Raw genomic sequence first — 105,747 nt, 5'->3', positions numbered from 1 at the left:
GTGAATTCAGCTGTATATGTGATGCGGGATGGTTGTACAGCAGGTGTCTCACATTTTTAGTTTGTCTTGAGCATTCTATCCTTCTAGCTACTCCTTTTCTGACATCAGGCAGAGTGAAGCTAGCCAGCACTGTTTAGGTTTGTAGGCTTCAGATATCCTGTGATACATAAGCCACTATCATTCAGAATGGGGTCAAGGCATTTAGCACATACATCCTATACAGGGTATGCATACTGAGCAGAAGAGAAGCTGAGACTCAGAGCAGTGATTTGGATGGTTGAGGGGCTAGCTCTCTGTTTTGAGGTGGTGAGCTTATATAAAATGTTGTTACGAGTGCTCACCCTTGCTTTTGTCTTAATGATGTGTACTTTGTATAAGAGAATTTGATCAAGGATGATTCCAAGGTAAACTGGGTTTGGACAATGGGATAGTGGGGTCCCAGACCAGGTAATGTTGAATTGGTGGTTTGCTTCACTGGGTTGTAGCATAATTGGGTTTCAATATAGTAGAGGTTAGGCCTTGCTTAAGGATCTTTCAACATGGCCAAAGCCAGTGTTTTGGGCTGTTATGCACAGGTCACCTGCATAGATGAAGCATTTTGTTTCTATATCGATTGGTTTGTCATCCATAGGGATGTTATATAACAGCAGTGCAAGTATACTTCCTTGGGGAGGCCATGAATCTGTTGCCTTCATCTGCTTCTCTTCCTATCCAGTTTGACAAAAAAATGTTTTTCAACAGGGTTCCTATCAGCTCTGTAAGCCATAGGTCTTTTGTCATTTCCGGGGAATGGTGGAGGTGTCATTGGGGCTAATTGTATCATAGGTGGCTGTTAGGTTAACAAACACAGCTCTAGTGACTTGACCATTTTTTAAACTATCTTCAATATATTGTTAGATTGAGCAGCTGGCTTGTTGTTGATTTTCCAGGGCAAAAACCACCCTGTTTGGGAATTAGGTTTTTATCCAGGTATGGGGTTCAGTATCAGTTGTTCATAGAGTTTACATATATATGGTACAGCAGAGAGATAGGTATGAAGATCTTTGGATCAGATGGATCTTTCCCTGGCTTTAGAAGTACCACTATCTGAGCACGTTGCCATATCTTTGTGATTTTCTGACTGGCTGTTCATTAGTTGAATAAGCAGAGAAGCCATTCTAGAGTCTGGGGTCTGAATTGATTGATTTGTTCATTATGTCATCAAGGCCAGAAATGGTACACTTCCAACAATGATTTTGGAAAATGAGTTAAGAGTAGGAAAACATAATTGGAGTCAAGCTACTGTTGGGGAAGTGGGTGGATCAGAATAGGATGCAATTAAACAAGGATAAGTGCAAGGTGCTGCACCTGGGGAGAAAGAATCTTGAAAACACCTATAGACTGGGGGGTACCATTCTGAATACCACAACAATGGAAAGGGATCTCAGAGTCTTAGTTGATGCAAAAATGAACACGAGTCACCAATGTGTTGAGGTAATAAGCAAGGCTAACCACACTCTTTCTTGCATTAGTAGGTATATCACGAACAGGTCTAGGGAGGTGATACTTCCCCTCTAGGAGGCATTGGTCAGGCCGCAATTGGAGTACTGTGTCCAGTTTTGGGTGCCACACTTCAAGAGGGATGTGGATAACCATGACAGGGTTCAGAGAAGGGCTACTCATATGGTTGAGGGCCTGTGGGTAAGATCCTATGAAGATAGACTGAGGGACCTAAATCTCTTCAGCCTCCGGAAAAGAAGGCTGAGACATGATCTTGTGGCTGTCGGCAAATTCATCATGAGGGGTCAGCAGGGAATAGGGGATACTCTGTTTACCAGGGAACCCCTAAGGGTCACTAGAAATAATAGCCGCAAATTAAAGGACAGTAGATTTACACTGGATATCAGGAAGAAATTCTTTACAGTGAGGGTTGCCAAAATATGGAATGAGCTTCCAAGGGAGGTAGTGGTTTCCCCTACCGTGGAGGTGTTCAAGAAGAGATTAGACAGGCACCTAGCTGAGGTTATTTAACGCCAGCACTCTTTCCTGCCTAGAGCAGGGGGTCAGAGTCAGTGATCTACAGGGTCTCTTCCAACCCTAGAAATTTATTAAATCTATCTATGAAGTCTCCTGTTCTTGAAGATTGGAAAAAAACACATGGCAAGACCCAAAGTAGGGAAAATACAGAAAAATCTAGTCATGCATATATTAGGCTGACAGTAAATCCAATACACCAACAGATCATTCTGCTTTTATATATTTATTGGTCCTAAACTGCTAAATGCAATAAATGATACAAGCAAAGAATTATTGAGAATATACACCAGAATTCGTTAAGTTAAAACCCACATGAACTCCATGTGATCTTAACCGCAAAACATTTTTTAGAGAGGAGGCCAGCAGAGGACCAGAATTCATTCTTTGATGTCATAGGGCATGTGTAGACAAAACAAGGGGCACATATGCATGATACTTTAAAGTGGATTAAATGCTTTTGCACCACTTTAATGGTGTTGGTGTTTGCACACATTGGTGGTGTATTGCACATTAATTACAGCCACGATAGCACATTTAGCAGTGTATGTGCCTTAAATGACTTTTGGGTGGAGAAAACTAAAACACCTCCAAGGAGTTTTAGTTTGCTTCCCTACAGCCACAGAGTGAAGCACCAGGCACCAGGCTCAGGGGCCTAGGAAGCCAGCCTCCACCAAAGGGAGTGGGGTGGGGAAGTGGCGAGCCTGCTCTCTCTCTTTTTTTTTCTTCCTCTGGAGCCTGCCTAACAACATGAGCTGCATGGGGGCCCAGAGCCTCCCTTCACAGCTGCGGTGCCCGCCCGGCACTGCCTGAGATGGGTGCCTGTGGATGGGTGCCATCTTGGGGAGGACCTGCTGCTCCTATGGAGGGAAGCACCAACCCCACCCCCACAGCCCAGGGACTGCTCCGCCTCCTGGCAGCTCACCCTCCCCTCCCTGCTGCTGGAGAGGCAGGTAAGAGGTGGGTGTACATGACACAGGGGCTTACTTCTTCCTAAATTGAAGTGGTGTTTTTAAAAACCCACCACTTCAATTTAGGGCAAAGTAAACCCTCTTTTTGTCTACACACACCCATAAACCCTCTGAAAGAACCATCAAAGTAAAACAAAAAAATTAAACCATTATAGGAAAGGTCAGAACAAAATACTTCAGCTGTGAACACCAAAGAGTGGAACTTGCTTGTAGTAGTGTTATGGATTAGAGGAATTCACTTATGGTAGGTTTTTAGACCTCAGTATTGAACTGTTTATTTAGTGTTCACCACTGAGTAATTTTACATCCTGAGTGCTTGTGAAAATAAAGTATCTCATTTAGTACATCTCCTACAACAATGCAGTCTGGATGTGGAATATAACATTTAGTACATCTCCTACAACAATGCAGTCTGAGTGTAAAATATAAAAGATACATGTAAACTCAAAAGAAGTCTTTCAGGATAAATTATCTTCACAAACATTAGATATATCCTGATGCTATAGGTATTATTATACCTGTTTTGCAAATAGGTAACTTGAGAATGATAGTCTGACAGAGTTCCTTGAGGTCACAAAGGGGACCATTTACAAGGGTCAGCATTAATTACCTAGCCTCTCAACTCTGGCAGTCTCTTCAAAAGTTGGTTATAAAGCATGCGCTTACAAAGCAAAGCAGTAAAAGTAATGCCCCTGACTACACTAAGAGAAAAACTGTTAAAATTCTATTAATTACCTAGTGTCAGATTAAACTGCAGAAATTAACACATTCTGATTTAAGTGATTATGTGCTGTATTATATGGATAATGCAGGTAAGGCCTTTGTAACACCTTACGCTAAAAGTCACACAGCTACTAATTGGCTTAGTGTTGATTGGCTTATAGGAGCAGTATTAAGGTGAAAAACCTGCTCTGACTGTCCTTCACCTGCACAGCTGTGATTTGCCACTAGAGGTTTGGTGAGCAAGGACAGGACAGGACTAGGAATCCTGCCTGTGCAGAACTAGCTTGCTGCTTTCCCCCTGGACAGAGAGTGGGCCCATCACTGTGTCAGCTGCAGTGAGACCAGACACCCCAGGGAGCAGCTTTCCTGGAGTTCTCTAGTCTTGCTGAAAGTGGCACTGCAGCTCTGCTCTGAGAGTGGGGATGTCAGGCTGAAGCTGTGGCAGCCCTGCTCTCAGCACGGACCTGCCACAGCCCTATGCGATCAAACTTCTGTGAAGCTCTCTGGTCTTCTTGAGCTGCCGTGGCTCAATACTGAGAGCAGGGCTGCTAGGGCTTAGGTCTGGTGGTCCCACTCTCAGTGCAGAGCCACTGTATCAGTTTCAGTGGGACCAGAGAACCCCATGGAAACGAGAGCCCTGGAGCTCACTCACATTTCCTGGTGACACCATCCACAGGAACTTTGATTACAGATCTTTAAAAAATAAAATACAATAAAGTCATTGATATTGCCCATACAAAGAAAAGAGGACCCAGTAGAATAAATTGTTTTACTTCAATCCTTGTCATGCAGCTTTAGGGATACTTCTTCATCAGGTCAATCATTTTTGCATACATACGCATGGCTGCATCAAGACCCCAGATGAAATCTAGATGTTCCCAATCTGGGAAATGCTCATGAAAAATAAGATTAGTAAATTGAGAGAGTAACATGGCAATATCCTTTGGGTCTGCAATCACATCATGTCCACCACTCCAAACAGCAACTGGCATTTTCAAATTTTCTATTTCATATGCAGGAGGGGTTGTCTGGAAAAGAGGGGAACAGAGTAAAAAAGAAAAATCTGGAAAGCCACAGCAATTTTTTTTAACATATAAATTCTGAAGTGATTAAGGTTTATTTTCTCATGCAAGCACATTAAAATAAAATAATAACAATAAACCTTGCCCTCCATCCTTTTTTTCGTCCATCCCTGCTATTACTCGAGTAATTTCATCCTTCCCTCCCAGCAGTTGGAGGTAATGCCCTAACTAAAAGTTATCAATGTCAAAAGATTAAAATTGCACATAATACAAGGGTTGGAAGAACCAGAAGCAGACTTGCATCAGTTTCATGTGCTTTAGCATTCTAATGGGATTGTACGGAACTGGGATGCACTAGATAAAAGACAGTGTATTTAACTCTTACGATCCATGTGCCAATCTGTCAGATTATTCCATGCTTTTGGTATTAAAAATTCCTATTTGTCAGGATATTATCAAGTTAGAGGATGAACCTCCTTATGCAGCTTCTGGAATGCAGTTTCTGAGCACTTTCTTTAACTGAAAGATGATTTTAATGCTAACTGTTATGGAAGATAGTCATTTTTATGTCTAAGTATTGAATAAATGGCAACTTAATGTCTCAGTACCTATCTTTTCTCCCTGGTTTGTTTTGTAGGGCTGTGCGAAGCTTTGGTCCCTGATTCGATTTGGTGGAGATCAAGCCCAATTTGGTGGCTGAATCTCTGAATCTGAATCAAATCAGAGGACCCTGTAATCTCTCTGAATGGAATCAGAACCCTCCAAATCGATTCAGAGAAATTCAGCGATTCAGCAATTTAAATGTTTTTTCTACATACCTCTAGGTACCAGGCAGCTGGTGAATGCTGTGATGCTGGGGCAGATGGAGCTCCCCAGAGTGCTCGTCAGCAGACCCGGAAGTGGACCAGAATATTTCTGGTCCACTTCCGGGTCCATCTGGGAGCGCGCTGTGGGCCCCCCACACTCCCTTGGCTCAGCGACTGGTGCCTCCTGGGTTGAGGGGCACCTGGGTTCCACCCACAGCCGACTGCTGAAATGGGGGAGTGCGGGGGGGGGGCCCTGTGCACTCCCCAGCCAACCCAGAAGTGGACTGGAAGTACTTCACGTGGCGGCAGGGGGAGCATGCTCCTGTGGGATGTTCCATGCACCCCAGCATTGCAGCATTCACAAGCCACACTGGTACCTCAAGGTATTAATAAAAAATATTTAAAGCTGTGCCTATGTCCAAATTACTGATTCTCTGAATCAGCACTGAATCTTCTAATTCAGATTCAGCCAAATTGAATCACAGACAGTGATCCAAATCAATTAATCAAATCATTGTCCCCAATTCAGGCCAAATCTGAATCTGAATCAAATATGGCTCACTTCACACACCCCTATTGTTTTGTATATGCTTGATAGATGCATTTCCCTACATTCACAGCCTCTCCCCATTTCATTTGGAACCATATTCTACATTTTCCTTTTTCCAACAAAACCCACCAAGACTCTACCAGCTACTTACAGGTAAGGTAAGATGTTACATCTTTCTTTCTTTGTGATTGTTTCTTCTAGGAGGCCCCAGCAGGCTTACCCGAGACTCATTTGGCAATAAATGTCCACTTGTAAGAGTCAGTTATGCATCTTAATAACTTTTTACAGTTGGCCATATCTATATTAAATCACCTCTTCCATCACAGGGTTCCCAAGAACTACTGCCTGTGTTTCCTTATAGAATCATAAAAAATTAGGGTTGGAAGGGACCTCAGGAGGTCATCTAGTCCAACGCCCTGCTCAAAGTAGGACCATCCTCAACTAGATTTTTCCAGCCAGGGCTTTCTCTAGCTGAGTTTTGAAAACCTCCAAGGATGGAGCTTCCACTGCCTCTCTGAGTAACAATGGTTTAACTTTTCCCTTGTAAAGCAGTGGTGGCCAAGCATTTTGGCAGTTGTGCCACAAGTCAGCTCCCTGCCTCTTGCCCATCACCCCCTCCCCCCCAATTCTTGCTGGCCCCAAGTGGCCCTCGGATCCATCCCACACTCCAGAGACATACCTGATAGTCTGTGTCTTGGAGGCAAGGGTACTCCACCCTCTGGCTGCTGCTGTGCAGAGCAGAGCAGGGATAGGATGCAACAGGAAGTGACAGCACCAGGTTAATTCTTCCCTGACTGCACAACCGCCAGTTTTGTAATGCTTGCAAAGATCCAAAGCTTTGACTTTGGTGGTGGCTGCAGGGTCTGACCTGCGGGTTTACCTGTCTCTTCACAGTGACAGCTGACATGTCTGCTTTCAAGAATGCCTTTCTCCTGCTCTGCCCCACAGTGTTCTGCCTTAGGCTTACCTTCCAGCACCTCTCTTAATTGAGCACTCAGGGCTCATGTGCATACACCAACTTCCCGAGCCCTCATGGCAGGGATGCCACAGGTTGCCCACCCAACTGTAGAAGTACCATTGAAATATCTGAAAGTAGGTTTCCTTATCTTACTATAACTTCAGGTCTCTGGTTCTGTTTTAAGGGGTTTTTTAAAAATTTTTTTTCAAGTCCTCATCATTTCCAACAAAAAGTATATCATCCTACCTGATTGTATTTCTCCATATTCTTTTCTTTAGAGCCATAATCATAAGCTTGGAATTGCTTTGCACGGCATACCTGGTAATTACACATCAGTAATTAGACTCAAAAGCAGGACAGATTAGGAGATAGAAAGCAGAACACAGTATCTTTCACTTGTCAAGTCCATTGTATTAAATATTCTTTCCAGCATACCTAAAGCTCCTACTAATTTACTGGCAGTTACACATACTTACAATAAGGAGAACATTTGCATTCTGGCTGTATTCTGGACATTGCTGACAGCAAATGGAAACGGGTTCCAATGAGAAGCTTGTCTGGTGGCCTACTTAGGATGAGGTAATGGTCTTTATCAGTTCCTTGTGAACATCTTAAAAATCCCTTTTCAAAAGTCTCAGCAAAGAGGATGGAAAGATTAAGCTCTAGTAAGGGGCTGGACTCGATAATTCTCTGGGGTCCCTTCCAGCCCAAATGTCTATGAAATCCATGAAATAGTACCGCTTGTGTTTAATTTGAGTCAAGCAACATGCTTCCTTCTACCCAAATCTTTCTTTCTGAACCTTTTACTAAACTAAGTTTAGAAACATTTCAGAACAAAACACAATTGGAAAAAAAATTACCTTTTCCATATCATATGCAGCCAAAACTATTCAACATATAGTTATAAAGAATTTTGGTAAATTCAAAAATTTTCAAGCTAAAATTGTATTCAAAGAAAGTTGTTTTCTTGGTCAGCCTTCCCTTCTGCCCCTTGCCTCTAATTAGGAAGGCAGAGATGCACACAGTGATTAGTGTTTAATATTTTTATTCCAGTAATGCCAGGACCCAGGCCCAAAGAAAGATACGCATGCCAGATGCTGACTGATGTTACATGTAACTTTCTGGGGCAGGTATCCATACTGGAGTCTCCAGCCCTGAGGTACATGCCTTGGCTCCCAATTCAAAACACAGGAAAAGTTAGGAGCCTAAGAATGAGGTTCCATGGCAAACTGAGTGGGCAGCCACCTACAGTTTCTCGCAATAAAGAACTGTGAACACAGGGTCTCACCTTAATCACCCCCGCTCAAGAGTTTAAGCCCTAGTCAGCATTACTGGGAGATTCCACTCCACTTTGAATTCTCAAGCCCAGAACTCCTGGAGGCAGAAACCTACAACTTCATTTGCAAAAGCAGAGTAAGTTTTGCTTTTTCCTTAAAACACTGAAGATGTGATAAGGCTCTGCCACTTACACATGAGACATCAGTGGGACAGACCATTCACTCAGGAGATGGGAGACACAATTCAACTTCCTCTAGAAGTTCCTGCCTAATTCTCTCCATTCTTGATAGGGAACTCAGCTGCTAAGCACAGGTTGTAGAATATACCCCATGGCATGGGCACCTAAAAATGTGTGCCAAGTCCTCTTCTCAATCTATTTCTAAATCCATAAGGGCCCTCTAAGATTCCCAGTGTAATTCTCAGTATTGAGCCAGGTTCCTTATAAAACAGACTGGGAAAGTTAGGTGTCTCAGAATGGGAGTCAAAAGCCAGCAGACTGACCAGGAGGCCACCTAAGCCAGTAGGACAGTAGACTCAGAAGAACAGCAGGGCCTACTCTTCACAGCCCAAAAGGCAGTTAAGTGGAATAGGTAACTGTGCACAAAAGGAGGCATAAACTATCTACAGAAGCCAGGCACCTGAACCAGCTCTGTTCTTTTTACAAAAAAGTGCAGAGGAGGAGGTTGTGCCCTCCCTATATCCAATAATCCAATTGCTACAGCCTGCAACTGGCTTTTGGGGGATTCAAGATCCAAGCTCTCGTCTGCACATTTTAGATGGATGATGTCCCACCACTGGCTTGCTGTGTATGTGGGCTCTGCTGTTATTCCTCCTGGCTATGTTTTATGCAAGATGAGGTCTAGTAGCTTTGTTCTGAGGAAACCCATAAGAGGGGTTCCATAGGCAATGTAAGTGAGAAGTGGTGCCTACAATTAGGATCTCACTGAAACTTGAGTGCTGAACAGTTTGGGGCCATTGGGAATATTACTTGACAGCATTTGGGCCACTAGAGGGAGTTCTGGGCACAAGAAGTTACAACTACTTAGGCCTTGTTACACTGTGAGACACACAGATGTTGATTGGCATTAGTGCTAGCTCAGAGGCAGGACAAATACAGCCTGTGGGCTGAATCCAGCCTGCCAGGCAATTTCATTTGGCCCTCAGGAGCCCACCAACTAATTGTACCCCACCCAGCCTGCATGCCTCACTCCCACCCTTGTGGGAAGAAGAGCCCAGCTCAGCCAACATGCAGCTACTAGGCTGGACTGCTGCTGCCACTGCTACAGCTGCTGGGGGATCTGCTCAGCTTCCCTGGTGTCCCACTCACTCTGGGCACTTGGTGGGGAAGTGGCGGGGGTAAGGGCAGGGGCAGGGAATTGAAGCTGGGCAGGAGTGTGGGACTGGGGCTGGAGGCAGCATGGAGCCTATGCCCAGGGGGGCACTGTAGTGTGTGGATTTTGCAATATAGAAGTAAGGCCATTTCTTTTACCTTTAACCTCAATACATAGAAGCAGACACAGCACATACTAGACGGGTGAAAAGAGAAGTGCTGTGTAAAGGGTTACTGATAAGATATGAAACTAGCTGAATCCGATCAACAGAGGAGCCTCGTCAACAGAGGAACCTTGAAAGCAGTACAAAAATTGTTTTCTTTCAAGCAGACTACTTGGCAAAAATATATAAAACATGCAGTCACGAGAGTTAAACTTCGGTGTTCATGCGCATAATGTCACTTGATTGGATAGTATAGTAATTTAGTTAGTAGATGATTGAGTATTCTTACAAGCACGAGCTAATCACAAACTAATGCTGACGTTAAAATAGTATTATAACTGGTAGGCGGGGTCCCTCTCCAGAGGCACCTCGCTGCAGCAAATAAAGATTCTGTATCTGACTTTGGATACTTGCTCTGCATGATCACTGCCCCAGCCTGGAGCAAACTGCACATAGCTTTAAGAGCGTAATTCGCACAGAGCTCGGGTGGGCAGGGTGTAAGGACCTCCCACACACTCTCCCCCATGCTGCACAGCCCCCACTGCCAGCAGCAGCAAACAGGCAGGTGCTTGGGGTGCTCATGCCTGCACAAGTGCTGCTGCCCACTGGCGCATGGCTCACCAAAACTCATTAAGCAACCCTGCAGTCAAAATCATTGCCCGCCCCTGTGCTAGCTTGACTCTGGAGCAGTCACACTTCAGGCCAGCATGGGCCTGGAGGACTGAAAGGTTAGAATGCCCTTCTCCACCCTTTCTGGACACCCCTTCACCTCTGTGGCTCTTCCCTGTCCTCCCCCACTCCTGGGGTTCACCCCCACTCCCCTTCTTTTCTTGTGGCTGCCTACACATTCTGTCTTGAAGGAGCAGGCAGGGAAGGGTTAACCTGCCTGTCTTGCCACAGCTGCCACTAGTGCTGGGCTGCTTTTTGCTAAGACTGGACAGGCAGGTTAACCCTTCCCTGCCTGCTTCCCTGGGACAGACAGTACAGCAGGGGTAACCACAAGTTAGCAGGGGGGATGGGAGGGGGCAAGGGAGTGGGGAGGGGGCAGTGAGCAGGGATCTGAGATGGTAGAGAAAGCTGGGGGTGGGGCAGGGACACAGGCCTGATTGGGGCTAGTGGGGAAGGGGGGCCAGTGTGGTGTTTTTTTTGTTTACACTAAAGCGCAGCCTAGAGTGGCTATACCTTAAAGTAACACAAGTTGGGTAACACTATCAGGGATAATCATGCCCTAGAATGGCATACCTTTGAGTTGCCTAACAAGTGCTTGAAAAGTGTTTCAGATGTTAAATGTGCAGATAATCCAGGTGTTAATAGCTCCAGGACTCACCCAAAATTACCCTTTAACAAGGCCCTTATAAACACACCATTTCAGCAGTTCATATTTAAAAGGAATGTATCAACCAGCATTTTCAGACCAGACATATGCCCAACAGCAGAAGTTTAAGCACTTAAAAGCACTTAATTTGCTTGCAGAATCATAGGTATCTAAGTAATGTTATGGAGTGATGTTATGGCCATGATGTCCCAGGAATGATAGGAGAAGTCAGGATTTCTTTAGTGTGATATCTTTTACTGGACAAACTGCAACTCTATCCCAACTATGCTGTGAATCCAATGAAGGATATCCTGCTAAGAAATCCTTGTATCTAAGTAGCTGATTTTGTTGCCTGCACACTCAGAAAGCACGACACACACAGAAAAGTTGGAAGAAAAGGAATTATTTTGTCTTGAGAAGAGAGTTGGATTCATGGAGAGTCTTCTGATACAAAAAGAAGATTGCTATAAAAAGCATACTGTTTTCCGTGCTCATAAAGGGCAGGAAAAGAAATAATGGCCTAAAATTGCAACAACAGACTTAAATTAGATAATAGGGAAAATAACTGTAACTCTGATAATAGTGAAATGCTTGACAGATCAGCCTGGGAGATTGTGGAATCACCACCACTGAAAGTTTTTGATAGAAGGCTAGGCAATATTTGTGTGGGATACTTCAGACACAGAAGATCCTGCTTTTATCAGGGTACTGAAGCAGAGGTCCCTTCCATGTAAGTACAAGATTTTATGGACCTATGTTCTGGATTTCAGTACCTAAGTCCCTTTGAAAATCTGTTCTTTAGGCATCTCATGTACAAATCTTCCCTTTTGGAAACAGGAATGTGTTGTCTTAGTCCTAATTACTGTTGTATATTACTTTGTACCAATCCACATGTTGCAAAATGACAAGTAGGTAATTCTCTTATATCAGAATATGAGATAAAGCCATGCCATTGCATATCCCAAATATAGTTTCTCAAGATGCTTTTCAACTTGACAAACAACTCCCAAAGAATTTTTGCCTTATCAAAAGCTTCCTCCAGTCTTAGGATTGATCTGCAGTCTTGAGCAACATGTATTTTATTCGCGGGTGCAGATAAAAAGGATATGATGCCAGTAATGTAATCCAGCTGTTTATTAACCTCCCGTTTCTAGTTTCTATTTTCTCACCAAGTTTCCATTGTCTTTCCAATATATTAAACTTGTAGAAATTATGCTTTATTTCCCAATAGTTTCAAATAGTTTCAAAATTAAAATCATCTTAACAAAGGCTGTAAATATATGTATTGATATATAATAAGATAAAATAAGCAAGAGGATTACACACATATTCTAACCCTGAATCATTTCAGTTGCATCTAGCCTGCATAAAATATATGCTAAGCTCCTGGTACATTTCAAGAGATAATTAATACCTGATGCCAATGTAGTATGTTTTGCACGGCTGTTCCAGCAGGGGCATGTGCTACATATACATCTGCACGACTCTAAAATGAAAATATTGATTATTATAAACATAGAATTTCATGTGACAATGAGGTTAAATTAATATATGAAGGACCTGGATCAGCACTTAATTAAAAACATTAGGATGCAATAAAAACAGGGAGTATATGTATATATTAATGAAATAATAGGTAAAACTAAATACCGTATTATGTGATAGCATTTTGACTACTAGAAGGCCTCCAGGGCACAAAGAATTACTTCAACACACAAGGCCCATCCATACACGCAGGTAAAATAGCGATGGGACAGATTTTAATTCTTTCTCCCTTCTCCTTGGTCTTATGAATCTCTTAGTATTCCATGCAAACTGGAACTGCTTTAAGAAAAAGCAAGGGGGGGGGTTTATGCATAAACAATAAAAATGCTATGTTTTCTGTCTGAGCATACTTTCCCTCTCCATGGTGGACAACATTCCTGATTCATGTTACAGCTCTCACATCACTGTTATCTTGTTTTTGACACAGGCCAGTTCCCAATGTATAAGAAGTGCTAGCCAGAACAGTGGTTGGTTTCATTGTCTTAACATGGTCAAAGCAGGAGGGCAGCAGAAGATTGTCTTAATTTCTAAGAGTTCCTACTGTATAGGTCTTCGTGTCTATTCTGTTTTGGAATACAGTAAATCATACAGAGAGTGAGAGACATTAGGCACTATCACCTACTCACAAAGGCATTAGACAGTAGGCCTGTGCAAGTCAGCAGCGATCTGACCCGACTTCGGATCCAGCTGTTTTGGATGGCCATGATCCGATCCAGAGCTCCAGAGCAGGTTTCCACCTTGATCCAGCCAAAGCAGCTCTGAAGCTTCAGAGCCGCCTCAGAGATCCGGCCATAGGGTATAATGGGGAATCAATGGAAGATCTATAACTTTGTTGTTTTTTGTCCAGTCCGATTTGGATGAAACTTGCAAGGATGGTAGCCTCTGCTGAGAGCATGAAGCCTACCAAGTTTCAAGAAGATCTATAAAGGGGTTTGGGGGGAACTGTACCCCAAATTCTTGAAAACCAAATTCATGTCACGGCTGTGTGTTACAACACGGGGGGGGGGGGGGGGGGGGGGGTCAAAACTGCAGGGCTTACTGAGGCCACAAAGCCTGCCAAGTTCAAGGAGATACGTGCAGGAGTTTGGGGAGAACTGCACCTCAATCTGCTGACAAGCAAAACTCATGCCATGGGTGACACTGCGTGTGCTAAGGTGCAGCGGGGTGACAGCTGCAGGGATGGTGGTTCCTGCTGTGACGCCTGCCAGCTGTCAAGGAGATCGGTGCAGGGGGGCTCTGGGGCCCTGCACCCCTAGGTACTGACAGGCAAAAATCATGCCAAGAGTGTGTCTGTCTGAGGCAGTTGATTGTCTGTATTGATTCTTTCCTTTCCTTAGCCTGGTTTTGTAGGTGCTGATTGATGCTCCTTAAGTCATTATGTAGCAGCTAGGTCCTGTGTATTGAGTTGGTCCCTGAGTCCCTGAGTGAATCATGATTGATCGATTGGTAACACAGCAGCTTAGCAGCCAGGCTGCAGTAATGTCTCCCTTCCCTGCCCCAAGACAGACATCCTCAGTCCCACATCACCCATGGCACGAGTTTTGCTTGTCCTCAGCTTGAGGGGCAGTTGCGCCCAAACCTCTGCACCAATCTTCTTGAAACTTGGCAGGCTTTGCAGCCTCAGCAGAGGCTACCAGCCCTGCAGTGTTCACCCCACCATGTTGTAACACCTAGACGTGACATGAGTTTTGCTTTCAAGAATTTGGGGTGCCATTCCCCCCAAACCCTTGCACCGATCTTCTTGAAACTTGGCAGGCTTCATCATCTCTGCAGAGTCTACCATCTCTGAAGATTTCATCCTAATTGGACAAAAAACAACAAAGTTATAGATATTTTATTGTTTCCCCATTATACCCTGTGGCCAGATCTCCGAGGTGGCTCTGAAGCACTTCAGGAGCTCTGAACCGCTTTGGGAAGCCAAACGAGGCAGCACTTTGACCCGGATGTGCTCCGTCAGACTCCAAAGTGTCCAAAGCTTCTCCATATCCGAAGCTCTGTCCAAAGCCTCTCACAACCCTTTTAGACAGTTTTGCCAATTTATATTGGGCTGCCAATTTAAGACTTATCCTCATTGACTCCCTATTGGATACTCCCCACTCAATATTCCTTATGAAACTCCCCACATGGTAAGAACATAAGGACAGAAGAAGTGCCATACTGGGTCAGGCTGCTGGTCTATCAAGGCTGTGTTTGACTTTGACAAATAGCAAAATACTTTGGGAGGAGAGTATATGAAGATCTAGAATGATCCATCCTTTTCATAGCCTCCCTGGCATCAACCATCATTGTCAAAGGATACATTTGTGATTGTTATATTTAACAGGTACCAAAAAGACTGCCCCTCTCTGAATTTATCTAATCCTTTTTTGAAGCCAGTTATACAATCTGCTTCTTTAACACCCTGTATCTATGCATTTTACACGATAACTATAGTATGTAAAAAGTACTTCCTCTTGTTTGTTTTAGACCTGCTTTCTGATAACTTCAGTTAGTGGCCTCTAATTAATATATTCTGGGACTTGGTGAATAACAGCTCCTTAGTTACTTTATCTACATCTTTTTGATCTGCTGCTCTTTTGTAGCTCTCATTCTGAGGGGTCCCTTTCTGCCCACAGGAAACCTGGGGTGGGGGTGGGCCGCTGTAGATTCTTCTTTGGGGCCAAACACCTAAATGCTGGGGCCTATGATGCTTTCTGGCATCTCTGTCCATTGGGCAACTTGGTTATAAATGACTTTCCCAAGACTTGCAGGTAGCATTTACTAGAGATACAGGAGTAAGATTTTCTCTTGAGCTCTCCTCTGGGAGCCGTGAGAAAACCAGTTCCCTCGTTATAAGAGCCAGCATTAATAGCTGTGAGCAGCTCTAAGATAAGACACTGATGTAAAGTCCTTACTGCAAGGACAGCTGAACTATTTGGGTTGCTAAGCATTACTTGGGGGGTTAGGTTTTTCTAGATTAGCTCTGTGTCTGTGATAGTAAGTTAGAAACTGAGAGAACTGGTGAAGCTTGAAGAAATGTCAGTGGTGGCAGCAATCCCGGAATATGAAGGATGAAAGTCTTCCAGTAGTAAAGGAAGTCATTGATGAGTCTGAAGAGAACTGAAGAATCCAAGATCTGTATGTTCAACTGCAGATATGGCAACCATTTCTAGAAGGAAAGAGTGAATCCTGGTGATGTTGGGTCACAGTGCTTTCCCTTTCTTTTGCCTCTTCACCTTCATAGTGAAGGGAGTTCACTCAAAATAGTCAATGCCTTGTACTTGTTGGTGCTACAGGGGATGATTCAGTGCTCAAATCTCCAAGTTGTTGGAGATTAATATCACATTTCTTCAAACTGGCCATGAGGGTGTTCTTCAATCTCTTCTTTTGCCCACTTCTAGAAGGGTAACCATTGGCAAACTGGAATTGTAGGACCTGTTTCGGGAGCCCGTTGTGAGATATCTTTATGACAGAGCTTCTCAAACTATGAGGCATGCCTCCCTGGGGAGTCAGGGCATCATGTCAAGGGAGGAATGATCTGTGAGTCTTTTTATTTTTTTGAGGATAAATTGGATAAGTTGAAAAAAAGTTATATATTTTAAATATCTTTTTAAAATAAAAATAAAATAATGGAAAAAGCTTGTGTTTAACATACTAATGTTTATCAACTCCGACAGATAAAACATATGTTATGTCATGTTTTGTACGTAAACTTACAAACCTCATCAGTGCATTTAGTGAGAGACAGTTTAAATGAGAAATGGATTGTTTTGTGACAACGGGAGAAAAGCACACAACCAAAGCTGAAGAGAGTGCAGCAGCAAGGTTTCCAGCAAAAGACCAAGGTCAAAAATACGATAAAGTTTATTTAAAGCTTGGTTTTACATGGAGCAGGTCCAGCGATGCATCAAGGCCTCAATGTATTGTATACACCAAAGCACTGGCAAATGACAATATGGGGCCCTGAAAGCTATGCCAGCATCTTGAAACAAGACACCCTACCTTGATATCTAAACCTGTAGAATTTTTTCAGAGGAAATTCAATGAATTAACAGGACAAAAACATGTTGAAGTGTAAAGCACTGTTAATCTGAAGGCTGTTGTGGTTTCTTACCATGTGGCTTTGCGTATTGCCAAAGCAGACAAGACTCACAACATAGGTGAGAAACTAATCCTTCCAGCTTTAAAGGATATGTGGTCAGTGATGATAGAACAGAACACAGCATCACAGCTAGATGTGATTCCACTTTTGAATGACAGTTTCATGCCATACTGAGGAGACGGCCACTGATGTAAAAGAGCAGCTCTTAGCAAGTGTTCATCAAAGCTCATATTATTCTGTTCAGATAGATGAGTCTACCAATATATCAAACACTGCACAGCTAATGATGTATATGTATTTTGCTACAACAACAGAATTGAAGGAGGAATGTTTTGTTTTGCCATCCTCTTCCCACACAAGCAACTGGTGAAGAGCTTTATAACTGTTAAATACTTTTGCCCAAGACACGGGCCTTGACTGGGGATGTAGCTTTGGAATTTGCAGCAATGGTCTATGACAGGATGGCATAATGGGCGTGTGACAACAGTACAAGAAGTGGCCTCCACAGCAACCTGGAATCATTGTATGATCCACAGACAGATACTGGCTGCTAAGATGTCAGACGAGCTCAGCATTCTCCAGGGACTGCCCTCTAGTTCTAATATTTGAGGGGACACCTGGATGGTTTTGATAGGTTAGTAAGTTATCTTGTGTTTTGTGAAGTTAGCAGTGAGTCCTAGCATTTCATATGCTTCACAGGAGCAGCTGAGAGTGATCTAGAGGTCTTCAATTGATGGACACACACAACACATCATCAGCATACTGCAGATCAGTAATGGAAGTGTTGTCCATTGGATTTGGCATGTAACAGGTTGATGTAAAAAGAGATTCCTGTCATCCCCATGCTAAGAAAAACATTACCAAAGCAAATATGAAGGATCAAAAACCCAGGATCATGCAGTCTGAAAAAGTATTGGGGTTATGTTTTTGGAAAAAGTCTGTAGAGGAAACTTTTTGGGACTGCATGATAAAACTGTTAAGAAAGGAAAGAATTGTCGACTAGTGTTTTATTCTAACTGGGCACATCTATATGTTCATTAATGCACCTTAGTTACTGCACATTTATTTTAGTATTTGCCTAATAAAGTACTAACTACATGTGCAGTAACTAGGGCTATTGCACAGTAGCACTGGCTCGTGGTTATTTTGTGACACTTACTGCACAGTAGCCTAATAACACTGGTCAGTAGGCTATTAGCGTGGTTTTTGACCAGCATGCTACTGAGCAGTGTTATTAGGCTAATGCATAGTAGGCATTTCATGTAGATGCGCCTGTGTTCAGGAAACCAGACTTCATACTCTGCTGGTAAATAAGCATAATTGCATCGAAGAAACTATCTGATTCTAATAATAATTTTTACTTGTAATAGAATCAACCTCCATAGGACAATAGATTTGGCTAACTGCTCAGGTCCAAAGGGAACAATGCACAAGACATTTGTGCAATATGAACCTGTATTGATCAAAATTTGGACCCAGAATTTTGGATTATCCCATTCTTAGTTAAAGTCTAATTTGGTGTTGGCCAAAGCTAGCAGGATACTCTTATTCCTTCAGAATACTGCTGAACTGAACCAAAACTTAGGCAGGTGAAAATAACTACTTATATACAATGTCTAGACACATTATTTATTTTAGAAATTATTTTAGTTTTATTACTTTAAAATACTTACCATATTCATATTTGGAAGATTATGGCCAGCCACGAAAAAGAAGACAGAGGTACAAAACTTACTTAGGACAGTACACAATTTTGTAAGAGGTTTCTTCAGAGGTTCATATTGTCGAAAGACTCCCTTATTACCAAAGAAAATCTGGGGGGGAAAAAAAAACCAATTTTATTCATACAAGAGTAGAGCATGTAGGAAGCCTCATGGGTCTGCCATTACAAGCACCTGGTGACCCCTGAGTTTCAACCCACCCACTGTCTCTCTCCAGCCCCATCTCACTAATGTGAAATGAACAATCAATCAAACCTTTGATTATTATTATCTCTCTTCATTATTATTATTATTAGGACTAAAGGATAGAAAAATAGCAAACAGTTTGCTATTTTTCTATCCTTTAGTCCTAATATTTCCACAAGCTCACAACTACCCATTCCTTCTTATTCTACTGAGCAATAAACATGAAGGAAGCCTTCCTTCCATTTTTATGGCAATAAAATATTTAACCTGGCTCTGTCATTAGAGACAGCCAGGTTAAATATTATTATTATACTGCCTCTGATTACAGGTAGTCATTTGCATTGACATAAACATTTGTCATATTCAAGTGAACAGAGTCATGCCCTGAAGCATCTTCTCAAAGTTAAAGAAGTAAAGAAGTTAAAATAAAAAAAAGGCTTCATCCCCACCTGCAGTGGTTTGTTTGGAGCCCTATCAACAGAGGAGCAGGAGGATGTTGTTCTGTCAGTGGAAGTGACCAGGCCAGGCCTCCCCAAAGTGGGGAGGACTGAGACCACTGCCACCAAAAGGAAGCAATGGGTAGTGGTTGGAGTGTCCCTTCTCCAGGGGAAGGAAGCACCCATCTGCCAGCCTGATCTGTTGTCTCAAGGGGTCTGCTGCTTGCCCAGAGCCCATATCTGAGATGTCATGGAAGGATTACCAAGACTCATCTGGCCTCTGATTACTACCTCATGCTGCTTATCTATGTGGGCATCAATAATACTGTCAGGGGGGACCTTGGGCAGATCAGCTGTGACTACAGGGCTCTGGGTGCAAGGGTGAAGGAGATAAGGGCTCAGGTTGTGTTTTCCTTGATCCTTCTGGTCCAGGGGAAGGTCCCAGGCAGAAGCAGAAGCATCCTGAAGATCAATACAAGGCTGCACAAATTGTGTCATCAGCAGGGCTTTGGCTTCTTTGACCACAAGATGTTGTTCCAAGAAGAGAGATTGCTAGGAAGAGATAGGATCCACCTGACAAAGGGGGAAGAGTATCTTCACAGACAGGTTCAATAACTTAGTGAGGAGGATTTTAAACTAGGTTTGCCAGGGGATAGAAACCAAAGCCCTGAGGTAAGTGAGGAAGCAAATGTCCTAGAGGAAGTGCAAGCAGGAGGGGGCAACAAGGGAGGCCTTCTCATTCTTCCTGAGAAAGCAGGGCAATCAGCTAGTTACCTCAGATACCTGTACACAAATGTATGCCACATCAGAAATAAACAGAAAGAACTGGAAGTCCTCATACAGTTATGGAACTGTGATGTGACTGGAATAATAAAGACTTAATGGGATAGCTTGCATGACTGGAGTACTGTCATGGATGGGTATAAACTGTTCAGAAAGAACAGATAGAGAGAAGAAGAGGAGGAGTTGGTCTTTATGTAAAAGATGAAGCTGTATGAATGCTCAGAGGCACAATATGAAACTGGAGATAGGCTGGTTGAAAGTCTCTGAGTTTGAGACAGTGAGGAGAGCAACAAGAGTGCTTTCATGATGGGTGTCTGATATAGGCCACCAAACCAAGAGGATGAGGTGGATGCAGCTTTCTTCAGACATCTAGTGGAAATATCCAGATCGCAGGCTCTGGTTCTCACTGGGGACTTCAATAACTCCGACACCTGCTAAGAGAGCAATAAAGCAGTGTATAGGCAATCCAGAAAGTTTTTGGAGAGTGTTAGGCACAACTTCCTGGTGCAAGTATTGGAGAGGCCAAATAGAGGCTGGGTTCTTTTTGACCCGCTGCTCACATATAGGGAAGAATTGGTGGGGAATGTAGTAGTGAATGACATTTTGGGCAGCAGTGAACATGAGATGATTAGGCTGAGGATCCTTAGGAAAAGACAGAAGGAGAGCAGCAGAGTAAGGAATCTGGTCTTCAGAAAAGCAGACTTTGACTCACCCAGGTAACTGAATGGACAGGATGCCCTGGGAGGCCAGTCTGAGAAAGAGAAGAGCCCAAGACAGTTGGCTGTCCTTTGAAGAAACCTTATTGAGGGCACAGGAATGAACTATCCCAATGTGCAGGAAGATTAGTAAATATGGCTGAAGATCATTGGTTTAGCAGGGAACTCTTCAATGAACTAAAACACAAAAAGGCAGCTTCCAAGAATTGGAAACTTGGAAAAATTATTAGAGAGGAAAAAAAAGTGTATTCCTCAGGCATGCATGGATGAAATCAGGAAGGTCAGAGTGCAATTGGAGTTGCAGCCAGCAAAGAATGTGAAAAATAACAAGAAGGGTTTCTACAAGTATGTCAGGAGCAAGAGGAGGATCAGGAAGAGTATGGGTCCCTTACTGAATGGAGGAGACAACCTAGTGACAGAAGATGTGAAAAAGGCTGAAGTATTCAATGCCTTTTTACCTCAGTGTTCACAGGCATGGTCAGCTCCCACACTACTTCACTGGGCAGCATAGTTTGAGGAGGAGCCAACAGTGTCAAAAGAACAGGTTAGGAACTGTTTAGAAAAGCTGGATATGTATGAGTTCATGGTGCCAGACTCAATGCACTCAAGGGTGCTGAGGAAGTTGGCTGATATAACTGCAGAGCCATTAGCCATTATCTTTGAAAATGCATGGAGAATTGGGAGAGATCCTGGACAATTGGAAAATGGCAAATCTATTGCCCATCTTTAAGAAAGGGTAGAAGGGGGATCCAGGGAACTACAGACTAGTCAGCCTCACCTCAGTCCCTGAAAAAATCATGGAGGAGTCCATTTCTAAGTACTTGGAGATGATTAGGAACAGTCAGCATGGACTGACCAAGGGCAAGTCACGTCTGACCAACCTGATTGCCTTCTACAATGAGATGACTGGCACTGTGCATGTGGGGAGAGGAGTGGATGTGATATACCTTGACTTTACTAAAGTTTTTGATAGAGTCACTTACAACATTCTCGCAGACAACCTAAGGAAGTATGGGCTGGACGAATGGATTGTAAGGTGGATAGAAATGAATGGACGAATGGATTGTAAGGTGGCTCAAGCATTGAGCTCAGAGCATAATAATCAATGGCTTGATGTCTATTTGGCTGTCAGTATTAAGTGAAGTGCCACAAGAGTTGGTCCTGGGGCTGGTTTTGTTCAATGTCTTCATCAACGACCTGAAAGATGGCATAGAGTGCACCCTCAGCAAGTCTGCAGATCACACCAAGCTGCAGGGAGTAGTAGATATGTTGGAGGGTAGAACTAGGATTCAGAGATGCACAGACTAATCGGAAGAATGGATCAAGAGACTTAGATAGCGTGACCATATTGTTTTTAGGGAAATCTGGAACACTGCCTCCCCCAGCCCTAAGTCAGCAGTGCTGTTGCAGGCAGAGGCATGTAGGCAGGGAGCAGTCTGGTGGGGAGGCGGAGCAACATATTGCACCAGGCAGGTGCCTGCCCACCAGCCTGCCTGGTGCACCATGCTGCTCTACCTTCCTTGTGGATTGCACCCTATACCCCTGAGATTCCGGGACTTTTATTTCAATTTTCACCAACCATCTGGGACTGACTTATGAAACCTGGGACTGCCCTGGCCAAACTGGGATGTATGGTCACCCTAGGTATTGACTGCAGTAATAGAAAGCAAAACACTTCTATAACCTCACCTACTTACATTATTTAAATTACAGAGAGACTCCAAACTGTAACAAAATATTTGAATAATCAAATATCTGAGGTATGCATTTTAAACAGTCATGACCACATCTCAGCTTCTTCCAGTTCCTGACATTGCACCGCCATGTACGACTACCCTCCCCATACCCCTGCAAACTAGGATGGGTCCAGGGGGCATTCAGTAGCTTTGCAGTGTTCACAGACTCCCCTACATTAGCTATCCATATAGGTAGGGGCAAAGTAGATGCAGTCAAAATTGGGAATCCTGCTATTTGGGTGAAGGAATAACATACCTTGAGTAATGATTCAGGAAGACGCAAAAACTTTATCACGGGGCTTGTTGCATAAGTAAGAGTGGCTACAGGACCCAATGCAAAAAAGATCTTGATTTTTTGAGCCAACTCTGGATTAGTCAAAAATGCTGTAAAACCTAAGAAAATAGAGCAAATATCTTAATATAGCAAAACTGAATCTGAAATAGCCCTGGTTTACTCAAATGAAAATCAAATTTTCATTCTCAATCCCAATTCAGATTATACTTGGAAAAATTAAATTCCATGGATATTGTTCAGTTGGATTCTAGTGGCCAAAAGTAAGCAAACTACTTGATATTTTCAAATTACTTTATTGGGACGGTAGGGTTACAGTGATGTTGAAATCATGATGGTCCAAGAAATAATGGACCACTATGTATTTGGGAGTTACTTCAATAAAAGACATCAACAAAACAGTCCTTGCCTCTTGTAGTCACTGGAAGTTTCTCTAAAATCAGATTTTTGTTGCTTTCTAAAATTTTCATCTAGGCATTGAAAAATCCAGTGTGCTATTTTGTGCATTTTATGCTAGTTAGTTTCCAAAGACCAGAAGAATTTTAAAACATGTAAACCAATAGTACAGTATTCCAAAGGTTTGGATTGAGGAACAGAATACTATTTTAATCTTAACTCTAAATATAATTATACAATACAACAATGTCCACATACAAAACTAATAAAGCACCGACTTAAACTCAAAAAAGCAGGGGAGTAGCAAGGTAAAAATGAATTCAGCCCTTTGTTGACTTGCTATATTTCATTCTTGGATGGTAAGGCATTTGATAATACTGATTTTAATGGCTGTCAATTTGTTTTAAAGCAGTAGCATTTCCCATCCAAGTATCAAAACTGCATTTAGAAAATTAGGAAATTGGTTTAAAATCATGAGATTTTAAGAATAATAGTAGTTAATAGTATTTATGATTACTGGTTAAGCTGCACACCAATCTAACATACACCTTAACATACCTACAGTTGTCCCTGCTGAATGGCCAGCATAATAGAGCTGTTTCTGTCCAGTTTTTTCCAGGATAAAATGTAGCATTGCTGGAATATCATATTTACCCATCTCATCAAAACTACAGGGAGAAAACATAAATAATTTAAATGAATAAATTCTAATACAATTGGCCACAACAGCACACAGATTCCTTAGTTAAGTGAAATAGGGACTGGTCAGTAATCATGTCAATTCCTGGGTTCTTTGTTTCCCTTCAAAGAGGAAGTACCACTAATGTGTTTCAAATATTTAGCATGTGTATTTGCTGTACCAAGCAGTACAGTGAGAGAGAAGATGTCTAGACAGGGCTCCTGAAAAGCTACTAGCTTTATAAATAGGAGTCTCCTCTATATTGTATGACTTTAACAGCATGGCTGGTAAATATGGATCAACCTTAATCTGGCTGTGAGCTTGTTCAGTACTTGCACACTTCTGAGAGTGACAGAGCTTTCAGTTTTCGGACAGCATCCTTCCCTTATCTCTGAGAATTAAACTATGGAGAGTTTTGCTGCACTGGCATGGATTGTCCACCTTACTTCATTCTCTCTCTCTCTCCTACTCCTGCAGCCTTTCAGCTGCTCAATCTCACTATCCTTGTCCATTGTGCTTTTTATCTCACTTTCTCACCTCCATTACCTTTCTCTTCAGCAACCCCCTACATTTATCCACAACCGTCCTTTTCTCCTACAATCCCTTCCCACATTTGAGCCTTAGTGAGTAAACCTTTTACTGGGTCTTTCATCACCCTATTCCTATAGGCCACTCTCATCCTCCAGTCACCATCAATCTAGGAAGCAGTGAACTAGGAATGAGTTCTAGAAATAGGAATGAGAACTAGACGCAATGGTCCTTCATCCCATTATTATTACCTATCCCACAGAAATTGCTATTTTTGAAATGTCAGTCATTCAGTGTACCTGAACTTCCAGAACTCTTTCTGGTTGGGCTTAAGAGTCTTATGTTTTGAGGACCAGGTGTTCCCTCTGCTGTTTCCTAACCAAACATCATAGCCAGCATCCGCTAGGATGAAGCCCAGGCTGTTGTTAGGCAGGTTAGAAATCCAATTGATTGCATCTCCTACGACTGCATGCTGCAAAAACACCACAGGTTTTTTTCCTGGAAAGGAAGAGTTTATTGTCATTCAGCAACGCCGATGGTGAATTTACGTTTGGGTTACGGTGTTCTACTGGAATGAGCTAGAAATTGGACTTTTCATGGTGGTTGGACAAAAACTAACAATACACTGTAGCAGGCTGCCTTCTTTCAAACATTTGTTCCTCTCTTGAGTGTCTGTCTGCAGTCTTGGTGCTATGTAGTCTCTCACCCTGCTGGCATTTGCTACCCAGAGCACCTCTCATCCTACCCCAGTTATATACAGGTCTTCATCAAACAAAGTAAATAAACAGAAACCTTATCATCCTGGCCCCTGAGATGGGTCCACTGTGGCATCAGTCTTCTTTCCCAGGTTCATACTCTTCCTAGTGCTGGAGTTTCCTACCCCAACTGCGTCTCCTTAACATGTACCCCTCTCCCCACAACTCTTGTTCTGCCTCCTGTGGTTTTTAATTCCCAGCAAGCCACATCCTCAGCTGCAGCCCTTCACTCTAACTAGTTGCTTTCTCTTAAGGGAAAAGGCCATCCTGTTACATACCTCGCCCCTCAAGAATGAAGTCAGACACTCACTTTTCTAAATTTCAGACCCCCACCCTGCTCTTTGCAGAAGTCCATATTCATATGGACTTCCTGAAGTCTCAGGCCCATGGCATATCTTAAACACGTATGGATGCAAAGCCAGGTACCAATGTGTGAGCCTGAGGTTGGTGTTCCACATGTATATAGGTTACAGATGCCTTCAGGAACTGAACATTGGGAAGGGTCCACCAGATGTTCCTGCACAAATGTTTGGACTGAGCCCAAATTCACAAGGCCCAGACCTTGGATATCTCCTATCCAAACAAGTAGTATATGTGCTGTCCACCTGGGAAATTCTACTGGGACCTCAGATATCCTGGACTTACCATAACTATAGCCCTTGAGGGTGAAAATCTCAGTGCCAGTCTCCAGGCTGGCCACATGAGAACAGACCAAGGGCTCCCCTGGCCTCTACTACCATCTCCCAGTGGTGATACTCTCTTGCCTCTGGCTCCATGACTCAAACTTGTTCAGCTCACCCTGCTCTTTTGGGGAGGGAGGCCATGCTCCAGGGCTGGGTGTTTGGCCTCCCTTTCAGGGCTCTCATGCCACCCCTGCCTTTCTCATTTGAGGTTTACGATTTGGTTGGCCTGTCCTTTTTACCCAGCTACAGTCTTTCCACATTCCAGTTCAGCCTCTAGAAAATCCTCAAGACATATTGCCTCTTTTAAGTCCATGATCCAGTGTCTACAGACCCATTCCTAGGCCTCCACCAGCAGGATTTGCCAAAAGCATTCTAAGGTCACCAGTTCCATCACTTTCTGAGCTAAGTTAGTCTCCAATTTCAACCAACATTTGAACAAATCCTTAAGGCATTGTACCTTAAGGCCAAGAGTTGGGGCATAAAGGTGGCTTGGAATTGCCACCTGTTGGCCTCTTCCATGAAGCCCATATGGTCCAAAATGGCCAACCTCAGGGTCTCTTGGGTGCAGGCAGCTGCAGTTCCCAAGGCCTGATAGGCAGCCTGGGCCTCTCCAGGTAGGGAGATAACGTAATAGCCCAGAGGTTCTGAGGCCACTGATATATCTCTGAGACTGCTTGCTCATACGCCTCTAGAAAAGCCTAGGGTTTGTCATCTGGCACCATTTTGTAAACATCTACTCTACATTTGTTGAGGTCCCCATTCCCTTTCAGGTTGGGTTTCACCTGCTCCAGCAGCAGTAGCATAATGTGCTGCTCTTCCTATTAAGCCCTTCGCTGGACCTATTGCTGCAGCTGCAGCCCCTCCATCCATTTTAACACTGCTCTGAGGTTCGTGTTACGGGCTGAAAGCTACAATGCCTGCATTCTCCACCATGTGCAGCAGGTTGCTGCCTCAGAGCCTTTCAGCCAGGTTTTATCACTCCCAAGCATCTCCCTGAAGCCTTAGTACTGTGTAGTAGGGGTGTGTAAAATGGACTGTATTTGATTCAGATTCAGCCTGAATTAGGGCAGTGACTCGATTAGTTGATTCAGATCACTGTCCCCAATTTGACTCAGCCGAATCCAAATCTGAAGATTTGATGCTGATTTGGAGAATCAGTGATTCGGCCATAGACACAGCTTTAAATGTTTTTTCTACATACCTCGAGGTACCAGGTATGATTTGTGAACACTGCAATGCTGGGATGGATGGAGCATCCCACAGGAGCACAGAATAGGGGGAGGGGGGGAATAAAGCAAGTTACACTTAGAATATATAAAATCATAGAGAAGTGGGGCTGGAAGGTACCTCCATAGGTCATCTAGTCCAACCCCACACCAGAGGCAGGATCATTTCTATGTAAAGCATCCTTTACAAATCCACTGAGCAGCCTACTATTAAATTATAGTAACCCCAACAATCACAAGACATAAGACCCTAACCTGCCACAAGTAAAACAGGGTGACTAAGGCAGCCAACATCCTGCTGCTACCAGGTTTGTTTAAACATGCTTGAAAGATCCAAGTCAACCATTTTCTTCTTCAGTGGGAAGCCAACTGAGAAGCTCCAGAATTTCCACTACCGCACAATAGAGGGCCAATGCTGGTGTCAGATCAAGACACCAATATCAGAATATGGGAAGCAATCCCAATAGAATGACCTCCCTTTTCACTACCAATGCCCTTGAGTATAGTGCACATCTTTTATAAAACTGAAAACTGGCCCAGGTTTCCATCCCTGGACAGAATGGTAGACAATTAACTTCCTCACCCACATGCCGCCAGAGGCAGAACAATCACCTTTTTTAAAATGCACTTTTTACTTCTTTTGTCCCAGGAAAAGAATTTTATAATGCCAGGCCAACCTTACCTATATTTAGGATTTCATATAGAATCAGAATTCAGATGTGAATGGAAATGTGTGATATATGCAGCTGTACATACGTAAGTACAAGCCCAAATTCATCCCATCAGAGCTTTCTTTTTCAGACAAAAATCTTACCTTTTTTCCAACTGTTCTTCCCACTAGGAATTCTGTTAATACTAAGGATATAACCATCTTCAGTCACAACTTCATACTCCTCAGCAGGGTATCCATGATACCTGATAATTTCAGTCTGCAGGAAGCCAAATAAAACCCTGGTTAGAAAAATCCATTTTTTCACATGGTCTGGGGTATTAGGTAAGGATCCCTGTGGAGGGAATACTATCCTAGTCCACAGGTTTAAGCAAACTGCTCATCAGCATAAAATCTGAGGAGAGTCAGAAAGAAAAAGGTCTGCCACATTTGTGCTTATCTGTTCCCTGAGGCTGTTGGCCTCTGTTTCAGATGCTTACATGTTAACTTACAGGGCATGTCTACATGTGCGTTTTATCTAGGAGCAGTTTACTTTTGAGTAAACTACTTGAAAGTAAATGGTCCCAGGGAGGCACATACATGTTCAGGAATGCGGGAGCAGATTTTCAGCTACTAGCAGCAAACTGCTACCACTTCCTAGGGCCCTGAAACTAGCCCCTGCCACCACCTGTCTGCAGCCAGAGGCCATATTTAAATGAACTGCCATCTGGGCCCTGCCGGCTCCTGCACACCAGCAGCCACCTGGCCAGCCTCACTGTGCCATCTCAGGCCCCGTGCCACCACGCAGCTGTCAACTGGACCGCATCCTGGCTGGACCCTAGAAGGGATGTGCTCCTAGATGCCACCACAAGGACCATCCACACCCGCCTAGGCCTCCAGCTCCGCCACATCTGGGCCCACCTGGCCAGCCAAGACTGGTGACTGCACATTATCCAGGCCACCTGGGATGATGGAGGCATTCTGCATAACCTAAGCCACCTTTCTGGACCTCCTGGAGCAGCTCTGCCTGCACCTGGAATGGCAGGATACCACCATGCAGCAACCCCTCCCCACAGGCACCCAGATAACCATCACCCTGCTGAAGCTGGCTGCACCCAACATTGACCAGCTCTTTGGCATCAGCAGGGCCAATACTGAGGAGGCTTTTCTGAAGGTATGCGGCGCCCCGCAGGACATACTAGGGCACATGGTGCTCCGTGTGCACCACCCCTTGGTGGTGGTGATGGAGTTCTGTCCTGGAATTCCCCCAGTACACTGGGGCCCTGGACAGGACCCACAACCCTGTCACCTGCCCACCCTACAGCAACAACCCCTATGACAGCTGGTGGGCTTCCATTCCATCATGCTACAGGCCATCATTGACCACCAAGGTACCTTCATGAATGTGAGTGCCAGCTGGGTGGGCCATGCTCACAATACACGTGTCTTCCAGAACTCCACCCTGTCAGCACTGGTGCAGAGTGGAACCTTGTGCCAGGGGTGCCAGACCTCCAGCTGGCTGAGGTGGTGGTCCTGCCCTTCCTCATCGGGGACCCTGCCTACCTACTCCTCCCCTAGGTTATGCAGCACTACATTGGCCAGCTGGACCTCAGTCAGGCCCACTTCAACAGGTGCGCCTGGGCCAAACCCATGCCTTCATGGATTGTATCTTCAGCTGCATGAAGGGACACTAGTACACCCTCAATGCTCACCTCAAGGTCATCAAGGCCAACATCCCCCAGATCATTATCACAGCCTGCATGCTTCATAACATCTGCAAGGCCTGGGGGGGACCTCTTATGTGAGGCCTGGGAGGAGGAGATGCAGTGACTGGAGGACACCAGGCACCAGAAACACCAGCTGCAGCAGCAGAAACAGCAGTGTCCCCTCCCCCACCCCTGCAAGGCCTCGGGTGAGCTACACACCCCCCAGTGGGGACTAGGACACTGGGTGTGAGAGGCACTGGCTGACCACCTCCTCCTGCACTCCTCACTGTAGCCTGCATGGATAGCTGCCCATGGACCCCTGCCCCACTGCCCACCCCCAACATCATGCTCACTACAGGCAGTTCTTTACTGTGCAGTAAAGCGTCTCATGTAGATGCATGCACAGTTTCTGGAGCTTGTCACAGCGATGATTAAATCACTACAGTATATAGTTGTGACTATGCTCTCTCCTCTTTGGCACACCCCTGACCCAGTGGTCAGAACAGGGTGAGCCTGAAAAATTTTCCTATTTTCAGCATTATTTTCCAATCCAATCTTAATTTCAAGCAATGCCATCATAGCTGGATGTTTGGAGTACATGCTGGTAAACTCTGTCGTCAAGGTAGTCAATAATGCTATCAAATGCTTAGTAGCCAGTTTCTTTTAAAAGACACCTAAACTACTGTCAAAAAACTTCCTCTTTAGTACTGTTTTAATCAGGTACTGTGCTGTGCAAAAATGAATCATAGTCCTCCTGAGAAAAGGAGCAAGAACAATTTGCCCTAGACACTAGGAGTGACATTTTATTTTTAAAAGCAGCTTCTACTCTTGAAAAAGTATAAACAAGGTATATTTGTTATCTTGTGCAAGCCTGTTGTATCTTTTTAAGGTATGAGGAATGAAGAGGCTTCCTTATGTAACACTCACATGCACTTGGGGTTGTGTGTGGTAAAGTGTATGCTTTTGGTTATTGTATATTATGGGGTGTGGGGGAGACTAGTGAGAACCATCTCCCCTCCTCCTCATTATGTCCAGACCATCGCCTTAAGACTCCTTAAAGGAACTTGTAAAACCAATTTAGGGACTCTGGAGCAAATCCTGGAGTGACTGGAATCCACCTTTGAATTGATTGGTCTGCATTAGTAGTTTTCAAATGATGCTGTTTCTTGATTGGGACCCTGTAGTGATATCATCAAAAGTTATTTAAGGTCCAGGCCACCTGGGCTTGGTGACCTGAACCTTATTTTCTCTGTGGCTGCTGAAACCTGAAAGCTGACTTGCTCCTGCGGCCATCTGGCCAAGGGCAAGCCAAACTTGGGGATATCCAAACTCCAAGCTTGCATGTAGGATGCCCACCAAAGGATTTTGAAGCATTGAAAACCCCAAGCGGGGAGGGCGGTGGATGCTTGTTGGTGGTAGGATCACATTTAGTTCTTGAATGACACACGGATTTGGAATTGATTTGACTGATTTGGCCTGGAAGACAAAAACATTTCCTTAAAAAAAAAAGCTGAATTGGGAACCAGAAAACCTGGTCCCCTTGGTGGGGTCTCCCCCTCTCTTCACTGGAGAAGCAAACTGAAGCTATGGAGCCGGGGCCTCCATTTCCCCCTTTGCAGTCTATGCCTCAACCAAGCTGTGTGGTTGGGCACTAGCTGTAGTTCAGGCCCAAGCCAAGATAGGCCTGGCCTCTTTCTGTTAGCATAACAGTGTAGCTGAGACTAAATGTCAGCTGCAGTCAAATAGACTAAATGGCTGCAGTCAAATAGGCCTGGTGCTCTTCTGTTGTGTATTCAGGCCCTGCTTCAGGACAGGCCCAAGTCTGCCTTTTATTGTTTTATAGCTGTCATGTCTCAGCTTAGCTGTGTTGCTGCACCCCACTGTACATTTGCTACATGCTTGGGCCTGGCTTGGGGCCTGGCATAGTTTAGGCCTGGCACATAGTATTGCTTTTGTAGCTCTTTGTCCTGATCAAGCAGCATGGTTGGTAGTGGTTGCAGTTCAGATTCTTTTGCTGTTTGGCTGGCTTTCCTTTCAGGTCTCTTGCAGTTTCCTGCCCCAGCAGAGCTAGGTTTAGGACTAGAAACTTTGGGTCATGATATGCTGATGAAAGTTGCCATCAACCACTTAAAGTCACCGTGTGGAAGTGGAGATCAGTGCTACAGTTTTGCAGGAAGCGATGAAGGGCCCCTTGCAATGCCTTCATTGCTTCCTGCAAAACTGCATTGTGTAGAAGGACCTACGCTCTCTAGCAGCTTCCTATGGTGCAGTGAACCCATGGAGCAGCTTATAGGACTTTCCTGTGTGGGCCCCCCTCTCCAGCCCATTGCTAAAGGGGTGCAGGCCCCTGGGCAGGTATAGGGGTGCAGACCCCCAGAACAACCCCAAGTCCCAGACTGCCTGGGTATGATTAAAGCCTCCCCAAGACGGAGCCACCTATAGATCTTGGTTTGTATTTTATAATGTTATAAATACATTATAATGTAATGTTATAATTTTATAAAACTATGGTTAGTACTTACTTTTTTTTTCCTCTATTCTTTGTAATAAATTTGGATTTTGTGTTTACACTGCTTGTGAAAGAGTTTAATTAGCTTTAGACTGGAAAATGCTGTTCAACAACTCTATTAAGATAATACATCTATATGGTGGTTAAAATTTTTCCAGCAAACTTTACATGTCCTACCTAGCCCAGTGCAACTGGTGACTTATGGTAAATTCTTTAAATCCCTTCTCAAGCCCCCTATACCATCCATAAAGGCTAAGCCATGTCAGAGGAAGCCAAAACCACCATGACAGACCTCATTCTCAATAACTTGGGCTATGGCTTGGAATATTAAGGGTTTGATGATAAACACAGAAAACTCCTATTTAATTCAACATGAGATAGATCATTCTTTAAGTGCCATGTCAATAGTTTCAGAGTAAGTGGCAAAGCTGAGGACAGAATTTGGTAATCCCAGCAACTAAAGCAACTTGCCCTTTCAGTCAAAAGCAAGATTCTAGGGCTACCTGACTAGCACTAAACTAGTATTTTTTCACTGTGTATTATATGCAAGGCATAACTACTATCTGCACAATTGTAGTTGGTATTTGTTGTGAACTTCACTCTAGTGAAGTTAGGCTGGAGTGTCTGTTTAGAAACAGAATTTAGAAAATGCTGGACCAAGGGATTTTATTTTTAAAGATATCTCTACTAAACAATCCAGTGCTGGGCATTCTCAAAAGATATGGAGTTATTAATAATGGAGACCATCCTTTAAAAAAAGAGACGAAGAAAATTACATCACTTACAACATTCATAAAACATTCTGGATCCACTCTGTTCCTTTTTAGGATTTCTTCTGAATTCATAGGGTTTGGTTTTTGAAATTCTCCAGAAAATGAAATTCCTTGAAACCAAACCAACGTTGTGAATATCCACATCCTGGGCCTGTGTGAAGCAAAGAATGTCTCTGTAATTAAGAAGACTATGAACATATTGTGTATTCCTGCTTTACACAAATGCTGCTACTTCATTTTTTAACAGCAAATGTGTCCGGACATCTTTTTCTGCTTCCTTGGCATCAGGTAGAAATGAACAACAGCAATGAGGGGCAAGTAGCTCAGGCTGAGGCCCAGTGAGAAAGATACTATGCTGAAGAAGTACAGAGTTCACTGTGGGAAAGTGGCAATACCTACATGTATAGCCTTTCCCTAGAGAATGTGCCCTCACATTGTCAGGGTGGTGAGAAGACTGTCTCCTACTCTCACTCCTAAACACTAAAGTATTTAAAAAAGATGGTAAACATATTCTTTCACTTTTCTATTTCACTAAGGCAGTGTCCCTCCCTCTTAGAATGGGTCCACCATATTGACAGTAATGCATGCCTTTGTCAACTAAATCTAGGTTATTCAATGAGTAGAGAGAGAAATTACACGTAAACCAGCCTAAGTGATAAGGAACCAGTTCAAACTGTGTTAGAGTCTAACACAACAGATGTTCAGTGCACATAAACTGCTTTCAAAAGTCACAGACAGAAGTGACAATTTTCCCCCAATCTGGCCACAGAAATTGGTCTGTAGACATGGCCAAACACAAGTACATGGCTTCAGACAGGTTCAAAAATGGCCAATCGGATGAAAATCTGAACCCTCATTGCATGAGTGGTCAGGTAAAGATGTTTCAAAACAGATCATCTTATGTAACTTCTGTCTGTGCTGCCTGCCAGCCTGTCGCTGTTTTTAGATGGGGAGTGGGGAAGGGAAACAGAAGGAGTTCAGTCTGGAGGGGGGTGGGGGTTCAGTCCTGACTGGGTGTTTTGGACCCCCCCTGAGGAGGGGGGACTCCAATGCTCTCTCACCCTACCCTTCAGCACTGGCTGGGGAACCCCTAGAACAAGCTCCCTCTGCTCCCTTTCCCCTCTCCCATTCTGAAAACTTTGCAGCCTCACAGGCAGGAGGGGGCATTGGTAGGGGGAACTGGCTGCAGACTGGCAGCCAGCAGCTAGATTCCCCTCCCTACTGGAACCAACAGTGAACTTCTGTTTGACCCGGAGGATTGTTTTAATTCAGAACACTTCCTGCAAAGCATTCTCAATTAAAGTGGGGAGCTGCACTTCTATCTGCACCCAAAATGGCTGAAACCAGTAAGATAAACCTGGATGGGTGTTGTATTGGACTTAACCAATTTAGGTTAAATTGCTTTATTGAACTTCTGTCCCTGACCCTCTCCAGATCCAAGTTAACTCACAGTCCCTCAGCATTCCAGGATGTTTTGTACCTCCCCCACAAATCCCACCTCACAGGGTGTGCCAGCTACTCTTGGACAAGCTGTCTACTCCAGCCGAGCAGGGAGGCATGCTCTAGCAATCCCAGCTCCTGGCTTGGGCCACTACAGGAATATGGCTGCATTTCCAGAATCAAAAGAGAATGTCTGTTCACTTGCTTATTGGTTCAATCTATGCAGCTTAAACTAACCTTCAATACAGCCTTGGGTTTTTGGACTGTTTGTACTTAGCCAAAGTGTTCTCCCTTGGGCTGGCAAATCACAAAGAATCTTTCTTGTGCGTGATAAACATCATGACTCAGCAAACAAGAGACTCACTTGGAAATCCAAGTGTTTCTTTTCAAAGAAACCATCATGCAAGTGTGTATTATCAATAACATCATCCTTTGTATGACTCAGAAATTAGCTTTAACAGTACGACTAAAGCCTGGTTATAACTGATATTTTTTTATTTTATTCTTTCTGAAAAATATCAGATTGGCAGACCTGACTGGCAGAGTACACAATAATAATAATAAAAAAGCTAAGATGTGTCATCTGAATAAGCAGCCCCAAGTGCAGACAAGACATGTAATCGTACACCACAATGACTGGTGAATTGTTGCAATTCAGGACTTATTCATTGTTATTAATTACAATATTGTTGCATCATGTTTTAATATTTTCAGGTTGTTCACATCCCTTCAATCTAGAATAGATTTCCTAGAATACTTCTAAAGGATTTGTTTGTGGCATTTACTAAATTTTTCACAGTGGTTTAAAATTCATTGTGAAAACTGAAATTGTTAATTAATACAACTTTTTGTAGAACATTTTCCTATTGGGCAAAAAGCTATTTTCTACTGATAAAAGAATAGAAGAGAAATGTTTGACCTGCTCTTACATCCAACAGCTTTCAGTACTGTCAACCTCAATCATTCAAAAATAATTCCATCAAAGCTACATAGATATTTCTCAATAATAAGATCCAAGGACATTATTAGAAGGGCATCTTCAAAGGGGTACCATCCAATCCCTTACCTCTTCATGGCTGATGTCTTCCACCAATGAGGACAAACAAAATGCATTAGGATATTTCCCCACTGGCCAGTGTCAGACATACTGACCCTCTGTTCAGCTTTCCCCATTGCTGTCACTAATACAAATAAACATGTATCAAATCATACATCCCATTTTGCAGTGAAGATGAACCTTGACTACTTGAGAATTTTTAATCCTCATGTGGAAAAAAACAGAGAAGAAGAGAAAGATGAGCTCTTCATTCTGTCTCTCAAACTTCTGGAGCAAGTCAGTCATTCACACACTCATCCATCTTAACCTCAAAAGGAATAATAATAAGATTATAAAAGGAACAGGAATTATGCATTTATTGAAGGATTTCTTATTTACAAATAGACACCAAAAGTAAGACATTATGAATACTTACATATTGCTTCAATTCTCTTGGCCTTCCCTTCTGTTTGTTGTTCTTTGGCTGATTCCAACAGTTGACTGACTCGCTGTGTGAATTGGTGTAGCCTGGTAACAAGCAATCAAAAGGAACCAATTATTTAAGAGCAGCAGGACACATTACCATGTGTTGCCATCATGCACAGCAGGGCATGCCTATGCCCCTATCAGATAGTAAATTAAAAGTAAAAACAAAATAATAAGGAAAAGTATCTTTCTTTCCGAGGCCCCTATTAAAAATAAAACAATCTGCTCTCTCTTATCTCTTTGTCTCTGGCTATCTGCTTTAAACTGCCTGGGGTTCCCTGTGGAGTGCTTTCAATTATTTAACTGAAATAATTTAGATTTTAGATTTAATTATCTGAATAATCCTTATAGATTTTTGCATATTCTTTGATTAGATCTTATCAATTCTTACAAATCAAGCAACAGCTGAAGCTGTCTCAGAAGCACACATTAAATTACCATTTTGAAAGTATCCTATGGAGACAAGTACTAAAATAAGCAAATACAGAAAGGTAAAAGGTTGGTCCCATTGGACTAAGAATGTGAAAGGTAAAACTTCCAGTGACTTCAATGGGGCTATTTTGGCACTTGGCATTAAGGAAATAATGTACTGAAATAGTTTTTGAAGGGACCATGCAAGTCTACAATTTAGAATTTTTTAATTGTAGGGGAGTAAGAATCATCCATTATTTTAAATAACCAAGTATTCACAGAAGGATTATTGGGATTACGATATTGAGCCCAACTGGGAGGTCTTGCAGTGTAGGAGAGAGAAAGGGGTGGGGGTGCAGTTCATTAAACAGTGCTTGGAGCAGAGACTGGACTCCCCTTTCCTAGCTTTGTGCCCTAATTGCTAGGCTATACAGCCAAGCTCATATTTACTCTGCCTTGACCAATCAAGCTTTAATTCTTTCTCGTGAAATTGCCTGCTTCAAGGGGGGAGGCTGAGAATACACTTACACATGCAGGAACCAGCAAAGCCCTGATGCATGCCAAACACCCCTAGCAGAACATAGGCATAGCTGTGCCCAGTTCATCTACATCCAGTGTCTCTTCAACTTTTTCTTGAACAGCTCCAGTGATGGAGAATCCACCTTTTTTAAAAATACCCCATTCTGTCCACTTTCAGTCAATATTTTTATAGCACAGCTTTAAGTGCCTCTATCTCGAAGTTCATAGTGCATAATGAGACAATAAAACTACCAAGTGACAGTTACATTTCCTTTAATTCATGTAATGCAACATTTTTTAAGGATAAGAGCATTTTTCAGACTATGACCAATCAGGTAGATAACATCAAAGGGAAGAACCATAAATGCACAAAAATGTCCCAGGAAAGCCAGAAACCAAAACAACCTTACTTGTTTTAGAGACAGGATAAAGACTCAAAAATCAGTCCTAAATTAGTATCTAAAACTGAAAGATGTGAAATATGCAGCTGCACATACGTAAGAGCAATTGGATGATGGGGTTTTTTCTTAAAGCTGCCCAATTAAAGTTTTCTTACTTCAGCCAAATAAAGCTTACCTCTGGTCCCACTGTCTTTCCCACCAGAAATTCTGTTAACTCTCAGGATATATCTATCTTGGGTCACAACGTCATGCTCTTCACTGGGGTATTCCTGATACCTGGTAATTTCACTCTGCAGGAAGCCAAATGAAGGGTCGTTGACATCTTCTAGAATATCCTTGGTGATAAGGAGGGATCCCTGTGGAATCAGTGGGCCAACCCACAGGTCCAAGGCACTGTTGTTCAGTGCAAAAGGTGAGGAGGTTTAGGAACAAGGATGAGGTCTCGCCTTTTTGTTTTTGTCTGTTTCCCAAGGATGTTGAGTGTTGGTTCAACTCTCTGGTCTTGTACCTTACATTGCCTGGCATTGGTCCTATGGTGGCCGCTGTAGTTCAGAAATGCCTTGATCAGCCCTTCACTGCTTCCCTCTTGGGTACATATAATACCTCTTTTTAAAAAAAAAATACAGCTATTATCTACTACAAGTGATTTATACAACAAATCAGATGATAGATTTCTTTGTTCCCTCAAGTATGCAAAAGCTGTCCAGTGCTCTCTTGCGCAAACAGTTAAACAACAAAAATAAAAAGCAGCATACAGTTATCATGCCTTTAAGTGTGTCGTTTTATGAGATGAGCACTGATGACAATGTTTTAAAACTGTTGCATAACAAACATTTCTCAAGAAAGCCATGAATCGAGGTAGCTAAGGGTAGATCATTTACTATGGCAACTTACATGGTCAAACATACCCAGTGAGCCTTTGGGCTAGATTTTTTTCCATCTATTTGCCAGATATGGGAACTTAGTCACCTGTGTGTGGCTGTAGTCCAGCTTGCTCAAGTCCCTGAGAAGCAGGGTTGTTGATGAAGAAGGTGGGTGGGTCCTTCCTCCTCCTGGTTCCTTTTTTATGTCTCACTCTTCAGATGATGATGTGTCAGAAAAGTACAACTCTGGATTTATACCTCCGTGAGCAGGGTGCGTTAGAATCACACTTCAGTACTGAAGTACACTTATGCATGATCTTAATGAAACTGAGGTTTCTGAAAGAGTCAGCAGACAGCTAAGAAATGTTGCAGAAGGTAACAACTTCTGCTGAAGGGAGGTTGCAAAAATATCTCTGCAGACTGAGAGCATTGATTCTCTGCTGGGAATGCCAGGGGCACAGCCCCAAACCAGGCAGAGTTTAGATTGGAGCAGGGAGTAAAATCTTCTGCAAATGGCTTAAGAGCTAGATTGCTCAGTGGCAAAATGGGAGTACTTTCCTATCAGGGGATATATATTAAGCAGTCCAAATCGTACCTGATTAATCACAAGTTTGGTTCCAAATGATTGGCTGTCACCCTCTAGTCAGCAGGTTCTGGATTGCTGATTTGGAACACTGCATCACATACTGCATGGCCACACTTGCCTGGATGTGACCTAAGTGTCCAAGGACAATCTGAGTGACTCCTGCCTGGGTTCCTGAAAAAAACTCTATAAGGCTCTGACTCATTATGCACTCTGCATACAAAAAAAGATTCGCTCCAAAGCCTTAGTGTCCTTGTTCAAAGCTCCTAGTGTGCTAAGACTAAGTTCCTGTCAGCAACATCATCCTCTAGAAGCCTGCCATTCAAATGGAACTGAAATGGAAACTTTGGCCAAGAGATCCCATACATGGTTTTACAGGATGGAGACCTCTAACAATAATATTCAGAGGGAGTCCAAGTGTTGATTGTTAGGTGCACAGTCCCTAGGAGCATGTGCACACTCTTTTCCTGGCACTCCCAAGGAGTTGCTGTCAAACACACCCACTCAGTCACTCCTGCTTGCACAAACCAGGAGTGAGGCAGTGAAGAAGACCCTGACAGTGCTTTTGAGATCTCTGCTTCTGAAGCACTTGAGAGACAAGGCAGGTGTGTCCAAAAGCAGCATAAGAGTCTCATTCTCTGTGTGAGTGGAAGGGGGTCAACGAGGTATACTCCACAGCAATGTCCTCAGGAGTGCTGGGGATGTAGTACAGATATACCTTTGATTGTTTTTCTACAGTTTCTCCATACAGAAGGGGAGTTCCCAAATGGACCACTAGCATTTCTCTCACCTGAATGAGGAACCTCAGAAATGAGCTGTAACAGTGAGGGTGAGGACCTAGGCATAAAGCAGGAGCACTACTGCTTCTAGCACTTCTGGTGGATGGTGCCTTTAGTGGCTGGCACATCAGACAGGTTATGCCTGAGAAAAAATATTAGTGGAAAACTCCACGTCCGGACAAGTCTTATTATAATCCTGCCTCATCATTAGAAACTGCTGGTTTAAACTCATCTCATCAAAGCTTATTGTGCTTTCAGGTTGCTCAGGCCTCTTCAGTCCTCCCCAGAACACCCACAAGAGCAGATTGCATCATCCTTTAGACTTTCCAGAATGTTTGGCAATTGCTTGTCAAAACTGAAATTCTGATCCACCTGATTTGTTTTTCGTGCCCAAGCCCCTGCCCTGGGAGTTTTGAGTATATGTTAGGCGAGCAATCAGATGAATCAAGCTGGAGCAGATTCCTTGCCCCCAGTGCATTCACCTGGCTCAGCTAGCCTTGGCAGATGTGGAGCAGGGCCAAAGCCTTGCCACTGCACTTTTAAAGAATTCTGTTCCATAGGGCACAGGGACTCCTGTGGGAAAATGCCCTTGCACAACTGGATGAGGGGAACTTTTGTACTACCATTTGTGTCTGACTGCACAGTCAAGGGTCTCACATTCAGATCTGCCCACCATCAGCTGTGCTCGCTTAAAAGTGCAATTCTCACCTTCAAACTTGTGAGATTGGCTTAAAAATAATGAGATAAAAATGTTGCTTTCTATTTGTCCAGAGCCCCTGAGCCCTCCATAATTCACAGTTTCTACTTTCCACCTACTTTGGGCAGATGACCATACTGAGGTTACCATACTAACAGAGCCTCTCAGCCATAAAATGTAAGACAATATTTCTAGCGAGCCACCAGAGGACAGGGAGGAGTTCCCTCATACAAAACCTGCAGACTTTATTTGTGATCAAGGTGACTCTAGGTGCATTTATTACATGTGCCATGGTAATGGAATGTGCAAAGCTGCTCTGCAGCTGAAATGCAAATAAGGCTGGTCCTGCTGGGTCATTTGCCCTCGCTCACCAACAGTTGCTGGCAGACAGCCCCCTCCCTTCAAAGCCTTTGTCCATCTGGTGTTCTCAAGCAGCTCTGGGCTGCTCTTCACTCTGTCCTTTGACAGATGTCAGTAAGAAACTGCTGACACTGGTGCTTTAATTATCAGTTCCGACAAATGGTATATACTATGTTCATTTGGGAGCACCCTGTGGGACATAAGAGAACAAAAGCCCATCATCCCCCATCACCCTTGTCATATGCAATAGAGCTTACTGGATAACAATTCTTGTTCACAAAAAAAGGCTGAGGTTTTGGAGACTATTTCCACTCCTCAGTTAAACAAAAATGAAGCCTTTAAACAACAACATAAAAAGATAAAGCAAGAGCAAAAAAAGGGCAATATCTACAGCCTGAGATGGACAGTAACTTGGTGATTAATGAGTTCAGCTTACTCAACTGGGATGTAGAAGGCCTTGGTTCAAGGAATGTTGCCTAAGGAAACTTCTCCAGAAATTATTCAGTTTGGACATGCATCCAGAAAAAATTTTCCTAACAGCAGTGATACTCAGTGCCATTTGGTAAAATCATAGGGACTCATATTTTTAGCTCCTCTTAACTCTTTTGTTTTGACTCCTTCCACTTAGGTGGTAAATTCTTTCCATGTATTGTGAATTGTCACTTGGTACAAAACTGGAGAGGTTCTGCTGATGTCCTGCTCATTTCTCCCTCAGGGGGACCCTGAGGAAAGGAAACTCTCCTATCTAAAATGTGTTGAGGAAACTCTGACTACTGCTTCATAACTTACTTGATCTGCTATAATTTCTCGGCACAATTTTAGTTAGTAGCTTTTTAAAAAGGCAGAAAGAGACTATCCTGAGACCTTTATAAAAAATGTTATCCCTTAATTTAGAGACAACCTTTTAGGTTATTACTAGCAGCAAAAAAAGTAATAATATCATGTAGCACCATAGCAGACTCCTACTACAGAGATTCATGTTGTTTACTGTTCTATTTTGACTATGTTTACCGAGGTGGTAAGTTCTTTCCTTGCCGGGATGGAGTATCACCCACCAGAAGTTATTCATAGGGTCTTGCTGCTGTGCAACCTGAAATAAAACAAATATTTGGCCATTGCTGAAATATCTGGTACCAGACCACACTGGCACCCTGGGTGGCCTCATCCTCTTCTGTCATATGGAAGTTGGTGGCCCAGTTCAAGAAACTTAGCATGCACAGGGTGCAGTAGCTGGCCTCATGCAAGGTGCCTGGCTGGTGGTGCAGGGAGCTGGGACCCATGTACCATTGTGACCAGCCATCAAACTATGTCCACATTGGCCATGCATGATGTCCTGCAGTTTCTGAGAGTCGCACAGGGCAACAAGCAGGATGCATCACAGCTCCTGAGTCTGCAGGTGGTAGGATGCCCTAGGTGGATACAGGCAGGCCAAGATGCAGATGCATGCGCAATTAACAAGGAAGGCCACTCACTCTGGGACTCTTCTAGAAGCTTCTGGGTAGGGCACAAGGGACAGTCCATAAGCAGAGGTTTGCAAGTGTGGTTGTATGCACGCAGCAGCCAATCAGCAGTGGCCCAGGCACTTGGCTGTGCTTGGCAGTCTCTGACAGCATGGGGAGCTCACAGGGAATGATAGGAGATGTGCAGGAGCACCTCCTGCCTGTGGGCCTCCACTAGGGCAGGCTGCTTGCACATCCCCTCTCCTCAGCAAGGGCAAATATGTGTATTGTTCACTTCTGATCTAAACTAGGTCAAACAGAGAAAGTAACTCGGATGGATCCCTCTCCCATCTTTTTGGGCATGGCCTTTTGGTACCAGTATTTAAAATCCTTTTCAAACCCTCTGTAACATCCATAAAGATTAAGCCATGTCAGAGGAGGCCAAAACCACTAAAACAGGCTCCTTGTAAGTAATTTAGCTCATGGCTTAGAGTTCTAAGTATTTGTTGATAAACATAGAAGAATTCTTAGTGAATTCAAGGAGAGGGATCAGACCTCAGGTGCCATGTCAATAGTTTCACTGTTAGTGGCAAAGCTCAGTAATCCCAGCTCCCAAAGTAACTTGCCCTTTCAGTCAAAGGCAAGATTCTAAGGCTACTTGACTAGTGTGGAAAAAATAGTTTTCACTGTGTGATTTATGCAAGGCAAAACTACTGTCTGCATGATCATAGTTGGTATTTGTTGGAATCTAAACTCTAGTGAAGTTAGTTTGGAGTGCCTGATTGGAAACACAGAGAAAAAAGGCTGGGCTGAGGAATTGTTTTTTAAGGTACCTTCCTTAAACTAGTTGATGACGGGCACTCAAAAGATGTGAACATATTAATAATGGGAACCATCCTTTAAAAAAGAGAAAAAGAATATTACATCACTTACAATATTCATAAAACATTCTTGATCCATCATATTCCTTTTTAGGTTTTCTTCTAAGTTCAAGGGTGTTGGTTTTCAAAATTCTTCAGAAAATGAAATTCTTTGGAACCAAACCAACATTATGAATATCCACATCTTGGGTCTGTAAGAAACAAAGAATGTCTCTGTAATTAAGAAGACTATGAACATATGGTGTATTCCCACTTTATAACAATCTTGCTACTTCATTTTATACCAAGAGGGGAGTCCAGACATTTCTTCTTGCTTCCTTTGTGTCAGATAGAAATGAACAACTGCATAAGGAACCGGTAACTTGACCTGAAGCCTGGTGAAAGGATTATGATGCTGAAAAAGTGCAGAGAGCACCTTGGGAAAGTGGAAATACCTATTTTTGTACCTTTTGCATGTGCCCTCAGACAGCGAGGGCAGCGAGGAATATGACTCCGATTCAACCACTCCTAGATACTAAAGTAGTAAAAATGACTGCAAATACATTCTTCACTTTTCTATTGCTGTAAGGCAGTGACCCTCACTTTTAGACTGGGCTCATCATATTCATGGTAATCCATGCTTTTGTCAGCTGAACCTACACTATACAATGTGTTTTATCTTGGGTCGACAGAGAAGCTTTCTTGAGTATGAGTGATACTAATAAAAGAGGGCACATAAACATGAAGACTCAACAAGAGACTCACTTGGAAATCAAAGAGTTTCTTTTCAGAGAACCCACTGAGCAAGAATGGCTGTATTATCAAGAACATCAAACTTTGCTTGACTCCAAGGAGGCTGGGATCATTATGAGTATTGTGGATGAAAAAACCGACATGAGAATTTGGGGAAGGTAGTCTTGGAAAAGGGCCTTTTGTGTGGGTATCACTAAAAGTAAAATTTGAGTGACAGAGTATTACATTAGTCAATATGTAATGCAGTATTTCATCCTTTGCCCCTAATTAGCCCGGCTGAAATGAAACTCCCAAATGGCCTGCTCACATTTTTCTTTCCCATGAATAAAATCTCAGAAATGAGCTTTCACAGTAAAGCTATGACCTAGCTATGATGAACAAGTATTTTTGTTTTGATTCTTTCTTACAGATATCAAATTAGCAGATTAGACTGGCAAAGTACAATACAGTAATGAAAAAATAGCACTTGCCTCCTGAACAGAGAGCCTCAGTTTCAGACAAGGCACGTAATCATATACCACAATGATTGGTAAATTGTTGCAACTCAGGACTTATTACTTGTTATTAATTACCAATTGTTGCATCAGGACTCATTATGTCTTCAGGTTGTTCACATCTCTTCAATCTTTCCTAGAACACTCCTAGGCTTGGAACATGCAGTCAAAAAGCCCAAGGTTGAATCAATTCAGTCTTTGCAGTTTAGTCTAAGCTGCACAGATGAAATTGAAACATAAGTGAACAGACATTTCACCTTTGATTAAGTAAATGCAGCCACATGCCTGCAGTGGCTCAGGCCAGAAGCCAGGGGGTGCTGGACCACTGGTCTCTGGCTGTGTGTTTACTTCCTCTTCGGGTCCAAGGTCTCTGGGATTTGTAGTCCAGAATTAGAATAGTATCCCTCTCACAGCACTGTTGCCTGCACACCTATCTCATGCAGCTGAGGATGAGGCAAACCCTTGGGTGTACCCAGGTTACATTTTGGGGGGCTTGTCCAGGATATGGTGGCAGATGATTGGTTGTTGCAGGTGTTGTGTCTCTATATAGAGAACCAAAAAGGGAACTATGTCAGACACTGGTGATTCCCAGGCTTGGGGTGGGGGGATGCAAGTTCCCCAGGGACCTCAGGGTCAGGAGGGGCATCACACCCTGCTGACTGGGTCTCTGCACTATGGCAGGTCATTAAAGAAGTGGCCAATTCTTCTAATGAGAAGAATTAGAAGAATTGGCAAGTTCCCAATGATGAAAAGCACTGTCACCTACTAGACATGTTGAGGGAACCCACCTTTGGAGTTGCCCAGACTGCAAAGCTTCAGGACTCTGGGACCACCACCCAACAGTGTCTGCAGGGTCTGCAGGACATGTTTGGGCAACTGTACTCACATGGCGGGACATATTACGAACTACTAGGCACATTTCAATGCAAAAGGGAAACTGCCTCATCGTATCGGTTGTGTTTAGAACAGGTTCCCTCACTGCTGTGGAAGTTGATCATTCCCGGCTCTGCCAAATCCAAATCGGGGCCCATTATAGCCTGACTCTTATCTGGGACCCAAATTTGTCTGGACAAAAAAATAATTCTCCAGGATTTAGCCAACTGGCCCAGGAGATGAGGGAGGAGGAAGAAATCCTCCAGTTACGTGAATCTATGTGGACCCCCAAGGACCCACCCCTGGGACAGGAAGGGGACCATAGCTGGGTGACGTCTGTGATTCCTCAGGAGGAAGCCCTCCCCAAAATAGAGTGGTGGTAATGAGCCTGGCTTCTCTCACCATAGTCAAAGTATCTGAACTCTCCTGATTTTTGTCCCTAAAAAGGGAGAAAAGTATAAAATTATACACTGAATTTTCCACAGGACTTTGGGTATTAGTGTGCCTTCTTCCATAATGTGATTGCTTCATGATGCTTTGAAACAGATGTAGGACTTGACTTAGATATTTTGAGTGAAACTTTGACCTCACTGAAGACAGTAGGAAACCTTCCTTCTTTAAAGTCAGGTTGGTGCCCTTTGTGATTACAACAGCATTTTTGGGTGTAGAAACTGGGAGTCTCGTTACGCCTTATGCTGTGAGCTGCAAATGCTGATAGGATTTAGTGCTAGTTTAGAGTTTGAAGCAGTCACACCCTTCTCTGACTGTCCCCAACCTGCACAGCTTGGACTTGCCACTAGAGGCCTGGCGAGCAGGGGCCTGACTAGGAGCTGGAGCTGTGAGTTGCTACTAGAAGGCTGGTGCACCAGGACAGGCATCTATCCCTGTTCTACTGGCAGGGATGTGAGAGATCCTGGGATACCGAAGGACTTCAACTTGGGTGGCACATCTGTGGGGATTAGCAACGTGTCAATGGATCAGAGAGAATCCTGCCCTGGAGTAATGTAGCTTTGAGCTACAAAACAAGTACTTAAAACCACTTTAAGGTGTCAATGTACAGACAATCCAGGGGTTAAAAGATATAGGAGCTGCCTAGAATTACCATATAACAAGGTCCTGAAAACATTATACTTGATGTCTTATAGAATCAGTTCTAATTTTTTTCATTGCCCTATGAGAAGTTTTGAAACTGTTCCTGCTAACACAACAAACTTGCTTTTCTCTTTTTGTCAAATTCATTGTTACTAGTCTATCTAGGAGCTTTATGTTGTGCTTTGTGCAAATTGTACATTGGTAAACTTTTCTATTATATTGTTAAATCTTTTTCTGTGTGTTGTTTGTCAAAGTTTGTCTCTCTATTTACTGATACATCACTTAAAATAGACAACTGTTTTTTAAAAAGTATCATTTTCTTTCTAGGGTTTCTCTCTATACTGTACATAGTCTTCATTATAGATAACACAGATAGAAACCCTAGAAATTATATTGCCTGACAGCTTTTACAGTGAGACCCTATTTCAGTAATGCCAACTGTTGTGAAACCATTGTAAGACTCAGAATTTCAAAGTCAAAATAACTCTGACTCACAATCTCCCAACTGAACCCTCAAATCTCTGGATTTTCCCAGCTGGTAAGTGGAGGAAAAGGGATGGGGGAAGAGAGAAGGGGCAGGGGGGAGATCAAGGCCTCTGAAGTGAGTGCAGGAGTGGGGCAGGATCAGAGGCAGGGGTGAATGGGGCCCTGGGGCCTTGGCAAGGTGTTCAGAGGCATGGGCGGACGCTCTGTGCAGGAGCACCTACCCCTGGGGTAACCATGGGGGTGATATAAAAATCGTGGTTCGTTTCTCGGGAGGTGGAAAAAGACCTTCACAGACACACTCTATTAGCAACACAAAAGGTATATATTTGCAAATAGGGTCAGAGAGAGAGACAAAAGATCAATCACTCTGCCCCCCCCCGAGCACAATCATTAGCAGGCTTTTATCCCCCCTCTCCTGACCACGTGTGTAGAAGGAGGAATTTTTACAACTCATTTCCGGTTCATACAAACATATATGTAAACATGTCGCTTCATACGTCCCATGTGCATTATAATTAACTACTTAAGTATGCGGGGCGGGTAGGCTTAATATGCATTAGGCTATCACGCGTGCGTGGATGGAACCCAAGGTTACTCAAGGTTCAACCTGAAGGCAAAAATGGCATTTGCTCTTATCTTAGCCTTAGGAATGTGGGGTCATGAAAGAAAGTGTGATTTAGTGTAACAAAGAGATAGTAAATTTGCAGGACAGAGAGGGAGTGATACCTTAGTACAATGGGCTTTTGGTGGTTTTTCCCATCAATTTCCAACCCCCCTCTTCCCTCTCCCATTAAGGAGACAAGGAGGGGTAGCAGCTGTGTTTTTTTTTTTTTTCCCTAAATCTGCTATTGATAATGCATTTTTAATAATATTTCTAACAGGGGAATGTGCCCTCCATGGGGCAGAGGCAGGCTGTCCACTGCAGGCTGAGGCTCTGTGCCCTGCTGCCTTGCCCCAGGAGCTCAGGCATGTAGGCCCGGTGTGCCTCCTGCCACCAGGCAGGCAGAGGATGTGCCACACAACCAGCATGCCCCATGTCCGCTGACCACCCCGCGGGCAGAAATGGCATTGTGCGGCTGAGTGCCTGTGGAAAGGCAGCAAGGTGCAGAACCCCAGTCCACAGCGGGCACCCTGCCTCTGTCCCATGGGGGGCACATGCCTCTATGTCTGCCCCCGGGGTTACGCGCTGCTGCGAGGAGCTGCCCTCCCACCCCCCGCTGTGGCTCTGGACAACCTGCCCCAGGCCTGGGGCCCCATTCACCCCTGGCCCTGATCCTTCCCCACTTCTTCCATCACTACAGGAACCTTGATCTCCCCCCTCCCGCACTCCTTCCCTCTCCCCGCACCCCTTTCCCTCCACTTACCGACTGGGTGTTGTCTGTGTGCCTGTATCTCTGTCAGTCTGCCTCTCACTCCCAAGCCACAGCCTGCCCAGCCCTGTTGCTACTTCTCACTCCTGACCCACACTACCCCGCCAGGGTGTGGAGAACCCCCTCTCCAGGCTCCAAATCCCACACACATACCCACAGCCCCCAACACCTTCACAAATAACACCCCATACCACACTTAAAAAAATAGCATCTTATGATTTATATGCCAAACTCTTCATTTTTTAAGAGTTCGTCTCATTATTTTTGGCATGGTGGGGTTGGCAATACTGCTATTTTCAGTTGCTCTATAACTTTGTCATGCTTTAATGATCCAGGCTGAAATTTTCCACACTTGATACCTGCTTTGGGCTGAATTATTTTGGAAAAGTTCAGCAAAAATATTTATTTTTCAAGATAGGCCAGAATCCGTGATTCCTGGTGAAACTTTTGTGTGGAGTAAGACAGCCTATACAAAATATAATATGTGATCATATATATCATGTCTTTTCTGAACAAATTTAATTTTAAGAATGATTAATGAGACCATGGGATAATCTAAACCACATTTTATTCAACAGCCTGCCCAGCCCTGTTGCTACTTCTCACTCCTGACCCACACTACCCCGCCAGGGTGTGGAGAACCCCCTCCCCAGGCTCCAAATCCCACACACATACCCACAGCCCCCAACACCTTCACAAATAACACCCCCACACACACACTTCAAAATAGGATTTCATGATTTACATGCCAATCTCTTGATTTTTTTAAGAGTTTGTCTCATGTTTTTTAAAATCACAGCATAGAGGGCTGAGACAGAAGATTGTGAAGGGACAGTTTGAGGGGAGGAAGAATGTGGTGACTGCAGCTGCCTGTTACAAGAGGAAGCCAGGAGCCTCAGTTTCTTCCATGAGCTTGTGAGCCCTGCAAACCTCATTCTACCCTCCCCATGAACCCTTCAGCCTCACCATGATTCAGTTTCCCCTATGAGTCTGCTGTGACCCTGAACGTCAGCTTTTCCCACGAGCTGATGGGGGCAGGTTGTGAGCAGTGTCAGCCAGGCAAGCAGTTGGTGCTTTCCTCTGTGCTGTTCTTAGAAATCAGCAGAATCAGGTGAATCCCTGCATCAAGCCAGGCTGCTAAACATCCCTGTAATAGAGGAGCATGGGCAACACCTGCTCAGACTCACTTGGAACAGAAAGCTTGTTCCTGTTACATCCCAACTTTGCTACAGCACTAAATTCCACAAATTTGGAGCAGCATGAATTTATCGTGTGCCAAGGCCCTTTCACATGGCCTGGGCACAGCCCCAGGTGCTGCCCCCTGGCATTCTGAAATCCCAGCAGTATGTGGCTCTGAGGATGTGAGAAATATCAGGTTACAGCTATACAGTTGTAATATTAAAAATGCAAGAAGAAATTTGCTTAAGGTGTTTCTACCCTCTGTATTTTGTCATTTACAAGAAGCGCAAGAGTTGGAAGGAAAGAGTTGCACTTTAAAATTTTAAAACTATACTCTGTGGTCTTGAATGGCTATATCCATAACAGCAAATAAAATAATAAATAAAACAGCAAAATACAATGGAAAATATTTATTAGATTAACAACTTTGCTATTTAATATTTATAATCACAGAAATATACTTTTAACTGTCCCGGAGCTGGGGAGCCAAGCTCATGGTGTCACGGTGGGGCGGCCGGGTGGTGGCGGATTGGACACGAAACAGGTGGGAGTCTCAGCAGTGGAGTACAAGCTGTATGGGACACACGTATGAGTTGAAAACAAAGATGATTTATTTTACTCATGCTTGGCAGCGGAGGCCCAGGTGATTTCTTCAGTTACAGTATAAACCACAGTGAACAACAAAGGGGTCTGTTGGCCCATGAGGTTCAGTCCGAAGACCTAGTCCCAGGGCTGGTCAACAGCTCATAAATGGGGAACACAAACAATGAAAAGTAAACTGTAACACTGTACACAGTAAGTCACGTAACGCCAGTCCCGTAGGACAACGGTGAGGAGCGGTGTTGTCGGAAGCTGAAGTCAAAACCAGGTGGGTCAAGCCGAGGTTGCAAACAAAGTCCAATGGATGATCCGGAATCGTAGTCTGTAGTCAGTGCCAAGGTAAGTCGGAAGCCAGGTAAGTAGATGCAAAGCCGTAATTCACAACATGAGCAGCACAAAATGCCAAGCGGAGGAGGCGAAGGAGATCGATAGGCCCAAAAGCCGGACTGAGAGACAGTCCCTGCAGCAGCAGCCTCTGTCCTCAGCTAACGCGATCCCCCCCAAGGGAGGGGTTCACTGAACTTTTATCTGAATTTAGTGGCCAATCAGAACGCTCTCCGCAGAGAAATTTCTAGTCAGATTACCTCATGTCAGGTTCTGACTGAGCATGCTCTCAGTCAGAAGCTGACACAATCTGAGCATGCGTCTGTGGGGAAAGTAGGTCAACAACGATTGACAGGTCCACAGGTCACCCAGGGGGCAAGGGTTGGGTGAGCCTTGGAACTTTCCACTCACAGAGTCCAATATGCATGTCAGTCTCAATCTTCTGTGTTGGCAGCATCCAAAAAAAATTTTGCTCTGACATTAATCTTCTTCTATAAAACATATTGGGTAATTTAGTTACCTGAACTTGGGAGACAGGAGCAGCGGGGAGAGGAGGGATCCAGGCACATGTGTGTCCCACACGCACTTGTGCCCCCTTATCAAACCCGAGGTGGAGGCGGATGCAGCAGCAGCAGAGCCAGTAGTTGGGGCAGTAGCAGCTGATCCCCCTAAGTTAAGTGGGCAGAGGAACCAGACACAGCTGAGCTGGATCCGGAGGGGAAGCCACCCAGATCCCTCTTAGCTGAGCCGGTAGGGAGCTGCGCTCCCGAGCTGTGCAAACAGGTGCGCTCTGTAAGAACGCGCCAGCGTTTGCGGCAGCGTTCTCACCAGCGGGCAAGCAGGAAGGGCCAGGAGGGAGACTCCTACTAGGGCAGGGCGAAGGCACTGCACTAAGCTAAAAACAAGCAGCAACTCCTATGATGGTGTTGATGCAGAGTGCTGCCAGGGCCCCTGCCCAGGGGGAGCAGCCTACCTGGGGCTTGTCTGAGGCCTCAACCCAGACAGAGTCTGCGGGGGTTGCCCAGCAAGGCCGAGGGGGGCAGGGTTTGGGGACCTCCACACCTGTCCTGCAGGAGCCCAGCTTAGGGCCTGGAGGTGCAGGTGAGGGAGCTCCAGGGGGAGGTTAGCAGGATGAGGGGAATCAGGTGAGGGGAATCAGGGAGGTAGAGGAAGAAATTGACGGCTATTTCCTTTCCCTGCAGGGCCACACACCCAAGAAGAAGCACTTTGGGAGGTGCCCTCCATTGTAGAGTGACAGATGGTCACCTCCAGAGCCAGGGCTGCTCATAACACAGCAGTACCAGTTCCTCCAGTCCAGCTGGAGAACAGGTACGAGGCCCTGGCAACACTAGAGGAGAAGGAGGGAGAGGAGGCAACCAGAGAGGAGGCAACTCCACACTCTCCATGTTCCGAACGGGCCGAAAGAGCTAAACAGTCCCGGAGGAGAAGTGTCGAGTGATTGTCATAGGCGACTCCATCCTGAGAGGTACAGAGGGCCCCATCTGTCGCCAGGACTCCTCGACATGTGAGGTCTACTGCCAGTCCTGAGCAAAGATTCATGACGTGACTGGGATGATCCAGGCTGTGATTCAGCCCACCGATTACTACCCCATGATCTTAATCCATGTGGGTACTAATGATGCAGCTAGGAGAAGCCCTGATCACCTGATGGCAGACTACCACTGAGGGAGATAGGGGCACAGGTGGCATTCTCTTCTGTCCTACCAGTGAGCGGATGTGGAAGATGGCATGAGACATGCATCTTAGAGACCAACTGGTGGCTTTAGGAATGGTGTCTTGAGGTGGGCTTTGGCTTCCTTGACAAAGAGCCGCACGTCATGATGAAAGACATGCTCGGGTGGGATGGGCTTCATCTTTCCCCTAAAGGTCAGCATGTGTTCTCTTCTAGGTTGGCGGATCTCATCCGGCGGGCTTTAAACTAGGCTTATCAGGGGAAGGGGAAGATGAGGGAGGAGGAAGCCTTGGACTGCTAAACCAAGCAGCACTCACAAGTACAGCCCAGCTTAGACCAATGAGCGGAACATATATACAGGTAAGCAACAGGGGCCATGGCAATGCTGTGATTAGGGGGCCAGTGCACACATCCACAGGAGGCCTCAAATTCCTCTACACAAACACTCGTAGTATGGGAAACAAGCAGGAGGAACTTACCCTCCATTGAGGAATACACATCCTCACCAGGTTGCACAGAGTCAGAAGAGGGGCACACAAGTGCTCTGGGTTAGAATACAAGGCAGTCAAGGGGAAAGAGACTTAATGGCAGGGGTCTACTACAGACCACCCAACCAAGGGGAAGAGCTAGACCAGGAATTCTTAAGTCAGCTCACGGAGGTAGTTAGGTCAAAGGATGTGGTCATCATGGGTGACCTGAACTTTCCAGACTCCTGCTAGGAAGAGAAGTCAGCCAGGTCTGACCACTCACATAGGTTCCTAGCCCAAATGCAGGACCTCCATCTAACCCAGGAGGTGCACAGCCTCACCAGGGGAGACGACTTGTTGGACCTGGTGCTGGCCACAGGCAATGACCTGGTGAGGGGGCTGCAGGTGCTCGACCACCTGGGTGACAGTGATCATCGCCTGCTGGAATTCACCATCTAGCGCAAGGTAGCAAAATCCTGCAGCAAGGCAGCATCCCTAGATTTCAGGAGGATGGACTTCAATGAGCTAAGAAGAATAGTCAGGGAAGCACTGAGGTCCTGGAGGGGAGGGGAGGGGAAGGGAGCCAGGTGTCCAAGAAGAGTGGTTGCTCCTTAAGGAGACGATCCTCCAAGCCCAAAGAGAGGTAATGCCAACATGGATCAAAAGGAGAAGGAGGGTACAAAAGCCCCTATGACTCACCAAAAGAATCTGGGAATGTCTTCTAGCTAAAAGGGAGGTGCACACCCAATGGAAGGGAGGGGCCATCACTAGGGAGGACTATATTGCGGTTGCTTGGTGATGCAGGGGGACAGTCAGGAAGGCCAAGGCGGAGATAGAACTGGGACTAGCTTCCCAGATTAAGGACAACAAAAAGTCCTTTTTTAAATACATAGGGGGCAAAAAGAAGGTTCTGGGTAATGTGGGACCCCTGCAGGACACGCTAGGAAATTTGGTCGTCACACCAGACGACAAAGCTAACCTATATAATGACTTCTTTGCCTCCATTTTCCTGAGCAGAGCAGCCTCCCCACCGGACCCCCCTCAGGCCCCAGGGGAGGCACACCTAGGCCAAGGTTTACGGAGGATCGAGTCAGGGAAATTCTGGAGGGACTGGATGTGTTCAAATCAGCTGGTCTGGATGATCTCCACCCCAAAGTGCTGAGGGAATTAGCTGAGGTCATTGCGGGACCCCTGGCACAGCTTTACGAGCACTCATGGTGCTCTGGTGTGGTGTCAGAGGACTGGAAGAAGGCCAATGTGGTTCCCATCTTCAAAAAAGGGAGGAAGAAGGACCCAGGAAACTATAGGCCAGTTAGTCTTACCTCAATCCTGGGTAAGCTTTTTTCAGAGAATTATTCTGACACATGTCCACAAGGGGCCAGCAGGGGAGATTATGCTTAGGGGCAACCAACACAGGTTCATTAGTGGCAGGTCCTGTCAGACCAACCTGGTGGCCTTCTACAACCAGGTCACCAAATCCTTAGATGCAGCGGTAGCAGTGGACATAGTCTTTCTGGACTTTAGGAAGGCCTTCGACACTGTCTCTCATCCCATTCTCATTAAGAAACTGGGGGACTGTGGTGTCGACACCCACACAGTCAATTGGGTCGCCAACTGGCTGGAGGGCAACACCCAGAGAGTGGTGGTGGATGGGTCATTTTCGACCTGGAAGGACATGGGCAGTGAGGTTCTGCAGGGCTCGGTCCTTGGGCCCACACTGTTCAACATCTTCATCAGTGACTTGGACAAGGGGGTAATAAGCACCCTGTTCAAATTTGCTGATGACACTAAGATGCGGGGGGATGTGGGCACATTAGAAGGAAGGAATAGGCTACAATCGGGCCTAGACACATTACGGGGTGGGCGGACGAGAATAGGATGGGATTCAACACTGGCAAGTGCAAAGTGATGCACCTGGGGAGGAGCATACCTACAGGCTGGGGAACTCCCTTCTCGTCAGTGCAGAGGTAGAAAAGGATCTGGGATTCATCACTGATGCCAAGATGAACATGGGCCAGCAGTGTAAGGATTCAGTCAGGAAGGCCAACCATACCTTGTCATGCATCCACAGATGCATCTCGAGCAGGTCCAAAGAGGTGATCCTCCCCCTCTATGCGACACTGGTCAGGCCGCAGTTGGAGTACTGTGTCCAGTTCTGGGCGCTGCACTTCAAGAGGGATGTGGATAACATGGAGAGGGTCCAGAGAAGGGCCACTTTCATGATCAGGGGGCAGGAGGGCAGGCCCTATGAGGATAGGCTACGGGACCTGAACCTGTTCAGCCTCCACAAGAGAAGGCTGAGGAGGGATCTAGTGGCCTGTTACAAACTAGTCAGAGGGGACCAGCAGGCATTGGGGGAGTCCCTGTTCCCCTGAGCACTACCAGGATTGACTAGAAATAACGGTCACAAGCTGGCAGAGGGTAGATTCAGACTAGACATCAGGAAGTGCTACTTCACTGTCAGGGCGGCTAGGGTCTGGAACCAACTTCCAGGAGAAGTGGTGCTGGCTCCTACCCTGGGGATCTTTAAGACAAGGTTAGACAAACACCTTGCTGGGGTTGTTTGACTCCAGTACTTTTTCCTGCCAAGGCAGGGGGTCAGACCTGATGATCTGCTCAGGTCCCTTCTGACCCTCCTAACTATGAAACTATGAAACATATGGAGGGAAACAGTAAACTGGTTCTTCTTTGTACGGCATTATTCCGTTTTGTATTTTTCCAGAAAACTGATGTTCTCCCCTGCCATCCCCTCTTGTGTCTGGGCATCACAGTTAGTAATAAACCTGTGCCTACATACATTAAAAAATTCACTGTGCTCTTAACACATGATCTAGAACCATACCAGGAACTTGCCATTCCAACAATGAAAATGTAAGAGGCAACAAATACTTTCAGTCATGTATATTTAATAATAGGTATTTCAATATCAATTCACTGCTAATCTAAAATGTAATTAGGGAAATATTGGAATCATTAGCAAATGAAAGACTCAAATATTACCAACAACTGACAAGTCATTTGCCAAATTAAGCAGACTCTTGTGGTGTCTTTCTGAAGATGACTGTTGCTGCAAACATCAAGAGGACTATTCTGATCCTCAGAATCTTGTATGGTCATGTATGTGGATACAATTTCTTTAAAACCAAATACTACAAATAATAGAGGAAAAATATATGTTCCTGTTTGTTTTATACTTATATTAAGAACCTTTCATAGGAACTAGATTGTATTTTTGTTGTATATGTGTTTTCTTCAAGAAATATAATTCAGCTTTCTACATGATGGAATCTGCCTCACTGAATTACATCAGGAAGGCACTCACAAAATTTAAAAAACCCTCATAAAGTCAATTTAGTCATAGTACATTTCCTTATGTATAACCTCCAGGGTTGGCTTTTAAAAATATAAAGAAATTACAACTAGAAATGCACTCCATTGCCAAACAAAGAGGACAGATTTTAATACAAGTAAATGAGGTTCTTAATCCCCAGACACTTTTGTATGTTTTTATGGACACTTTCTCATCAGCTCAATCATTTTACAATACACACGTTTAGGTGCATCAAGACCCCAAATGAAATCCCAGTGGTTCCAGTGAGGAACATGATTGTGGCAAACTAGGTTACTTATCCGAGGGAGCAACTTGTCAACATCTTGTTTGTCTGCAACCCAGTCCGCTCCACCAGACCAGGCTGCAGTTGGTACAGCCATTTCTTCTATCAAGTAGAGAGGAGGAGTCATCTGAAAAAATACATGTCTGAGAAGCTTTTGTAATTTTTAAACAAACATATTAGTTAAATATTTGACTGCTGTTTCCTATGTGCCTCTTTGGTTTTATAGAAGTGCTTCCCAAACTGTGGTCTATGGTCCAGGGTCCCTTTAATGGATGTCTGATTCTTTTTCTAATGTAGCACCCTGCTGTCTGTTGGGCAACTAGAAATATGAAGCATCAACCAGCTAGCTTCCCTGCTAGAGTTGGCACATAAGAAGGAAAGAATGTTGCATACCATGCTATATTTGTTATACCTGTTTTTCTGCCTTAGCTCTATAACTTAAAAGCCACCTTAATCTTTTTCAAAGTTTATTAACTTAGATTCACTCTTAAAAGTTTTACTTCCTTTGGCCGGCCAGAATCTTGTTCAAATATCTCACCCTATGCTTCTTATGCTTGGGAGAAATTATTTTCATGTAAACCTTACAAACGTTGTATATTTTCAGGGTTTTAGAGTTTTTAGACTGATTAATTAAAATCAGTCACATTTTTAAAGATAGGACCAGAAAAAATAAAAGAAATATGATAGTTGTGTCTAGCTATAGCAAAAGTCCCTAGAATGCAGCAGCCCTAAGCTTTAGGTGAACTAAATATCTTAAACCTAATTTCATGTGCCTGGTTCCCTTCTTGAAAGCTCCTCTGAATATACATCACTGCTGTATGGTCCTCTTCTGTGATCTCCACAATATGAGCCTTAGTTTTTCCCTTCCCACTGTCAAAGTGCTAGCTGTTCTAGCAGTATCTTCCCTCCTGCAGCACTTAGTTTATAGAGCTAAGGCAGAGAATACAGTATTCATACATAATATAACATGCAAGAGTCTTGACACAGCTCTGACTTTAATACAAGTACTTAACCCAATGACACCCAGCAGACTCTAGAGCACACACATGTCAAATTGGGCCGTAGTTTCAAACTGAAATGCATAGGTCAATAGCATGAAGCAGACTCAGATTAGAGGTTTTAGGCTCCAGACATCAATGTGCAGGGTAGCAGCCTGCAGGGTGACTTGTCCTTGTGTATAGAAATACTCCTTATATTCTTTTTAAAAATCATTATTATTTTTAAAAGACCATTTCATTCTCAATAAGAAATCATTTTTCCATACCTGGTAGTAATGAGCCTGGTTTCTCTCACCATAGTCAAAGTATCTGAACTCTCCTGATTTTTGTCCCTAAAAAGGGAGAAAAGTATAAAATTATACACTGAATTTTCCACAGGACTTTGGGTGTTAGTGTGCCTTCTTCCGTAATGTGATTGCTTCATGATGCTTTGAAACAGATGTAGGACTTGACTTAGATATTTTGAGTGAAACTTTGACCTCACTGACAGCAATAGGAAACCTTCCTTCTTTAAAGTCAGGTTGGTGCCCTTTGTGATTACAACAGCATTTTTGGGTGTAGAAACTGGGAGTCTTGTTACACCTTATGCTGTGAGCTGCAAATGTTGATCGGTTTTAGTGCTAGTTTAGAGTTTGAAGCAGTCACACCCTTCTCTGACTGTCCCCAACCTGCACAGCTTGGACTTGCCACTAGAGGCCTGGTGAGCAGGGGCCTGACTAGGAGCTGGAGCTGTGAGTTGCTACTAGAAGGCTGGTGCACCAGGACAGGCATCTATCCCTGTTCTACTGGCAGGGATGTGAGAGATCCTGGGACACTGAAGGACTTCAACTTGAGTGGCACATCTGTGGGGACTGGCAACACCTTAATGCATCAGAGAGGAGCCTGCCCTTGAGTGATGTAACTTTGAGCCTCATAACAAGTACTTAAAACCACTTTAAAGTGTTAATGTACTGACATTCCAGGGGTTAAAAGCTGCAGGAGCTGCCCAGACTTGCCATGTAACAAGGCCCTGAAAACATTATACTTGGTGTCTTTAGAATGACTTTAGAGATCAAGGCCCCTGAAATGCGGGTGGGAGTGGGGCAGGGGCAGGGGCAGGGGCAGGGGCAGGGGTGAATGGGACCTTGGGGCCAGGGCAGGTCATCCAGAGGCATGGGTGGGGCGCTCCATGCAGCAGCACACCCCCCCATGGGAGAAATGAGGGCATGTGCCCCCCCACGGGGCAGAGGCAAGCTGCCCACTGCAGGCTGAGGCTCCGCGCCCTGCTGCCTTGCGCCAGGAGCTCAGGCATGTAGGCCCGGTGTGCCTCCTGCCACCAGGCGGGCAGGGGATGTGCTGCATGGCCAGCACGCCGCATGTCCCCTGCCCACCCAGTGGGTGGAAATGGCACTGTGCAGCTGAGCTCCTGGGGAAAGGCAGCAGGTTGCAGAACCCCAGTCCACGTCAGGCACCCACCTCTGTCCCATGTGGGGCACATGCCTCCATGTCTCCCCTCGGGGTTACGCGCTGCTGCGGGAAGCTGCACCCTCCCCACCTTGCCTCTGGACAACCTGCCCCAGCCTTGGGGCCCTATTCACCCCTGCCCCTGATCCTACCCCACTCTCTCTGTCCCCCACAGAGACCTTCATCTCTCCCCTCTACACTCCTTCCCTCTCCCCCCACCCCTTTCCCTCCACTTACCGACTGGGTGCTGTCTGTGTGCCTGTGTCTCTGTCTGTCTGCCTCACTCCCAAGCCACAGCCTGCCCAGCTCTGTTGCTGCTTCCTACTCCTGACCCATACTACCCCGCATCCTGCCAGGGTGTGGAGAACCCCCTCTTCAGGCTCCAAATCCCACACACACACTGCACAGCTCCCAACACCTTCACAAATAACACCCCACACCACACTTAAAAAAATAGCATCTTATGATTTATATGCCAAACTCTTCATTTTTTAAGAGTTCGTCTCATTATTTTTGGCATGGTGGGGTTGGCAATACTGCTATTTTCAGTTGCTCTATAACTTTGTCATGCTTTAATGATCCAAGCTGAAATTTTCCACGCTTGATACCTGCTTTGGGCTGAATTATTCTGGAAAAGTTCAGCAAAAATATTTATTTTTCAAGATAGGCCAGAATCTGTGATTCCTGGTGAAACTTTTGTGTGGAGTAAGACAGCCTATACAAAATATAATATGTGATCATATATATCGTGTCTTTTCTGAACAAATTTAATTTTAAGAATGATTAGTGAGACCATGGGATAATCTAAACCACATTTTATTCAACCACTTCAGAATTTTTACCTGGAGCCAGTGCATCATATTTTTGGTAGATGTTGAATCTGGGTAGTGGCCTATATACACATCCATTCGACTCTGCAAGAAATCAGTTTTAGGACATTATTTTTTTCCTTAAACTGTTGTAAGAAGTGTAATTCTCCTTCAACAAAATATTGTTCAATTCACTAGCAACAGAATTAAAAAAAACAAACAAAAGAGAAAATCCTGATGTTCTAGAAATCCATATTGCCAAAAGAGCTGTAAAGTTTTCAGAAATATAATTTCTTCATACTTGTTAGTTTTGAAGTCAGTGCTCAACTACTCTCAAGGAAATAGCTATTAGAAACCATTAGTAATTTACTCCTCTCTTTGGGTTTATACAAAGGTTTAATAAGCCTGTCCAATTTATCATTTTGGATAGTACCTGAGATATACATGCTGGCACCATTCCACTAAACATACCATCCTTTTTGCATGTGTTGATCCCAGCTGAAGGATAGTTAGATCTACCATTATCTCATCTGAGTACAAAGGAGGTGAGAGCTACTTTAAATAAACACAGTGATTAGCCATTGCCATTGTCTTATTTAGATAGTTGGAGCTGAAATTTCTTACCTCTCGTTAAGTCATGTGCTGATATAATCATTGCCCAAAATAGGGCTACCCTCCAAAACTGTTTCCCATAGTTGTTTGGGAAAGGCTCAACATGCCCAGTCTTAATTTTCATCCCAATTCACACAAAACATGGTAATTTGGTTGAAACAGAAAACTCATGCAACAGCTGCAAACCACTGGAATACTGTGATATATTAAAGTTAGTATATGTTAGGGTGGTGTCACAAGTTCACTTGCAACAGTTGCCAATCATTGCAATGTAGTCACCTATTAAAGTTAGGATGCATTAAGGAGAGAATCCTCCCCTAAAAAGGAACAGTTTAGTAATGCTAAGATGGAGCTTAATATGTGCTTAAGAGCTTGAGTGTGCAACTGCTTCAATTTTAAATGTGCGTAGTAAGCACTCTAAGTTGAATGTGACACTGCTCTCAAACTAGTGCTGGGGGTCCAAGCTACCGTAAATCCAAACTATTGTATTTTTGCCCAGCTGGCTAGGCCTTTTCACCCAAATTATTTTGAAATCTCCATTCTTTATTCAGAATACTCCATGCTACTAAGTCAATTACAACTCTGGTGAAAGGATTCCCGTTGGCCTTTCAATGTTTTTCATAATGTAAAAATGAAAGAACATAGTTCCAAACTGTGTTTTTGTTAGAATACTGCTACCAGATACTACTTGTAAGTGACAGCAGTTACCTGTTGGAAAACTGGGGACTTCTGCCCCCACTTGTCAGGTATGCTTTAGCATCAATGGCCACCCAATCACTACGCTATGCTAGAATTAGCACAGCATAGTGATCAGGTGGCCAGTGATACTACTAATCTACCACTATACTAGAATCAGCCCCACTGGGAGCCTATACATGAGTGCGGAGGCTGCTCCAACATGCTGGGATTCCATCAGCTTCCTGCATCTCATGTATCTGTGTCCCCAGGCTTAAAAATAGCAATAGGGGCACCTGAACTAAATCTTGTTTAATGAACTTTAAAGCACCCACACTCCAATTTTTAAGCCCAGGGATGCTTACACAGGAGACTTAGCTGTGCTTTAATTAAAGCAGCTCTCAGAGCCACTCTAATTAAAGCGCCACCCCCCAGATCCCCCCCCGCTGCACCTCAGAGCATGTGTAAAATTGCCCAGTATTGCTACCCCTCTGAATCTATTGAGCACTGTGTTATGGATACAGTATGCCTCTCCTCCCATCTCCCTTGATACTTGTCCTAAGGCAGACAATTATGACATATAGAAACCAGTAACACTGAATAATGAGTACTGTGACCCACACCTGAACAGTTGTTAAGAACATAGCTTCCATACCTGCACAATCCCACCATGGGACTTACATCCTACTATTGCAAGCTATAAACTCCAAATTTGTCTTGAACAGTTGAATGTTGTGTTAGACATTTATAGTCTGCTTAATAGACAGAGAAGGACATTTAATATGTTAACTACAAAGAAAACAGTAGGAAACAGAGATCCTTAGTTAAACTGTCAATCATCAGCTATTTCATGGGTGACTGGTGCCTCTTGATACTGGGGGGGGGGCACCAGTGGTTGATCGCTGACCGGGGGAAGAGGAGCAAGTGGCTGACCACCAACCAGGGTGGGAAACTGTCCCCCAGAGGCCAATCACTGCTGCCGGCAGAAGTGCTGCTGGCAAAACCAGAAGTGCCAGTGGCAAACCTGGAAGTGCTACCAATGCTTCTCTCAGCACCCCCCATCTTGAGGGAGGGGGCACTGGCCATAGCTTCCCACTCTGTGGCCGGCACGGGCCAATCTTGTGGGGGGGGGCACGCGCCCCCCACATGTTGCCTGAGTTATGTTATTGAGTCACTTGTTTTCTCTATCCTCACTGTATTTGAAAGACTATCAAATATCTTTCATAATTCCTAAGCAATAAAAGAAGCCCATTTTATTCATTCCAGAGTAAATATTCATACAATTATCATAAATGATAATATATTTATAATTAGTTTGATTTTCATTATTAATTAAAAGACACGCTTTATTTCATGCACACACTTACCATATTTAAGTTTTTCTCATTGTATCCACCCAACAGGGAGAGCATATTGGCGCACAGTTTATTAATTAATTTATTATTGCATATATTAGCAGTAATCACTTTCCAGTTCTTATTTCTTAGGTGGAAATCTTTTTTGCCAAACATATCCTGTTAAAATGCAAAAGGTATTATTTATAGCAAGCAAAGGAACTTTTAGAATATATTTCTTTTTATTCCAATAGTTTTCACATGACTTAGGTCAGCCTTAGCTGACTTGGTTGTAATTACAAGAACTATACCTGTGATTCCAATTCAGGTTTCCTGAATTGCACATGCCACAAAGTTCAAAGTTAAAACAGGTACTTTGTGGAATACTCACTTCATGCAAAGGGCAGAAGTGCATTTCTTTGCCCCACAGAAAACTATGCAAACATGTATACATGAAAACTTATCAAAATGGTAATATGAATGTGCAATGGAAAAAATCACATTCATATAACTCTTTTTGATCTTTTTTTTTCAAATTGCAAAACCCACTATCTAATGCAGCTTTAAATTTTCTAATCTACACATTCTCAAATCAGAAATTCAGTGGTTAAGAACTGAATGGGGCTCAATGGGGTGATATTCCAATGGAGGTGTTAAATTTAATGCTTTGGGTATATTATAATAACTATGAAACATATGTTTAACAAAATAAATGATAACTAGAAATGCTGATGTCCTCAGCACTGTGGCTAAATTAATTTTTAAAGAAAAATAAATTATAGTACACTTTTTTGCATCATTTAATAGCCTGGAGCTTTTGTTTCTAAATAATACCTAATTTAAAAACCAAGTGTTTAGGAAAGATCTGGGATATGAAGTAAAGTCATACCTGGAAAGTTGCATTAGGAAGAAGTGGCATTTTCAAGACAGGGCTTTTGGAGTTCTTAATTGTGACTAAAGGAGCTAAGGCGAAAAACATTTTGACTTTTTGTGCCAGCTCTGGCATAGATGAAAATGCTATGAAACCTAAAAAATTAGAAGAGAATAATGATAGTAATCTTTGAAATAATTTCAGCATGTAAAAGATACAAATAATCAAAGACTTACAGACCTTTGTTCAAATATTAATTGAATGGATGAAATGGACTCTTTCTATTGCTTTTGTTTTAAAAGAAATCAACTCTGATATAGAATGAGGGCATTTGCATTCAGTTTAGGATGGCCCCTGATTATTCAACGGGAAAGGTAATGTCATAAAATAAATTAGTAAGGGATTAACACCAAGGTTCAAATTATACTTGTTTGACTCTTATGGGGGTGGGGAGAGGGGACCTGCAAAAAAAAAATGGGCCGCCATTATGATGCCCTAATAAAATCAGAGACCCCCCAGGTAATGATTTTCAAATCTTATAGGGGGGGCTCTCATCTCTTATGGGGGTGCTCAGCTTCCTCAAGCTTCCCCATAATTTGAATCCTGATTAACACAACAGTGTTAGGTGCTATGTGACAAGGCTGAGGCATGATCTGAACCAGAACCAATGGAAATAAAGCAGCATCTAGTGTTCATCATTTCCCAAGTTATCAACAAAGATGTTAGCTCACTCATTTTTTCAATCATTTTTAAACTAGTAATGTTGAAAAGAGATTCTTTTAGAATCATCAAATATGGTCCCAATATAATATACTTTAATGCTCATTTCTAGGGAGAAGCTTTGATTTTCCTTTCTTGTGAATGATATGCTGCTCTGGAAGCTGACAAGAATAAAACCAATTGATAGAAATGAGTTGGGACAGTTGACTCATTTTCATGTTTGAGCTACATCAAGGCTGTACAAAATTTGTGTCCCCATGTGACCAATGTCAGATTAATTTGCTGCCCCTTGGCTCCTGCCCAGTTTCAATCCCCAGCACTCCTCCAGAGGCTGCTGCCATCAAGGTTTCCAGTCTCCCCTGCCTTTTTCCAGCTTCCACTTCCTGCTCCTGATCCTGAGGGTGTGTGGGAAGGTGGCACAGCCACAGGGCCCAGAAAACCTGGAGCTTGTTGTGTGGGTACCAGAGCTGCAGCAAGGAACCCACATTGTATGGACTCAGGGGGCCCAAGTGCAGGTACAGCCCTTGTGGCATGCTGCCCCCCAGCCACTCCAAAGCTGGACAGCCCTGGGCTTGATTATCCATTAGCATGGAAAAGAAAGCATCATGTATTCCTTCTTAAATCAAAATTCACATTTGATGTAGAATCCCTTGACTTCCTATAGAGAGTGAAAAAAGTTTTCCCAGCCAATGCATGGTAAAAAAAATCTAGTTACAACAACAGAGCTTAGAAGGAAGTGGAAGTCACCCACACCTTTCGTGTTGTTTTAAGGAAATGTTTGGTCCTCTGTTCACTCACAAGCTCCAGGGTTTCAATAAGACTTTTAACTAGAGTCAAACCATGCTGGAAAGATTTCTGGGCTCAGTCTTTCATAAAAACATTCACAATGATACACAAAAATGAGACTATTCTCTGCAATGTTCTGCTTAAAAAACATAGGAATGGTCAAGTCAATAATGGCCCAAACAAAAGCCATCACTGCTTATGATGTTAAAATAACAAATGATTTTAACCTACCAATAGTAGAGCCCTGAGAATAACCCACATAATATATCTGCTTCAGCCCAGTTTTCTGCAGAATAAAGTTGATCATTGCTGGAAGGTCATATTTGGCCATTTCATGAAAACTACAACATAAAAATATTAAGTTAGATACCTGGTGGAGTTAAAGAGCCAGATTCTCAAGTGCATTATGGAATCTTTGCACTAAGGTAACTCAAAGGAGTTGAAATCTGGTGGCAAATTTTCATTGGTTCCCATTGGATAGGAAACTACTGAATGCAACCATATGGGATCCAGGTCTGTGCTTTTGGCCACCATCTGACTACTCCCAGTTCACAGTGGTGGGGATGACTCACAATCAGCTATAGACTGAGAGGGGCTTCAGGTAAGGAAAAAATGTCAACAGAGATTTCAGCCCATGTGCATTTCATTGCAATATCAATGAGCCCTGGGGCTGCAGTAAAGCCACCTAAACTACACAGTTCTTATTTTTGCCAGATCAGGTTCCAGGTCTTTGCTTCATTGTAAAGTACACGTTACATGTTTCTATTTGAACTTTGCAAATGTTTATTATGTTTATTTGGAACTACAAACTATATGACATTTGAATTAACATCAGCCCCTCTGATTTTTCAACTCTGTTTCTGTGCCATCTTCTTTAGCAATGTCATTTAAAACATTTTACTCATTAGATCCACTTATGATAAAATCACTGAAGAGGCTTGTCAGAAAATCACTTGGATAGTTAAATAAAACTCAGATTGATTACAGACAGGTGGAAAAAGCTTGACTGATATTGTCTGAACCTGCATTCCAAGCATTTTGCACCCGAGCTCCATTCTCTTCGTTCTCTCCCTTTGAAGCTAATGACTCTGCAAGGTACAAGGTACATGAAAGTCTGGTGCTACTCTGAGCTTTGGGATTGATGTCCTCATCACAGGACTGCAGTGATAGGAAGTTTTTTGTGCTCTCTCTTTGGTTCTACCTAGCTCAGAGTGTTTGATGAACTGGAAGCAGCTACCACAGCAGTACGTTGTTATGGAACACGAATCATCTTCACAATAGCAGTTTCCAAGATGCGGTTCTAATTAGAAGTTTTCTAGACACACAAGGTCTATTTTACTCTATGTCCGGTCCTGCAACTCTGACATTACTGAGATGAATGGAATTAGTGACTGGAGTAAGAGAGCAATTTCTCAGTTATACTCCCTGTTGACTTATAAGTGGGTTCCTTTTACTGATATATTATAGGGCATGACAATGGTTTGACATTAGTGCCAGGCTCTTGCATATATCATGTATCACTACTACTCTGAACTAACACCCAAGGAATGATTAATTCGAAAATACTGATCAGGTACAGAGAGAATTGGCAACGGGCAAAACAATTTCCTAGATTCATTCATTTCCTAGCTTATAGAGGGTAAATTCAGGCTAGATAAAACAAAGAACATTTTCTTTGTAACGGTCATCAGAATCTGTAACACACTCCCAGCAGAGGTGGTGCAGTCACCATCCTCGGAGTTGTTCAAGATGAGGCTGGACAGGTACCTTGTTGAGTTTGTCGGAGCCCAATAACTTCCTGCTCATGGCAGGCGACTGGACTTGATGATTTTACAAGTCCCTTCTGGTTCTATGATTCATTTCTACCTCGTTCAGCCTACCTGAAATCCCAAAATTCTTCTTGGTCAGTTGAAAAGTTCTGATGTCTTTTTGACCAGCTTGTCCCCCTGTTGTTTCCAATCCAAACATCATAGCCAGAGTCTGCTAATATGAAGCCCAAGCTGTTGTTGGCCAAATTTGAAACCCAGTTGCTACCTTCTCCAAAAATTCCATGCTGGAGAAGCACAGCTGGCTTTGGCTCTGAATAAGAAATAAATGGAAAATTTACTAAACCAGAATTTCTGTAAAATAGAAATAAAATAATATTTGCATTTCTGGAACTCATGATAATAATAAAATGTTACGTCCTATTATGTCCACAAAACATCCCAACGTAAATAACCAGTTTCAGTTAGACGTAACTATAAAGGAGAGTTTGAAATGTTTAGCAAATTTGCCTGATAGCTGTTACCAACATCCCAGGTACATGTTTGTAAAAAATAGTTGAACTTTTGATCACTACCATTTGGCTCTCCTATGCAGTTCCATTCTAAGCTTCTCCATCCAGTTGCTTATATTTATTGTGTTTTACAACAGGCATAGACAAAAAGTGAGAAAAGCACAGAGATTTCTCCTGTAATAAAAGAGAATCCACAAATTTACAGGGGGGGGAGGAGAGGGGGAAGAAATCGCTGAGAGATTTGGCCAGCACACCTCTGTCCCAGTATTCTCAAATTCAAGTAATTGCTTATGTTTGGACTCACTACCTGAAGCTGTGTGCAGTTTCTCATACTGTTTTGTTCAGAAAAAACATGAAGATGAATATAAAAAATGGTAAAGACTCACTAGATTCTATTTCAGTCTGAAAAAATAGTTTGGGTTCTGGATTTTTGCTTTAGCAAATAAAAATTATCCTAACATGGTCAGAATTATTTTCTTTATATCTGGATGAGTGAGTCAGTTTTGAATTTGGGTTTTTTCAACCCCCTTTTTCTTTCTTTTTTGTTTAACCTTCATGTAAAATGTAGCCATACCTTTGTTGCAAGGATTTTGTCTGCCACAAGGAATTCTGTTTATTGTCACATAATAACCATCATCTGTGAGAACCTCATACTCCTCACTGGGATATCCTATGCAGCAGATCATTTGACTCTGACAAAAGAAAAATAAGATTCAAAGATTGTGCATCTTGGATTTTTCCCTTATCTGGAGCATAGAAATGGAAGCTTCTTATTAGACAATGTTAGAGTGCATTTCAGATTTCAATTAAGACACAAAACAAAGCATGTAGTAGTAATATTTTGAGTGTCTGTCCAAAACAATTATGTATGTGTCTACACGTGTGCTTTAATGAGCATTGCCCTTCCTTTAATGAGCATTAAATCATCACAAAGGGTGTTTATAGATGTGCTCTGGGAGGCAAGGGGAGGAAGCACTTTAACTAGCACAGCTTTAAGAGCCACACTAATTAAAAGCTCCTGTAGTGTCACGTGTATCAGCATTCCCACACTGAAAAATGGTGCTAGGGCACTTTGAACTAAAGCTCATCTTACAAGCTTTAGCTTAAAGCACCCCGTCACTATTTTTCAGTGCAGGGGCACTGATACACATGATGCAGGAGGCTAGGTTAATCAAGTCTGCTCCGATGTGCTGTTATTACAGCATGTCTGAGAAGTCTCCCTACATATGTATAGGAGCCCAAAAAGTGAACTTTTGCTAATGCACATTAAAATAGGACCTCACAAAGAAAGACATTTATATACATACTTTTTTTTTTCTACTGACGTGCCAGATACCTACCACTTCGGTAGATATTAATACACATTAAATTTAGTATCTCTGGGCATTTTTATACATGTATGTGTCACAGCACTGGGCACTTTGAAAAGCACCCGGCGTTGACACACATGAAGCGCACTTTTGAACTAAAATACCTTGGAGGTACTTAAGTTCAAAAACCCATCACTGCCATTTTCTGTGCTGAGTCTGCTCCGCACATGAGCTGAGGTGAACTGCACTCACTGTGTGCAGTTGTAAAAGCAGCAAAATGTGGACAGAAAATGGCAGTGGTGTACTTTTGAACTAAAGCACCTCCAAGGTGTTTTAGTTCAAAAGCACGCCACTGCCATTTTCTCAGTGCTGATGCCTGTTTCATCAGTTACACAACTGCATGTGTCACCTGGTGCTGCAATGCATCCATGTGTAAAAATGCCCAGAGGTACTGCACTTAATATGCATTACCAAAAGTACATTAATGAACATGTAGACTTGCCCAGAGCTTGTGAGAAATCCGGGCCAGTTCTCTAAATAAGGAAATATCAAGCCATTGAAAATTATTTGAATGTTTTAAATTTCCCAACATAGAATGGAAAAAATCTCCATGTTCTCCCTTCAAAATTTTAAATGTGCTGGCATTAATTAGAAGGAAATAAAAATTCAGGAATCTAGTATTTGGGAAAAATAGGCCATTGTAATTATAATACTAGAAATTCACAAAAAAATAAAATAAACAGCTTAGATGCAAAGATATGGTCAAGGAATAAAAAAGAGGAAAAATGTAATAAATGGGAATGAAAATGCTGAACCTATACAGAAAAGGAGGTAAGCAAAAGGGAAGGGAGATAACTCTCTGCCCCAAAAGAATATACACACTTCATTTTTGTATGTGAAGTATGAGTTTGTCCAGTACAGTGAAAAATGCTCACTTTGGACCTTTCAGAACCAGAAAACTGTAAACAGTGGAGTCTGCTGACACATGAGAAGCATAAGTAAAGCTGACATGTTTAGTCTCCCTCAGAGTCAATTTTCAGCAGCAGACAGATCGTAAGTGCATCTGAACTGAAACAAAGAAAGTGAAATCCATATTGCTTAACCTGAGGAGCCTTAGCAGATTTTAAATCCCAGAAGCATAAGGAAGCCAAAACAGAACTTGTGTCATTTCATCATACCTATTTCTCGTGCCTTCTATTAGCTCAGCATTTCACCAAGCCATAAACAATTAGTTTTTTAGCAGCATTCTGTGAAGGTATGCTTCACAGAACACTGATTCCAACTAGATAAAATTAGGTATGTTATATATAAAGTATGTGTAGCTGCCATCATCACAGACCAAACACTATTATGAAACCTATAAGCAGAGTGTAACCTACTCCAAATAAGTGTTTTTGTTGCTTATGCCTTTCCTTCCATACTACACACACCCTTCCTTTGCTCCTTCAGTCCCTCCTTTAAACCCATTCTCTTTGCAATTCTTCAAGGAAGAAGGAATGCCCAAAGGGTTGTTAAAAAAAGCATTTGACAAACAATTTGTGAGTTTGTTATTCCTGGAGACATAAGGGAGAGACACTTTAGACATCTAAAACAGCCCTTAGATCCCAGGCACAGATTCTGGAAAGTGCACCTCTGAATCCCAGCTGACTGGGACTGCCACTTCACTGGCATTTTACACATGTACAGGAATCATGGAAATAGAAACTTGTGTATTCCTTTTTCTCTGCCAGAGGTGCCCCAGGGCCTGGATTTTACCCAGGGCCCCAGGGGCCATGTCTGGATTTTACCCTCACCCATGGGAGCAAACGGGGAACAAACTGATTTTAGCAGAGGAAAAAGGAATACAGAAGTTTCTATTTCCATGGAAAAGTACATATAAAATGTGTAAAATGTATGTATGAAGTGGAATGCCACTTCACTGGCAAGCAGGCAGTCCAGAGTCAGCAAGAGAAGGGGTGGGCAGGAAATTGGGAAGAGTGGGCCAGGGACACTGGCCAGCTCCTTGCAAAGAAATGAAGTTCTGTTTTCCTCTCCCTTCTCATTCTGACCCTAAACCTATGGTTTCTTCTCATGGCAGACTGCCATGCCTGGGTGTTTGCTCAGGAACTATTCAAGAGTCTCATATCAACTTGTCTGCTCGTAAAGTAACAGGTCCTAGTCTCACTTCAAGGTGGTTGCATTTGGATGTCCAGCCTTCTGATATGGGCCAGCTACTGCAAAATCTCCTCCTCAAGTGATACCCAAGCCTTCTAAAGGACATGTAGAAGTGATGCTTCATAACCACCACTCACCATCTGCAGCAAGACACGTACCCCTGCCTCCTGTCCAATCCAGAATTGTCACGGAGTCACATAGGTGCCCTGTGACTGTGAGAGAGATTGGCAGAGCTGCCAATCACCAGGGCAGCTCAGGTGCCGGTTGCCAGGGGGACTAGGCAGGTCAGGTGGCCAGAAGGGGGCAGGGCCGGGCCTTTATAAACAGCTTAGGCCGAAGCCTGACCAGCAGTTCCCTTCTGACTGCCGCAGGAGCAGGAGCAGGAGCAGGAGCAGGAGCAGGAGCAGGAGCAGGAGCAGGAGCAGGAGCAGGAGCAGGAGCAGGAGCAGGAGCAGGAGCAGGAGCTCTGCGGCTGAGCCGAGCCGCCTGAGTTAGGAGTTGCAGCCTTACCACGCTGACTGGCTGCGATGATGCTGGGGACAAGAACGCCCTAACGGGAGGTAGGCTTGAGAGCCTTGGTGGGGCTTGGTGTTTATGTTTGAAACACGGAGACTCTGCGTGGTTTATGTTACAGCCGGGTGGCTTGAGTTTTGGTTACAGTTATCCGGAGGACCTGGTGAGGCTATAGGGGAGTGAGGAGGCCTCACGGGGGCTCCCCAGCAGTTGGGGGTTCCCAGTGCCCAGGAGGGGCAGGGTGCCAGTGGGGCACTGTTGTTGGCACCAGACAGGCACAGTGTTTGTGCCAGCGAGGCGCGGTGTTGTGCTAGAGAGATGCGGGGTGTGGGGTTGGGGACCCCAGCCCATAAGGGCAGTGTTTGCCCAGTGGGGGCAACAGACCCAGAGAAGGGTCAAGGGGACAGGCACGGCGGTGGCCACTGGTGCCCCAGCGCGAGGAGCGTGGTAGTGGCCCCAGAGAGGGCAGGGCCCCAGAGCAGGCGGAGAGAGAGCGCGAGGAGTGCGGTAGTGGCCCCAGAGAGGGCAAGGCCCCAGAGCGGGACAGAGAGAGAGAGCGAGTGCGAGAAACACAGGCGTGGGCCCCGAAAGGGTGGGCAACGGCCGGGGAGAGCGCGGGCGGGGTAGAGGCCCCAGGGCGCCGGCAACGGGGCGGCAGTGTGGAGCCAGGCCCCAGGGCGCCGGCAACGGGGCGGCAGTGTGGAGCCAGGCCCCAGGGCGCCGGCAACGGGGCAGCAGTGTGGAGCCAGGCCCCAGGGCGCCGGCAACGGGGCGGCAGTGTGGAGCCAGGCCCCAGGGGCACCAGGCGGGCGAGGAGCCCAGGGTGCCCAAGAAGGAGAGAGAGCACCAGAGGGGCGAGGGACTGTACAACGTCCCACGAAACAGCTGCGAGGCTTGAGGCGTGCTAAAGGGGAGGTTTGGAGGCACGCATACCCCTTAAGGGAAGGGCGCACAGAGTCACCCCATTTGGAGTAGGGGTAAGAACCGTCATATCGTTCACTAGGGGAATAAAGGCAGCCTCCCATTTACCTATTCAACATCAAAGTCGTGGTGGGTGAGAATTTGAGGGTGCTGAGTACAGCCTTGAGTGATGGTAGGGGGCGCTAGGGAGTTTACGGCTGCTCCTAGGCCCCGCTCCCTCACAAGAATCCTTCCAAAACACCCTGTACTAACCCCTGTCCTTCCCTACCCATGGCTTAGCATACCACCCACCAGTCTAGTTCTAGTTCTGCCCTCCAGCCCTGAAGGAAGTACTCCCTGGGGTTCCTGGCAGGGTAGTTTTGTGTTCTCCCAGCACCTGGAGCAGACACATGGGCAGAAATGAAGCGCCAGACACATATACAACCCTGGCAGTAGACAGCTGCAACCTATAACGTTGACCTGTCCATAAGTGAAATCTGGCTATGGGGAAAAACCAGAGCAAGAGAAGAGGGAAGAACACACCTACACATGCAGGCCTTCCAGACAAAAAAGGGATAGAGACAGGTCTGAGAGAGAATACAAAGTGCCAGCACATACACCACAAGCGGTTACCCACACAGGCACTTGAGTGCCGTATAGGTGCCTGGGTGCACATAATCATCTGTCTCCTGACAAAACAAGCTATGGAACTGACTAAACTGTTTTATTACAGTTTTGATATCTACAAGTCTAGGCTGGGAACCTTGTCTCCTAAACTTATTTCTTTCACTCACTTGCCTGGTGTCAGGTGCCTAATTATTAGGTGTTGGGGGCATGACACGTACATCTCTGGATTTTACCCTCACTGGTGGAAGCAAATGGGGAACAAACTGATTTTAGCAGAGGAAAAAGGAATACAGAAGTTTCTATTTCCATGAAAAAGTACATATAAAATGTGTAAAATTTATGTAAGTGATATCCTCATAACTCTGTTAAGTAGTATTTCTCCTGACCTATGCCCCTAACAAAAGTAATTAGGTAGGGTCCACTATGGAAAGCAAACTAAAAATACAGTAAGTGCAGCTACATGGGGAAATGGGGGCAGAAACCTGCTACTGAAGTTACACATTATATTATTAGTAGAGATGGACCCAAGCCAAAATCAGTTTTTCTCCTCTCAACAACATCCCACGCACACATTTGGGAGTGGTGTGTTAAATCAGACCTAAGTTTAGAGCCAGTGTCTGCAGATGTGGTACCTTCTGTGCAACTTGCATGGATCTCCCCACATCCCAGAGCTAGATAGTTATAAACTTTGAATGTTTGAAATGTATTTTGAAACTCATTTATCTCCAATTATTCTGTTCTGTGATTTCAACCATTTTACTAGCACTTAACTTACAACATTCATGAATGTTTCTGGATTCACATCTCTCTTCTTCCGAATCAGTTCTTCTGAGCTGGAAGATGCCTGTATCAGAAATGCTACTGCAATGAAGAGCCACATTTTGTATCTGTGTAAAACAGTGCATCTATTAATAAAGTTACCATGAACACACACCCTAGCTTTGTGACTTTTTTATACTAGCTCTTTTATGTACTGAAAGAATATAAAATATAAGCTGGAAGGGGGAATCCTCATGATAGCTTGCCTATCCTTATTATAAGGGTGTGATGGAATTCAAAAGGGGTAATCCTACTATCAGCTTACACCATGATTATCAAATTCAATATATTGAACAAATCCATCTTCCACTTGTCTCCATGAAAAGTGGAAATAGGATCAGGTCCTTTGTGAGAAACTTTGATTATACATTTAATACAACAAGTAGTTAAAATGTTCTATATCCCCTCCCAAGTAATAGTGTTAGAATATTGCATGTTCTTAAATGTGAAAAGGTAGTGAAATTAAGGAAAAGCATGCTGAGGAATGCATTCGTTCAGGTTAGATTATGGCTGTGTGGTGAGGCACAAAGCCAAAGCCAGAACAATATTATTATATTGGACCTTATAGAAACAATGTGGGAAGATACAGTCCATCCCTCAGAGTTTACAATCCAATAAACTACTACAAGCCACTATTTCCAGAATGAATTATTTCTCAAACCAATTCTTTTTCTTTTAGTGAAATTTGTCAAGAAACCTCAGGAACTCTTCTAACTGTTTTACCCATCTCCTGAGAGATAAGAAATCTCATCTCCTGAGGGAAGACTGACTGTTTAGGCAGCCTTTAAAACAGTCCTACGTCTAGTTGCTTCACTCTATTGAGGAATTAACCACAAAACTTCACAAAAGTAACAATGGTAAATTAACCAGATGTAGATTAATGGTACATCAACAGATGTTAAGTGATTGAAAGTTAGGTTGAATTAGAACAGCATAAAAACCTAAGAACTTGATGATTTAAGCATTTTATGATTAACTACATTATTATTAAAGAAGTTATATCATTCAACACGTCTGTATGTGTTGAATATTCCTAATTTATGGTACACAGCAAATATTTTTCATCACTTTTAAAAGTCTGAATCTATGAAAAAATTGATAGACCCTTATGAGACTGACTTTCTAGTTTTCCGACTTTCCTTCCCCACAAACTATATAGGCTAGAGAAGTTGCCAACCCTTTGTATATCTTCAGAGGATATGTTACAAGCATGTACAATCACTTCACCTTTGTAACTAACAAAATTATTCATGACTTTAATGTATACCAAGTTACAAGCAAACAGTGTATTGGCTTGCCCCTGGAAAAATACAAATCTTACTTATGGTAGGAAAAGCTATTACCAACCAGAATCCGTTCACTGTCTCAGGCTGGATTAGGAGGCTTGACGTGTGGCAGTTCTACTGTCAATGGTGTTAAGAGAAGCAGTGTGACACAGGTCTATGGCACTGTATTATATGCCATACAATTAAAAGAGGTGCATACCAATAACATTGTTGATACCTTCCTTTCCTCATCCTCACATAGATTACTTTCAAGGGAACACCCATTGCAGTATTATTAACAGGAATTTCAGCAATGAATTAAAAGAAGTACACATTGTGACATTTGTAGTTAAGTTTGCTACAACATTTTCATTTTAAAGGGTCATGTCCTTGTCCACCAACCAAAGGAGGACAATCTGCTGCTACATTTTTAAAGAGCCTGGCTCCATTTGCAATTTCCTGTTCCTTTGTGGTACTGTGTTCTGCTAAGGAACCAGGGAAGATTGCCTGTTGTGTGGGCTGTGAGAGTTGTAGAATGGTTCCTTTTGTGGTCCAAGTCAGTCATTGCACATTTATCCAAGGACATGCACAGGATAGCCATGAACCAGGTATGGTCCTATGAGTAATATTTTGTGATCGTACATTAAATTGCTTTGTAGTATATACGTATGTTGGGATGGATTTAAAGTAGCACAGAAAACTTTAACCTAATAATTTTCTGATCATAAACAATAAAACTTAAAAATTCATTGTTTCTTGAATGCCATTTTTGTATGGAATTAACAGGAGCTTTGCAAAAATGAGTGAAATGAAGGCATTAGCTTAGCTATTTCTACTTGCACTGATGTACTGTACAATAGATAAACATACCCATGGCCCTGCTGTGTGACTGAAACTGTATTATTGCTTAATGAATTAATATTTTCTCACTCTCCTTCATATGAAAACAAGCAACACTATCTCTTACTTCAGTAACAGCCAAAGGTACTAATCTTTAAGTAAGTTATATTTCCACTAAATGTTAGGCTACCAAATTAAATGTTGCTTGTATGCAAATGAGTTTGATCATCTCGTTTCACATTTGCATGACATAATTATGATGTTATGCACAACACAAGTTGAAGTTTCCTCATACCCATGTAAATGACATTAATAACATTGTTTTCATTGGTCTGTCATCATCATCTTCAGTCTGAGCTACCGAGAATGTTAGTTTCACCCATCTCATATTCCTCTACTTGGAAGACGACAAAGGTGTTTTTGTAAATCTCTTCCCACTACAAAAATCCCACTGTATTAACCATAAGCCATAAGCTAAAATATCACTTACTATGACACTTTGCAAGACTAAAACTAGAACTTTCCACTGTCTTTAAATCCAGATAGAAGAATGACACTAACAGGACCAAAGCAAATCTGCTTTACCTTTCATTTACAGAACATGTTTGTTTGAGCGCAGACCTAGCCACATACAGGTCAATTTAAATGGAATCTTTGTAAAGTTTATTATTCATTGTGTAAATAAGAATTTCAACAAATATCAGGGCATTGGGCCTGTAGTACTATTTTCTGCAATGTCTTCAGTGGAGATGCACGGGTGCTAATGAGAGCACTATTTATCCCACAGATATTCTCAGACTGCAAAAAGCTGATTATACACACTCGTGACAGCACTCTTAGTTCATCCAGGAAAATGATTCTTTTAAAAATACAACTTAAACAGAGAATAATTGTCCTTGTTAATTATCTTGTTAATGAAGACAGTAAGGGCTATACTATGAAGTCTTGTCTGTAAATAAATGTTAACATTCATTTGCTTTAATTATGATCTCTTCCTGTGTTTGCATTTGCTGAACACAGAAACAAGAGCAATTTAAATTTTCCTTATGCAAAGGCCAATGGAAGTCCATTTTCAGTGCATCTGTGAGAGGATACAAATTGGTTGATTTTTCCATGGGTTAGATACAACATAAGAAAAGCTCTCACCAACTCCAAGACAAAGCTCTAACCATAGGAACACACCTTTCACAGCCTTCTGAAAGTGACAAAACACGGCAGTGCATGCATGCAAAGACAATGCTACAAAATTACAACCCAAGAAATACCAAGCAATTGATATCGTTTATGTATGGAATGTGACACTGCTAAAACTCAGTATAGTTTGGTTACTACATACAGGGTTTAGCAATTGCTTTATATTAATCTGAGAAAAAATTAAGTATTTCAAAGGAAATTAGTTTTCACCCAGCCAATGTACCACAGAGTGGTTTATCATGTGTATAAGTGCACCCAGTCAACATACCACAGAGCAGCCTAATCATGTGTATGACAGCACCCAGGAAACATGCCACAGAGCAGCCTAATCACATGTATAAATGCACCCAGTCAACATACCACAAAGCAGCCTAATTATGTGCATAACTATACAACTGTAAAAATACACACGGAATAAATAGGAAACATAATTATGCACTGTATACATTAATTTGGCTAACAACTTAGGTACTGGCTAGTGACATTCATGTCTGAAAGAATAAATCACAGTCATTCACCTCTGGAAAAAAACAGTATTGTTCAAAAATGCTTGTATACCTATTTCAAAAGGATCAGACTCTGCTCTGGATTTTCTGTGAAGCTGATGAGATTAGGGCTGCTTCTCTTTCCTGAGAAGTCAGCCTGGGAGGACAGTCTAAACTAAAGTAAGGCATCCATTGGGTGACCTGGCTATTGGTTCCTCCTGATACCCACTTCTGAGGCAGTGGAGGGCAGCCCAGGGACTCTAGGCCAGTGGTACTGATGTTATGGATTCCCTTGCACGGCCATTCTTTCCCACACTGGGGCAAGCACATTTTTATATATGACTATTTGTTATAAGCAAGCTGGCCATCACCTAGTGGTGAGACACTGTAATAAGGCCTCCTGCCTGTTGCTGGTTAGTCTGTCCTTTCCAGTTCTGGTGTAATTTACATTAATGAACAAAACTGATATAGAGTGCACTGGTTCAAACTTTCAGAGACACTGGTTGTAGCCGTGTTGGTCTAAGGACATAGGCAGGCAAGACTTTTGGGGTAGAGGTCATATCTTTTATTAAACCAACTAAATAGTTGCCAATAAAAAAATGTTGTAAGCTTTCCGGCTCACACACCCTTCGGCAGGCAAAGGAGACATCAAGATGGCAATAGTTTTCCCAGGTAGAACATAAACTTTCTTTTCTCCCTGGGAGAACTCTCACCATCTTTGATGTCTCCTTCGCCTAATGAAGGACATTTCTTTCAAAGGAAAAAAATTGCAACTATTTAGTTAGTCTAAAAGATGTCACCTCTGCTTCAAGAGTTTTGTCTTCCCTGGTGCAAACGTGCAATTTGTCAAAGGGATGCTAAGAGAGCTGGGACATGGACACATGCCATTAATACCAGTGTAATTGGCATTTGCATTGGAGTAAACTGGGAGCAAAAAGACAACATACTGCTCTGCACCATTATGTATTACTGTATTATTTCAATCAGTTGTAGAATCACTCTAGGGAAAAATCAGAGGTAACGCTAATGTAAGCTTTTGGCCTGCAGCTATATGGAGATAACCGCTTGTGATCAGACAGTACTTTTTGAACTTTTTTAGACTTCAGGCACCCCTCCATACTTTTTGTGAACTGAGTGCCACCCCATTTCAAAAATGAAACTATTTATTACAGTGATTATCTCCTTTCAGAAGAGCTAGGTAGTGGGCAGGGGACGTGGCCAAGTTATGCTTTTCTCCTCATATTTTTGTACACTATTCTGGCACCCTTCAAAGATCTTGCTGCATCCTGTTTGAGAACAGACCTGGACACAGGAATGGGCATACCAGGTGGCCACACAGGGCCCATACAGAAAGGAAGCCTGAAAATGAAAAAAAAAAAAATTACAGTTGTCAAAAAAAAGTTTTGAGAGTGTATATATATGGGACTGTCAATGTTAGCAGTTGACAATGAGCTATTTAAAAACATCAATACCACAGATGTGATAAAAATTTTTGAAACAAGTCTGATTATTATTATCATTATCGGCGGGCCCTATACTAAAAGTTTGCCCAGGGCTACAGTCTAGATACAGCACTGGTTGAGAATCATTTCTATGTGCCAACAATCTATTCCATGCTCTTGTCCACAATTGGAAAAGTCCTGTAATAGTGCTTACTGCATACAGCTACTTCTGGGTAGCTAAATATCTGACTGCTGAAGAGCTTGGTGTTATTTGCATAAATTTGCAGAACTAATTTAATTTATACTAGTGTAAATATGTCACATGTCCAGGCCTTCATGTGCCAGATTCCTCTGCAAAGTTAGGCAAACACTCTTGTGCATTACTTGCTGCATATAGCACTTCTTTAAACCACAGGATTAAAAGAAGCAGTGAGTGAGCATAGCTTCTCTCTTTGACTTAATCCATATAATAGCTCTAGCTACAGAACAGCTCCAAGAAAAGGCAAATCTCTTTCTACCCAGAGCAATTAAAATGTTACTGAATACATATTTTATGTATTTCACTTCCTGAATGGAGTCTAAACCCTGGATTTTAAGCAGTCAGGCTCCATGTACAGTGCATGGGAAGAAGCAGGTGCCTCAAAACACATTCCATAAAATTCTCATGCTGAGCTGAGAGTCCCTTAGAACTAGCTTATAGGAAGAGCTGCATGCAGGGTATTCCCCTAATCGGCTCTACCAGGGCACTGTTATTTATAATTATTTTACATTGAACAGTCACTGGTAAAATACATAAAATAATGTCTGGAACAGGAATTGGAACCCTCATCAGCCATCACAGATGAGTGCCCTTCCCAGTCATGCTCTTTCTGGTGAGTGTTCCCTCTCCCTCTATCCCACTGAATGAAATTAGTGCACTTTTTCTGTACAGTAGCATAATTTCAACAGGACTGGTGGAAAGGATTCCTTTGCCATCCTTGCAAGCAGCCTGGTGGTCAGGCACACACCTTTATTTTCCTTATCACATGCCTCCGGACACACACTAATTTCTCTACACCCTGCTTAAAATGCAAAGCCCATAACTTCAGCTAAAGCTTAACCAGTGGTGAGTAAACTGTCACAAATTTGCAGACAGTCCATAGAAAACCAAGCTAAAAATGATTATCCATAAAGTTCTTTTTTTTAAAAATGTGCTTCACATAAAAATCTAAGAGCAGTGAACTTGACTGAGGCTAGATTCAAGTGTTGACAGACTGAACAGAGCAGTGCCAACTTGTGTCTGAGTAGGAGCACAGTGTTCAGGCTCTGAAGGCTGCCCTGTGTTAAAGCTTTCTGGCCCATAGAAGTCTCCATAGCTCAAAATCCAGCCACTTGCTCCTTCTGTGTCCTGCTGTCTACTTATAATAGCTTTTTGCCTTCCAGGTGAGCAGGTCCACACACCCTAAGGTAGCCTGAGGCACTGCCCGAGACAGGGAAGGACGTGCAGCCAGGATGGAGCTACAGGGTTCAGAATATGGGAAAACAGATGGTAGGTGGGGGTCTCTGACAGGAAAGGAAGGTGGGGTTGGCAGGGATAAGGCCGGAGGATTAGGGAAGGCAGCACAGTGCAGGGTGCAGTCAGGGATATCAAGATATGGGAGCTGGTAGGAGATCCCAGGGGTGGGACAGCATGAGGTAAGACCGCTGCTGCAGTTACACAAAACTTCATTCTTGGTGGGGAATTGAGCCAGATTTGGAAAGTTTGTGTTAATACCCTAAATTTGAACATGGTCCTTGTTACCCTGGCAGAAGGGCTTCATTTACATTAGGCAAAGCATCCACCAGTAAAAACATATATGTCAATAAAAGAAGTTTGGTTTTTAGTAAAAAAAACCCTGAAGATTGTTGTTAAAAATAATTTCTTGGGTTAGCAACCACGAGTAGGGTCATACTATCATCCCCATGTCTTGCATACAATGCTTTTGTTAATGCAAAACATAACTGTAGTTGCTTTTCTTATGTGAGCATCACAACGCTGATTTATATTTAGTTTGAGATCCACCATAATGCCCAAATCCATCTCAGCAGTGCTAACAATTTATCCCCCATTAAGCATTTGTGTATTTGGGTTTTCTTCCTTGGGTGCTCCTTCGTTTTGTTGAATTCCATTGTTGTCTGTTGTCCATTTCTCATTATTTTCAAGATGTTATTGGGTCATGGTCCTGAATACTGAAGTGTTTGCAGTTGCTCCCAGTTTTGTGTTGTCTCTCAATTTGATTAGCATATTCTTTATTCATGCATCCAAGTCACTAATGAAAATGTCAGACAGTGTCAGAACCAGAGGTGTGTCCTTATGGAAAGCCCATTGAAACCTCCTGCCAGGCTGACATTGATCCATATATAGTTACTCTCCACTTACAGTTATTCAACCAAACATGCATTAGGGCTGTGTGAAGCTTCAGTCCCTGATTCGATTCAGCACAGATTCAGCCCAATTCGGTGGCTGAATCTCTAAATCCGAATCAAATCAGGAGACCCTTTAATTTCTCTGAATTAAATCGGAGCCCTCCAAGTGCAGCTTTACAAGCACTCATGGTGCTCTGGTGTGGTGCCAGAGAACTGGAAGAGGGCCAACGTGGTTCCCATCTTCAAAAAGGGGAAGAAGGAGGACCTGGGAAACTATAGGCCAGTTAGTCTTACTTCGATCCTAGGCAAGCTGTTTGAGAAAATTATGCTGGCACACATCCATGAGGGGCCAGCAGGGGATTTCATGCTTAGGGGCAACCAACACGGGTTCATCAGTGACAGGTCCTGTCAGACCAACCTGGTGGCCTTCTATGATCAGATCACCAAATCATTAGATGCAGGGGTAGCAGTGGACATAGTCTTCCTGAACTTTCGGAAGGCCTTCTACACTATCTCTCACCCCGTTCTCATTAAGAAACTGGGGGACTGCAGTGTCGGCACCCACACAGTCAATTGGGTCGCCTACTGGCTGGAGGGCCGCACCCAGAGAGTGGTGGTGGATGGGTCATTTTCAGCCTGGAGGGATGTGGGCAGTGGGGTTCTGCAGGGCTCCGTCCTTGGGCCCGCACTGTTCAACATCTTCATCAGTGATTGGACGAGGGGGTAATAAGCACCCTGTTCAAATTTGCTGATGACACTAAGATGTGGGGGGATGTGGGCACGCTAGAAGGGAGCAATAGGCTACAATCGGACCTAGACAGGTTACAGGGGTGGGCAGATGAGAACAGGATGGTATTCAACACGGACAAGTGCAAAGTGATGCACCTGGGGAAGAACAACCAGCACCATACTTACAGGTTGGGGAACTCCCTTCTTGTCAATACAGAGGCAGAAAAGGATCTGGGAGTCATCATTGACTCCAAAATGAACATTGGTCAGCAGTGTGGGGAGGCAGTCAGGAAGGCCAACCGCACCTTGTCATGCATCCACAGATGCATCTCGAGCAGGTCCAAGGAGGTGATCTTCTCCCTCTATGCGGCACTGGTCAGGCCGCAGCTGGAGTACTGTGTCCATTTCTGGACACTGCACTTCAAGAGGGATGTGGACAACATGGAGAGGGTCCAGAGGAAGGCCACTCATATGATCAGGGGGCAGCAGGGCAGGCCCTATGAGGAGAGGCTATGGGACCTGAACTTGTTCAGCCTCCAGAAGAGAAGGCTGAGGGGGGATCTAGTGGCCTGTTACAAACTAGTCAGGGGGGATCAGCAGGCACCGGGGAAGTCTGTGTTCCCCTGAGCACTGCCAGGAGTGACCAGGAATAATGGTCACAAGCTGGTAGAGGGTTGATTTAGGTTAGATATCAGGAGGTGCTACTTCACGGTCAGGGCAGCTAGGGTCTGGAACCAACTTCCAAGAGAAGTGGTGCTGGCCCCTACCCTGGGGGTCTTTAAAAGGAGGTTAGATAAACACCTTGCTGGGGTCATTTGACCCCAGTATTCTTTCCTGCCATGGCAGGGGGTCGGACTAGATGATCTACTCAGGTCCCTTCCGACCCTAGAAACTATGAAACTATGAAATCAATTCAGAGAGATTTGGAAAGATTTGGTGATTTGGATACAGACAGAAAGTTTGAAGATTTAAATGTTTTTTCTACATATCTCTAGGTAGCTAGCGGCTTGTGAATGCTGCAATGCTGGGGTGCATGGAGTGTCCCACACTCCTGTGGGACATTCCATGTGCTCCAGCTTCACAGCATTCATGAGCCGTGCTGGTACCTCAAGTTATGTAGAAAAAACATTTAAAGCTGTGCCTATGTCTGAATCACTGATTCTCGGACTCGGCATCGAATCTTCAGATTCAGATTCAGCTGGATCGAATCAGGGACAGTGATCTGAATCAATGAATCGAATCACTGTCCCTGATTCAGGCTGAATCTGAATTGAATAGGGCCTGCTTTGCACACCCCTAAGATGCATCCATCTTACTGTAGTTCTATCCCACCCATGTTTCCAGATTACTTATGAAAATGGCATGTAAGACTATGTAAGAAGCCTTACTTAAAAACTCAAGTATATCTTGGTTCAGCTGTATGAGATTACCCTCTCAAAAAATGTTTGACATCTTTTAACGAATTTGTGTTGGGTGAGAAGTTTATCCTTTCCATCTCAGATGCTTACAAAGTTAGTTCTTCGCTTCAGTAACTTCCAAGGTATACATCAGTCACTATGACTTTGATAATTCCCCAACTCTTCTTTTTCCCCTTTTTAAAGATGGGCCCTATCTTAGTCCTTCTCCAGCCATCTGGATTTTGACTTGTCCTTCAATAATGTGTGACTATTATTGTCAGTCACTCAGCTTTCCTCAGTTAGTTCATTCAGCACACTGAGTCAATTTCAGCCAGCCCTCCTGATTTTAATTAATTCATTGTTTACTACAGCTTTCTTTTATGGGGAAGATTGAGGCAAAACAGGAATCAAGTAGCTTCTTTGTGTTTTCTATTAACATCTCACCTTCTCTGTTGAAGAGCAGACCTATAGTTTCCTTGTCTGTCTTTTTCATCTGGCACATTTGTAGAACCTCTTTCTGCCATCTTTAACACTTCCTGACCCACATCCTAGTCCACTGTTGGTCACGTTGAGAGTAACACTGCCCCTCCTCAACCTGGATGGCACTGGAGTCTTTCTCTGCATCTTGAGCCAGGGTATTGCTATCAACTGGAGTTGGGCTGGCCATAGACATTCCTCAGAAAAATGCAGGAAAAATGCTTCTAATAATAGGTGTGCATCACCCTACAGGCAGTGGAGACATAACTGGCAACCTGGGCCCTCTTGTAATCAGAGCTTGAGGACCCTGGCCTTTGAGGGGCACTACTGCATGTCCTGGTTATGTCTCAGAGGTGCCATTTCAGCAGCAATCACTCCAAGAAGAGTTGGTTCCACTTATACTACTATAAACATGTTATCTATGTCCACAACCTGAGCAATTTCATCATAGAACTATACCTCTGTATGCCAATATAAGGGTGTTGACCAAAAATGGTGGGATCAGAGTCCTGACCAATTCAACTTCTTCTGCCCCTAATCTACAGAACAGGCTGGATGCAGGTTGGGGACAAAAGGGAAAAGAAACCCCCTGTGTGCCATGAAAGCTGAGTAATGAACTGTGGCTCTCTGAGCTCTGCTTGCACTGATTGGAGTAAAGGGTGCAAAGTTTTGTTGACTCCTGCCAGTACCTAAATACATACAACTGTGTTTGTACAATCATTCCATAAAAAGATTCCTCCATCCTTTTCCCTGAATGATTCTAGAATACATTTAAAATGCAGTAATATAGACAAACACTTTAATGAGCTTTCTTTGCTCAATAATTAATATATTACAAAATGATAGCCAAAAAATATCTTTTCACAGCAATGCCTTCTCCATTTTTCACAGCCACAGATAATAAATTATACTCTGAACACTAGCTGAGGTGATGATATATATTTTACTGCAACATTCTTTTTCCTTGATATTCTTTCTTTTTACAATTGCATGAGATGGTGTTTTTTTGAAAAAAAAAATTAAAAAGATACATTTCCATGACTGAGACTGAATTCATAGACATTAGGGCTGGATGGGCCCTTGGAAGAGCAAGTCTGGCCCCCTGCCCGAGGGACAGGAAGTCAGCTGGGTTCATAGGACCCCAGCAAGATAAGCATCCAAATTTCTCTTGAAGGTGTTCAATGTAGGTGCTTGAACCACCTCCGAAGGCAGGCTGTTCCAGACCTTGGGGGCTCGAACAGTAAAGAAATTCTTCCTTATGTCCAGCCTGGAGTGGTCTTGCAGGAGTTTATAACCATTCAACTTTGTCATCCCTTGGGGCGCTCTGGTGAATAAACATTCCCACAGATCCTGGTGAACACCCCTGATATATGGCCATTGGATTGCCCCTGAGCCTGTGCTTTTCCAGGCTAAAGAGCCCCGTAGCTCTCAGCCTGTCATTGTAAAGTCTGCTTTCCTGACCTCTGATCATGCACGTGGCTCTTCTCTGGACTCTCTCAAGCTTCTCCACATCATTTTTGAATTGTGGAGCTCAAAACTGGATGCAGTACTCCAGCTGCGGCCTCACCAAGGCCAAGTACAATGGGAGAACGATGTCCTGGAATTTGCTTGAGAAGCATCTATGGGTACAAATCAGCGTTTTGCTTGCTTTAGTAGCTGCAGCATCACATTGAAAGCTCATGTTCATCTTGTGGTCAATGATGACCCCCAAGTCCTTTTCAACCATAGCGCTAACCAGTGTAGTACTGTCGAGCCTATAAGCATGCTTCAGGTTTTTCCTCCCAACGTGAAGAACCTTGCATTTTTTGGTGTTAAATACCATCAGTTTCTCAACTGATGTTATTTGAATTTGAGTGAGAATGATTGAATTTGATTGAGTAACCTGAAGAATGCCTTGCATTCAAAAGCTTGTCCAACTCTATCCCAACTATGAAGTTGGTACAATAAAAGATATCACCCTAAGAAATCTTTGCCTCTAGGAAGAATTATCTTATTATTTAGTGAAAACTTCACAATTTTCACACAAAAACTGTAAAACCTCAACTTTGTAAAAGTTTCATTTTTATTCTGAAACACAAATTCAGTATTCAAATAATTTTGATGCTTTTAAAAACATGCTCTTGGAGCTGCTCTAATAAAAGTAACCCCCACCTACCCCAGAGCACATGTAAAAACACCCAAAAAGATTAAGGATGCACATCTCATTAATCAATGGCCCTAGGGAGTACTGCAGTGAATCATGGTACATTTGCTCTTTATGCAATATACCCTAGAAATTATGCAATATAGCCACCCTTAGAAAACTGTTGGGTACATACTAGCAAGCTTGCTGTGCTTATAGGTGTGTGGCCAGCATCTTGTGAAAATGGCTCTGCAGCAGTGCTAGATTTCATTTATTACATGTGTGAGCAAATGAGGAGTCAACATGTTTGTGTGAATTGTGGTCCTTGGACTGTACAAAGATGCTGCAAGGCGCAGATCCATAAAGATATTTAGGCACTTACCTACCTTTGGAAACAATGAGAGTTAGAGACTTATAAAGACTTGAGGATTTGGCCTGAGTCACTTGGCCTGGGTTTGTAGGAAGTTTATAGTAGAAACTGAACCTGGTTTCCTAAGAACCAAGCTACAATTTTTTCATATTTACAGAAGTATTACAAATCCAAATCAAACAAAGCAAACACCTCACCTTCATATGTTAAAAAAAGAAAGAAGCCTTGAGAAACCAAAATTGATGCCACAGGAACTCATGATATACAGTTACAGTAACTCTATACAATTCTGCAAAGGATTCCTCCTCAGCAGGCTAACAATTTCATTGTATAGTAGCTCAGGTGCTTCAAGACCCCAAATGAAATCAAAATGGGTCCAATGAGGTATATATTTTTTGTACACTATATTATTTATTTGAGGGATTAATTTTTCAGCATCCTTTAGGTCTACCACCCAATCATTTCCAGCATACCACAGTACAGTTGGCACTTTCATATCCTCTAACCTGTAGAAGGGAGCATCTGTCTGGAAAAGAAATGGAATAGCTTTAAAAATGAAAGCTTGTGAAGCTGTAGTAATTTTAAAATGTAATGTTCATGAATGGTTTTCACTGCTACTCAAAGTTTCATCCAATTAGAGTACAAGAAGTGTATTATTTGATATGAAAAATAAACAGTTAAGCAGGTACAGGTCAGTAAAACCAACAGATTCTGAAGAATAAATAGGGCTGTGCGAAGCTTTGGGTGCTGATTTGATTCAGAGGAGATTTGGCCTGATTTAGCAGCCAAATCTCCAAATCTGAATTGAATTGGGAGACCAATAAAAAGGTCCAAATCGATTTGGAGATCTCCAAATCAATTCATAAAAGATTCAGGGAGCTTTGGAAATTTAGGCAGTCCCCACTCACTGCTGCAGGGACCTGGACCCGGACGCCCTGCTGGTAAGTAGGGGGCTGGGGTGGGGGGCCTGCAGGAGCAGGAGGGGACCATGGGTGACCCCTGCCAGGCCCCATCCCCTGCTTGCTCCCCAGCCTCCCTGAGTGCCCCTGACTCCTGCCCACTCTCCCAGCCCCTGTCATGGCTGCCTTGCCCAGTCTTAGCTCTCAACTGTTTACAAAAAAAAAAGAAAAAAAAAGCCCCCACTCACTGTCTCCTGCCAGGCTTGGGGGGAGGACGGGCAGGGCATTCTCCACTTCCCCCCACTGCCCTGTGCTGTGTGGGGGACTCTGCCATGGGCCCCCAACCCCCACCTGCTCTCCCATCCCCATCCCCCATGTCTGCTCCATCCAGTCCCAGTTCCCGGGTCTTTGAAAAAAAAAGTCTACACTCAGTGGTACTGCAGCAGCCTTGGGGCTCTTGGGGACTCACAGCAGAACCCCCTCCCCTACACAGCATGGGGCAGTGGGGGGCATCAGGGATCGCTCCCCAACCTGGCAGGAGCCAGTGAGTCCCGGACTTTTTTTATTTTTTTCAAGAGATGCGGCTAGGCGGAGCAGCCATTGGCAAGAGTGGGCAGGGCAGGGGATTGGGTCTGTCTGATTTGGAGATTCGGCCAATTCAGCAGCAGCTGAATCTCCTAACCAGATTTGGCTGAATTGATTCAGGACATATATCTGAATCATCGAATTGAACCACTGTCCCCCGAATTGACCAAATATGAAGTGAATAATAGCTGCTTTGAACAGGCCTAATAATAAATATACTATTTTGAGTAAAATATTGAATAAAATAAATAAAATAACCTGATGCAATTTCCTACTTAGTCCTTTTGGGGGAGAGGGGGAGGGATAGGAAGGGGCGGGGCAGAGAGTCACAGATTTCTCTTACCTGGTTATACTTGGCTTTATTTTCACTGCCATAATCATAATTTTTAAATTCCCCTGTTTGATATGTCTAAAAAAGAAGAAATGAATACATATATTTGACTCATAAGTATATAATGTATAATAATATAATAATTATGTATTATACTAATAATATAATACAATTCTATTATATAATACTAATTATACATATAAATCATTATATATGCACACATACACACATTCTGGCTCTTATATCCTGAATTATTTATTCTGTCTCATAGGAACCTGAAAATTTCAAAATAACAAAAACATTCAAAACACTGTTTCCCTTAAAAAACAGCAAATAGTAGGCACTCTCACAGTATGGATACTGATATCCTAATACCTTAAAAAATAATTCCAGACATCCTTCTAAGACATTTGGACTGATCTAGGGTTTACAAGATGTACCTACTTTGATATCAATCTAAATTATATTTTGAGTTTCTCTGCCCACATAAGGCACTATAAATTGTTTTCAGGTGTATTCAGAAATATCCCATAGAAAAACAGTGGCCCAATCAGAGTATGGACAAATATTCTTTTCAAAAGGGGAACTGCTGACTGAATGTACACAACAGCTGTTGTTACCTTTTGTTAGTTAGAGGTGGAAAAACTGGGAATGATATATGGAGCAAAACCACTCCAACTCTAATCTGGAAAAACAGCAGTTGTAAAGTTGGACCTGTTTTGCTACATTTGTATTATTCTTGTATCTACACACAGTTGTTAGAATGTATAACCCTAGGCTGTGTTAACTTTGCTCCAAAACCATTTCCTCATATGGCGAGTGTGAGTTGTGATCACAGGAACAAAGAAGCAATATTACACAAGCACTGAAGGCAGGAGGGAAAGTGGTTTAATAAAGGCAAAGGTATGGAGCTTTCTGGCTTCAAGGCAAAGTTTTAACCTCACAGAGACATTCCCCATCCCTTGCCCCTTCCCCATTCCCCCTTGTGCTCCATCCTGACCCAATGACCTGATAATAACTCCTCTGCTGTCTCCTTCCGTTGAATATTTCTATTTCTAAAGCAAGGAAGTATATACTTTTCTCCTTACTTTTAAAAAGCAATATTATTTTTATGGTGGACTTAGTTTCCTTGCATAATGAATGAGATACTATGTAATTCACCAAGTCACTACCCATGTCTCATGCACATCTTTCCTGATAATTTACTTCTGCTATGAAGCCTTTAGCATGTGGAACAATTCATGTACAAACTAAATGCATTTTCACCAAACTGATTATGAAATAAATGTTTGCAGGGCTCAGGCCACACCTATTACATAAACCTTCCCTTCACATGAGTAGCTTAAATCTCTCCATGAATCCCTACATTAGCTTTGTCATGTAAAAAATAAGTGTCTGGAAGCAGAACTCTCCAAACCTGACTATCAGGTATCCAAAGACACTTCTGGGATATATTGACATGTCATCTACTAATAGTAATTTTTTTAAAACTCTGGGACATATTTTCTTTCCAGTTTTTGGCTTCAAAAGCACTCTAATGAATATATGACAAAGATTCTTCACTGAGAATTATAAAAGTAATTTCACAGACCTTGACAGTCCACATGTGCACAACCTCAGCTCTTCAGTTCTTAACTCTGTTTTAGCATCTACACACTTTAAAATACTTTTGTTACATCTCCCTTCCCTATAAACCCCAAATGCTCAAAATTACCTTTTGAGAAATGAACCACTTTCAAAGGCCAAAAGCCTTTTCTTGACTGTGTCTACACTAGTTTTATATATTTAATACAGTGATAATTATTATGGTATTTTGCATAATGTTTGGTAAATTCAAATAGAAATTATGTGATGTTTACTTACATCACCCACCTACATTTACACATGATGATACTGATTTATGAAGTATTTGGCAATATATTATACCCCACTGGGAGAGATAACATAAAAAATGCACAATTTAGATTACAAAAACACTACCTGGCCCCAGTGAAGTATATTTTGCACAGATGTTGAATCTGGGAAATGTGATATGTAGATATCAAGGCGATTCTGAAAAAAACCAATTTCAATAATTTATTTCAAAATGAAATGGGCCAAGCTAAATTCAATTTAAATATTACTCAATTCAATAACTACAGAATTAAAAAAGGATGAGGAAGACATCTTACCAAGAACACTTTAATCAATATACAAAAACTTGATTTTTCATGACCATGAAAATGTAACCATTTGGAACATTCCATCTTGGTTCTATGAAAATGTGATGATTTCTAATATTAAGCCCTTCACAGTTAACAAGCTGCAAAACAATGGAAATTTACAAGTGGCTCAGTGAGTCAGGCAAATTCCAGTGAAACCATCTGGTCTGTTAAACCACAATAACCAAACCAAAATTGGTAGCTTCCACTCTATTCTAGCTATTTGTGGCCATTTGGTATTCTGGCCAGCCTTGCAAGGCCCCTGACAGCCAGGGCAGGGGGTGGAAACAGCGCTGTACTTCCAGCTCAGTGCACCCCTGTGCCAAGTGCAGCACAGGCCTAGAAGTGGACCTGCAGCAGTTTGACCCAGCTTGCCCAGACTCTGTATCAATTGCATGCTTTAGCAGGGCTTTTTAGTGCTTTTATCTGATACCTGATTGAATCTGCTTTTTTCTTTAAGCTCTATTTGTTTGGGGGGTTTTCTCATGTCTGCCAGTAGCCTTAGCTCACACTGCTGTTCCCTGGTGTACTACAAATTTGTCTCCAAGTCAGATTTTGTCCTCCTTTCTTGTGTCAAACAGCATCTTACTCCATCTGCAGTCCTATAAACTACTCCTTTGTAGAGGTAGGAGCAGCAGAATCTGTCTGTTCAGTGTAACTAGCATACAAGAGAGTGGTCTGGGATTCTTTAATGATGTTAAACTTCTCACACTTCATGAAACATCTTACTGCAAGATAAAAGTTACTTATCTTACTATAAACGCTACTATGCCATTTATATTTTGCATTTTTTGTGCAGGTCCTGCTCTCCCAGATCAATCTTTTCTCCAAGTTTTTTCTAGGACAAGCTAATAGCATTAACTTTTGTAACCTTGCAATCATCTGCAATGAAAAGATCAGATTCCAGTTTAACCAATCTCCTGAAAGCTAGTTTGAAAACACATGTTTTTCAAAATCTTTCTAACAAAACAGCAGTAACTTATATAAGTAACAGTCTTATGTTTCTATGTTCTTATCTTGATGAAAGTGGTTATCAGGGCACTTAAAATTTTTAAATTAACAGATGGGTAACTACATATACCACAAACTATTATTAAGGTTCATGAAACCTTCATAATAGTTTGAGAAGCATGTAGCTGCCCATCTGTTAATTTAAATTTTGTAAGTGCCCTGCTAACCAATTATACTTATGCCAAGGGGTATTGTAGTCATACACCAGTCCTGAAGCCTTGCTTACAGTAAGAGAAGTTTCTACAGAAGTTAACCCACAGCTGTTTTGTGATGTTATGTACAACCTAAGCCAAAAACATTGCATTAGCTGCATGACAGCCATCTGGGTCATAACTCTTGCTTCCATCTAATTCTCGGAAAAATAATTGTAGCTTACTGCTAATCTTTATCATCATTTTGAAACACGTAATTCCGTAACAAAGACAGGTCTGAAAGTCACACCCTAATTCAATGAGCATTAGACAGGCAGTCGGACTTTATAGCTAAAATCACTCAGTGGTATGGGTACCTGGGGTGCCCCTGGGTTGGCAGTAACGATATAAATGCCAGCATACTTAGCCCATTGTATTTTTCCACTATTTGTCTGAAACTTGTTCGGAAAAAGAGGTGTTAAAAATAATACATGAAACATACCTGTTATTATACAGCTGATCTTCTGCAACTTGTTATATTCTTGAGGGTAACATGCCATATAGGTTTAAACTAGGTCCATGCTGTATGCACAGGCACATACATACACATACACACACACACACACATATATATATATATAAAATCCCATTTCTATTCTTCACTTTCCCCAGCCCCCAAGTTGCCTCTAGCTGGAGCAGGCAACTAGTAATGTTAGAGCCCCAAAAGAATGATCAAACCTACAAAGTTCATATGGTTTCAAGGCAAAGCAAAACTATTTTTGTCAGGTTCAGTACAAGTAAACACCATACTAAATGTGGTTTTACATATTACATTATTTGCCCAAAGAAGTCATAAGGGAAATAAGTTGAATCCAATACATTTATTCTCTGCAGTTGTCTGTTCAGTGAGACTATTTATGCCTTCATGAAAGTCAATGCAAAGTAAATAGCATTTTTTGTATAGGTTCACAGAAATGAAGAATCAGGACTCAGACCTTTTATCTGTGGTCAAAAATGGTATTCTGTCCAGAATTATAGAATATATTGGGCAAACACAGGTAAGCAACAGAACTTTGTCTATTTATATTAAACATACCATATGTTTTATCAACTGTTTTGGTTGAGCTCATCATGAATTAAAAAATCAGCCAAAATTCAACATATGCAATTTAGGAAACAAGTTTACATCCAGACATTCATATCAATGAATTTGCAGCTCAAACAATGAAAACTTAGTTCTATTTTTAAAAAAGGAATATAAGTTGTTACTATGTATATTCTTACCTTATTCAGGCTACTATTAAATCCACCAGAAATAGAAAAGACCAAGGAACAAAGCCAGTGAAATATTTTACAGCTACACATCTGAGTAATAATTTTGTTTACAAACTTTGGCCTGTTAAAGAAATATTTGTTTCCAACAATAGCCTGTAAAAAAAAAAGGAAAGATATTATTTCCAATGGTTCACAAAACTCAGAGGCTAGCTAGGTACAGACATTACACTTACCACACACTAAAGGCATAGAAAGCATTTTACAGCTGTAACAGAACAGATGTTCACAGCACATAAAGCACTTTAAAAATGGTAAATCCCACTCTAACCCTGGATAAATGTGGTATCAGATTAAAGCCCTTTAGATTCGAGTGCTTTATCTGTACCACATGTGATCCCAAGTCAAGGTAGGTCACATTCGTCTAGAATCCCAGGGTCTCCTTGCTGGGCAGGTTGCTAACCTCAGCCAGCACATGTCTCCTCTGGGTGAGCAGCAGCACAGCCCCACTTCTGGCCTGTCACAGGGGAGACAAAAAGGCTCTGACTCCTCTCTGCATAGCTGGGCAGTGTTTTGGGGAATGGAGCCCCTGTGCTGTGTGGGTCCCCTCCAGATTCCTGGGTCAGGTCTTGAGTGAGGGGGGCAGGCCAGGTTCGTGCAGTGGGGGGGGTGCTCCCCCCCTACCACCTGCCACAGCCTCTTGACAGTGGCAGCCAGCAGCTGTAGCATTAGACTACCCAGCTTGGCTTTTGGCTGTGCTGGAAAATGGGTGGGGAAGGGAGTCCCAGTGCCACATAGCACTCCCCCCTGAACCTGCTGGGTCCAGTCCCAGGAGGGGCAGGGCCAGGTCCACCCAGCAAGGGAAGTTCCTCCCTGCACCCCTGATCCTGGTGCAGTCAAAAGCTGGCCAGTGCAATATCATGCTGCAGCTGCTGGCTGCAGCTGTCAAGAAACTGGGGTGGAGGGGTGGGGAGGAGGGAAGAGCTTCCCTCCCCCCCACAGCATGGGGCAGTGGGGGGGCATCAGGGATCACTCCCCCACCTGGCATGAAGACTCACCCTAGCAATCTATGGGGGCTTGTGCAGCACAGGGGCTCCCTCCCTTTGCAGCCACGGCTGACACTTGCCAGTTGGTGGGGAGCAGGGCTGGGAAGCACGGGCAGGCTCTGATCCATCCTCCCCCACCCTCCCTCCGCCCCACTGAACAGCGAATGTCTCTTTGGTTTGCTCCCACTCTAACTTATAGTTTTTAAGTAAAGTGTTACAGAGCGCTTCTGCCAAAGGTTTTTTGAACACCTGTACTTAGCCATAGATAACATTCCCCTTAGTAAGGGAAGGGTTTGCAACAAGATCAAGGGGCATTTAAACAGCATGGCTTTGAAGGCAGAAATCCAAGCTTATTCAGCAAAGAGCAACCCACCAAACTCCCTTTCTTTCTGCTGGTAGTGTAATGAGGAAGTGTTGGCAGGAGTGGGTGGAAGAGGGGCATGTGGTAAACTCCATGAGGGGTAACACTTTTGATGTAGCCTTCCTTCACAATATTTTTAAAGTATTATAGACCTACATGTACTGAGAGCATCCAGAAATTTAAATCTTTAAGTTCATTCATGTTAAAAGAAACTCCTAGAATAGTCTCTTCTTTCAAGTCCCTTTTCAAGATGAATTTATGGATTATAAGAATGTAAGAATAATGCCGTAGCCATGATGGCCCAGAAATTACACAGGAGGCAAGGGTCTGTTAGGGTGATATCTTTTATTAAACCAACTATGTTCTTGGGATAAAGTTAGACAAGCTTTCAAATGAAGACATTCAAAAGGAAGAACATCTTGCATTCAACAGTTTGTTTAACTGCAAAAAGTCTAATAAAAGAGATCCTTGCCTTTGGATTATCAGACAAACCCTGTTACCAGACAATGATGAACAAGAAAAGGACCTAATTATTACAGTAAAAAAAAGAGCTTTATTAGAAATAAGGAAAATGGTATTATTCCTACCCTCACCCTCTCCACCCTGTTCTTTTTTCTTTAGGGCCTTTTGCCAGAACCTAAGACTTCTAATGCATGGCTTTTTACTACAGATTTAAACAAATAGTACAAAGTATCTTTATACTTCTTATGTTGTTAAAAAAAAGTAGAATAGCCAATATAAGACAATAAACCAATTAAACCACTGCTTCCAGTTTTCACTCTTCCTAGCTTTGTCATCCTTTGCTTCTACTCTATATATGCTAAATGAAAATTCCTTACAGAAGGTATTTTGTCTTCATGACTGTCAGCAAAGCACCAGAAACTTGTTTGGTGTTATATAAATAAAAATAGGAAAGGAACACACACCTTGATTAAACTATGAGGGAATAAGAGCAACCTTATCATAGGGCTATTGCCATACTGCAATATGGTTATAGGAGCCAATGCAAAAAACATTTTGATTTTTTGAGCCAACTCTGGCATTGAGGAAAATGCAATGAAACCTGAGAAAACAGAAAAAACGAATTAGGACAAAGTTAAAAAGATACCTGCACTAAAACACTGCATTATGCAATTTTTAAATGAATCCATCATTGCCTAACTTATAGTTTTAAGAAGTTTTAGAAAGCCTATTGACTCATTTAGCCACAGGGAGCAGAACATATAAGAGGCTTATCTTTTCTGACAGTGAAGAAAAACTTTTAAAAAAATCTTACTGAAGCGTGTCATAAAAGGCTCAGGATCTAAGAAGCAAATAAGACTCCCTCCCCTATTTTTTTTTTTAAAAAAAAATTACAGACCTGGCTTGATTACTGAGGCCTAGCTCGATTTTTGCATGTTTGAGTTTTTGCCATTTTTAATACTCAGAATTATAATAGGGCTGCGTGAAGCTTCAGTAGCTGTTTCAATTTGGAGGGGATTCAGCCCGATTTGGGGAACAAATATCAGAATCTGAATTGAATCGGGAGACCAAATAAAATCTCCGAATAGTTTTGAAGCATCCAAATCAATCTGGGAAAAGATTCAGAAAAGATTTGGCCAATTCGGAGATTCAGCCATAGACTAAACAGGCAGCTGATAGCTGCCTCCAGCAGGTCAGTCTATTGGGGTTGGGGGAAAAAGGAAGGAAGGGGTGTTGGGGAGGGAGGGATTGGGGCTGAGGCTGGGACAAGCTGCCCAGCTGGAGTGGCGGGGTGCATTACTTGGGGGGTGGGGTGCAGGATGTAGGCACAGCAGTGCTGGGAGTGGGGGCTCTGCCCTGCTGCTGCTTTCCCAGCTGGGGCCGGGGAAGGAAGGGATGCAGGCGTGGCTTGCTCCAGGTGGAAGGGGCAAGTGGCAGAAAAGCCCCTGCTCCCAGTGCTGCTGCACCCACAACCCATACCCCTCCATGCTGTCTGGCAAGAGGTGGCAGGGCAGAGCTTCTGCTCCCAATGCTGATATGGGCACAGCAATGCTGGGGATGGGTGCTATGCCCTGCTGCTGCCCAGAGCAAGCTGCAGCTCCATTGCACCCCCCCATGCCAGATGGGCAAATGGCAGCAGGGCAGAGGCCTGTGGCTCCCCGCACCAGGGCAGAGGCAGGCATAGAAGCCCCTATGGCTACCCTGTCTGGCCCCAGCCTCCCGGCACTTAAAAAAAAAAAGCGCTCACCAGCTCTGGCAGAGGCATTTGGGGGGCCTTTGAGGGGTTGTGGCAGAGCTCCCCTGTGCACTGCAGGGCAGTGGGGGACAGCAGGGATCTCCTCCCCTGCTTGGCCTGCCTGTGGCAGCTGCCCCATGATGTGGGTGCAGTGTGGCTTGGCAGGGTGCCACGCACTGTCTGGGAGCTGGGGCAGCTCCATGTGTCAGCCAGAACCTGGCAGCACTCAGCCCCAGTGCCCCCAGGTCCCAGACAGTGCACAGCACCCTGCTGAGCCCCACTGCACCTATGCCATGGGGCAGCTGCTGCACAGGTGCCAAGCAGGGGGGCAATCCCCACTGCCCCCCCGCCCCATGCTGCATGGGGGGGCTCTGCCATGAGTGCCCAGAGGCCTCAATCATTGCTCTTGCAGCAGGTAAGTGTGGGGCTTTATTTTTTAAGTGCCTGAACTAAGCTGGGGCTGAGCAGGGGTGTAGGCCAGGTAGGGTAGCCATGGAGGCTTTCCCTATGGCTCCCCCCACCCCGGAAGAAGTAGGCACAGCCAGAGGAGTGGCCTGACTGTGCCTGCCTCTCCCCGGCCAATCCAAATCACCGAATTTCTTGAATCAGTGCTGAATCTTCCAAAGCTGATTTGGCCAAATCAATTCAGGACACTGATCTGAATCTTCAAATTGAATCACTGTCCTCCGAATTGGGTGAATCCGAATCTGAATTGAATACTTCCCTATTTGCATAGGCCTAGTTTATAAGCAATTTTTTGTTGACTGAACACTGCATTTTAGTTAAATATATGTTCAACCTGAAGAACCAATTAGCAATTTTAAACCAATTATTTCCAAATAGATAGATTATGTCTGTAGGAAAATTGGTCCTTTGTTTGTATCAATTCAAACCTAAAATAGAAAGGAAGTTGAAGATTATCTGATAATAAAACTAATTTATTTATGGCCTTTAAAGGGCATTTTTGGTGTTTTAGGTAATGTCCCATATCTTTGTGTGAGGGTTTGAAGGGGTGATTTGGGAGATTCCTTGAGTTAACAACCACCTGTGAACACTGGGAATGGGAGCTGATGGTCCAAGGCAGCTTCTTCCAGTTCAGGAATGTATCTGTTGGCTTCAACATTCCAGATCTGAGAAGCAATTTAATAGGCAATTCATTTCTGCATCAAAAGATACTGGATTTCCAAAGCTTGATGCTTCCAAATCATATATTCCCTCAAAGGATCTGGAATTTTTCACGCACATTTCAAAATGTCCCCAGAAAAAAGAAAAGAAGGAGAGACTGGAAGGTTCAGGTTTACAAATGTGTCAGATTCACCAGGATCAAAGCCTGGGTCTCAGAAGCAAGAGAGGAAAATCCTTCTCCTATAAGAACTGTTCAAAACATCACTTCACTTTCACTCCATCCCCTGTCACTCACACCCCACTTCTAATGCCAGCTTCTATTCTATCCTCCTGCTAGCACCTCTGATTCTACAGATTAAGAGCTATTTTTTCCTCACATCAGCTGGCTTGGGAAGCTCAGAGAGAAACTGACCCAGGGACAATATTCTTCCTCAGAAGAACGACACAACTTCAGCCATGATAAGAAATAGCAAAAATGAAGACTACGGGTGCAGACAGAAGTGACAATTTTTGATCAATCTGGCCACAGACAGCAGTCTGTAGCCATGACTGAATACAAATGCACAGCTGCAGACAGTTCAAAAATAGCTGTTGAGGTGAAAATCTGAACCCTCATTGCATGAGGGGTCAGATGATGACATTTCAAAACAGAGTGTCTTTTGTAAGTTCTGTCTGTGCTGCCTCCCAGCCTGTCACTGTTTTCAGAATGGGAGCAGGGAAGAGGAGCAGTGGGAGTTCAGTCTGGGGGGGTTTCAGCCCCTGCTCGAGGGTGGTATGGATGCATTGGAGACCCTCCCCCCCACCCTGCCCAAGGTGGTGGGCTCCAATCAACCTACCTAAATCCAAGACTGGCTGGAGAACCTTTGAACAAGCGCCCTCTGCTCCCTTTCCCCCTCCCATTCTGAAAATACTGTAGTCTTTCAGAGAGGAGGAGCCATTGCTAGGGGAAACTGGCTGCTGGCTCACAGCCAGCAGCTAGATTCCCACCCTCCCCCCCAGAACCAACAGTGAACTTCTGTTTGGTCCAGGGGATCACTGCAACTTAGAACACTTCCTGCAAAGCGTTCTCAGTTACAGCAGGGACCTGCACTTGTGTCTGCACCATAAGGCTACACTGATGTTTTCAGTTTCCAAAGTGATCAGATGGAGATGTAGTCCCTCTTCTACTGGATATTTTGCATGATTGTTAATGCAGTGTAGACACTAAAAGAGGAATGCTTCTTTTCCCTTGAACTGAAAGGATAAAATTCTTATGGTTCTGCTTTACGTCAACAATGCAGTTCTGCTTTTCCAAACCCAGATAACTCAGTTATTTTCAATACACCTTAACCAAACCATCTTTAATAATTACTCACTGTGAAAATGAGGGTGTATATGTTTATTCCTTACCCCAAATAGCACCTATGGAAACTTAATAATTATAATCTAAAAACTAGCTTTTATGTTTTGAGTCGACTGAAAATGTGAGAATCTTGTGTCCTATCAGAAATTAAGAGGCAATCCTAGGAGTCTTCAGATTACCAAATATTAAGCTCTAATTTGTTTTTTAACCAACGGTTAAAGTTTTACCTGACAGAAATGCATATACACCTAATATTTCCCTCACAAGATCTCACCAGAAGTAATACTTCTCTGTCATAATCATGAAGGGAAACAGACATCTTATAATGGCTAGGCAGAAAGTAAGTTTGGTTACTATTATTTATTGCTATTATATCTTTTGACATCCTTGAACTGTGCACACAATTAGTCTATGCTAGAATATGCAATTGTTCTCATGTACTCTTTCCCTCATCCTTCATTTCTTTCACTCTCCTATTACATCTTAGTCTTTCAATAATGAAGTCTCAGAGATCTGTAAATCAACTAATATGATAATGTCTCCAATTCAGTACTAACAACAAAAAATATTTTTTAACATACCAAGGGTGGTGCCCTGCGAAAAGCCAACATAATACAACTCCTTTTGTCCAGTTGTCTGAAGAATAAAGTTTATTATTGCAGGAAGGTCATATACAGCCATTTCATGAAAACTGTAACAAAAGGAAATTGGGAACAGAATATATAATTTGGTGCCTGTGTGAGCTGAATGTCACTTTTGAACCCTAGACACAGTCCCTGTCAAACCATTGCTACATTGATAATTTTAGGCACTTTAGGATTCGAATCTTTGTCTCACTACATAAAGATGCCAATTTTATTTTTACTTTCAAATGTTTGGCGGAAAACTTCTTGTACTTCCTTAGAAAACATATTAAGTTCTTGCCATGTAAAAAAATATTCACACTGAAGACAAAGTGATGCAGTTTTAACATGTATTGGCAAGTCAAGACCCTAGACTTGGGTAATGCACAGGCTTAAGGAAAGCTAGTTGGTAGGAGTGGGAGGGAAAAAGCTAAATATTATTGGAAGTATTTTCTATATGGATTACAGTTGCATGCAATAATTATCCTTGGAGCTGATTTGAACACTGCACCACTTTCAGTTGTTTATTACATGGTTTATGTCAATTAAGCATGAATAATGTGCGTCAGCTGATAGATTGACACATACTAATAAAACCAGATTAACCAGCCTGTTAAATGCTTTTATGGTTACTTTGTATCCATCCAGCGCAGTGTAAAGAGCTGAAATACACCAGTGAATCTGAACCAAAATACTATTTGAAATAGAAAAATTACCATAGTATACAATCAAGTGGTTAGATAAAATAGCTTCTCTGTCCTTCAGTTTTAGGTACCTGTAAGATGAAAATTCTTCCTGGTCATCTGAATATTTATCATGTTTTTTTGCCCCAGTGCTCCCTCTGGTATTTCCAATCCACACATCATAGCCAGCATTTGCTAGTATGAAGCCTAGGCTGTGGTTGGGAAAATTAGCAACCCAGTTGCTTCCCTCCAACACTAAGCCAGACTGCAGAAGAACAATGGGCTTTGGACCTGAGAAAGAAATAAGTGGATTATTTTACCAAAGTAAAACTACTTTAATAGGTTAATAAAATGGTACACCCAACTTTTCTCCGTATATTTCAGGGAATGATCAAGTGCTGGGAGAACTGTGCATTTCAAACATCTAGCTAACCAGCTGGCTTCACGACATTTTCAGTGGGCATGTCTACATGAAACGTTTGCTGCGCATTAGTCTAACAACACTGTGCAGTAGCATTATTGTTAAAAACCATGCTCTAGTTACTGTACATTTACTTCATTAAGCAAGTACTACACTAAATGAGCAGTAACTAAGGAGCATTAATGAATGTGTAGACATGCCCAGAGTGGAGTTGATTACTGCCTCCTCTATCCACTAGCAACAGTACACCTCACTCAAAAAAAAGAGTAATATTAGATAATGAAAATAACAATATTTTTTCACCACAAAAAACTTTAACATGTTGGAATATGAAAAAATGTGCAGAAAGCCAAAAGGTATGTCATAACTGGAAAAACTACAACAAAACAAAAATGTCCCGTTTAACTGTTGAGGATAACTGAAAATGGTTACAGGGTTATTGCAGCAGTGAGACAGCCCCACAGGCTCCCAAAGGGGAGAGGGAGTCCCTGTGGGCCCCAAACCCTACAAACAGCCCCCCTGTGGGGGAAACTTACTTTCAGGGATGCAGCCAGAGCCGAAGCATGGAACCACAGCCACAACCGTGCGAGCCAGCGTTACGCCAACTGTTTAATCAGCTGTTCCCCGGGTGGGAAAAAGCTGAGCCAATTGCAGCAGCCAGAATGGCTGCCACGGGAAGATTTAAAAGCCCCACAGGAACCCAGGGGATGGAGAGAACAAGGGAGCATGCTGGAGTGGAGCATGCCAGACATGCTGAGGCTCCTGGAGCAGCCAGGAGCAGTACAGCCAGCTCGACTCCAGCAAGCAGAGCAGGGGAGGCATTTGCCCCTCCTGCAGCAGGCTGGGAGGAAGGAGGCAACTCCACACCCCTCTCCTCCTCAGAGGTCTATTTTTTTGGACAAAAAAAGAGAATAGGACCAAAACCAGACGCACCCTACTCAGAGGCACTGAAGTAGGTGCCAGCCAACTCAAGTCCAGCTTGCCAATCTCTACAGTGGGAAGGCTACTCATCAGGGCAGCATGACAAGTCCCAACAGAACCCGCACTGACACTGGTTTCCCCGCTCGGCAAGCAGGGGCAATCGAGCATGACCGAACCACACCATTGGCGCCCATCCACTTGGTAAGTGGACGGTTTGTAGGGGAGGCAGAGCCCCGTGGAACATCACACCCAAACTGTGAATACTACAGTACCCAGGGGCTCCTCAGGAAGAAGATCTCCAGTGAACCCTCCCTTTATCCAATAACACAAAGTCATGGCAGGAGAGTTGAGGGGAGGGGCCCTGAGCCAGATGGATAGTACATCACTTGGGGAACCCCCACTTAAGGCACCTTTCATCACAGTTAGATTCTTTCTTCCCATTTTTCCTTTGTCCTCTAAAAGTCCCTTTCCACATCTTCTGGAGACTCTTCATAGTGATCTCTTTCCTGAACAACCTCCCTCTGAGAACAACTATTCCCTCTTGGACCTCACTATCCTGATGCTCAAAGGAAATCTACTTAAAACTATAAAAGTTGACCTGGAGAGCAAAAATTCTTAAGTTGGCTGGACATTAAGAAGCAAGGACTCAATGTTGATGTTGGTTTTATGGCTCATTATAAGTTATAACCAACCTGATCCCTGAATTTCCCCCACAAATGAAAGGTAAGCAAAATCCTTACCTGCTGACAGGCTTTGATCTTCCAGTAATCAGCTTCTATTCTTCTACTAACTATTTGTCTGTGAACAAACCCCCCTCCCCTCCCCTCCTTCCTTATGACTGTTTTCTTTACTATGCAGCATTGGCTGTCACTGCTCAGACCTGATGAAGAATGTCTTGCATTCAAAAGCTTGTCTAATAAAATGCATCAACCTAAACAATCCTTACCTGTTCCATACTTAAAAAGCATTCTCCAAACAACATCCACTGGTGAATTAAAATCTAGAAAGGAACAGTCATACTAACTATTCCATGTCATCCTGGTTAAGAAAATGGCAGAAAGCAGCCAGAAAACACAAATGGCAGATACTTAAGTGACATTTCTTTAGTGTTTTATGTTTTAATAAGATGTGATGAAAATATCAGAATAGACTACATCCTTACAAAATGTATGAGACCAAATTGTATAGTGACTTGTGTCCCAAACCACCCCATTAATTTCCATGGTTTATGTTAGGTAGCATTTGACTCATAATTCTTCTATTGACTGTATCCCACTGCCCCACCTCTCTGTCAAATTATTCCCCTGCCTATGAAAAAAAGCATATTCAATAATGCTATTCCCCTAGTGCCTTTACCTCCCAATACTAATCACAGTCACCAAGGTGTCTCCTTACTGCCCAACCTGCTTCTGCTTTGCCCAGTGCCTGCTCTCCCTGCACCCTTCCCATCTCCATTACAAAGCAGTTCTGTCAGACACAGTCCAGTTGGATCTTCCAAGTGCATTCGTGGGTACCCTGATCTCTTTTGGATTCAAGTTAGTAAACTGATCAGCAAAGGTTTCAGGTTTCTTGGGCTAACATCAGGCACATGCAGGTACATTGCCTGCCAAAACTTCCCCAAGCTGAACGTAATGAAACTTTATGTAAGATACCAGAGTTCCCTGGATTTTCTATGCCATGTGGAATTCTGTTGATGGTAAGGTAATAGCCATCATCAGTCCAGACAACGTACTCCTCACTCGGGTACCCTCTGTAGCAAATGATCTCACTCTGCAGGAAGGAAAACAGGAGGATAAAACTGGTTGCCCATATGATTGCTATAAATTATTTGGGAATGTCTCTCATAAGGAAATATGTTGAGGAATCTCTTTTTGTTTAATGTTTAAGAGCTTCTATAATCTGCAGGTTTGAAATGAACCAGGAAACAAATCAGCATACCTGGAGGCTGTGCCAGGTCATGACGTATTCAACCATGGCAGTTTAGCATCCATGCCATGCCTGTGTTCTAATATCATACAAATATTCCTATAACACATACTGTTTTTTGAGAAGATCTTGACACACCTTCAAACAATATAGAGGCAGAAGTTGATTTAAATTGTTAGTTGTTTTCCTCCAAAGGAAATAAAGCATGGTAAAAAAGTGGGGGTTCTGGATGTTGAATTCATTCCTAATAGAGAACAATGTTAAAAGTAGAGAAAAAATGTTCAATTTGCAGGCAAAGTGCCTCTAGAAACATCTAAATTCAAGTTCTTGAGATGATAAGAAAATAGTAGGTTCATAGGTTTTTAGATCTGCATAAGGAAGAGAAGGGATTAAACAAATCAAATGGCTAGGACTATGTCCTAGCCTGAAGGTCATAGCTTGAAGGAATAACTGCAGGATGTTGTACAGTTTTGAAGTGGTTATCTTGTCACCAACAACAGCAATAGCACCATTGGACTATTGTACCTAAATAGAAATGTTGTTGCCTGTCTTAGGCAGTTGGTTATAAAGTCTGGGTAGAGCAGGAATCAAAGGAGGAACTGCACTGCCCCCTAGATCTGCCCCGCCAATGTATTGTTTGCAACTCTTGATTCATTTTCAATTATTCACTCATCTAGATGCACAAAAGTTTATTTGAAAAGACTCATCTCAGGCACGGGAATCTTTGACATGTAAAATCACAGGGTTGGAAGGGAAATTGAAAGTCATTTAGTCCAATCTCCTGCACAGTCTATTTCTAAGTTTTATACAAATTACCTTTAGCAGTATTAAGATACTTTATTGTCCAGTATTGGCAGCAGTGTACCTAAGGATGCAAGAGTAGTGCACCAACCCCACACATGGAGAAAGAGAGTGCCAAAATAGTAGCCTCTGGAGATCTCATGCTACAACAGCAGAAGTCAGTTGTAGGGACACTGACAGGATCTTTGAAATTTGAAAGCAGGTAAACTAGATGCCCTTCACCCTTACCAGCACTCCAGTATCTGCCCAGACTGCAAAATTTTCTACTTATACCTCTGGGTAACAGATTGTTTATAATCAACCTTCACACTATTTTATAAATGGTGCCATTTATATTAAATTGAGATATAATTATGCATTATGGGATAGAAAAATACCAGTTATACCACACAGAACAACTCATTCTGGGTAAGAAATCTGCAGATACACCTCCCTTTCTAAAGAGAAGGTAATTTTGTAGCATTATTTTTTTCCTTACTCTGTTCCATAAAATCATCCTTCAAGTCAAGTATGTTCTTCTGGGCTTAGATTTTATTACAAGGATGCAAGGCACAGTAATGGACATCAGTGCTTCAAATGTGCCTAAGAAAGGAGTTGGGCTTCATGGAAATGTGAATCCCTACCCCTGTGCACCACCTTCCTCCCTCCCCCTCAGCCCTCCTTGACCTCAGAAGGTCCACTAATCTTGGCCTATACTATACACTGCTTCTCACACCAGTGTAATGCCATAGCCAGGCAGTAAGATATGAGACCAACCCTATGACCTTTTGCCCGTTTGATGGGTTTCACTGTTATATAGTTCTATTTTCCTGAATGTCAACCACAAACCCAGCCTGCCCATTTCATAAGAAGAGGTTCAAAATGAGTCAGACAAACTTTAGATACGTTCTTTAAATAGGGTCCAAAGTACTTTATCTGTATATTATGCATATAGATGTAATTCATTTCCTTGCTTTAGTCAATCAGTAGAAGGCTGACACAGAAAAGAAATTATAGGAGGCAGCTTTCTCTAATAAAAACCTAAGGCGGCTGTATACCTTTAAGGATATGATTGGTTTATTTTTTTAAAATAGTTCCTATTTTGGGAAGAGATTTAACTGAAGGGAAATTCTTTTTCTGAAGGAAGTAATGATGAAGTACAGTTAACAAAAGTATTTCATTTTCCCCAACCAGCTTCAGCTTTCAACTTACAATATTCATTAATACTTCAGGATTTACATCCATTAGGCTCATATATCCTTCCAACTTCCCAATGCCATACATCAAATAAGTTACAATAAACAGCCACATCTTGATTTTCTGAAAAACAATGTCACCATTAAAAACATGTATCAAAACTGAAGAAATATACTATACCATAGATACAGATGACACTAACATGTGCTCATATGTTAAAGAAGGTATTTCATATAATGTGTCATGGTAACCAGGTAAATGATAGAAACATTTCAGTTTAAAATACTAAATCTTTTACTTTGTCCATTTTGCCAGTCTAATCATTCCTGCGTGTGTGGAAACATCCAGGAAAAGAAGTGGGAAAACCCCCCAGTTCTAGTTACAGAGTTTCCCTCAGATCATTGTATTTGGGAAGAGAATTAGTGCGTCTCTCCCTGCCCCTTCACCAATCCACAGTTCAGCAGTGGATTTCAACTGACTATTAAATTTGTATTAGGACAAGTTGACACAAATTAGCAGCATGAATAAATGTAAAGAGGGAAGTGTGTTGCTAACCTCTTTTCATTGTTTGTTTGTTTAATTAAGCACTTAAAATTGTAGATTGCCAACCTATTTTAATGCTCTGTTTTGGCTTTTGTTCATATCACAGACATACTGTTTTGTGTTGTTTTTAATGTGGTTGGGACTATGATTACTCACGAAACTGGCACAGAACCCAGCCAGGAACTGCAAAAAACATGTAAGCAACTTTTATTCAAATTAAACTGAAGAATAACTGCTGTTTTATTCATGGGAGTTGTCAGGAGAGATTGCTCAATAAAGCAGAAACTTGCTAATACACCCCTTTCCTCCCCCATAATTAAGTCCATCTTGTGCTTAGGGTGGGGTGAGGTTCTATAGAAAAAGTTGTCTTTAATCACGTAATCAAGGACTAGACCACTGTTCAAGGCACTGCTAGAATTTCCTAAATGTTGAATGCTTGACTTTAGAACCTAACAGTCTCCTTATAACATATTTTTTCACTTCCTGGGCTATTTAGTGAAAAGGGAAGAGTAAAATCAATTATATCACATGCAATTGGAACAACCTTCAAATAAATAGAATCTTAACCCTTCACTATGGCAGCATACTACCACTTAAGCTAAAGGATTCACTATTGTAACTGGAAGCAATAGAAAGCCATTAAATGGACCCACAGGGAGTAATGAGCCACTGGGTTCAACTATAAGTGTCTGCAAAAGAATCACAGAAACCCTTCCCACCAGCCTAGCCTGTCTCTTTCCTCACATACCATAATATACTAGACAAACCTTAGCTATATGCTCTCAATGGAGTCCAAAGTACTACATCTGTTTTGGGGGCTCAGTTCAGTAGAATAAGTTACTGAAAACTCCTGCACATACAGCTTCTGAGAGGCACACAAATTATTATTATGATATATACTTCCTGTAACTTTTTTTTTTTTTTTTTTTATCTTTCGGTGCTTTTTATCACAAATGAAAAATAGATGTACTTCAGCCATATTAGTCAAATCCTCAGCTTTCTTATCCCTGTAGATTTGTTCTGAGACACCAACTAAGTAGTTCAGAGACAATTCATCAATCATTCTGTCCCAAGATTGATAACTAACATGCAGTTTTAATTTTGAGAAAGAAGAAATTATCAGTATCTACTTACCGTACTGAATGGAAATCAGGTGCCTAAATGGCTGCAATTTTGATGATCCTAAACTCAGTGAAGCAGAAAGGAAGCAAATGAACAGACCACAGAATTCTCTCTGTAGGTGTGCC

General features: G+C 43.1%; 3 protein-coding genes across 3 annotated transcripts; all 3 read right to left on the bottom strand.

Moving 5' to 3' along the window:
* Positions 1-4,442: 4,442 nt before the first annotated feature.
* On the bottom strand, positions 4,443-32,567 carry LOC149859889 (lysosomal acid lipase/cholesteryl ester hydrolase-like). The gene is made up of 9 exons (XM_090056905.1): positions 32,544-32,567; positions 27,709-27,823; positions 24,530-24,728; positions 23,582-23,691; positions 22,592-22,728; positions 18,430-18,570; positions 12,545-12,616; positions 7,290-7,361; positions 4,443-4,735 (listed from the first exon to the last, which is right to left on the bottom strand). The coding sequence occupies exons 1-9, from the start codon at positions 32,550-32,552 to the stop codon at positions 4,502-4,504; spliced, it is 1,089 nt and encodes a 362-aa protein (XP_089913031.1). The 5' UTR covers positions 32,553-32,567; the 3' UTR covers positions 4,443-4,501.
* Positions 32,568-55,243: 22,676 nt separating this feature from the next.
* Positions 55,244-72,260, bottom strand: LOC149859888 (putative lysosomal acid lipase/cholesteryl ester hydrolase). The gene is made up of 9 exons (XM_090058717.1): positions 72,156-72,260; positions 66,451-66,568; positions 65,479-65,677; positions 63,830-63,939; positions 62,111-62,247; positions 61,255-61,401; positions 58,634-58,705; positions 56,615-56,680; positions 55,244-55,477 (listed from the first exon to the last, which is right to left on the bottom strand). The coding sequence occupies exons 1-9, from the start codon at positions 72,258-72,260 to the stop codon at positions 55,244-55,246; spliced, it is 1,188 nt and encodes a 395-aa protein (XP_089914843.1).
* Positions 72,261-84,802: 12,542 nt separating this feature from the next.
* Positions 84,803-104,071, bottom strand: LOC149859887 (lipase member M-like). Its single transcript, XM_090056675.1, has 9 exons — positions 103,973-104,071; positions 101,707-101,824; positions 98,805-99,003; positions 97,988-98,097; positions 93,669-93,805; positions 91,348-91,491; positions 88,701-88,772; positions 86,733-86,798; positions 84,803-85,431 (listed from the first exon to the last, which is right to left on the bottom strand). Exons 1-9 carry the CDS (start codon positions 104,069-104,071, stop codon positions 85,174-85,176), a joined length of 1,203 nt encoding a protein of 400 aa, XP_089912801.1. The 3' UTR covers positions 84,803-85,173.
* Between the last annotated feature and the right edge of the window lie 1,676 nt (positions 104,072-105,747).

The sequence above is a fragment of the Crocodylus siamensis genome, chromosome 7, assembly GCF_052110815.1.
Source record: "Crocodylus siamensis isolate JL-2025a chromosome 7, ASM5211081v1, whole genome shotgun sequence".
NCBI lineage: Eukaryota > Metazoa > Chordata > Crocodylia > Crocodylidae > Crocodylus > Crocodylus siamensis.
The sequence above is the reverse complement of the archived record's forward strand: the minus strand, read 5'-3'. Positions and strand labels throughout refer to the sequence as shown.

What these genes read in the sequence shown, in the direction of transcription:
- LOC149859888 (XM_090058717.1), bottom strand. Translation starts at nt 72,260, where the DNA reads ATGTGGCTCTTCATTGCAGTAGCATTTCTGATACAGGCATCTTCCAGC. An exon ending in ACAAAATCCTTGCAACAAAG is followed by an intron (nt 65,678 to 66,450) that starts GTATGGCTACAT and finishes TTTCTTATTCAG; the next exon opens with AGCCAAAGCCAGCTGTGCTT. An exon ending in GAAGAATTTTGGGATTTCAG is followed by an intron (nt 63,940 to 65,478) that starts GTAGGCTGAACG and finishes TTTATGTTGTAG; the next exon opens with TTTTCATGAAATGGCCAAAT.
- LOC149859887 (XM_090056675.1), bottom strand. Translation starts at nt 104,071, where the DNA reads ATGTGGCTGTTTATTGTAACTTATTTGATGTATGGCATTGGGAAGTTG. An exon ending in TTCGCAGGGCACCACCCTTG is followed by an intron (nt 93,806 to 97,987) that starts GTATGTTAAAAA and finishes CTGTTTTCTCAG; the next exon opens with GTTTCATTGCATTTTCCTCA. An exon ending in ATAAAGCCAAGTATAACCAG is followed by an intron (nt 85,432 to 86,732) that starts GTAAGAGAAATC and finishes TTTCTTTTCCAG; the next exon opens with ACAGATGCTCCCTTCTACAG.
- LOC149859889 (XM_090056905.1), bottom strand. An exon ending in GAAGAACAGTTGGAAAAAAG is followed by an intron (nt 24,729 to 27,708) that starts GTAAGATTTTTG and finishes CTTCCTTTCCAG; the next exon opens with GAAAAAAACCTGTGGTGTTT. An exon ending in ATATGGAGAAATACAATCAG is followed by an intron (nt 4,736 to 7,289) that starts GTAGGATGATAT and finishes CCTCTTTTCCAG; the next exon opens with ACAACCCCTCCTGCATATGA.